This window comes from Ixodes scapularis, unplaced genomic scaffold (genome assembly GCF_016920785.2).
Source record: "Ixodes scapularis isolate PalLabHiFi unplaced genomic scaffold, ASM1692078v2 PGA_scaffold1__304_contigs__length_218370807, whole genome shotgun sequence".
NCBI lineage: Eukaryota > Metazoa > Arthropoda > Arachnida > Ixodida > Ixodidae > Ixodes > Ixodes scapularis.
Window position 1 is genome coordinate 72,189,580 of NW_024609846.1, and position 144,179 is coordinate 72,333,758.

At 43.6% G+C, this 144,179-nt stretch overlaps 6 protein-coding genes and 1 non-coding gene across 7 annotated transcripts; all 7 read right to left on the bottom strand.

Annotated features, from left to right (window-relative positions):
- Positions 1–13,632: 13,632 nt before the first annotated feature.
- Positions 13,633–15,794, bottom strand: LOC120844498 (cuticle protein 63-like). The gene is made up of 3 exons (XM_040216316.2): positions 15,749–15,794; positions 14,022–14,784; positions 13,633–13,755 (listed from the first exon to the last, which is right to left on the bottom strand). Coding segments are annotated over exons 1-3 (774 nt in total). The 5' UTR covers positions 15,758–15,794; the 3' UTR covers positions 13,633–13,753.
- A 26,282-nt stretch (positions 15,795–42,076) lies between these two features.
- LOC8033763 (cuticle protein 63-like) lies at positions 42,077–44,279 on the bottom strand. The gene is made up of 3 exons (XM_029973214.2): positions 44,230–44,279; positions 42,482–43,241; positions 42,077–42,207 (listed from the first exon to the last, which is right to left on the bottom strand). Coding segments are annotated over exons 1-3 (771 nt in total). The 5' UTR covers positions 44,239–44,279; the 3' UTR covers positions 42,077–42,205.
- A 9,461-nt stretch (positions 44,280–53,740) lies between these two features.
- On the bottom strand, positions 53,741–53,813 carry Trnak-cuu. The gene has a single exon. It is a non-coding gene; the product is annotated as a tRNA-Lys (tRNA).
- Positions 53,814–59,245: 5,432 nt separating this feature from the next.
- LOC120844456 (cuticle protein 16.5-like) lies at positions 59,246–61,412 on the bottom strand. Its single transcript, XM_040216262.1, has 3 exons — positions 61,367–61,412; positions 59,642–60,386; positions 59,246–59,373 (listed from the first exon to the last, which is right to left on the bottom strand). Coding segments are annotated over exons 1-3 (756 nt in total). The 5' UTR covers positions 61,376–61,412; the 3' UTR covers positions 59,246–59,371.
- Positions 61,413–74,568: 13,156 nt separating this feature from the next.
- LOC120844850 (cuticle protein 16.5-like) lies at positions 74,569–76,728 on the bottom strand. The gene is made up of 3 exons (XM_040216850.1): positions 76,685–76,728; positions 74,963–75,704; positions 74,569–74,694 (listed from the first exon to the last, which is right to left on the bottom strand). Coding segments are annotated over exons 1-3 (753 nt in total). The 5' UTR covers positions 76,694–76,728; the 3' UTR covers positions 74,569–74,692.
- Positions 76,729–92,055: 15,327 nt separating this feature from the next.
- On the bottom strand, positions 92,056–94,214 carry LOC120844892 (cuticle protein 63-like). The gene is made up of 3 exons (XM_040216912.1): positions 94,169–94,214; positions 92,454–93,186; positions 92,056–92,185 (listed from the first exon to the last, which is right to left on the bottom strand). Coding segments are annotated over exons 1-3 (744 nt in total). The 5' UTR covers positions 94,178–94,214; the 3' UTR covers positions 92,056–92,183.
- Positions 94,215–107,027: 12,813 nt separating this feature from the next.
- On the bottom strand, positions 107,028–109,185 carry LOC115314153 (cuticle protein 63-like). Its single transcript, XM_040209363.2, has 3 exons — positions 109,141–109,185; positions 107,429–108,161; positions 107,028–107,157 (listed from the first exon to the last, which is right to left on the bottom strand). Coding segments are annotated over exons 1-3 (744 nt in total). The 5' UTR covers positions 109,150–109,185; the 3' UTR covers positions 107,028–107,155.
- Positions 109,186–144,179: the final 34,994 nt, after the last annotated feature.

The following is a 144,179-nucleotide window of genomic DNA, read 5'->3' on the forward strand; positions in this document are numbered from 1 at the left end:
CACGATTTCATAATTACACATAACATATAGTAGCTGAACGATTACTCACACCACCTCGCACGGGCGCAATTTTTTTTAATGTTGTTTTACCATTTTTTTGGATCACGATTACCGGTAGGATTGCATTGAACCGGTAATTTAGGATGATTATCATAGACCAAATAGACTCCATTTGTAACGTTAATAAGCATACAACGTGGGAGATAGCACTGGATCTGAAATATAAATATCCTCAAAATTGCATGTAACTATAAGCAGGATCTAAATTTTTCATACAGAAGCAACCTTATTCATCGGTTTTAGACTACTGAACTAATGATGGATTCGCCTTCGTAGCATGCTCACTTCGAAGAAATTGTTTTCAATTGTTCAAAAGGGCCACGCCCGCCGGCACGCGATCTTAAAATACAAGTAATAAAAAGGGCTAATAAAATAAAACCAACAACAATACGCCACAGCAAGCCGGGTCTGTCTTAATTTTTCTCTTCAGTGTAACAGCGGCAGTAATGACAATATCGATTTAATTTAAAATGAGCCGCCGCATCACGGGAAAGCGTGTAGCCGACGCCATGAAAAACTTTGCCGCCACGTCACCTGCTTTATTAGCAACCTTTCTTTAGGTATGCAGATTACATTCTTTTTTGTGCCGCATGCCCAAAAAGATGCTTCTGATTCACCTGCGTCCGCCTCAAGACCCATTAAAATTAAAGTGAAGCTTGAAATCAATGTTTCCTCATTGGTGACTTTGCAGTTCCCACTACTGAAACCGCGGCGAGTGACCTAATCCCAATAAAAAATGTTCACAGTGCCTGCTGCCGTAAATATTGATACAACAAGCTTCCACACGTGAGCCGCGGAACACGACTACACAAAAGGCTCACGGCGACGACCCCCCCCCCCCCCGCCCCCCCCAAGCACAGACTGCTTCAAACCCATCTCGGCCGGTGAACCAACAGCGGCACCCCAACGTCAGCTTTCGGCCCCACCCAGCATGGCTCTAAAACCCGACGTACGCCAGGCGGTGAAATGTTATTCAACATGGCGATGCCAACAAAAAAAAAAACAGAATAAATTAACGAGACATCACTGTTCTACTGAACGGACTAGGCGGGGTGGGGTGTCTTTGATTATTTAGTGTGTATAAATAAACGAGGAAATCTTGTTGGTTTGTATTGTTTATTTCAGTCCGATTATAAACCGTGTTCCTTAAAGAACGAAAATGTTCTTGTGCCGACCGGTTGAACAAAGTCAACCTTCAACTCAACTCAATTCAATTAAAATCGTGTATTTTCCAACATGGTGTTGAGGGGTCCAACAAAAACAAAAAAAAAACTGTCGGCGATAGCTTGTCTGGGTGCCCATACAGGCAGCTGGGTTTTATAAAAAAATAAGAAAAAAAGTAAAAAACGTGCAAAAGAAAATTTGAAGCCACGTCGCCGGAGAATTTTAGGCGAGGAAGATTTGCGCACTATAAATTATTTTCTTGATGAAACGTCCAGAAGGCTTTTTCTTCTACGTGGGTTTCCTAACATTGCCAAAGCAATAAAGTCCAGGGAATAAGTTTATGATCCTTGCTTTGTTCGTTTTATCCACGTGAGGACTTGATTTGGCTAAGAGCCGACTTTACTACCAAAAACGTAGAACTGCGCAAGATTTTCAAAGCACGACACACTTAACAGGAAAAAACGATCGGCAGTTTTTTTTTTTTTTTTTGTACTCTCCCATAAGAAACTTTCTGTAACAAGAATTACTGTCACGGTTATACGCGCTCTCCCTGAGCAACAATTTCAGATGAGAAAATTTGGTTCTTTGTCAGGAACCTGTTTGAGCAAAATGTTATAGTGCACCAACATCTTGCGTGTGCTTTCTGGCAGAACGCACAATACACATTTTAGGCATTGTAACAGTTGAGACTTACCGCAGATCCTAAGCAATTGGAATGAATTGCTCTTTTATATTACCTAAATAAGAATAAACTGAGGTATTACAATGTTAAAATATATTTTTACCCATTAATGAATTCATTTTTATGCGGTCATTTGAATGCTCTCTTTTTTAGCGCTCTGAACAAATATTGTAATATAAATGTGTGTTCACCAATGTTTCGGTCTGTTCAATGCTTTGAAAAACATTTTATTTTCTTTGATTTTAAGTTGTGTATATATTATATTTTCTTCCGTTCATTTAATGTTTTTTTGTATACACTCTCTTTTGCTATGATGGCACGTGAATTCAAGCACCTTGAGTACCTATCAGAGCAGTGCACAAACACTCTTCACATCTGAAATGACACAAAATGTTGTCCAGAAATATGGTGATGGTTTTGCTTCATTCAAAATTAGGTGAACCAGTTTTTAAATATTGTTTTGTTCTGTACCAAGTATCACTGATGCCCTGCAGGGGTGGCGAGGACTGTCATGCAGTGGTCAATACAGAAGTTTTCCCGCTCCCTTCATAGTGTGTAATTCAAACTAAAATAAGTGTTAATTGCACTCAGGCCGGGGCAGTATTGCGATACAAATGTATCAGAATAGTTTCTTCGAGATACTTTTGGGTACATGCATCTCAGAATGAAGACACATTTAAAGAATGTATTTGTATCTTAGTAGCGAAATACATTCACCATGTGTCGATTGCATTGCTGTACTTTCCTGGTTTATATGTGTTTTGTTACATTTAGTGCAGAAAATTAATTGTCGGATTTTTAAGATAAATCGATAACGACGTTTTTGTTGAACCTGCCGCGTAATACCCTCAAAAAAAGGGGGGGGGGGGAGGGGCGGAGTCAAGTCTAAACATGAAACAACGCCACAAACAAGTGGTGCGAAGATAATTTCGTTTGACGAACCCCTCCAATCTTTCCATTTTAGTACATCAAAAGCAGGAAAGGAGGCGAGCGGTAAGAAGGCAACCAGCAATCATGGGCCCTAAAGGATTTTTAGTTATTTTTCTTCTTATTCTGTAACAGGTTTCGTACAGACTAGAAGGTCTTAGTGTAGCAATAGTCGGCTTTTTTCAAACTTCCCTCTCTGTTGGACTATAAAGCACTTTGACAGCAGTTTTAGGTGCATCCTCCCTGCATAACAAAGTTCATTTCAAACAGACGCCTTTTACCAAGCAAGGGCAGGCAGTCGTTGGCCTCCGGTACCTGTGTGCGTCACTACCGACGGTAATAGTTTTTGTGGTGCTCTGAGTGTCTGTGAATGAAAAATGACCGAGGTTATGAGAGATGCATAAACTAACACAATAAGAGGAACACAAGCCCTACCGATTGCACTTGCCACTAACTTCACCCTTCCCGTCTTCCATTATTTTATATATATTTATATATATTTTATTATGTATCTGTATTTTAAACGTGCGATAACCTTTTTGTCGCTGTGTATAAGTATCTCAGGAATGTCCCAATATACTGAGCACGAATATATCCCCGTACTTCTGCTTTGAACCTCGAAATTAATGTATATTAGTATTTGTATTCCGTATTAGATATCCGAGTGTCTCTGCTCAGCCCTGCGTCACGCAGGTATGGGCAGATATACTCGGAAAGTAAAACAGGGTTTGCCTCGCAAATGAAGGTGTGATGCTTATTAACAAAGCAGAAAGCTGCGAACGGCGTCTTTAGAAATGCGAATTCCTTCCGTTGTTGTTCTCTGAATTATATTCATGCCTGTATTAAAGCCCTGTTAGAGTTTCGTTCATACCGCACGAATGCGATCAAATACCAGGCTAAGTTAACCAGTCTATAGTCCTATAAATCTTTTTTACCTTCTTAGACTGGCAAGTTTTTAAAGAGTTTTACTTCACCTCTACCAAAATATTTCGTGAGATTGATAGGAACCTCTTGGTTCTTTTAGTATACAGGTTCTCTCTTCCCGACCACAGCGTGTAGGTGTACTTAGCAGTCCTGTCAGAGAACGACAAGCAATTTGAACTTTCGTTTCGATTTTCAAAAAAAATGACGCTTAATGTTTTGGATATTGTGAAATTGGGTTGAGTGTAAATCACTAAAAAAAGATAGACGTATTATTAGAAAGTGGTACACTTTCCGGTTCTAAAAGGTACCGATAAAATTTCTGTCGGTGTCACACAAACAAAATTGGATAAGACCAAAGACACCGATAAACTTTCATTTGCATAAAATGCCAAAACATTCGTTGAAATTCTGGTCGGTTAGCCTTGCTGCACGCCCGACCCGGATGAGTAACACAGAGCCAACGATTTCACAACATGAAACTATATTTATTGGGTATGGACTAGAAGAACAATACATTTAACATCGTTAAATGCGGCCCTTGAGGCCAGGCAGCGACTGCTTGCGCGCCGCCTCTGGTCCGCTTTAAAGGGGCCCTGCAATGACTTTTTTACTGGTTTTTAATTTGCACCGAACCTGAGCGCACTAAACGTAGTAACTTAATGAAACTTTTTTTCTCAAATTTCGCTTTATTTTAAAAGTTATGGGCAAATTAAAATGACAAAAACAAGCGAAAAATAACCTACTTCATGACGTCCTTGGTTGCTTGAGTGGCCGTGAACTAGAGGAGGAGTAGTGAGCTCAGCGAGCGCTCACAGCTGCCGCACTTCGTGTCATCGGCTCGAGAGGGCGCCCCTAAAGCATGTTCTGGATAGGCTGTATGAAGCGGGCAACCACGGCGGCTCGCATGGGATTTGCTGCGCGATTAAACACTAATTCGGCATGACACGTTATTGGCCACAAACAACTGCAAACACGGGGTAAAGATCAGCTCAGAACGGGAGCCACTTCGCGCTGCTATACCGCGAAACGGCAAAACAGCAAGGCAAACCTGCGCCGAAGGCCTTCGGAACGCTCGGAACCGGTCGGATCCTTGAGTCCGTAAACGACCGCAGCGCCGCTGCGTAGATTCGGGACCTTTCTACGCTCGCCGCTCCTCGGAGCCTGATATCACTATTCCTTTCTAGTATGCGCCCCTTTTTTTACCGCTTGGTGGCGGGTATATCGACGGGTCATTTCTGTTCTCCAGACTTTATAAAGTGCATTTGTTTCTTTTATTATCTAAAATACGGGACAAAAACTACTTTAATAAATAAGTGAAACGGTTCGCGCCACTTATATTTTGTATTTTCAATAAAAAGAAGCTTTTAGCGGCTCTGACCAGTAGTAAGCCCAGGACCAAATGCCTCCCATTTCGTGCGCTTTCGGTACCGCGGGTCGCCCCCGTAGGTGGAGGAGGTTCCCGCGTCGTCCGGTTAAAATATGACGCACTGATATTTAGTTACTCTCTCCGTGCCCGCTGGCTTGCCCGAACCCCAAGAGACGTGGAAACCGCAAAAAAGGCAGACGCTTAAATATGATTACAGGGCCCCTTTAACAAGGCGGAGCGCGCGAAGTGTGCGTGTCCGGCTTGTTTCCGCCGCCACGGGAGAAAGTCCGCCGCTTATGCACCATAGATGGGCAACTGGGCTGGAGAGCCGCCAGGGTGTCCACACTTCACCGCCGCCGTGGTGGAAACGATGGGGTTTCCGGATCGGGACTGTCGTCATTGTCGTTCCGGTCCTGCGAGAAATCTTCGTATTTTGCTTGAAAGAATCGTTTAAGGTCGGTGACACGAACAGGTCCGGTTTCTTCACTCGACTCACAGTGAACTAGTTTGTAAGTGCGTGGTACGCACTTTTTACGCACTCGAAACGGACCTTCCCACCTATTTGCGAGGGAGGCCGCGAAGCCTCGAGCGCCGTCACTTAGTGGGTGAGTACGCCGGAGTAAAAAGTCTTCCACCTCGAACTGCATTCACATCGCCCCTGGTTGTACTGTTCCGTCTGCTGCACTCGGGCGACATCGAGATTTTCTCGGGCCTCTCGAAGGTTGTCAGAGAAGCGCTTTCGCTGGTCCTCTGCGAGCTTCACGTAGTGGCGAAGCCTTCCCTCAGACTCTGTAAAAAAGAGACTGTTAAAAAGCGGAAAGGCGAGCTCCTTTCCGAAATTCAATAAGGAAGGAGTGAGACACGTTAACAGGTTAGGGGTCTACGGGTTGCGAATGCCAGCTCCGGCAGTTTCGAATCCCTGTCCTTGTGCCGCTCGGTGTAGGGACTAACATGATCTTAAGGTTCCGATTTACCCTTTCCGTGATGTTTGCTTGTGGGTTATAAGGGGAAGTTATTGCGTGTTTAACTCCCAGCACCCTGCATGCCTCCCCGAAGAGTTTAATCTTTTGGTAGGACGGTAGCACGCTCGCAAGCTGTGCTGGAAAGCCGAACCTAGCTAATGTATCAAGCAGGCAGTCCCAGATTTTCTGCGAATATAGCTTTCGCAAAGGCAATAACTCAACTCACTTAGTGATGTGGCTGGTTACCACGAACAAGTACTCATTGCCGCGGGGACATCATAGGAAGGGGCCCATGACGTCACAGCAACCAATCTCCCAAGGGCTCCGGCTCACGATTGGTTGCATGAGACCGAGAGGCTGACCAAAACGTGGTTTTTCCTTCTGGCACACCGAGCAGCTACAAGAGTATCGGAGTACGTTGACCCTCATACTTGACCAGTTAGTTATTTGGGATAACTTTTTGTAAGTTTTGCTCCCACCGCTGTGCCCTGCCAAGGCAGAGCAGGGCCGGGCAGTATCGGTATATAAATGTATCACGATAATATCTTAGAGATACTTTCGAGTATCTGTATCTCTGTATCGAGATACATTCGAAAAATATATTTCTATCTCAGTAATTATATACATTTACAATGTATCGCTTGTATAACGATATTTTGCCGGATTTAGGTATCCCCTCATATTTGTTGCAGTTTTGACAATGACTTTAATAGATAAAAACATCTGCTTGTTTCAACGTGCTTCAGAATTTGTAACATGAACCCGCCCTATAATCTATCGCAGTCACCAACGTTAAATAACAAAAAAAAAAGAACTGTGGTTTAAACTTTAAAGAAGGTTTCTTGCAAGAAAAACAGAACAAGCTCGTCTCACAAAGCCCTCCACGCTTTCCAGTTTAGCAGAGCGAACGCTGTAAACGAGTTGAGTGGAGAAAAAATACGGCTCTGTTTCCAACGTCCAAAACGCGCCCTCTCGGCAAGACAGGGTTCCTTTCGTGCAGGCGCTTTCGTCAAGCGTGGCACGCAGTCTTTACTGTTCAGTAACTATGTGGTTTACCGGGGGTGACATTTTTTAGCGGCCATTTTGATGAATGAACTCTTTGAGGTAAGGGTAAGTGCATAAAATGACACAAAAGGAGGAGCTGAAGCCTAAATTACCGTTTGCATACGCCACGCCCTTTCCACGGAGTACCGTTCGGGAACAAATGTATTTCTATAAGTATTAGCTTTTTCTGTATTCTGGAATACTAGGGTGTTTTCGTAGACCCTTTCCTCTGTCCCGCAACGCTCTCCGCAGCCCGCTCCGATACCCGGAACTCTACAGTCAACGCCATCGTCGCGCAGGCGCAGCACCGCCTTCTTCATTGCGGAGGGCTTAGCGGAAGGGGAAACGCGGTCTACGGAAACTCCATCCTTCTCGCTCTTTCTTCCTAAGTATATGAGGGATATCCCGTTGCATAAGAGACAAATGTATCCTAGTATATGTATTTTGAACATTAAAATACATGCGTCTCAGTGTTTGTATTCTCGAATACTTTTTGGAGGATCTTTGCCAAGCCCTGAGGCAGAGTCATGCGTGTATCGAAAGAAAAGCTTACGTAGCTTGCGTGGTATCACGATCCGGAACGGCGAGCGATCCAAATCGTCGTCGGCCAAGGGGATGTAGCGCAGCAGGAGGCCGTCGTCGCTCATCAAAAAGGAGTCGAACTTGTCACTTGGGCGGTCGACTGGACCCATGCTGCCAGCCAAGCGGGCACGCGTTGGTAGAGTCCGTCATTCAGCTGCGCCTTGCGAAACTCCTGGCGGCTCATGAATGTACCCCAACGGGTATTTGGGGATCCTCGTGCCTTGGTCGTGACGGTCACCAAGCCATGGGAATTCTGCGAGTGTTCCTCGGGAAGTGGAGCACGAGAGAGTGCATCAGAAACTTTGTTGGTTGACCCCGGGTGGTACACGATGTAGTAGTCGTACTGTTGTAGCGTAACCGCCCAACGAGTAAGACGTCCAGCTGTATTCTTAAGTCCCCTTAGCCATGAGAGCGCTAAGTGATCAGATTGAATCTGGAACGTTTCGCCATCGAGGTAGATGTTGAAGCGCGTCAAAGCATTAATAATGGCGACGAATTCACGTTGTGCGACACTGTAGTTGCGCTCGGCTGGAGTTAGCGTGTTGCTTGTGAAAGCAACTGGCCGAAGCACCCCGACATACTCCTGCAGCAAGACAGCACCCCGGCCACAGTCGCATGCATCTGTCTGCAGAACGAACGGCTTGTTCAAGTCTGGGAGCTGTAAACAAGGGTTGTCAGACACGGCTTTTGAAAGGGCTGCGAATGCAAATTGTTGTTGTTCTTCCCAACAACACTTGACGCCTTTTTTTAGAAGGTGATTGAGCGGTTGGGATATCTCAGAACAGTGTGGAAGGAAATCCCTGCAGAATGCAATCATTCTGATGTATCTTTGTAGGCTATTTACGTCATGTGGGCTTGGGTCAGCGTTGCGCCGCCGATATTTTAGTACAGCTGAGGTGAATTCAATCGAGGCTATCGGGATCAACCCGGGTTCGCTACGAACGCGATAGATTGCAAGAATATATCCGCATTTTCAAAATATATCTCAAGTTTAGCTTCCAGGTCGCTCACAATATTTCTTAGGTCTCCATTTGGGGATTTTGGCAGCCATTGATATCAAGATTTAAAACTGAGCTATAGTCCTTCCCAGGGATGGGCAAAATACATGCAAATATGTATCGAAATACAAATACAATATACTTCGTCAAAAATGTATTTAATTACAAATCTAATTACATTTCCAAAAAAGCATTTAATACAAGATACAAATACAGCGAAATGTATTTGGTCTCCTCCAAATATTTTTCCGTATATATTCCTCAAAATTTGCGTCAGCGACTTCAGGGCACCTGCAACAGGTTTCTGTGTATCTCATTTTAATTTTGCGTCGCACACTCGGGAGTTAGAGAGCGAGGCTCTAGTAATGCAATAAAAATATAATCACAAAAAAATGTAATCAGCTTGAACGTAATAGGTGAAAAAAGTACAGATCTTCAAGCAGCTTTTTTTGTCGATCACATTTTGGTATAGACCAACAAAGAACCGAGACGACCAAGACGCGCAGCACTAGCTAGAGAATGTTTTATTGTTGCAACTCGCACCAGTTACGAAAATCTGGACGACCCGCGCATTTAGAATGTTCCAGGCAGAAATATGTATGGAAATCAGGCTGGAAAGCATCACAAGTTGTCGCAGGCACTTATTTAGCCAGTCTGCCTGTGAACGTCGATTTCGTCACTATTCTTGCCCTGGACTAGCACTGTAATCACAAAGTCACAAAACGCTGGTGCTTGATTGAGAGACACTGCATTCGGTGCAGACAGGGATGGGCAGTATTTCAAATACAAGTATTTGAAATACGTATTTCAAATACTTTGTGTATTTTGCATTTGTATTTAATTACAAATTGGGTAATGTATTTGACGTGTGTATTTAAATATTAAAACGTGGGTATTTCAAATACAATTGTAATTAAATACAATTTTGTGGGCCAAAATACATCTCTCCAATTCAGTGTCACTCTCCAGACCAGGAAGAAAACTACGTTCCGCACCGAATGCAGTGTCTCTCAATCAAGCACAAGCGTTTAGTGACTTTGTGATTACGGTGCTAGTCCAGGGCAAGAATAGTGACGAAATTGACGTTCACGGGCAGACTGGCTAAATAAGTGCCTGCGAGAACTTGTGACGCTTTCCAGCCTGATTTCCAGCCATATTTTTGCCTGGAACATTCTAAATGCGCGGGTCGTCCAGATTTTTGTAACTGGTGCGAGCTGCAACAATAAAACATTCTCTAGCTAGTGCTGCGCGTCTTGGTAGTCTCGGCTCTTTGTTGGTCTATACCAAAATGTAATCGTCAAAAAAAGGCTGCTTGAAGCTCTGTACTTTTTTCACCTATTACGTCCAAGCTGATTACATTTTTTTATTATATTTTCATTGCGTTACTAGAGCCTCGCACACTAACTCCCGAGTGTGCAATGCAAAATTAGAATGAGATACCCAGAAAACCGTTGCAGGTGCCCTGAAGTCGCTGACGCAGATTTTGAGGAATGTATTTGGAAAAGTATTTGGAGGAGACCAATTACTTTTGGTTGTATTTGTATCTTGTAGTTAAATGCTTTTTTGGAAATGTAATTAGATTTGTAATTAAATACATTTTTGTCGAAGTATTTTGTATTTGTATTTCGATACATATTTGCATGTATTTTGCCCATCCCTGGGTGCAGAACGTAGTTTTTTTCGTGCTCTGGAGAGTGACAATACATTTGAGGGATGTATTTTCGCCCACAAAATTGTATTTAATTACAATTGTGTTTGAAATACCCACGTTTGAGTATTTAAATGCACACGTCATATACATTACCCAATTTGTAAATAAATACAAATGCAAAATACACAAAGTATTTAAAATACGTATTTCAAATACTTGTATTTGAAATACTGCCCATCCCTGGTCCTTCCCAATACGAGCTCCAACCGCAATGACTGAATTGTTTCCTCAATCGCAATTAATGTTTCTTGCATATCTTCGTGTTGTATGTTTAGAACCCTCATCCTGTTTTATTGTTTTTTTTGTGAAATTGAAATATATTTTACTGTGAATTCATGCACTTTCCTGTCCATCTCTCGCATGTAAACTTCTAACCTCTCCAATGTAAATTATAACTACAAAAGTAGACTTTAATTGTATCCTCATTTTGCTGTAGGAATAATTTGCAATACCTATATTTTTATATGCATTAAGGGTTGAGCAGTTTATATGCAAGACCTACATATATATTGAACAATATTGGCACAAAAAGCAACTGTTCTACAATAGCATACTCCTGAGTGCAGATCCGGACAAAATAATGTTTGACACATAACTGAAGACCGTTATTTTTGACTAAAATGGTTACCATTGTTGCTAGAGCTATTGGGGCAGGCAACTCGATAAATAATTGTCTCCAACCTATTTATTAGACAATAATTCTTCTAAGGTTTTGATCCCAACAGAAGTTCCAACTCAAGATATTTTCTCAGGAGCTGCTCAGGGAGGGCCTTGTTCGTTGTTATCAGGCTTCTTGTGAAAAGAACTACAAATAAAACAATCACACATGTTGCATGCTCTTCACGAACGTATGTAGAGGTGAGGGCCGCACGCCACATCTTTCCAATTTCATGGATATCGGGCACCCCACATCTTTAATCTACGTTTACTGATTTCAAAATATATCACATGTGTTTTGTTTTTCGTACACATCATAAAATAAGAAACGACTGAGTACTGTCTTTCCTAGGAAAAAATTCTTAGTTTTATGTAATATTGTACTGGAAAAATTTAAAAAGTGAGCGTACAATTTTTTTACAACCATAGTGAAAATTTATAAGTTATGGCTTGTCACCTGTATGGAGTAGCTAGTATTCTGTAATGCACTGTAACATATGCACAGGTAGGACATACATTCGGCTAATTGTTTATGACTCTAATGTTACAAAATACCACAGTTTTCCGGATACTGGAAGTTTAACTAAACCATAATAGCCCCATGCCTACAAACTTTTATGAAAACAAACAAGCATTTGTATGAGCTGTATTTTACATCAATAGCTGCAGTAAGAAAAATGTTTACATTTCGTGTTAATAAGATGTCAAAGGTGGTGGCTGTTTGTATTTAGGTGTGCCGTGTTCCTTTATCGTTACAACACGTCATTCTGTGCGATTAATTTCACTCAAATGAGAGTCGTCCTTACTGACATCTTTGATATTATGAAATCTCTAACGACGGCACAAAGATAGCTAAAAAGTATTTGAAAATACAAATGCTGAGATGGATGCATTATCGACTCAAATGACAGATACGGATATACGGCGATACATTTGGCTTTGGTGTGATGGGTTGTTCATTAGGTACTTTTGCATAAACGGTAGAATGGTGCCCTACAAAACAAAGAGGGATACATATGAAGTGCAAACTTTCAGAATTTTGGTTCGTGAGGAGGGTGCAGTTCATAAAAAAAGCAAAAGGGAGCGCTCGCTTTTTTTATTTTGTGAGTTATGCATAAACCCCTTCCCACAAACTCTTCATCTATTCATGACTACAATCTCGAATGCCTATAAAAATGTAGTGTCACCTCCACTTCATGGCGGAGTACTGGAGGCCGACGACAGCTTCTTAAAGCAGGCTGATTCATTTTTTTTTCCTTCGGGAAGGCGGGTGGGGGGGGGGGGGGGAGGGCAGAGAGAAAGAGAGAGAAAGGCCAAATCCCTATATTTTATTGCTTCCATCTGTCATCTTTTCCGGGACGTTCTCTAAGTATACGGGTGATGCATAAGCCTCCTAGAGGTTCGGCAGTACCATGCCCGTGCTTTATCTTCCTTAAAATAACCACCGATAAATCCCGATTTTTCGATCTGCCCCTTTCAGTTGACGCCTAGAAACCACACATATATACTAAAAAAATTGCAAGAGTAGAAGAAACACTTACTCCGAAAACACTAATCCCTTGTTATGAAGCAGCGGCCTTGTCCTCTACGATTCTTAGACCCTGACTTGAAATTGGACAACGCCGAAGGGCATGTCTGCATTAAGTGACCCTAGTCCGCACGGAACTCACAGGAAACAAGAGGCAGCTATAGTGCTCGATATTGCATGGGTCCTGAGTTCTTACCTATTTTATTTTGCTTTGAATTCTATCAATTTTTGTGACTTCCGATACATCGGGCTGCCAGGTTTGCACCTGTAGAGGATATTATGCAGCGGGTTCATAAAACTAATTTTGGGGCACCTCGCATTTAAACGATCGCTTCAATTCTATCGTGAAAACATGGCAGTTAGTTTTTCACGGCAAATGTAAAGCGATGCGTAATTCTGGAAGAGTGTTTCAGTGCGATAGATACGTCGTAAATGTATTTTTCTGCTGTGGTCTAACTACATTTTATAAATATATCTCTATACCGTGATAGAATAGTATTACGATACCGGGATCGAAATGTATCGATCGTGTCTCGAAAATACCATTGACGTATATTTTGATCGTGCTATTTCACAGCCATGTCAATAGTCAAGCTAACAAAATATAAAAAAAAAATTATAGTTCCCCCCAAGCAGGAAATGGCCGCGATATTTCGAACCTAAGGAATCGTTGTGTACGAATGACTGCTGGAAACGGTCAAGCCTGTCTTCTTGGAGACAAAACCTTGACATGTATTATGTCTACAATCATATATCAACTCTGCAGTAGTAAAAAAAATGAACTAAAAAAAATTGCTAAATATCGATTCAATATTCAAGCCTATTTTTAAACCTCACCGATATTGTGATATTTGACTTAAAGAAACCGCAATTCCACCACTCCGCCATGAAAAACAGTAACGGAAGTTTAGGGAAAAGTAAATATTTAGTAGAGAGAAGGGGCGTATAACAATCGCATAACGCAGGGCCAGTTCTAGGATATATCTTTTATCTTCATAAAAAAGAGTACTACGACATTAATATATCGCAGTTATAAATATTTATTTGGAGTTCACATTCCATACAAAAGATGGGAATCCAAACAAAGACTGCATTCTCGAGTGTTTCTCCTCTTCGACATTTGGGAAACCCAGGATGTAGCTTCCTATTTCTGTAAGTAAAAAGACAGAAACAAGTAATTACTGCACTTTCCGTCACGAGTAAAAATTAATTTAAACATTTGTTATAGTAAGTATACGACCATTCTTTCTCCACAATCAAATCTGATGTCACGCTTCGGAGCACAATACAAGTCTCTTTAAAGGCCCTGCTCATGAAAATTTGCAAAAAATTAAACTGTGAATTTTCTACTCCGAATCAAGAGCGAATAAATGTATACTTAAGTAAGAAATATAGCAAAGCGATATAATAGCTTACACTTCTTCTTGCGGAGGAGGGTGGCGTAGTCTCCATAGGTGCCAAGACCATAACCGTAGTTCAGGCCGTAGCTGGAGAGACCATGTCCGTAGCCGAAGTGTCCGAGACCGTATCCGAGGTGCCCAACGCCGTAGCCGTAGCCGAAAGCTGGAGCGTGAGCAACGGTGGTGATGGCTGGAGCAGCGTGGTAGGCGGCGGCAACCTTGGTGACAGCTGGGGCAACAGCGTAGGATGCGACTGGGGCAACGGCGTAGGAGGCAACAGCGGGGGCATGGTGGACAGTAGACACCCTGGTCACAGCTGGGGCAGCAGCGTAGGTGGCGACTGGGGCAACGGCGTAGGAGGCAACAGCTGGAGCATGGTGAACGGTGGACACCCTGGTAACAGCTGGAGCAGCAGCATAGGTGGCGACTGGGGCAACGGCGTAAGAGGCAACAGCTGGGGCATGGTGCACAGTAGAGACCTTGGTCACAGCTGGAGCAGCGACGGCATAACCACTCAGGCCAGAGTGTCCGAAGCCGAGACCATGACCGTAGCCGAGGCCGCTACCGTAACCGAGGCCGTAGCCGTAGCCGAGGCCGTAGCCAAGACCGTAGCCGGAGCCAAGGCCGTATCCGTAGCCGAGGCCGGAGTAGCCGAGGCCTCCGTAGCCGAGGCCTGCGTAGCCAAGGCCTCCATAGCCAAGTCCTCCGTAGCCAAGGCCTCCGAGAACGTTGCCAGCAAAGGCACTGCTGGCCAAAGCCAGTAGAAGGCAGGCTGTGAGCTGAAAACAACGAAATTTTGAAATTAGTTTAAAATAGGTCGACATTGTGGAAAATTTCACCTTAATAAAATATATATTTTACAAGCGACACGACCGCACAATTGTGGGAATCTCCAGCATACACTAAGCCAAAAAGTTATGATCACCAAACTAATACTATATTTGCCACGCAGAACATTTGCAATTCATCTTGGCATGTATTCTACACATATTGTATCAGTGCCTTGAATAAGATTATATTATGATTGTATACACACCTCGCACAGTTCCTGTATATTACAAAACAAGTTTGCAAGCTCGGAGCCGACGCCCCATCACATCACATATGTGCTCAATATGACTAAAGTCTGAGGAACTAAGTGGTCAAATCATCAACTGGAATTTATCATCTTACTCTTCAGTCCATTGTAGTACAATTCTGGCCTAGACGTGTGGTGTTTTCTTGCTGAAATGTTATGGTTCCAGTGGAGAAGACAGACAACGAATGACTGTAACTCGTCAGCAGTGATCTAACATCAGGATCTGTCTTTTTTCAGTCTCTTAAATCAGCAGCTTTTCCCATTACACGCATACGTAATCGACAATGCCATGCGTCTTTATCCCTTGTAGCAGTTATCCACCATCCGCATCAGAAGATAGTAGATAACACGGATAGCGCGTCAGCTAGAAGCGCTCATTCCCGTATAATAGATATGGCCATAATGATTTCGCTGATCAGTTTATATCGAACCGTGTATTGCGAAAAATCTGGTTGCTGCATTCTCAGAGGTTGCCGGGCTATCTTTGTAACGCTAATACCATAGGGTTGCTAAATGAGGCATTCAGTTCACACAAGGCTTGGACAGGATAAGGCGACACACTCTTAGGTGATCATTAAGCGACACATTAGAAAACAGGTAACATCCGGATATCTTTGCTTTGAATATGTAGCTGGAAAGGTAGAAACATTTGAAAAGAAACTCACTCCAGTCATGGTGCGTATGGAGCTTGCAAGTACGTCCAACTGCTGACTACGTTTGACTTCTGTGCCTTTTTATAGGAAAAGTGCACGGCGAAAGGTGACTTCAACACGAAAAAAAACTAAAACTAACGCTATTTAAAATTCGTGAAAGGGAAATAGGCCTACATGATCTGGGGGTTAAGTAGACCTCCACCCAATCCTGGGCGAAGCATTGTGTGCTGCGCATATTCCTCATCAGTTTAGTGCCCAAGCCATTGAATCTCCTGAGAACAAAGACGTGACTGCCACTAAAAAATAAAATAAATTCCAGACTGTGATTGTATAAAATGAATGCCTCTTCGTCTTTTATGGCATAGTACATTCCGCGAAGCGTGCTTTTTTTTTTTAATTCGCCTGTATTTCTTAATTTACCATTCTAATCACACTCTCCTAGAGACATTTTCAAGGTCGTCCTGTAATATAGATTGTCTTGTTGTTTTGGTATAATTTTAACGTCCCACACGTGGTGTCAAGTTTAATAGTCTCAACGAATTTTATTTACTTAGGGATGTTTTGGTAAAGTGTAAATAATATCTGATGATAGTGTCAGGTCAGGCTCTACATAATATGACCAGACTCGCCAAAGTTACTTGGCAGTGGCATTTCGTTATAGAGAGGCGCTTTCTGACAACATTACTCTACCTCTCGACCTTATTGCTACGTGCGTGCGCGATTTCGCAGCGCGCACGGCACTATGACGTACCTTGCCCAAGGTGGTCTTATGAGTGTAAATGTATCAGCCCTGACATATGAGCGCGCCCTAACCAACAGCAATAGTTGTAGTATTAGTAAAATAGTAGAAGGCCTAATGACATTAACCTTGAGGTTAACGAGAAAGCGGAAAGTTTGAGGCTGAATTCGAACAGACACTCGTGTTGTAATCCTCATGGGATTACAGCAATGTCGTCGTCGCCGTCGGCGTAACCGCGCGCGTTCCATTACGTGACGTCACAGACATATACGCCAATTCAATTCCCCGCTAAATTTAGCGAAGAAACTGATTTGGTGTGTTGGTCTGTGATGTCCCATAATGCAACACTGCGCATCCAGTTTCCCCGCTATAATTAGCGGCCAAACTGTCGTCACATGGCCTCAACACCAATTCAGTTTCCCCGCGAAATTTAGTGGGGAATTGAACTGGTGTTGAGGCCATATGACGTCAGTTGTCCCGCTAAATGTAGTGGGCAAACCGACTTTGCGTATAAGTCACGTGACATGGAGTCGTGTGACATCATTTTCCCCTTTAGGTTTGGCGGGGAAACTGAATTGGTGTTGTGGACACGTGACGTCAGTTTTCCCGCTAATTCTACCGGGGAATCTGACACTTAGGCACTCCTTCCCGTGTATTGCTGCGTCGTGTCGCTGTCGCCGTCGGCGTAACCGGAGGAGGAGGGAGGGTACGCAGGAGGAGAAAAGGAGGGTACGGAGGAGGATGGTACTGTAGGGAGTAAAAGAATGGGAGGGTATGGAAGAGGAGAGGGTACGAAAAAGGAGGAGGGGAGGATAAAGAGAAGAAAACGGGGAGGGTATGGAGGGGAAGGAGGGGATGGTACGCAAGAGGAGGAGGAGGGGAGGTTACGAAGGAGGAGAAAAGGGTATAGAGAAAGATACAGAGAGGAGCAGGGAGGGTAAGGATGAGAGGAGGGAGGGTACGGAGGAGGAAGAGGGGAAGGTACGGAAGAGCGCACGGAAGAGGAGGAGGTGAAGGTACGAAGGAGGAGGGGAGGATACACAGGAGGAGAAGGGAGTGCACGCAGGAGGAGCAGAAGAGGGTCCGTGCACTCCCCTCCTCCTCCCACTTCCATACATTTTCCTCCTCCTACAAACCCTCCCCTCCTCCTTTGTAAGGAGGAGGACGAAGGGAGGGCACAAAGGAGGAGAAGGAGGGGAGGGTATGAAGAAAGAGGAAGGGAGGGCACACAGGAGGAGGAGGGGTAGGTATGGAGTACCTCCCCCTCTTCGTCCATACCCTCCCCTTCGTTTCAAGAGCTGCGCTCTAATTTAGCATCACAGAGCTTTGTGAACGCGCGGCTCTTAGGAGCCCGTTTCCGGCTTGAGCGGCGTCGGCGTAACCGCGAGGTCACGTGACCCCCCAACCACGAAGTCACGTGACCCCTCCCCCCACGGTCACGTGACCCTTACGTCCCAGGGTCACGTGACCCCCTCCCGCGAGGTCACGTGACCCTCCCACCCGAGGTCACGTGACCCCCTACCCCCGAGGTCAGATGACCCCCTGGAGGAGATTGAAGAATGAGGGGAGGAGGAGGGGTCTACCCTCCCCTCAGTACCCTTCCCTCCTCCTCCTCAAGAGCTGCGCTCTAATTCGGCGTTACAGGTAGTTGTAAACGACTTTGACGTTTTTAATATGATCTAACTCGATTTCTCCTCAAGAAAAAACAATTTTTGCTTATTGTTCATACGCCGCACGAAGTAGTTCTTATAAGATTTGGTTGTAGGAGCAAGAAGCGATGCGTTTGCGTTTGTAACGTGCACGTCTTGGTAAGATAAGATATATCTAATATAAAATGCACCGAAACATATCTCATTTTTCTACATAAAAAGGGAAATTAGTAATGTAGCGCGAGGAGCCGAACTTTTTTTATTGTGGTTCCTGAGGTGAAAACGAGTACAGTAAAGCTTTAAACAGCTCGATCGTCTGGCATAGTTGGGGTGGCATGACATGGTTTTTGAAGAGCGAGGGCGGGTTTCGAGTCCTTGATTGCAAAGAAACAAACAGGCGGCCCAGGCATTCTCAAACGACTAATGGATGGTTTTCAAGGGGCAAGAGGACCGAGAGCTTTTGTCGTACGAAGCTTAATTGCATTGAGTAGAAAGCGAAGTTTTTCAGATCCATCCGGCAGTTTAGAATAGCCGATTTTAACAGTCACGATTCTGGGAAAAGTTACTACTGCACACGAAAACAGTTAAAATCGGACACCAGTGAACCTCAGCGGCCTGATAGTGTCTTTTCCCGTAGACTGGTCAGAGTTAAAAAAAAAAAAAAAATAGCGTTAAACTTTTTTTTTTTTTTTTTTTTTTTTGTTTTTTAGCTGGGGGCTTCGTTGGTTGCAATTAAGGCCGACTGGGAAAATGAGGAATTGATTCACTGAATCCCAAATTAACTAAAACGCCTAATTTTTACTTGAAATATTTGTTTCTTGGTTATAATATAGTCATATTTGATGCTCGACCTTACTATATTACAGATATGGCGGGAAATTCTATCACAACAATTCGTAGTGTGAACTATTGGGCTGTTACTGTTATCCTTGAACACGACGGCGAAGCGAACTGGTGCGGCATATCGGGCTCGTGATGTCGATCCATCACCTCTGCTTTCTGCGTCGCTCTGTGGACGTCAGCTGTGTAGTGTACAAATGGGCTGTAGAGCCGGCGCAAAGTGGATGGATCGAAGTGAAGGGCGCGCTTTGCCGGGCTCAGTTTTGCTCTAAAGGTGTGTAAAAAGATGCCATTTCTCCCAACGTAGTGCGCACTGCGAATTGTTTAATAAATATTTACCGTCACGGTTCGAGTATAATGACGTCAAGCGTTAATTTTCCAACTACATTATGCCCTCAATAATAAAATGTCAAAAGGTAAATACGTGATTTTAGCTAATTAGGTAGCTTATTAATCAATTTAATCAGTTAGCTAATTAGGTGACGTCAAGCGTCAGACGTGCGCACCATCTGTGTGTCTGTCATTTTCTTTACTTTTTCTATTGATATGTATTAACTGTTCTTGATAAAAAATTATTGTGCTGGGGGGGGGGGGGGCAAGACCAGCTATAAAAAGTAGCATACCCGTAGTTCAAGATATTAATGTCACCAATAATGCGTTTTCAAAAGGTACACTATGAATTTTGGCTGTAGATGAATATGATCAGATATAAATTCAGTTGCCCTTTCGAGGTGCTAGAGGATTAATTTACACATTTATATAGTACACTCGACCGAGAGCTTTGGAAATTCAGATAAAATCAGTTGTAACTGGCCTATGCATTAGTGCATCTGGAAAAATGATTATGAATGCTTTTGAAGCCTTTTAAATGCTTATATATCGTGCAAAATATTTAAAAATACCCTGACGATTTAGAACGTAATTCAACTTCGGCGAATGCCATGATATGTTTTGTGACCACTTGTTTCGTGAAATTCGAATCAAGTCAATGTACGAAAAATGGCAGCTGATGCAATATGCGCTTTGTTCTCAGTCTCCTTTCGTATAAATATTCCAATAATCTTTCTGTTCGTCGAAAAAAAAAAAGTTCTTTCCAGGGCTTTATGTATCTTATTTTGAGTAAATAAGAAAAGTCAAAATGAATAAGCCTAAGTAGGCATTTAAATACACAAATGTAAATTAGAGCAAACATTAAAGAATGTATGGTGTATACTTTGTCCACCTCACATTTCAATACTTTTATTCTTCAAATGCAATATGTTGCAAATTATCGGTTATAGTATTATTGTTCTGGTATTATTATTATTATTATTACTGATATATTGTATTATTTTATTATGACATCACAAAATAAATGTGACCAGAGGACTCACCGGGCATAAATTGAAGTCCATAAAAGCTTTAGCGTATAAAAATAAGACAGAAGACTAGTGAGGATGCTAGATCTGATTATGGTAATAAGCAAGACTTAGGACGAATATCATAGATACACAGACATAAAACAGAAAACTATGTGAAGGGTTATGCTGGTGGTGAAAATGAACAACAAATATTATGGCCAGAAAACGTACGTTTCGATGCCGATTTCCGATAATTATTTCCAATATGTTCACGTCGCGGCGCCGCTCCTTTCTACTTTTTGTACGCACTTATTTATGCATTAGTAGCCGCGGGCCGCCGATCGGGTGTCACTGGAAAGACCGCGGCCATGTACGGGTCGGACTGAGCGCCTCCGCGGGACCGATCTGGCCAGCGGGCCGTGGTTTGGCGACAACCGTTTTGAATAAAAAAATGAGTTTGCTATTTCATCGAAATTTGCAAGCTTTTCAAGCTGCCGTTTTATGAAATATTGAGAGTTTAGCTGTTTTTTTTATATTTAGAAAAAATAGCTTTGTTAACATGATAATATTTTTAATAGGTACATTTTATCACATGTGAACACCGGGAAAAGTATTGCTGCAATGCCAATATCTTTCACATTCCTTTTTGTTTCGTGGTGACTTGGATATTTTTGAGTAGAGGTTATGTATTTTCATTATTTTAGGCGCTAGTTTAATGTGCACGCAGATGTTAAATGTTTTTGAACGCATTTGCTGCCTTTATACGCATACTTGGCTGTGTTTAAGGTGCCAACATACATCTATTTTTTTTTATGCCTCGCTATTTTCAGTCCCGAACATACTTAATGCCTGTCGTTGTGCTTTTAGCTATTGTAAATGCAATTCAGTTTAAGCTCTAGCGAATCCCCTGGGCGGCTCCACCCTATTTAGCCAGATTTCCTTCAGTGTCAAGAAGATAGGTCATGCTTCGCATACGGACGACTCATGTGCATTTCTGAATGAGGATGGAAATGACCCTTGCGTAAGTGTTGGCTATCGCGCCATCCATCTCGGAACGTGCGTCGGGAGCGAAAGCAATGATTCGCCATGAACGCTCGCACATCTGCCTCCCGGGCGCTCGGCAGAAGCACGACTATAAGACACAGTTTTAGTTCTAAATCATGATGTATTTCAAGAGGCACGGCTCTATATGCGAAACAGACTACTTCCATAAAGCGCTGCATGCAACAAGGCGAGCGTTGTAGTCTGGGAACTAGTTGGCCAGGGAGGAGAGTGGCATGGTTTCGGTTTCGATCGACACGTCAACAAGAGATTACACACAGAGCGTGGACTATTAACGGCCGTTATCTCATGTTTTCTGGTCACGAGAGCGTCATTTATGGTCTCTAAACCAACCTAAATGGCCAGACCTCGAAGCTTTAGCACAAGCCCGAGACGTAAAGCTTGTCTTACGTATTTTTGTACTTGAGCCTTTCTGTTAGCGTTTCGAGGTATGTGGACGAGCCAGTGCTGGGAATGTCGACGCTGCCAAGCTCGGGGATCTTGCTTATGTACGAATCAACAAGCTGTAGCAACCAATAAGTATGCATACATCGAGCTCGCGCATTTACATTAGTGTTGTTGATCAGGACGTTTGTTTGTTTCGTGCGCCGATAGACGAAATATTACTTTTTGCAATTACTGTTTTCTTAATACGTTTGAGTACGCGAGGTAAAACTCGGAGGCGCCATTGAAAAGCTCAATTATAACACACTTCTTATTTCTTATCTGTACTTACCCGCAGCACTGCACGAAGCGAAGTCCCCACCCACTGGCGTTTTGCTAATATTCAACATCGCGTATGTGCATAACGTTATTCTGCATTCATATTGGCACATTCGCACATACAAACCGTTTTCAGAAAGCAAAAGTTGAGCACTTGTGTGAAAAAGTCGCACCGTTCGCCAGTAGTACGCTGGACGGGCATGAACCCCTATGCGGTGCGCCAAACGAACGAATTAAATTATTCAAAGTGCATTTGACGGTTGCTAATGGTCATAATATTTGTTATGTGTTTGCTTTCTTCCTGCCTGTGTATGCCGAAATAATTTCAGACGCACCATTCAGGCACAGGTCTTGGGCGTCAGTAGAAGCTCGTCCAAAAGGGCTTAGCGAGGAGTAGGGGACGCTTGTTAGGGCCTCCGTCGTAGCTAGCCGATCTCAGCGTTTGCGAAAACTTAATATTCTATCAGCATAAAATTTGAGTAGGAGATACATGATGACACGAAGAAGACATCATAGTAACTTTGGTGCAGTAGTGAGGTCGAATGTATTGCTTATCCTTAAAAGTTCATGAGTCAACGCTGCGCTCAACTTTGATACTCCTGTGAGAATGCGGCTTGCTTTTCGCCCAATGAAGTAACAAGATGCGGACGTTTGGTAAACAAAATACGTGTAAGGCTCCAGGTGATCAGGTTTCAGTTGTAGTTCACTGGTACTAGACGGCATTATTGAAATTGAACTCAAAGGTAAGGAAGGTGACTAAGCCACGTCTTATTACGTTTGCATACGCACTCATAATTTGCGGTATTTCGGGAAGCAAGGAAAGTCTTGGTTTTGTATCGCTCGAGAATGAGTGTATTGTACGTTCGTAAAAACTCAGATAATCGAAAACGCAAGCAGCGCGTTCGGTCGCGGCGCGATAACATGAGATGGAGCTGCTCACTCGAAACCGAAACTGAGTGGCCAACTAGTTCCCAGAGTTCACTGCGTGGTATTTCGCCGCGATGGGGCGCGTCGGTTTTGGAAGAAGTCCATTCAAGAATTGTCTTTGAAGCTAATAACCTTTCATTTTTCTTGAGGCGCTGATATCGCACAAAAATTTGAAGGATTTATTTATTTTCGACAATACTCGTTCACAATTCAATAAAATCTGTTTCGCGTGTTGTAAAACGTGGTATTGTTATCTGGATTTTATTAAATTATGAGCGATATTCAGTTGCCTCTATTTTTTCCCCCTATCTTGCGGTACTTTCTAGTTATCTGCAAAATAATATAACTAATAGAGGACAGAGAAAAGGAGTTACAACATGTTACGATGCTGCATCTTTTCATCTTGTATTTAAAAGCTAATCAAGCGAAGATGAAACAAGCTATACAATAGATAGCAACTCAATAACAGTAAGCATTTTTCGGATCTTTTACGAGTTCGCTACCAAGTATAAATGTTTCAGCAGAGGCATACTTCGCTTCAACAGAACACTGAGATCACTGCTATCTTTCAGCTTTTACACATGCGAGAATCGTCTGTGAAAATAATGTCGTTTATTGTTGTGCAGGAGAGCCCCGATAAAAATATTAATCACGTTGCAGAATTGGGGAACATATTTTTGCGGGATTGCTTCCGCAGTGCAAATAATGCAGCTCATGCCCCACATCGTTTTATGAATAAAAATAATCATGTGACACTTCACACGATGATTTGTATTTGCTTCATTCCAAACAAAGAAATTTAAATTAGTTCTAAAATATTACCTTTGTTTTTCTTAAAATGAAACTCAACAAAAATAGCAGCAAAAGCTTCATGTGAAGTGCGAGTGTGTAATACGTGCGGCGCATTTGGCGAATGACGTTTACACTTTACAAATAAAAACGAGGGTTTATGAACACTCGCCCAATAGCCGCCTTCTGTGTTAGATACGTCGCTGCTTGTTGTCAAATTGACCCAATGAAAACAGAAGTAGAAGTTCTCGGTGCTAATGTCGCTTCCTGGTTGAACTTCCATCGTTTCTCTGAATTTAGTTTGAGTTATCTCAGTCTCCTAAAGGTTTATATTTGTCAATGACTGAGATGGCGCGAATTTTAGTCTCTCCATATTTAGAACAACTACGGTATATTCGTAGGTTGGGTAAGAGGCCTTTAATTGAAATGTGCCAACAGTAAGACGAGTATCTTAAATGTTTAACAATAGAGTTTAGGAGAATTGTTTTCTAAAGTTAGTCGCTGGCAGCTAAAGGAAAGCAAAGCTCGACTCGTTATTTCTACGCTCTTGGCTGGTGACTCCTTGCTCCACGTTGTTATTGTATAATGTTGCGATCACATTGGCTGCTGAGGAATAATCAGATGCACGGGACTCGCCCCACACCAAGTTTATTAGCTGCCAGTGGTTATCTTCCCACCTGAACGGGCGCTCAATTTGAAACGCAGCACGCTGCCAGAGGCACAGCAAACGGCGAGACGTGCTTAGTACTTCGGGTGGCCACGGCGGCGCTACCGGTCGACGAGAGCGGTAGCGCCGCAGACTAAGACGTATAATGCTTTATATCAGGATGCAGATTCGGTGTGTGGACTTTATGCAGAGTAGAAGTAGACGGCTGAGCACTTGATACTTTACAGTAAGGGGCTTCACCCCCTTTACCCTGTAGTAGCTGAAGAGGCAACTAATTTATAAAAAAAATCGCATTGGTATTTAGGGACAGTCACGAAAAATAGACATGGGGAAGGTGGAAATAACCAAGAAGAGATTATCTTATTGGTGGCGTAGGTCGAGCGAAGGAGAAGAAAACGAATCTTTTCTTCTCCCAGTTCCGTATAGGCGCCTCCGTCATACCGAGCGTAGCTTTTAAGAATAAATCTTAGATGATAGATAGGAAAGGCAATACTAAAAAATGTAGGGCGAGTTGCTAGGAAATTTCGTTGGATGCGTCAAACGTTCCAGCGTCACAAGCGTTTAACGGTAGCTGAACCTCGTTGCTCCACCGATATGCACTCAGTGTCACATAATCTATATTTCCCGCTACATATTGAGGTGAAGCTGAATTAGTGTTTAGGCCACGTGACATCAGGTCACGTGACGTCAATTCCCCCGCTAAATTAAGCGGGAAAACTGAATTTATATGAAGGTTAAGTGACGTAAATTCCCCGCTTAATCTAGCGGGGAATTTGAATTAGCATTTAGGTTACGTGACGCGAAGCTATGTGACGTAATATTTTCCGCTAGATTTAGCGGGAAAACTGAATTTGTGTTGAGGTCACGTGACGTCAATTTTTCCGCTAAATTTAACAGGGACACTGAATTTTGTGTATGGGTCATCTAAAATGACGTCCTATGACATCTTTTATATTTTTACTAAGTGCGTTGCATCATGGGCTGAATTGATGTTGAGGTCACGTTACCTCAACACTAAATCCGACTTGACTTAATCCGGCTTCACTCGATTCGGCTAACACGAAATCCGGAAGAACTGGCCAAATAATGTTTCACGCTCATAAATGTCAGAAGAAAAAAAAGAGCGCTCGCTCGGTGCCACCGCCCGATTCAAAGGGTTCAGTGTCATCCATCCAACCATTCGAGCTAAATATGACAGCTGACGGGGTGGTTGTCTTCCCAGCGGTCCGTCAGAGCTGTTTGGTTTCTTCCGTGGTATGTCAACGCTGCTGCTCAGCAGCGCGCGTGCGCGCGTCCACGGAATTTCCCGGAGAGAAGAAAGGACTAGCACCAACGCGACCAGTAGTGTTAAATAATCAGTCTCCCCTTCGCCTAAGTGAGGCAGCGCGACGTGGCGGTCCGTGACTTGTTCTTCATCGAGCGGTTGTGACACTTGTAACTTCAAGTCAGTTGCGGTTAATATAAATGTCCCAGAACACTCCTTTTTTTTCTTTGAAGTACAATTGAAAAAAAAAAAGTCTTTGTTGAAACTCTGTGTAATAGTTTGAAATTTTATTTTACCACTTATGGTGTGCTGTTTGTAGCATAAACATAGGAACTATTCAAAATAAATTGAACCGCTTTTATGAAAAGCACAGAAAACTGTTAGATGAATATATGCTTCGGCATTTACGGTGTCTTTCTCCTGTATACAGCATTTTGAAGTTCTCATGAAGGCATACGATATATTTATAAAAAGGACAATTTTGGCACTTGTAACACTTCTTTATTTGAACAACCCTTTTGTCACCTGTTCCAAGTGGGACAACTGAATGGACAGCTACTTTAAAAGTTGGTACGAATTTCCATACAGCTTGCTTTCACGGTTCAATAACGTCTCTTAGGCATGCCCTGTAAATCTGTATTTCTTCCTGGAAAAAAATCACGATAATAATAATAATAATAATAATAATAATAATAAACTTGTATTCAGGACACATTCATGAAAGCATACAAGAGTGCGGGGGCAATCAAAGCCAACAAATGGCTTGTGTGATGCCGCCCAAAAAATTACAAAAAAAAAACAACTGATATGTCCACGAAAAAGCAGTGTAAAGTTTGTCACATACACATCAGTAAAACAAACTGAAAAACTTTAGGATGTACAAAACTGAATCAGTAATTAGGCACATACACACTGATACTAACAAAATATGCACACGCTAGGCGACATCTCATCCCAGTAGGTGAAGTCTCAGCATTCTCTTTAGTTGACGCAGTAAATTCGCTTGTAGAATTTCAGAAGGCAGATTATTAAAGAGTTCAGGCACGTAAAATTCGCGTGTCTTGTTCGGGCGAAAGGTATCTCGAAAGTCTCTTGAAAACGAAGAGAACGAAGAACAACGTTTTTTCTTTTGAATTGATCTGTCCAAAAGTATCGTAAGATAACAGTTTGAATAAAAAGTGTTCGGAGGCAGGGAAATTGTAAATGTTGAAAGAGATCAGTACCATCGGGAAGTTGCATGCCATAAGAAACACTTTTCAAAATATTTTTTAAAATGCAGTCAATTTTCTCATAATAATAATAATAATTCTCATAATAATGATAATAATTCTCATAATAATAATAATAATAATAATAATAATAATAAATGTTTATTGTCACAGCAGGCATCAGTACACAAGTGGCAGGTTCGTCTAAGCCGTTTATAGGCTTGTACGACTGAACCGGGAAAGTCGGACAGGCGACAAAAGATAACCATAATAATTTGCATATAAAAGAAATCTTTCAATGAACTACCCCAAAACAAAACAAATCACAACTACAACAACAAAGAAAAAAAATGCAAGGATTAGCACTACGCGATTTAGCTTTCAAAAATATTTGAACGAAGCCATTTTTTAACATTGCCTTGCCAGTAATACTGTATATATCCTCAGGAAGAGCATTAAAGACCTCTGAAACATAAGAACGGCGCAGTCTTTTTCCATATCTAGTCACACATCTCTCTACATTAAAGCGGGGAGATACACGAAGAAGGCGTGCAGGCTTATGAAGCGTTTTAAAATTGTCATTCCGAAAGTGTCGGAGCACTACTGTTTCCATAAATAAATAAAGCAATGAAGGCATCTGCATGTCACTGAGAAAATTTTCACTCGATGAGAAAGTAGAATTTTATGCAACATTACGCAAGATTCCTTTCAGAATACTATCAATTTTCACCCGCCAGGACGCTCTGCAAAAGGCATGAATCGTAACTCCGTATCTCAAAACGCTGTAAGCAAGTGCATGGTCAATAATTTTTTTTAACATTGAAAGGTACAGACACTTTCACATTATACATCATGCAAGTCACTTTTCATAAAGCCCCACATACGTGAGCAATGTGTTTATTCCAAGACATGTCCAATTAAAAAATGAGTCCCACATATCTAGTTGAGTCTACTCAGGGTTCAGGCGCGGAAAAGCAGGGTTTACAAGCAGAACTGTGCAGGCAAAAAAGGAACATTAAAAAAACCCGGTTTTAAAGGATTTCTAAAACAAATAAGTTGGGATTTAAGGGGGTTCACCTTTATGCGATTAGAATTATACCTACCCATTAGGTGGACAATATTTGATTGCAAAATGTTTACAGCTGTGGGAAAGTCTACATGAGGTGAAACAAGTAGAGTATCATCCGCATATTGAAATAATCTACATCCGTAAAGAGCGGATTCCAAGTCATTAACATAAATATTAAAAAAAGCAAAGGAGACAGCACTGATCTCTGAGGAACACAGGCTGGTAAAAACTGCGAGCTACTGTCTACTTTGCTTACAGAGACTACCTGTGATCCAACAGATTCGCCAACAATAAATGGAAAGGGCCAAAGAAACCAAATTTCTATAGCTTTTTTAGTAAAAGTTCGTGGTTTACCGTATCAAAGGCTTTGCTAACATTCAAGAATACTGCACAAGAGAACATGTTACCTTCAAATGCCGAATATATCTCATCAGCCACATCTTCCAGAAGTTGCTGTGTGCCACTTCCAGAAACAAAACCGTACTGCCTCCTGGATAACAGTGAGCACTTCTCAATAAAATTATTCATAATGTAAAAAATGTGTTTCTCAAAAATTTGTCCAAGCACGGGTAGAATAGAGATTTTACGGTATTTGTTTTTTTTTGGTTAGTTTGGCCACCCTTAAATATGGGCCTTACAACGGCAGTCTTCAACTGGTCAGGAATCACGCCCGACTCAATAAGGCTGTTCATCATGAAAATAATAACATATTTAATATATTCAAAATTACGTTGAAGACAACCGAAAGTTATGCCATCTATGCCAAACGACCTGGTAGGTTTAATGCTGAAGAGCGAAGAGCGCAAGTCATCTTCGTTCATTGGAAAGAGAAAAGCAGAGGTCTCGTTATTTTCTATCTCAGCCTCAGGCTCACACGTATTTTGTGGGACACTGGTGAAATTTACAAAAAGAAGAATTGAAACGTTCCGTTATTTCCGTGAAGTTTTCATCGAAATTACGCTTTATCATGTCGTCCAGAGTTCGCTTACAATTCGAACCTCGCAAATTGTTAACAATAGACCAAGTCTCCGCAGAGCTGCCACGCGCCTTTGCAAACTTTCTCTTAAAATGTTGCGGTTTCGCGGAACGAAGTAATGCGTTAGCTCTGTTCCTCGCTACACGGAACTCGGAACGTAATTCGTCATCCGTCGGTGCTCGGCGACTACGAGCCCATCGTACGTCTTTTTCTTTAATGGCGGCGAGGACGATCCTCATTTAACCAGACACACTCGGGTCTCCGTTTTTTTGTTGTCGCAGTACGTTTGAATAAGTCATTAAAGGATTTGATAAGCTCTACGAACTTTGCGTGAACATTGAATTCAGAAACTGACTCGCGGAATGACCTCCAGTCAAAGGACGAAATGAGTCGGTCAAGTACATAATTGTCAATGATTTGCATTTTATTTTTATTATCGCTATCTATCCTCGTCTCCGCAATCGTCCTAAACTGACATGCAATAAGATAGTGATCGGCAAGTTTTTGGGAGATAACTGACGACATGACTACAGTATTTCGACCTCTGACACAAATACGGTTAATTGATGACGACACTAATTTATCTACTGAAATTTCTTCTCTCGTAGGAGCATTAATGGCGCATTCCACGCCTTCATTAGCCAGCATAGTGAGATAATCACTTACCTCAGATCTATCCTGCTTCGCGGTGTCTATGTTGATATCTCCCACCAAACACAACTGTCCCATGTTATGCACCTGTGGAAACATTTCCTTCAATTCATCCAGAAAGCCCCTCCCACTTTGGGAGGGAGACCTATAGACCTTTTCCACAAGGGCGCCGCCATCTTGAATTGACGTCACTTCCAGTATGGGCGAAAACGTAACTTTGCCGTTGCCACGCCAATAGAAGACATTTAGGATATAAGCCTAACCGTCACACAGTCTCGTTTTGGCTCGCCTCTATTTTTTTACTAGTTACAGGTTGAAACGTTTTACTTTTTTTTCGTCGCCCAAACTGGAAGTGACGACAATTCAAGATGGCGGCGCCCTTGTGGAAAAGGTCTATAACAGGCCAACAAAAAAGCTTCGAAGCAAGCATTTTCAATTCTGAGGGCGATAGTTTCCGCGTGAGTAATAAATGAATCGCGCTTAGTGACCAGCCACGTGTCTTTCACAAAAACCACAATACCCCCACCCCCCGTTTTTGATCGCGAAAACCAGAAGGAGGTAGAGCCCTCCAGTTTGAATTGATTCCATAAGTTCTCAGATATATTAGTTTCAGTTAGTACAAAAACGTCCGTATTTACCATGACATCCTTAGTCAAAACTTAGAATGAGCTCCGGATATTTCCTTATGCTTCGTATATTCACATGTATTACTATGAAAAGTTGTTGCTTAATATTTAGCCATTTTTTTAGGACACTGAAATCCTCGCATTGTTTAAAAAGAGCCGTTATTTCTGTAGCGTATGCTTCCGACGTCGTCCACAGTGTTCACTCGAATAATTGGAGCGCCTTCCTCCTTTTTTTGCGAAAACCTAGCCCCCTTTACCCACACAAATTTAAAATGTACTTCCTTCGCTTTTTTTCTGGCCATCCAGAAAAGTTCTCTGTTTAGACGTGTAAGGTTTGCATTAAAATGAATCTTTGGTAGGTCTCCCGATTGGTTTAGCGTACGCAGCAAACCACGACAACCCATCCACGCTTCCCAGACCCTCAAGGATGAAAACCTTATTAATATAGCAGGCACGACGTCGCGCTTTGACGATAGCCTGTGAATAGCAATAAAGTCAGCTTCCAAGAGACGAGGAAGGTTAAATTTCGCTGCGAGATCGGCAATGACCGTTTTTAAATCTTCCCCCCTGGTGTGTGGAATTCCGTTTACTTCCAAGTTCGTCGAACGACTGCGTTGTTCCATGTAATTCACGTCACCACGGAGTTTCTGAATATTTTCACAGTTGCGGCTACCGCGCTAGTTCGACTTTCCCTTTTTCGATGTTCTCCTGATTTTTAGTTGATTTGCTGAGTACCGAGAGATATTTTGTTGTGAGGTCGTCTGCTGTCCCTTGGAGTTTTTTAGCTGCCTCCTGAAGATTCTGCACGGCAGGCTTCAGTGTTAACAGTTCGTCAACCTTCGCTGGGAGCGTAAGCAATGTGTCTACATTTGCCTTCATGGACAATAAAACGTCTAATTTGGCCATTACTGCACTCAACTGGGTCTTCGAAGGGGAGTCGCCTTCAAGATCCTCAGCCACGCTTGCCGACGCAGATGCAGAATGAGCAGAACGGCGATTGCGACAACGCCATTTCGCTCCTTTACCAGCACCCATTGTGGTGTAGGTGGACTATTTGACCCCCGCGCAGGACCCCAGGTGATAAGCGCTCTTACACTCCACCCAAACCATGCATTTGCAATCAGGTGAAACATCTTTAAAACAAACAAGGCACTCGTCTGTGGCGTTCATTATCAATTGAAAAAAGGCACGTTATATTGGAAAACCAAAAAAGCAAAAAAAAAAAAACATTCGGGAAGGTATGTATCCTCTCACCTGTACAAAGTGACTGTCATAAATATTCGGTAATAATGATAATAATAATAATAATAATAATAATAATATTAATAATAATAATAATAATAATAATAATAATAATAATGAATGCGTTTATTTTGCCAGCAGTATACAATTGGAAGATGAAAAAAAAAGGCTTTAAAGCAGCTTGACTCGTCCCGAGCCACCCAAATATCATTTGAGACGCGGGCACCAAAAATTATTTATTCATGATTAGGAAATAAAAGAAAAACATGAAAATAGATCCTTTTACACCAGAGAAAATTTATAAGTATTATTATAGAATGCAAAGTCAGTTTGAACAGACCACAGCATTAGCAGACAAATCGTACTGAAAACAACGAAGAAACCACAAAATGAACACTCTTTTTCTTTTAGTTGGGGTTTGAGTTGGGTGTAATTATTCATTATCTTCTATTAGGTTTGGTTTGAGATGGGTATGATCAATTCTCGTAAGCTGCTCACCCACACATTGTTAAGCATCCAATTTGACGCATTCGAAAGTCCAGGCCATTGGTAGTTAGTCGATTAAAAAATTTTGAGGACACCTAAGCACTTCTTGTGAGTTGTAAATGCGAAAGCATGAATGCCGTTCTTCCGCTCCCTTAGTTTGTCTGCGACGTACTGGCGTGGACGGCCACGTTTCGCTACTGCCGAGATAGCGGCCGACGGCCATGCGGGTGCTCTCGGGAAGTGGCCGCGCCCCGCGGAGCTCGGCCGTGCAGCCTCTCCGGAGTTTGCCCGTCCGGGCTCCAGCTGCGGCCAGGCCCGCACCTCTTAGCGGCGGCCGGGCCGCTGCGTGCGCTGCCCCGCCATGAAGAGGGCTTCTCTGGTGACGTTCCTTAAAACTACGCCGCGCGAGAGCCAAGGGGACCCTTGTTCCTTTAAACTATGGTTCGCGCCAACCAATGGGAGTCTATCCATCAGACTTCTGTTATAGGCGGCAGGCTTCGCTCTATTGGGACAGGGGAAGGTGCCGTTTCGCGCGGCTTCAGAAGCTGCTGACGTCGGTTCGCTCCATGGGAGTGTTAATGCTTTCAAATTAAGACATTTAGTAAAGGTTCCACAATGGCCTCTTGAGTGGTCGCTGAAGCCTCATCCGACGTCAGACGTGCTACAATAGGTGCACCATGTTTTTGCCTGTACTCCCATTACGTGACAGAAACGTTTCCTCAACAGATGCATGTACGGACCAGAATTTTATCAATCATAGGAAAAAACACACTGAAATCAATCGGATTATATTCCTAACGAGCGTGTTGGTAAGATGTACTACATAACAGAAAGTATAAAACAGAGAGAGGACGAAATACAGACGAGTACATTCTTTCCCTCACACGAAAGAATGTACTCGTCTGTGTTTCGTCCTCGCTATGTTTTATACTTTCTGTTATCTAGTAAATTTATTGGATTTCGCGCTTTTTTATAAAGAAAATCATATTTGATATATGTTTCCTTACAAAGCAATATGCGGTAAATATAAGAAGTGCCAAGTTTATATACTTCTAGTGTATTTCCGACATTCGAGGTGCTCCATTCCCAAATATGAGCTCCACTGCTGCCGCATATCCAGTCTAGCCATCAGTATGTGTACATTCAAAGAATATGTGTCTACCTTTCGTCATCTCGTAATATATTTTATGTATCAATTCCTAAGTATGTTACGTTTTTCATTCAATTTTTAAACTACGAAACTAACGTGTACTATGTCTTATCAAGGGAAGAATTTTTTAGTTTTCGAGCGCAGTTCTTAGGCGCCCATTTCCGCGTATAGCGGCGTCGCCGTCGCCGTCGCCGTCTGCGTAACCCCGATAAATTTAGCGGTAAAGCTGACATCACACGACCTCAACCTCAATTCTGTTTCCGCGCTAAACTTAGCGGGGAAAATGACGTTACATGACTTCGTGTCCCGTCACTCATGAACAAATTCAGTTTCTCTAGATTTAGCGGGGAAATTGACTTAACGCGACCTAAACACCAATTTAGTTTCCTTAATAAATTAAGCGGGAAAAATGACGTCACGACTCCGTGTCACGTCACCGATGAAAAAATCAGTCACACGAGGAGAGGAGGAGGAAAGGAGAAGGAGGGGGAGGGGCGGAGGAGATGGGAAGAGAAGGAAGAGGAGAAGAGGAGAGGAGGAGGGAAGTATACGGAGAACAAGGAGGGAATACTTTCCCCTCCATACCCTCCTCTCCTCCTCCTCCTCAACAGCTGCGCTCTAGTTTCGTATTACAGATATTTGTAAACATCTCGCATTTTTTCATAGTATCCTAACAAAAAAATGTAAAAGCGGGCGTTACAATTTTTCACAACCGCAGTAGAAATCTAATTCATGGCTCGTCATCTGTATGGAGTTGCTTGTATCCCCATAATGCACTGCAACTGTATCGGCCATTGGCCTAACACGACCAAGCAGCACGGGGGGCTGGCTTCACGTGAGAATAAAAAAGGGCACGCGCTGTTCCAACCGACGGCAGCAGCCATGGCCACACCGATTTGCTTCTCTGTCCTTCTTATCTAAACGATACATGGTGTCAGAAGTGTCAGAAATTTCGGCCTAAAGGTGAGAGTTGAGATTCCGCATGGCTGAGCTGAAGCCACCAGAAGGACTGCGGCTATCTGAAAATGCTGCCGAGAACTGGAAGCGGTTCAAGCAACGGATGGAGCTTTACTTCATAGCCACAGAGACCAAGGAGCCAAGAACGCAATACCAAAAGGCTGCAACCTTCCTGCACATTGCCGGTCAAGAAGCAATCGACGTGTTCAACACATTCAACTTGACAGAAGAGCAGAAGAAAAACTACGATGTGTTGGTGAATCAGTTCGAAGAATATTGCCTCCCGAGGGTCAACGAAACCTACGAGCGATACATCTTTCGAACCAGAGTACAGTTGCCTGGAGAAGGTTTCGAGACTTTCTTCCTTGACCTGAAGACGAAGGCAAGCACCTGCGACTTCGGGGATTTGTCTGATTCTATGCTGCGTGACCAAATTGTATATGGCACATCCAACAAAAAACTTCGGGAAAGGCTTCTCCGAGAAAAGGATCTGACCCTTGTCAAGGCAGTTGATTTCTGCAAGTCCGCTGAAATATCCGAAAACCAAAACAAAGCTTTCGAACAGCTGGAACAAAATGTCGAGCCGGTGGCTCGTAACGAAAAGCGCCAAGCGAGAAGAGAGTGCAAGTACTGCAGCTTTGTTCATGAGCCCCGCAGATGCCCAGCATATGGCAATATTTGCAAACAGTGTGGAAAGAGGAATCACTTCGCCAAGGTATGCAACAGCTCAAAGAAGTCGGTTGACAACGTGCTCGATCCAGCAACGAGCTCGGACGGGGACACCGATGATTTTGACATTCTAACCGTGGACGGAAAAAAGCAAATAGAACGTGACTGGATCATCACCGCGAAGTTAGGCGGCCACGACGCCCGCTTAAAAGTTGACACCGGTGCCCAAGCTAATTTGCTACCACTCTCAATGTTCAAGAGACTACGGCTGTCAACAACACCGGTGCACAGTTCCACCACCTTACGTTCTTACGGAGGGTCACCACTAGAGCACGTTGGGAAAGTTTCTCTCGAAGTAAAGATTCACGGACGAAGAGGTCGACTTATCTTCTTTGTCATGAAGAAAGGGAAGCAGGCCCTTCTCGGCCTTGAAGCGTGTGAACAGTTTGGGCTAGTTAACAGAGTGGACTCGATAAGTGACCACAGCAGCCTCAAGCAGCGAGTGATGTCTGAATTCCCAGGACTGTTCCAGGGCCTCGGAAGAACCAAGAGGGAGTACAAGATGGTGCTCAAAGAAGACTCTCAACCAGTAGTTATACCAGCCCGACGTGTTCCACATGCTCTCAGGGATCCCTTGAAGGCCGAGCTTGAGAGGATGGTCGCAGGCGGTATAATCACCAAGGTCCAGGAGCCCACTGACTGGATAAGCCCTTTAGTTGTAGTAAGGAAGAAAAACGGGAAGATCCGTGTTTGTATGGACCCCAAGCACGTAAATGCCGCCTTGAAACGAGAACATTTTCAGTTGCCGCGTCGAGAAGATATCGAAGCAGAATTGACAGGCGCAAAATATTTCAGCAAATTAGACGCGAATAACGGGTTTCATCAAATTCCACTTGACAGCTACACGTCCCAAATTTGTACATTCGCGACACCCTTTGGGCGCTATCGTTATTTAAGACTTCCTTTCGGCATTGCTTCAGCACCCGAGGTTTTTCAAAAGGCCATGAGCCAAATATTTGACGATCTTCCAGGTGTCAGAGTTTATATTGACGATGTTCTTGTTTGGGGCTCTTCACGTGAAGAGCACGACTTGCGACTAAGAGCAGCACTGAGAGCTGCAAGATCGGGGGGAATAACACTCAACGCTGAGAAATGCCAGTTTGGTGTCCAAGCGATACGCTACCTCGGCGACGACATAAGCTGGAGGGGAATCACACCAGACCCTGAACTCATACAGTGCCTTCAGGACCTCCCGCTTCCCAAGAACAAGAAAGAGGTTCAACGCCTTCTGGGAGCAGTTAATTACTTCGGAAAGTTCATTCCTAATTTATCCGATCGAACAACTCTCCTTAGAGCCTTGATCAAGGAAGACTCAGTCTTCGAATGGAGCAGTGCCCATACTGGGGAGTGGTGTGCATTAAAGCGAATGCTGACAGAAGCTCCAATATTGGCTATTTTTGACCCCTCCAAACCAATTAAACTGTCTACAGACGCATCAAAGGCAGCACTAGGGGCTGCCTTGTTCCAGCAGCACGGGAAGGAATGGCGCCCAGTAGGATATGCATCACGTGTACTGACAGACAGTGAAAGCAGATATTCACAAATTGAAAAAGAAAATCTGGGCATAGTCTATGGATGCGAAAAGTTCCACCAGTTTGTGTACGGTCAGTCCGTCACCATCGAAACGGACCATCGTCCGTTACTAGCAATATAAAAAAAAAGCTATTGGAGACATGCCGCCACGACTTCAGCGATTTTTTTTTACGACTGATGCGATACGATTTCACATTACAGTTTGTCCCCGGCAAGCAACTTGTACTGGCAGATGCGCTGTCCCGCCTAAACACAAGAAGCACAGATTCAACTACAGACGATGTCGAGGTTCACGCAGCAGCTGTACTGGCCACTCTTGTCAGCGACAAGACCAGGACACGACTCATCAAGGAAACGGCGCAAGATGGCGAACTGCAAGACGTCATCAACGCCCTTATGAATAAAGCACCACTGCAAGGCAAGTTTAAGCCATTCCTATCGGAACTTTCAGTGATTGATGGCATACTGCTAAAGGGCACTAAAGTTATTGTCCCGCAAAGTCTAAGACGCGAGATGCTACATCGTGTACATAGCGGACATCTAAGAATAGGGAAATGTAAATCTCGTGCACGACAATTGATGTTTTGGCCAGGAATGACAGCTGACATCGTTGCGTGGATAAGCAAGTGTTCGACCTGTAAATATTTTGCGTATCAACATCCAGATGAACCACTGATGATGCGAGAAACACCTAGGCAGCCATGGGCGAGAGTTGGAGTAGACCTGTGTCAGTACGCAGGTAAGGCTTATTTAGTCGTCTACGATTCCTACTCGAATTTTCCGGAAGTTTCTGAGCTGCCGGACACGACGTCTAAAACAGTTATTGACGTTCTGTCAAGCATTTTTTCAAGACACGGAATACCTATGGAGGTATGTACAGATGGAGGACCACAATTCACTCCACGAGAGTTCACAAATTTTGCTGCGCGTTTTGACTTCGTGCATGTGACCTCTAGTCCTCACTTTCCCAGGTCCAACGGCCACGCCGAGAAAGGGGTTCAAGTAGTAAAGAGGCTCCTAAAAAAATGTCTACATTCCGGCGAAGATTTTTGGCTAGGTTTACTTAACTATAGAGCGACGCCACTCGAGTGTGGAGAAGCGCCTGCAGAGCTACTGATGAAGCGTAGGCCGCGTACTCTTCTTCCAGACTTCACAGCCCGGCCCGCTCGCGCCTTGCGCAAGCATGCTCAGAACTTGCATCAGGGACACCAACTACCTCCACTGGAAGATGGTGATTGTGTTAGAGTCAGAGGCCCCAAATCATGGGGCACGAAAGCGCGGGTGGTGGGCAGCGGAGGGCCAAGATCCTACCGGGTTTACACAGAAAGGGGACGAGAAATACGCCGGAATCGTCGACATCTTTTAAAAATTCAACAAAAGGCCTCTTTTTCAGATGAAAGTAGTTCTGACGGGTACGAGACTGCAGACGAAACTCTGCCACCACAGATAACTTCTCCAGGAAGCGGCCTTGGTAGCACCAGCAGTCAGCATCCGGAAACCCCACCATCGCCGCCGCCGCCCCGAAGATCATCCCGACGAGTCTCTCCTCCGCATCGTCTAACCTATGACGAGAACTTTGAGCAAGAGGGATAGTTTTCTTTTGTGTGTGTTGTGTGTGTGTAATGTATATATGTGTCGAAGTTTTATTTCATTTTTTTTTTAAAGAAAGGAAGGTGTATCGGCCATTGGCCTAACACGACCAAGCAGCACGGGGGGCTGGCTTCACGTGCGAATAAAAAAGGGCACGCGCTGTTCCAACCGACGGCAGCAGCCATGGCCACACCGATTTGCTTCTCTGTCCTTCTTATCTAAACGATACGGCAACATATACAATTTTTGGACATACAGTCGACTAAATGTTTATGACTTTTTTGATACAAGATATCAGTCTTTTCACATTTACTGGAAGTTTAACTAAACCATATTAGCATCATGCCTACAGACATATCTGAAACGAAGCGAACATTTGCCTGACCGGGATTTCACTTCAATAGCTGAGGTAAGATACTTATTTATTTTGGGGGCTAATAGAACGTCTAAATTTGTGGGTGTTTGTATATAGAACATGTGCTGTTCAGTGTGTATTTATCGCTAGAATTTGTCATTGTGTGTGATTTAATTTCACTGAAATGAAAGTCGTGCTGATTTGCATCTTTGATATTATGAGCTCACTCAGGACTGGATGCAGATGCTTAAAAAACTATTTGAGAGTAGGAATACCAAAATAGACGTAGAGTCAAATCACAGATACGGGTATACATTTCACTTTTGTATGACGGGAAATGCCAGAGACACTTTTGCATAAACGGTAATAGGGTATCAAGAAATACAAAAAGAGATACATACCGAAATGCAATCTTTCCAGAACCGTGGTTGGTGCGGAGGGTGCAGTTCATCGCAAACGCCAGAGGGAGTCCTCGTATTTTTTGTCATTGATGCCACACCCCTTACCATGAACTCTAACTATTCATGGCTACAATCTCGAATGCCTATAAAAATGTTAGCGACATAGTAGTGGAGGGCGACGACTGGTTGCCATGCTTCACAATACGGATCTGCCCTAAATGAGCCATGATTTGCCTTTTGTCCCTTTTGCAACATTATGCTTTTTCAATGCTGCATTTGAGTTCTTGTGATGCCTGCCTTCAGATGTCTTCCGAGTGTTATAAGTATAAGTTTTTGTGTTCAGGTAAATACAGATAAACTCCGGAAATTAATCAAGAGCTGGTTTTATCAGACTCAGGGAAGAACAAAAATCTCCGAATTAGAGGAGTTCCTGAATAAAAAAGATTTTAGCGTCACGACGAAAAAATCAGCATTTAGAACTTTGTTTTGTGTTGACCGGGAACACAGCCCGCACTGCTCGAAAACCTTCCACACTGTTAAAGTACAGTCTTCGAGGCTGCTGCTTATTTTTATATTTTTTAACTAATGTTTTATTTTATTATTATTTCCTTCTGTCGTTTGCTCTGAATCGTTTTCTAAGTATACCTGTTACTCCCGTGTTCCTTAGAGGTTAGGCAGTACCGTGCCAGTGTCCTATCTTGATTAAAATTATCAAGAAAAATCCCGTTCTTTTGCCCGACACCTACATTTGAAAAAAAAAAACAGCAAATTTTGATTTAAAAATTTCAGAATTTAAAGAAAAAAGAAATTTTGTAAACACAGCACCCCTGTTATCACATAGCGGTCTTGTCCTCTAAGATTCTTGGACAGAAAACTTTAAATTGGACCACGCCGAAGGACCTGCCTGCATAGGGACCCTAGTTACTGCGCAACCTACAGGAAGCAATGGGGATCCAGACACCGTTATTGAAAGCCCTGCCTTTTTACCTTTATGTTTTGTTTCGTTTTTTTTTTTTCAATATTAGCGACTTGCGATCCATCGGGCTGCCATGCTTCCGCCTGAAGAGGAGGTTGTGCAGCGGACTCATATAACAAATTTTGCTACACCTCGCATTGAAACAATCGTTTCCATTGCATAAAACTAACAGCAAGGGAATTCGTTTTTTACGGAAAATGTAGAGATGCGTAGTCCTGGAACAATATTCGGATACGATAGATACGCCGTAAATGAGTTTGCTGCTGTAATAGAAATACATTTCACAAATGTATTTTTATGCCGAGATATTAATGTATCTTGGTACCGAAATAGAAACTATCTTGATTGTATTTCGAGATACCATGAAGGCACATATTGATCGGTGTAATTCCCAGGCCTGAAATCTTCGAAGCTTTTTGAGTTTATAAAATAGCATTTCCTTCCCAAGAACAAAAGGCAGGCAACAGTTGCGGTAGGTCGAACCTAAGAAATCGTCTTCAACGAGTAGCGGCTGGAAACTTTCAAGCCTGTCTTCTTAGTGAGAAAGCCTTGAAAGCTTAAAAGCCTACAATCATATATCAACTTCGGAGTTGTCAAAAAGCACACATGAAGCATACAGTAGCCAAAAAGCACAAAAAGCACACAGACACACAAATAAATTAAAACTAATGAGTAACTATCGATTCAACATGCAAGCCTATGTTTAAACCTCATCGTTATTGTGATATTCGGCTTACATATATCACAATCACCGCCCCAGCTCAAAGAAAAAAAGAAATGGAACTTTAGTGAAAATGAAAATTTAGGGGAGGGGAAGTGCGTATAACGAACGGATAGCGAAACTGTTTCGAAATTTTAAAAGAATGTTTTTATTTAACTTCGTTGAGTACATGGCCCACACATATTTGACGCGTGTTTTAACTTTTTATCACACTTGGATCAAATGGTACTGAATGTGCAACAGACTGCACAAGAGGACTAAGTTGAAATAAAAAGGGTGGGTACATGACAAACATGACTGCCTAAAAACCTTTCCCGTGAACCATACATTAACATCTTGAAACAGTTTCGAGCGACCGTCAGGCACAAAAATACCTGGCAGGTGCAGCAACAAAAGTTGGTTCTCTGCGAACAATCAGGATTTCTGCACCTGCTGGCAAATTTCTGGTTAACGAGTTCAGGCATGTGGGAAGCAGCGTACAGCCGGTGATGGCAGGGGCATTACTGCAGGCTTTCGAACTTGCAAGGTGACACACTCGCCATCAGAGAGGGCTTTTGTTTTCTCTGCAGGTAGGAGATAATGCGACAGCTGAAACTTGAAGTCCAGCAGTTGCATGTCCTTCTTTCTTGAAGAATATAGTTCAACTTGGTCCGCTTTGTGGAGGAGCCAGGAGTTGACAACTCCAACATCGATCATGAAAATGATCGTCCGAACAGTCCATTTCCCTGTCCGCGTGGTCGTTGGATAGAAACTCAACATTCTGTCGCACAAGTCGACACCCCCCATGAAAGTGTTGTACTGAGCAACAATTAGTGGTCTCGTGACTTTGATTTGCTTCCTGTCTTCCTTTGAGAAGCGTCTGCATTCAACAGTAGGTTGTATGTCAACATGGGTGGGTGCCAACATGATCGGCTTTTTATCATACCACTTAGCGAGCTCTAAATCAGAATCGTCACCGTTTGATGCAATCTTTCCCAGGAGAACAGCAGCTAAGGATTCATCAGGACCTAAAAAAGTACACTGTTTATGTTCATTTACCCTGATAATGACAGAAAGGCCAGTCTGACGCTTAGGCAAAACATGAATGGCAGCAATGAACGTGGTCCCTATATGCAACATGTTGAACATCGAAGTTCAAGAGGGAATGTTGCAAAAACGAAAGCCATTAATATCCAACCACACACGTCACAGATGACAAGGACCTTTTATGAGTCCTAAAAACGCAAGATTAAGCGAAAGGCTACCATTTTACAAACTCCACGCGCTACTTACCTTGGCGTGAACGATAGAACGACTTCGCCGAGAAACGAGAAAAGAGTCAAAGTACAGGCTAGCTGGTGGAAGTCAACCATTTCGTCGTTTACCCTGAGACTGGGTTTTTTTTTAGAAGAGCAGAAGTAACAGAAAAACAGACAGGTCTCAAACTCAGCTCAGTTTGAGCTGAGTTTGAGACCTGTCTGTTTTTTCTGTTACTTCTGCTCTTCTAAAAAAAAAAACCCAGTCTCAGGGTAAACGACGAAATGGTCGCCGAGAAAGTCGAAATTTTTGTTGTTCGATTCCAACAATTCCTGCGCCACTAGTTGAATGCCACGCCATCAGATGGCGGCACCTTAATTTGCTCTTTTCTGTAATCCTAATTACTGGGAGTGAGAACCTCGATGTGCAATAAGAAAGTTTGTCTCGGACAATAATGTATAGCAGGCAATATAATTTATTTGGAGTTCACATTCCATACAAAATATGCGAATACAAACGCAGTCTGGCATTCTGGACTGTTTCTCCTTGTCGACCTTTGAAAAACCCAGGATACAGCTTCCTATTTCTGTGAGTGGAAAGAAAAAAACAAGTGATTACAGCAATTATAGCAGCTCGTAGTCATACATTTAAAGCACTAGTTACAGTCAAGGTACCGCCTTCTGATTTATTCAATTAAAGGTTATGTCACGCTTCGGGGGATTATAAATGTTACGATAAAGGCCGTGCTCATGAAAACTAGAAATAATATAAATTATTAAATTAAGAATAATCCTTCTCTGACTCAAGAGCGAGTGAATGTATGCATAAGAAAGGCATAGCAAAACGATAGAATAGCTTACACTTCTTGCGGAGGAGGGTGGCGTAGTCTCCATAGGTGCCAAGACCATAACCGTAGTTCAGGCCGTAGCTGGAGAGACCATGTCCATAGCCGAAGTGTCCGAGACCGTATTTGAGGTGTCCAACACCGTAGCCGTAACCGAAGGCTGGAGCATGAGCAACGGTGGTGATGGCAGGAGCAGCGTGGTAGGCAGTGGCGACCTTGGCGACAGCTGGGGCAACAGCGTAGGAGGCGACTGGGGCAACGGCGTAGGAGGCAACAGCTGGGGCATGGTGGACAGTAGACACCCTGGTCACAGCTGGGGCAGCAGCATAGGTGGCGACTGGGGCAACGGCGTAGGAGGCAACAGCTGGGGCATGGTGGACAGTAGACACCCTGGTCACAGCTGGGGCAGCAGCATAGGTGGCGACTGGGGCAACGGCGTAAGAGGCAACAGCTGGGGCATGGTGCACAGTAGAGACCTTGGTCACAGCCGGAGCAGCGACAGCATAACCACTCAGGCCAGAGTGCGCAAAGCCGAGACCATGACCGTAGCCGAGGCCGCTACCGTAACCGAGGCCGTAGCCGTAGCCGAGGCCGTAGCCAAGACCGTAGCCAGAACCAAGGCCGTATCCGTAGCCGAGGCCGGAGTAGCCGAGACCGCCATAGCCAAGGCCTCCATAGCCAAGGCCTCCATAGCCAAAGCCTCCGAAGCCAAGGCCTCCGTGGACGTTGCCAGCGAAGGCACTGCTGGCCAAAGCCAGAAGGAGGCAGGCAGTGAGCTGGAAACGAAGAAATTTTGACCTTAGTTCAATATCTGTAGAAACTTAGAGGTTTATTGCGATCAACATTGTGCAATATTTAAACTTTATAAAATATATATTGTACAAACGTCAGGATTGCACAAATATGGTAATTTCAGCATGCACTAACCCCAAACATTATGATCAGCAACCTAATTCCGCGCACATCCATATTTGCCACGCAAAACATTTGCACTTCATTTTGACAAAAATTCTATAAATACGTGGTCATTGCCTTGAATAAGATTGTACCATATTTGTAAGCACAGGTCGCAACATTCTTGTAGATCACGACAAGGTGGTTTGGAATAAGATTGTACCAGATGTACTCGATAGGACTGACATTTGACGTGTTAGATGGTCAAGTCACCAACTGGAGTTCATCATGTTGATCCTCAATCCAACGTAGCACAATTCTGGCCTAATGACGTAAAGCTTAGTCCTTTTTAAAGGTTCCCGTTCCAGTGGACAGGGCAAGCAACGAATGGGTGTAGCTGATCAGCAGTGATCTTGACATCAGGTGCTGCCCTCTTTCAAAGTTGCTTTGATCGGTAACCTTCCAATTATACGCATGCGTAGTCAACATTAGGATACGTGTCTATCACTGGCAGCCGGTATCCAGCATCCACGTCAGAATATGGTATATAACGCTCATGGCGTGCCAGTTTGATGGTCTCATTCCTGCAACGTTGAGGTGGTCATAATGATTTATCTGATCAGCTGTACATCGAACCATATATTGTGTTAAATCTGCTTGCTATGCTCTCAAAGGTTGCCGGGCTACCATTGTAACACAAAGAATATACGTTTGTTTAAAAAGGTAATCAGTTCACACAAGGCTAAGACAAGATAAAGTGAAATGCGCGGTAGAATATCATGATGGAGAAACCAGAAAATAGGTAAAACAGTAATATCTTCGCTTTAAATACGCAGCTGGAGAAGTATAGTCCTATGGAGAGATACTCACTCCAGTCATGGTTCTTATGGAGTGCGCAAGTGCGTCCAACTGCTGCCTGCGTTCGACTTACGTGCCTTTTTATAGGAAATGTAGACCCGTAAGAGAGCTTCAGCATAAAAAAGTAACGCCATTTAAATTCAAGAATTCGAAATAGAGCTACATGATCTGAGGATTAATGAGATATTCAACCAAACCTAGACGAAGCATTGTGCGCTGCGCATATTATTATTCAGTGTTGGTGCCCAGGTAATTAAATCTTCTCACAACAAAGACGTGACTGAAACAAAAGAATAAAAACACCCCCAGAATGTGACCGTATAAGACGTGTGCCTCTTTGTCTTTTATGGCATGGCGCATCCACCGGAAAGTGTTAATTTTTCTTTTTACTTGGCTATGTCCCCTTATCTACTATTTTAACCACGGTCTCCTAGAGGCATATTAAAGTTCGTCTTGACAAAGATTATTTTATAATTTTGAAATTGTTTAAACTGTCTATATGTTTTGTCATGCTTGATAATCTCGACGAAATTATTTTACTTAGAGATGTTTTCGTAAAGTGTCATTATTATTTAATTATAGTGTCAGCTCTGGCTTAACATAATAGTACCTGACTCGCAGAAGTAACTTGGCAGTAGTATTTCTTTCTAGCGAGTCGCTCTCTGGCAACTTTGCGTTGCCTATCGTCCTTAATGCAACTTGCGTGTGCGATTGCGCGGCGACCACGCCACTATTACGCACCATGACCAAGGTGATATTATCAGTGTAAATGTATCGGTCTTGACATCTGAGCGTGCCCTAACGAACAGCAATAGTGGTAGCAGACGTTCGAGAGTAGAGGAGATATTAATATCAACCTTGAGCTTGACGAAGAAGCGGTAACTTTGCGGTTGAATTTAAAATAATAGCCGCGCTGGAATTCTCAATGTAAGCCAAAACTGAGTTTTAATATGATCTATTATAACTATAAACAGCTCGATAATGTTTATTTTGCGTGGCGGGACCGTTTTTTGAAGAGAAAGTACGTGATTCGGGCCCTTGACCGCTTAGAGACAAAGGGATATTAGTTCACGATGGTAATTGATGCTCCACCTTGGTACATTAGAGATGGGACGGCAAATGCTATTGATACGAATGGCAAGTGATGAGGCGGCGAATGACTGAAGAAACTGAACGGTCATAAACCAAATAGACTCCTTTTGTAATGTTAATAAGTATACAACATAGAATATGGCATTGCAGCTGAAATGCTAATTTCCACAAAATTACATTTAATTATAAGCAGGACCTAAATTTCCCATACCGTAGAAACCTTATTCATAGATTGTAGACAACAAAACCAGTGATCGACTTGAGTTCGCAACTGGCTCACTTCAAAGCAATTGCTTTCAATTATCCATAGGCGGCAGACCCGTAGGCTTGCGATTTTCAACAAAAAATAAAAAAAAAGGTTAAATGAAATGAAGCCACCAAAGATACGCGCCAACAAGCAGGAGCTGTCCTAATTTGTTCCCTTCAGTGTCACAGCGGTAGTAATGACAATATTTATTAAAATTAAAAAGAGCCACCGCAAGACTGGGAGGCGTGTAACCCACGCCATGAAGAGCTTCGGCGCCACGACTCCTTCTCTATTTACAACATTCTTGTGTTATGCACATTATATATATATATATATATATATATATATATATATATATTTGTGCCACCTACGGAACAAGAAGACCACTTTGGTGCACCTGCGTCCGTATCAACAACCATGAAACCTTCAAGTGAAGCTTCAAATCAATGTTTTCTTATTGGTTACTTTGCAATTTCCGCTACTAAAATCGCGGCGAATGTCATAATCCCGGCCAAACAATGTTCCCCAGTACCTGTTATCGTAAATATTGATACAAGAGGCTTCAACACGTGAATTACGGCACACAACTACAAATAGGCGCAAACGACCACCCAAGCACAGACTCCCTCAACCCATCTCAGCCGGAGAACCTTCTGCGGCACCCCAACGTCTGCTTTCGGCCTAATAACCCAGCATGGCTGTACAACCCGAGGCACGCCAGGAAGGGCTTGGTTGTTCAACATGGCGATTCCCACTAAAACAATATATTAACAGGATATCACTGTGCCTCTGAAGGGATTAAGCGTGGTGTCTTTGATTATTATCGAGCGATTAATAAATAAAGAAAGAAGAAAATCTGTTTGATTTGTGCTCTTTATTTCAGTCCAATTATTCGCCGTGTTTGTTAAAAAAGCGAAATGGTTTTTGTGTCGACCGGTTGAAGAAAGTCAACAATCAACTCAACTCCATTCCATTCAAATCGTTTATTTTCCAACGAGGAGTTGGAGTCATGTGCAAAAAGCTCTCAAAGATAGCTTGGGGTCGTCTGGGTGTGCACACAAGCAGCAGTGTTTCATCATGACATTTAAAAAAATTCAAACAAATGCAACGTAAAACTGGGGGTTTCTTCGACGGAAAATTTAAAGCGGGAAAGATTTGCGAGCTATAAGTTATTTCTTTTGATGAAAAGGCCTGAAGAATTTTTCTTCAAAGTGGGTTTCCTAGCAGCGCCGAAGCAATACAGTGAGGTGAATACCTTTACGGCCATTGCCTTGTTCGCATTATCCGCGTGAGGACTTGATTTGGCTCAGAGCCGACTTCACTACAAACACGCAGAGCTGCGGAAGATTTTCAGAGCACAACGCGCTTAGCAGAAAAAAGCGATTGGCAGTTTTTTTTATTTTATTTTTCTCCCGCAAGAGAACTTTTGTCAGAAGAATTGCTGTTACGATTACACGCGCTCACCCTGAGCAAATATTTAAATCATAAAACTTAGCCCCTGTTCAGGAACATGTTATCGGAACATGTTATAATTGCGCCGAAATCTTGATTGTGCTTCCTTGCAGAATGCACACCACCCATTTTAGGCATTATTGCATTTGAGACTCACCAGAGATCCTAAGCAATTGGAACGAATTACTTTTTTATATTGCTTAGCTAAGAATAAACAAAGGTGACCATGTTAACATATATGTTTTCCAAAGTGATTGATTTCATTCTTATGTGGTAATTTGAATTGTTTGGTCTTAGCACTTTGAAAATATTCCGTAATGTAGATGGGGGTTCTCCAATGTTTCGGTCTGTTCAATGCTGAGAAACAAAATATCATATGAGTTGCTTTGATTTTATGCTGTGTATATAATACGTTTTGTTCCGTTCATTTAAGTATGTGCTTATGCATATGAACCACTTTCTTTCGCTATGATGACCCGAGCATTCGAGTACCTTGAGCACCGATCAAAGCAGTGCACGAACGCTTTTTATATTTGAAATGTCACAGAACGTTGTCCACGAATGAATGTTAATCCTGCGTTCCAAACTGGGTATACCAGTTTTTTTTTCTTCTTTTTGTTCAGTACCAAGCTCTGATGCCCTACAAAGGTGGCGAGTCCTTTCATGTACTGGTTAACACAGAATTATTTGCGCTCCCTTCATTTTGTGTATTTCAAACTGTACTAAGCGTGAACTGAAGATATGCGTTCTGGACGGGGCACGGTATTGCGATACAAAGGTATCACGATAGGCTATTAGATATAATTTTGAGTATATGAATCTCTGTATGAAAATACATTTGAATAATGTATACGTATCTCATTAGTTAAATATATTTCCCACATAACAATTGCGTTGAATCACTCTGCTGGCTTATGCATAATCTTATATTTGGTGCAAATAATGAACTGTCTGATTTTTAAGATAAATTGTAATCCCCGTGTTTGCAGAACCTGCCGCATTATACCCTTTAAAGGGGCTAAGTTTAAACATGAAATAACGCTACAAACAAATGTGCGATGATAAGTTCACACTTCGATACTGGCGCCATCCAGAAGTTGCTCGTTCAACCACGTTACGATCCGCGCGCCATCTGGTGGCTGAAACGGACGAATAAATAGAGGTACGGCGCCCTCTTAACGAACCCCTCCACTCTTTGTACTACAGTGCACCAATTGCAGGAAAGGAGGCGAGAGGTGAAACAGGAACAAGCAATCATGGGCACTCGTAGAGTTTTTATTTATTTTGGTTCTTATTTTGCAATAGGTTTCGTGCAGACTAGAATGGCTTAGCGCAGAAATTTTCTGCTCTCTTCAACCTCTCCTGTCTGTGTAGATCAGAAGCCCTTCGACAGCAGTTTGATACGCATCCTCATGGTAAAACAGGGTTCATTTAAAAGAGACGCCTTCTTTCAAGCAAGTGCAGGCAGTCGTTGGGCTCCAGTACCTATGTGGGTCACTACTGACGATAAGAATTTTAGCGGTGCTCTGTATTACTGCGAATAAATCAAAGTCCGAGGCGAGAAGAGACGCATAAACTAACACAAAAGTAGGAATACTAGCCCTATCGTTTGCACATGCCACAAACTTCACCCTTCCAACCTTTCACTATATTATATTTTTTATTTTATTTTAGTATGTATATATTTTTGTCGTACAATATCCTTTTGCCGTTTATGTGCAGATGTAATTCGGGGATGTCCTATCACACAAAGCACAAACATATCTCCGTACCTTTGCTTTGACATCGGAATACAGGTATCTTAGTATTTGTATTATAGAATACATCCCCGAGTGTCTCTTCTCAGGCTTGAGTCACGCCAGGACAGGCAGAGATACTCGCAAAAGTAATACAGTGGTTTTCTCGCAAATGAAGGTGTGTGGCGCTACACCGGATGCTTGGTAAGAAAGCAGGCAATTGCGCACGGCGTATTTAGAAAATGTGAATGCGTTTCGTTGATTTTTTTTAATCATATCAGGAACTTATTTCAATTCCTGTTCGAGCTTCGTTCATGCAGAATGCATGGGATCAAATACAAGTCTAAGTTGACCAATCTATAGTCCAATATTTTTGTTTGTTTTACCTACTTAAACTGGCAAGCGTTTAAAGGGTTTTATTTCAATTCGCCCAAAATATTTCATGAGACTGATAGGAACCCCTCGGTCCTTTTAGTATACAGGTTCTCTCTTCCCCACCACAGTGTGTAGGTATACTTAGAAGTCCTGTTAGGAGAACGACAAGCAGCCTGCATTTTCATCTTGATTTTAAAAAAAAATGATGCTTAACGTTTTGGATATTGTAAAAATTGGGTTGAGTGTAGATCACTAAAAAAAGGTAGTCGTATTACTAGAAAGCGATACACTTTTTGGTTCTAAAAGGTACCAATGAACAAAATCTGTCGGTGTCACACATAAAAAATTGGATAAGACCAAAAACACCGATAAAATTTCGTTTGCATAAAATGCAAAAAAACATCGTTAAAATTAGGGACGGTTAGCCTTGCTGCACCCCCGCCCCGAAGGAATAACACAAAGGCAATGGTTTCAACAACATGAAACTATAATAAATTGAACATGGACGAGACGAACGATACATTTAACATCGTTACAAGCGGTGCTTCAGGCCAGCCAGCGAATGCTTGCGCGCCGCCTCTGATCCGCCTTAACAATGCGGCGCGCGGGATGTGTGCGTGTCCGGCTGGACTGCGCCGCCTCGAGGGAAAGTCCGCCGCTTATGCACCATAGATGGGCAACTGGGCTGGAGAGCCGCCGGGGTGCCCACACTTCACCGCCGCCGTGGTGGAGACGATGGGGTTTCAGGAACGTCAGTGTCGTTACGGTCCTGCGAGGAATCCTATTTTGCTTGAAAAAATCGCTTAAGGTGGGTGACACGAACAGGTCCGGTTTTTTCACTGCACTCACAGTGAACTAGTTTGTAAGTGAATGGTGACCAATTTTCACGCGCTCGAAACGGACCTTCCCACCTATTTGCGAGGGAGGCGCGAAGCCTCGAGCGGCGTCACTCAGTGGGTGAGTAAGCCGGAGGACAAAATCTTCTACCTCGAACTGCATTCTCGTCGTCCCTGGTTGTACTTTTCCGTCTTCTTCATTCGGGCGACGTCGAGATTTTCTCGGGCCTCTCGAAGGTTGTTAGAGAAACGCTTTGTTGGTCCTCTGCGTACTTCACGTAGGGAGCGAAGCCTTGCCCCAGACTCTGTAAAGAGGAGGCTGTTAAAAAGTGGAAAGGCGAGCTCCTTGCCGAAATTCAGTTAAGTAGGAGTGAGACCCATTGGCGGATTAGTGGTCGTACGGGTTGCGAATGCGAGCTCCGGCAGTTTCGAATCTCGGTCCTTGTGGCTCTCGGTGGAGGCACAAACATCACCTTAAGGTTCCGATTTACCCTTTCCGTGACGTTTGCTTGTGGGTTGTAAGGGGAAGTTATTTTGTGTTTAATTCCCAGCACCGCGCATGCGTCCACGAACACCTTAATCGTTAGGTATGACGCATTATCGCTCACAAGCTGTGCTGGAAAGTCGAACCTGGCTAATGTTTCAACAGGCAGTCCCACATTTTCTGCGAGTCTAGCTTTCGCAAAGGAAATAACTCAACTAACATCGTGAAGTGACCGGTTACCACGAACAAGTACTGATTGCCGCAGCGACTACGTAGGAAGGGGCTTATGACGTCACAGCAACCAATCTGCAAAGGGCTCCGGCTCACGATTGGTTGCATGGGACCGAGAAGCTGACCACCACGTGGTTTTGCCTTCTGGCACACTGAGCAGCTACGAGTGTATCGGAGCACGTTCAGCCTTGTGGCTGGCCAGATAGTGATTTGGGATAACCTTTCGTAAGTTTTGCTCCCACTGCTGTGTCCTGCCAAGGCAGAGCAGGTCCGGGCAGTTTCGCGATACAATGTATCACGATAATATCTTAGAGATACTTTCCAGTATCTGCATGTCTGTATCAAGATACATTTGAAAAATGTATTTCTATCTCAGCAATGAAATAAATTTACAATGTATCGCTTGTATCGCGATATTTTACCGGATGTAGGTATCACATCACATTTGTTGCAGTTTTTACGATTACTTCAATGAATAAAAACACCTGCTTGGTTCAAGGTGCTTCAGAACTTATAACATGAACCCGCCCTATAATATATTGCAGTCACCAACGTGAAATAACAAAAAAAAAAGAACAGTGGTTTAAACTTTAAATAAGCTTTATTCAAGGATAACAGTTTAAGCACATCCCCCAAAGCCCTCCACTCTTACCAATTTAGCAGAGCGAACGCTGTAAAGGAGTTGAGTGGAGAAACGATGCGGCTGAGTTTCCAATGTTCAAAGTGCGCCCTCTCAGCAAAACAGGGTTCCTTTCTTGCGGACGACCTTCGTCAAGCGTGGCACGCAGTCTATACAGTTTAGTAACTATGCGCCCTAAGAAAAAAGGCTGTACACGTGTAATCACCTCGGGGGAGTTAGACCGTGTCCCATAAGTGACTCCCCAGGGGTGTTTATGGTATCCCCTCAACTTGGGAGTTTCAAGTACTTTCCGTATGCCTCTCTCTTTTACTTACACCATGTGCAGTCAGGTAAATACCAAGCGTCCATCGTACGAATATCGTGGCGTTCAATTATTTGATGATCTCTCATAGAACACGCATATAACACACCTACTGTCTAGCGCTAACCGCTCTCTTGGTTATCTTTGACGGAATCTAAAACTAGCACCACCATCAGTGTAACAACTAGGCTCCACTACACTTGTAAAGTCGCAACTTGAATACGTGTCATCCATCTGGTCCCCTTCGCAACCTTCATTGATAAAAAACATAGAGGCACTTCAAAATCGCGCCAATCAGATTAATATTTTTATTACTCACGAGACACCAGATTGACTTTTTTTCGAATGAAAGCTAACCTTGATCTGCTCTCATCTAGAAGAAAATTATCACGCCTTTCTCTTTTTCACAAGATTTACTATCATAACCATGACATCAGAACTTCACTATTATTTCTAGCCACTCGCACATTTCCTCGCATTGATAGCGTCTGTAAAGTTCGTCCAATTTTCGCCTCTTCCGTTTCGTTCCTTACCCCCCCCCCCCCCCCCCTTGCCATTAACAATAACAGACTGGAATAGCCGGCCCAACAGCATCTTGACCCAGGAAGATCATAACATATTCATATTCCAACTGATCATCCATCTGTAGTTGCACTAATAGCAAAGTCATTTCGTGTTTATAGAAATGTTTCATTTGTGTATTTTTCTGTTTAATCAGATGCTTTTTCTAAAGATGTTTTAAGTGTTCATTTTTCCCCCTGTTTTTGTTGCTTTAGAAATGTTGTCCAGCATGTAACCCACTTTTTCTTTGTTCTTTTATATAATTTTTTTTTAGCGAGTATTCCCCTGTTGTGTAATGCCCGTAAGGGCCTTCAAGGTTTAATAAATGATGATAATGATGATGATGATGAAATATACGGGATCACTTAGCACCCCCCTCAAGGTCCACCATCCTCAACCGACACCCTCAAGCGCGAGACACATGCGCGAAAAATCCATCCGATCCGACGTCCGATCCGGCAGTACGACTGCCTGATTTGAAAAATTTGGTCGCTTCGGACGTCGGATCGGCGGTCCGGCGTGCGTCCAACGAGCCAAATAATTTCGAACGGCGGACGGATTGTCGGAAGCGTCCAGCCAATGACGGCACAGCTAGCGCGAACGTCATGATGACGTACTGGGTCTGGCGGGACGAATAAGAAAACGGGACGGGCGATGGGAAGCCGGACGCGTGAATCCTGCTGACCCATTCGAAAAAAGATGGCCCCGGCAAAGAATGCACGCGCTGGCGAGAACAAGCTCCTAGCTTCGCTCGTGCGAGCTAAACCGTCAATCTGGGACCAGAGATCTACGAACGCGGACTTCTGCTGGAGTACTTGGAAGTTGGAGCTCCTGGGCGGAGCCGAACGGATCGTCGTGTGGCATGCAAGGTCGGAAGCGTGTTTCCCAATTCGGAGCGGTGTTCGGACTCTCGGATCGGACGTCGAATCGGACGATTCTGCCGGCCATGTGTCTCGCGCTTTACTTCGGGGGCTGTTTGGCGCCCTCTGTTATATTTAGGAACTGTGGGGATTGTGATCCCTCAACATTCTGTCGCGTCAGCGTTTTGGCACGCCGTGGCGGCCGCGCCGACGTAGCGAGAGGTGGCGCTGCTTACCACTGTGAGCGGCTTCCTCCTCTCCCCCCTTGGGGCGATTTCCGTAACGGACCCCCGCACAAAGGAGATCGACGTGTCGCTCTTTGATTGGCCACTTCGCCCCCGCCGTTATCTTAAAACCAGCGGACAGCAGTCTCGCTTGGGTCTTTCTTCCTGGGATTCGGCGGCGGCGACAACGGGGAACCTTCCGGCGCACCGGTGAGCGTTTACCCCGTCCTTTGTACATTTGTGAACGACCGTTCGGCCGTGGGCGATCTCCACACCGACGGCGTTCACCAGCTTATAGCCGCTGTGTTGTTGTTATTTGTTTCATTGTAAATAAACAGTTTATCACCGTTACCAACGTGACTGGTGTCTGTTTGCGCTCAACGAGCAGCATGCCACGCGAGTACGAACCCGCTTCGCGGTAGAGCGTCTCGCCGCGAACGTGGTACTCCCAAAGGCAGTGGCCCTAAGGAGAACCACAAATTGGCGCCCAACGTGGGGCCCGAACCCACGACCCCGAGATTAAGAGTCTCGTGCTCTACCGACTGAGCTAGCCGGGCTGTTTCCCGTGTAGTTGTAGCAGCTGGCGGCCTTTTTTCTTTTTTTTTATTATTTTAGTCTTGTGTGTTTGTGTTGGTCCACCCGTTTGCGGGTAACTATTGGCTAAGGAGGGGGGAGTGTGGGGATTGTGATCCCTCAACATTCTGTCGCGTCAGCGTTTTGGCACGCCGTGGCGGCCGCGCCGACGTAGCGAGAGGTGGCGCTGCTTACCACTGTGAGCGGCTTCCTCCTCTCCCCCCTTGGGGCGATTTCCGTAACGGACCCCCGCACAAAGGAGATCGACGTGTCGCTCTTTGATTGGCCACTTCGCCCCCGCCGTTATCTTAAAACCAGCGGACAGCAGTCTCGCTTGGGTCTTTCTTCCTGGGATTCGGCGGCGGCGACAACGGGGAACCTTCCGGCGCACCGGTGAGCGTTTACCCCGTCCTTTGTACATTTGTGAACGACCGTTCGGCCGTGGGCGATCTCCACACCGACGGCGTTCACCAGCTTATAGCCGCTGTGTTGTTGTTATTTGTTTCATTGTAAATAAACAGTTTATCACCGTTACCAACGTGACTGGTGTCTGTTTGCGCTCAACGAGCAGCATGCCACGCGAGTACGAACCCGCTTCGCGGTAGAGCGTCTCGCCGCGAACGTGGTACTCCCAAAGGCAGTGGCCCTAAGGAGAACCACAGAACTTAGGTAATAAACCTAATTAGAGGAATTGTATGGAAGCATTTTCAACTCTCAGGGAGTCAACAGATCCCTTCTGAATAGTGTACTTTTCGACGCCTATTGTTACACCCAGGTACTGATGTGACACTCATAAGTTCAGGCATTATTTACTACCGCTTATAACTCTCAGGGAATCACCTGATCTCCCCTAAATTAGGTGCTTTTTTTATTCCCTTTTTTACACCTAGAGACTCGCGCGATCCCCATAATTGCGATTGCTGTCGGGCACTATACACAGCCCCCGAGGGTTTTCGCGACTCCCCACTTTTGGGGTCGCTTTTCTACACCATAGGCCTCGCGTAGCTCGAAATTGTGAGGGCACTTTTTCAGACCCCGAGACTCAGCTAACTGGCTTGTTCAGGTGTGCTGGAGGGTTGATTCCTGAGGTCAGGTGTCACATGAGAGATTTCTGAATTCTTTGCGTGTCAAGTTCCTTAAGGATGCACTTCGAGGAGGTTCCTGAGATAAGAGAATAATACTCACTAGCAATGTGCCGGCATCAGAAGTTAACTGAAAACTTTAAGAGAAAAACAATTCAGGCATATAAAAAAGTTTTGCCAGTCATGTCAGCCAACTATAATGTCAACCACGTTTTTATTGTAAAATCAAAAACTTAAACAAGGTCGAAATTATAAAAAAATATTATTTAGTAAAAGCTTGTAGCAGGCACGTACCTAGGATTTTGTTTTGGGGGGAAGGGGGGGGGGGGGGGGCGCCAATGACAAAATGCAGTACTAGGGGGAGGGGGGAGAGGAGGTCCCAGCAAAATTAAAATTTTGGAGGAGGGGGGCATCCCCCATGCCCCCCCTGGCTACGTGCCTGGCTTGTAGCCTTCCAAGACGCTTCAGGGTAACCCTTTCCAGTGGAGTTTCTTTTAGCCCGAACGTGCGCTCAAAGAGAGCCAAGGTAGACTTGATCCCCGTTGCATAATAAATATTAAAAGTCCAATACATCGCGATCATGAGGCTGACGCCATGGATGACGTCGCGAACATCCACCAACAGGTCCTCCACCTGAACTTAGAGAGCGGCAGATGAGAAGACGTCCTCTGTAGAGAACAGGACTGTCGGATGAGTTTATCTTTCTGAACCTGCAATATAATAAACTACTCTAAATATGCAAACATAGGTTGATTATACTTTTCATTATTTTTCATGTTTAGATATAATAATCAGAAATCGCCTGCTTCTGTATGCTGTGTGAGAGCATAAGTTTTCTTTTCATGTCACGTAATGATTTCGATATTTGCTGCCATTAACTTTGCATTGACTCTTGAGGCATTTTACGAAATGGTCCCATATCACAAGATGAAGTGAACACGTAGTGTTTAACCTATTTTAACATAAATGTGATCCTTCATGTCCCTACACTCTCAAAAAGAAGGGTGCGTAAGGAGACCAATTACCATCTTTCATCCCCACGACCCCAGCGTCCTCTATTCAGAAGCGGTAACTTGAGCAGTTCGTCCCGCGGGCATTTCGTTGCTCCCATTGGAGTTGCTCCCCTAATAAATACTTTAGTACCCTCGTCAATAATGGCTGCCGCAAGCCTTCGATGAAGTTGACGAAGCATCACTCGTGTTGCTGTTTCAGAAAGAAGCATTCGCAAAACAAGATTTTGGCCCCGGGATTTAGAAATTGTGACTACCCGCGCATATTTAGTCAATGTCTCCGTCCGCGAAAAACATGAGAACGGAACCCGAGCGACGCGGAGGCGCCGGTAACGAGGCTACTATTCTCCAACCGCCGCTCCCGCGTCCGAGTTAGAACTAGCGGTGAGGGTTGACCTGCGGCGGTGCGGTGGATACCTCATTGAATGCAGTCGGAGTGGCGACCGATTGAACGGTGAGTTTTGAATGGTTTGGCTACTTGTAGAGTAGCAGAATATTATAGGCATTTCAGAACGTACTTCATAAAGCCGCAGGATTGCCCTGTACGATACGCGTTCGCTCTCTGACGCGGTCGGGCGCGTACTCACCCATGTTAGCATGGAAACGAGGCCTAGCATATGAAATCTATGCCGGGCGGCAATCAGTTCATCAAATAAACGATGTTACACCGGCAGATCGTTTCGTCGACGCAGCAGCGTTTTAATGGGACTTAGGTTCATCGAAAAGTTCCCGTGTCCGTTTCATCGACCCACCTGGCGACGCTTCACCGAAAGCGTTTTTCCGCACATATTGCCTCGGTCGTCGGCGTGAAGGTACCGGCGACCGAGGCGATGCGATCTTGACGAAACCATGGCGGTTTGTATGAGGCCTGGTGCGAGTTCGCGCTTCGAGAGTAAAGTTCGCCCCTACGCTCTTAGGCGAAAGGTAGGGTCGTATCCGGTATACATAAATAAACATGTTCTCAATCAATATTCGAGTTTCCCCAAGCGGAGCGAAGGGTTTCAGCGCGCAGTGCGGACTGTTTTGAAAGCGGTGATCGCGAATTCATTTGTGGCGTATCAGAGAAAATCAGAGTCGCCTGGGCAAGTCCGCTTTAGTTGAGGCAGACTTGCGGCCAACGAAGTTGAACCAATAATGCGATCCCCGTGGTAGAAAGAAGAAGAAACAAAAGGTCGACGAAACGTTGTAGGAGCGCTTGTCCACGAAATTGAGTGGTGCGCGAAGTCGCGCTCACCCACTTTAGTTATGCATTACTTTATGTTTTTACTTCCTCTGCGGGTTTCCGAGTGTCTTTCGGTCCTCTATTTTCGGCGGATGCTGGTTGGCTCGGCGGCACGGTTTAAAGTTTCAACCATGGTCGGGAATTGCTAAAATGAAATTAAACTTGAACGCTGTAACGATACACTTGTTTATAGAGCCCAGCGTGGAGGTGTTTTGTCTTGTAATACTTCTTCTTTTGAGATCCTCACTTCGGAGTTTGGTTTCGCCATGTGTAACTTATCTTGTGCTCGTGGCTTCGAAATGTGCTTTGTATTGCTCAAAGCTGCTCTTGTAAACTTCGTTTAATGTTTTTTTATGCTTTTTGTCATTTGATAGTTGTGTTTGCTTTGGGCTCTGATCATTTTTATTGCTTCGGGCTCTGAGCATTTTCAAACAGTCTGGTTAGGACACGCGTGTCAAAAAATAAATTTTACACACATAAAATGTTTTAGAACAATATTTATTTATTTATTTATTTATTTATTTATCGAAAGTACCCTCAGGGCCCAAAGGCATTGTGGACTTTTAACCTCTCGAATGTAAATTTTAACAACAAAAGCAGACTTTAATTGTGTCCACATTTTGCTGTAGGAATAATTTGAAATAGCTATATTTTATGTGCATTATGGCTTGCGTAGATTCTAAACGAGACCTGTCTAGAACAATATCTGCACCAAAATTCACTCACATTAATTGTCTTTTACGTCTCCCGTTTGCTTTGTCACAGTTTCGTGCAACGGGTTCTAAACGGCGTATATATCGCTAAATTAACTTTTTCCAACCGCATACATATGCCAGAATAACTACTAAGGACTTAGATACTTATGTATCTAGTAAAGCGGTATTAACTTGTAGGTTTCATAACCCGTTTTTGCGAAAGCAATACTTGAAGCACATTTCTAATTACAGTTTGTACTACAATAGCATATTCCTGAGTGCGGTTGCAGACAAAATTATATTTGACACAGGACCGAAGAACGTTATTTTTATGACTAAAATGGTTACGATTGTTGATATTGCTGTCGGGGCAGGCAACTCGATAGATAAAGGGCTCGAACGTTTTTAGATCAAACTAATAGTATTTTTGATCAGTAAATTATTTATAAATAACTAAATAATTCATTAGACGATAATTCTTCTAAGGTTTTGATCCCAACAGAAGTTCAAACCCAAGATATTTTCTCAGGAGCTGCTCACGTAGGGTCTTGTTCGTTGTTATCAGGTTTCTTGTGAAAATAACTACAAATAAAGCAATCAAACATGTTGCACGCTCTTCGCGAAAGTATGTATAGGTGAGGGCCTGACGCCACATCTTTCCCATTTCATGGTGATCGGGCATCCCAGACCTTTACACGACCTTTAATTATGTAGAAATATATCACATGTATTCAGTCCAAAGTGTGTTTTGTTTCCATACACTTTATAATATAAGAAACGATTTGGTACTGTCCTTGTTAGGAAATAATTCTTAGTTTTATGTAATATCCTACTGTGAAAAAACTAAAAAGTGAGCACAATTTTTTTTACAACCGTTGTGAAAATCTAAGTTATGGCTTGTTACCTGTATGGAGTAGCTAGTATCTCTGTAATGCACTTTAATATATCACAAGTTGGAAATAAATTCGACTTATTGTTAGCGACTCTATTAGTACTGGAAGAGGATACTGGAAGTTTAGCTAACCATAATAGCCTCATGTCTACAAACCTTTCTGAAAACAAACACGCATTTGCATGAGCGGTATTTTACTTCAATAGCTGCGGTAAGAAAAATATTTACTTTTGGTGGTAATAAGACCTCAAATTTAGTGACTGTTTGCATTTAGGAGGCGTGCTGTTCAGTGTTCATTTATCGTTACAACACCTCATCGTGTGCGAATTAATTTCACTGAAGTGATAGTCGTGCTTCCACCTCTCCGCCATGAAACGCATTAACGGAAGTTTAGGGATATTTAAATACTTCGTAGAGAGGAGGTTCGTATAACAATAATATAATGCAGGACCAGCCCTTGGATGTATGTTCCATATTCATAAAAAAAAAAAAAAGTTAAGACTCGGACATTAATATATCGTAGTTAAAATAATTTATTTGGAGTTCACATTCCGTACAGAAGATGGGAATGCAAACAAAGACTGCATCCTTGAGTGTTTCTTCTCTTCGACCTTTGGGAAACCCAGGAGGTAGCTTCCTCTTTCTGTAAGAAAGAAGACACAAACAAGTAATTACTGCACTCTTCGTCACGCGTAAACATAAATTTAAAGCACTAGTTATAATAAGTCTATGACCATCCTTTCTCCACAATCAAATCTGATGTCGCGCTTTGGAGCACAAAAAAATTTTCTTTAAAGGCCGTGCTCATCAAAACTATAAATAAATTATAATGTGAATTAACTCAGTCCGACTCAAGAGTGAGTGAATGTATACTTAAGGAAGAGATATAGCAAAGTGATATTGTAGCTTACACTTCTTCTTGCGGAGGAGGGTGGCGTAGTCTCCATAGGTGCCGAGACCATAACCGTAGTTCAGGCCGTAGCTGGAGAGACCATGTCCGTAGCCGAAGTGTCCAAGGCCGTATCCGAGGTGTCCAACGCCGTAGCCGTAGCCGAAGGATGGAGCGTGAGCAACGGTGGTGATGGCTGGAGCAGCGTGGTAGGCGGTGGCAACCTTGGTGACAGCTGGGGCTACAGCGTAGGAGGCGACTGGGGCAACGGCGTAGGAGGCAACAGCTGGGGCATGGTGGACAGTAGACACCCTGGTCACAGCTGGGGCAGCAGCATAGGTGGCGACTGGGGCGACGGCGTAGGAGGCAACAGCTGGGGCGTGGTGGACAGTAGACACCCTTGTCACAGCTGGGGCAGCAGCATAGGTGGCGACTGGGGCAACGGCGTAAGAGGCAACAGCTGGGGCATGGTGCACAGTAGAAACCTTGGTCACAGCTGGAGCAGCGACGGCATAACCACTCAGGCCAGAGTGTCCAAAGCCGAGACCATGACCGTAGCCGAGGCCGTAGCCGTAGCCGAGACCGTACCCAAGACCGTAGCCGGAGCCAAGGCCGTATCCGTAGCCAAGGCCGGAGTAGCCGAGGCCTCCGTAGCCGAGGCCTGCGTAGCCAAGACCTCCATAGCCAAGTCCTCCGTAGCCAAGGCCTCCGAGGACGTTGCCAGCAATGGCACTGCTGGCCAAAGCCAGAAGAAAGCAGGCTGTGAGCTGTAAATAACGAAACCTTGAAACTAGTTCGAAATATATCGAAATCGTGGAAAATTTCAACTCTATAAAATATATATTTTACAAACGAGACGACGCCACAAATGTGGGAATCTCCAGTAAACACGAAGCCAGAACTTTATTATAAACAAATTAATAGAACGTTCATTCATATTTGCCGTGCAGAACATTTGCCAATCATTTTGGCATGAATTCTACAAATATTTTATCAGTGCGTTGAATAAGATTATACCATGTTTGTATGCGCCTTTCGCGCAGTTCCTGTAGATAACGACAAGGAGGTTTGAAAAGCTAGCAGCTGACGCCTCATCACATACCATATGTGCTCAATATTACTAATGTCTGACCAGTTAAATGGTGCAGGTCATCAACTGGAATTTTTCAACTTGCTCTTCAACCCATTATAGTACAATTGTGGCCTAGTGACGTGTGGGGTTGTCCTGTTGAAAGGTTATGGTTCCAGTAAACAAGACAAGCAACGAATGTGTGGAACTGGTCAGCAGTGATCTAACATCAGGATCTGCCTTTCGTCAAAGTCCTTAAGTCAGCAGCTTTTCCCATTACACGCATAAGTAATCGACAATACCATACGTCCTTATCTCTTGTAGCAGTTATCCACTATCCGCATCAAAAGATAGTAGATAACTCGGATAGCGCGTCAGCTCTGAGCGCTCATTCCCGCATAGTAGATATGGTCATAATGATTTTGCTGAACAGCTTATATCGGACTGTTAATAATGTGATAAATTGTGGTTGCTACGTTCTCGAAGGTTGCCGGGCTATTTTTCTAACGCAAATACCGTATGTTTCTTAAATAAGGAATTCAGTGCACACGAGGCTTGGACAGGATAAGGCGCCACACTCTTAGGTGATCATGAAGCGAGACAAAAGAAAAAAGGTAAAATCGGAATAGTTTTGCTTTGAATACGTAGCTGTAGAGAGACATTGGAAAAGATACTCACTCCAGTCATGGTGCGTATGGAGCTTGCTAGTCCGTCCAACTGCTGACTACGTTTGACTTCTGTGCCTTTTTATAGGAAAAGTGCACTGTAAAAGGTGACTTCAATATGAAAAACAATAAACAAAAAAAAAACTAACGCTGTTTTATATTCTCCGAAAGGGAAATAGAGCTGCATGATCTGAGGGTTAAGTAGATCTCCACCGAAACCTTGGCGAATCATTGTGTGTTGTGAATATTCCTCATCAGTTTTAGTGCTTAAGCAATTAAATATTCTAAGAACAAAGACGTGACTGGCACTAAAAATAGAAAAGATCCAGATTGTGATTGAATAAAACAAATGCCTCTTCGTCTTTTACGGCGTAGTGCATCCCGCGTAGAGTGTTGTATTGTTTTTTTTTTTTAATTTGGCTATATCTCTTAATTTACCATTTGAATCACGATCTCCTAGAGACAATTGCAAGTTCGTGACACATATACATCCAGACAAAACCGAAACCACCAATAAACATTTGTTTGCACAAAATACACAAAATTTGTTTAAAAAATCATTGATTATCGAAGAGTAATATTTAGCTACTGCTCCTTTTGTCAAAATCCTCCTGTCTTATGTTTAAACTTTTAGTTTTATCTTGGATTGCTTGACTAGGTACCACTGTGTTTAGCATACGCCTAAAACAATTAATCAAAATACACCGATATTTCAAAATGAATCAACACCAAAATCGTTCGACAATTTTGCTTAGAAATATACACCGGAAAATCAACAGTCTAATTATAAGTGATTGATTGAAATTAAATGCAGAACGAGGTTCTAATAAAAACACATGTCTTGACATTATAGGTTGCCAACAGGTAACCAAGTAGGCTTTCGAGCAGTTGGTTAGTACAAGAGAAAAATAAACATTGATTGATTGATTGATTGATTGATACCAAAAATGTGATAGAATTAAATAGTGGTATCTGCCCCTATCTTGGGGTGAACGCAATCGGCGGAGCCGTAAACGCGGGTTGACAAGATTGATTATATATACCTTTGTAAGTGAGAGATTATCACGAAATGTTCCAGCGATATCAACTATCTGAGGTGTATACTTGATTTGAGTTACTTAGTACCTCCCGCGGCGAACACAAAGTTATTTGATTATATTTTTTATACGTTCTCTTTTGATGGGGCACACGTATTAACGTGAGCTCTTTGGGTGGTAAACTAACATCTGAGAACGGAAGCACAATAACACATGTGTGTTTCATAGTCTAAGGGATGCCGCTAACTTTTTTTCGAACCGAAGTTTTGATGATCGAACCAAGCGGTCGAAAGTTTCGAAAGATTACGAATTTTCGACCTTGCTATATCGAAAAATTCGACGGAAGTCGAGTTTTATAACTTGATAAACTAAGAAGTTCGACGCTTTTTGAAATTCCGAACTTCGCACATTCAGAAATGCAATGCTCTTTAAACTTTTGAACTTATTACGCTAGAAAATTCAATCTTTTTCGAACTTTCGACCTTTTTACGCTGCAAAGTTCGATGCTTGTCTATCTTTCAAACTTGACAGACTAAAATATTCGATGATTTTTTAACTTTTAAACTTCTTGCACTAAAAAGTCGAAGCTTTTCGAACTCCTACCGCTGAGAAGTCAATAATTGTCGAACTTTCGAACTTATTTGTCTAGAGAATTTGAACGTTTTCGAACCTTCGAATCCTGAAAAGTCGACAGTTCGACGAACCTCGTACTTTTTAGGGTAAGTGTTCGAAGTTCGTTTAACTTCGAAAGACCGGCGGGCGGTTCCATTTGGATTCAAGCAGTGAGGTACGTATATTCCTAATTTTTCGTTTTGAATTTTTACATGCGGTGCTGCCTTCCTTGCGCAAGACAACTTCCTTTATTTCAATGTTCTGGCATGATTCATTTTAAAGGAATAATTCTTGAAGGAGCGAAAAGGAACGACAGGTTTTTGACGATTGTCGTTTCTGCCATATTTGAAGTGCGCTATAGCCGAAGCTAGTTATGGAAGAGATCTTGCACTTTCTAAGAAGGATCTATGCATAGCCTAGGTAAGTGTTATCTTAGGATATGATTATTGTTATTCAAGATGAGTTTCGAAGAATGTTCAAACATGTATCTAAGGGCAATTATGTTCTAAACTTGGTAATTTTTTTCCGTCTAGATTGTTTGAGGTATCGCATTCAAATTAACACCACAGTCACTATTAATGATTGCCATCTGCAGAATACAAAATAATGTGTTTATTGCTTTTGCACGTTGAGGAATAAATGAACTCATAAGGGAAGATTTCTGACTTGTTCAAGTTCAGCACGCCATTAAAAAAAAAATCAATTTTTTTACTTTTTTTTATTTTCTCGCTTCACGTTCCTGGGACGTGTTTCTTTTTGCCTGTACACATTTTGGTGGGAGGAACATGTTTCACAGTTCTGAGCCTCTTAATATGCGAGAATACAGCAGCTTTTCATCTCCGCATTTATTGTTCTGTTTAATTTTATTTTTTATCAATGGCACTGTTATTTCAATCAAAAAGAGAAAGCTTCGAACTTCCGAACCCCTAAGCATGCGACGAGTAGTGCCTCGTGACAACGAGTTTCCAATAATGACCTTCTACGCGATCTTTTATGCAGGGAAGAACGACAGTAGCAATACATATCCATATATAATTTCAAATTAAAATAAGCTCGACCACGCCCTCTTTTCCGGTACTGATTTTCTTTACTAGTCCGAAATATCTAGAGGGGAGGGTGAAAAGGCTTCAGCCTTTTCACGGGATATCCAACCGGTTAAATGGCCAAGCCTTTTCACGGGTTATCCGACGGGTTAAATGTTCAAATCATTAACATGAATTCATCATGATGCTATTCGATCCACTGTGGCACAATGCTGGCATAGTGACATGGAGCGTTGTACTTTCGAAAGAGTATTATTCCAGTGGAGAAGACTAGCAACGAATTTGACCTGGTCAACAGTGATCTTGACATGCGGAGCTGCCCTTTGTCAGAGTTGATTAATTCAGCAACCTTCTCATTACACGCATACGTAGTCGACAATACGATACGCCTCTATCCCTGGCAACCGTTATCCACCATCATCTTCAGAAGATGGCACATAACGCGGATGGCCTGTCAGCTACGCGTGCTCATTCTCGCAATGTAGAGGTGGTCATAAGGATCTGATGATGAGTGTAAATCGGATAATATATTGTGTTACATCTGCTTGCTAATTTTTTCAAAGGATGCCGGGTTATCTTTTTCACGCAAATACTATAGGTTTGTTAAATGAGCCAATCAGTGCACACGAGGCTTAGACAAGATGTCGCGACACACAGTTAGACAATCGTAAAGTGAGACGCAAGAAACTGCTTAAAACTGTAGTAACTTCGTTTTAAATACGATGCTGGAAAAGTATGGTAATCTGAAAACAAACTCACTGCAGTCATGGTGCCTATGGAACGTTCAAGCGCGTTCAACGTTCGAATTCTGTGCCTTTTTACAAGAAAAGTGCACGGGGCAAGGGGACTTGAGCATAAAAAATGTGGAAGCCGTTTACAACTCCCTGTAACGCCGAATGAGATCGCAGCTCTTGAGGATTATGGTGAAAGGGTACTGAGGGGGGGGGGGGTCACGTGACCTCGAGGAGGGAAGGGGGGGGGGGGGTCACGTGACCCACCTCCCCGAGGTCACCGAAGGTGCCCGATTTCCTCCCAAAGGAACGCGAGGTCCTCGGGGGGTCGGGGGGGGGGGGGGGGGCGGGGGGGTGGAGTAGGGGAGGGGGAGGGGGGCTCGCGGTTACGCCGACGCCGACGCCGACGGTGAGGGCGACGCCGACGGCGACGCAACTCACACCGGAAACGGGCGCCTGAAAGCTGCGATCTAAAAAATTAAAGCTACTTAAATTCGAGAAAGTGAAATAGAGTTACATGATCTGAGGGTTAAGGAGATCCTCAACCAAAACTAGGCGAAGCATTGTGCGCTGCGCATGTTCTTGATCAGGTTCAGTGGCTGAGCATTTAAGTCGTTTTACAACAAAGACGTGACTGGAACTAAAGAATAAAAAAAATACCTACAGAATGCTTCCCTATAAAACGTATCCCTCTTCGTTATTTATGCCATTGTGCGTCCCGTGGAAAATGTTAATTTCTTTTCTAAATTTGCCTCGTTTTCTTTTTTACTTTGTAATTTTGAAGCGTCCTGTACGTTGTGTCATGTTTAATAGTGTCGACGAAATTATTTTACATCCGGATTTTTAGGTAACGTGTCATTATAATTGAATGATGTGGTCAGGTAACGTTTTTAGGTTTTAGGTAACGTGTCATTATAATTGAATGATGTGGTCAACACAATACGAGCTGACTTGCAAACGTGACCTAGCAGCAGACTTGTCCTCCTTACTTCAAAAATGGAATGAGTTGCAATTATAAATAACCGAGCCTCAAATGTAATGAATTATTTTTACTAATCACTTTCGCTTAAAAGTAACGGAATACATTACTCGTTACGTTACAGAATACCTTCACGTTACTTTTTTATCCGTACACTTACCCAGAAAACAATACAATGAATTTTGATATTTTTCAAAAAAGTTCAGGAACACCACCTATAATTTCTCAAATGCCCGTATTATGCTAGTCCTTTTGGAAATAAAATATTGTATTTAAGATAAGGAGCGTAGGGGCACTCCGTTCACTTGTAAACTGACAAGGCTCTGAAACCTGCAACCACACACACACTCCCGCTAGCTCACGGCCTCCGCAAATGATCCCTGGAATTGTGCAGACGAAGCTAGCGGTGCGCATGCTCAGTATCGGCGTCTCCCTCCACTACGAGACTCGGAGCTAAAGAAGAGATCTACGAAAGCTCCCTTTGGACTCGGGTGTTTCGCCTCTTATTCACAAGAAACGAAAAAACTCGGTTCTAACGTTACAATGTGTAGCCAATACAGAATGCAGTTGTCGCGGATTACCTAGATGTGTTTCCGTAGATAGAGTTTGTGATTCTTTCTGATCACAATGTGTGTGTTTTTTTGCAAGCAAAGTGTGCACTGAAACTCTAGGTTTCCGTTGCCCGTAATTTTGAACATCTCATTAAGAGACGGCCATGGGAACGGCGGACACTCCATGACCGAAATCTCGACCAGTCAGAAAAAAAGTGTCGGTTACGGGTCATCAATCGTTCATCAGCTCTCACTCTCATACCAATATTTGTAGAGGCCAGGGGAGGGGAGGGCATAAAGAGCGAGAGAAGCCGTGGCCATCGGTCTCACAAAACAATAGAGGATCACACCAGTTTTATCTGTTCACTCTCTCTCTCTCTCTCTTTGTCAGCACTCTCTAGATGGCCTAATCCCCCCTCCCCTTTTATGTTGACCGTTGACTGTAAAGTGAGGAGTAGACTTACCAGTCTACCCAAAAATGTAAACCAAAAGAAGTACCGCCCGTACCCTCAAGACGATGCTCTTAACCTCGCGGTGGGCGCTTTTCAGCCGTGCCTCAAGGGCGTGCTAGAATAAAGTAGCGTAGATAAAAAAAAAAAGAGAATTCGACCCCCTTGCGAGAGGCTACGCCGTCAGCTACCAGAGTTTTGAAGCCGCGAGTCGAGGGGGTATGGAACCGTGTTTGATGTCTGTGCAGGTCGCGGGAGACGTCGAAGAATTTGGAAGGGTGAGACGGTGTAAAAGACAGAAAACAAATAAACACGAAGAGCTGTCTCCTGTCCGGGAGATGAATAAAAACAAAATGGAAGGCGACGGAGAGCCTACTCGACGTTGTGTTACTTGATTCTTGTCCGTCGTATATTTGTACATGCCCTGCGCGTTTTTTTAAGTGGTTCCAGTGACCGGTCTTTGAAATAGTCGTTTTTTTTTTCGGCAATTCTCTCCTTCCTGATGTTTTCTATCTTGTTGAACATTCTGAATGTTCTGCTCGTATTGCTCCAGTGATGCTAATATATTTAAAAAGGTAGCAAGTAATTAAAGTTATCTGTTATTGGAAAATATTGGAAAATAACCCTACGTTGTGTTACTTGTCGCGGATTAGTTCCCAGTGGTATTTCATTCTGGCGATTCGCTTTCTTGCAACATTGTGTTGCCTCCCGACACTAATGCTACCTGCGTGTGCGATTTCGGAGCGCGCACTGCACTATTACGTACCTTGACTAAGTTGGCCGTCACAGTATAAATGTATCGGTCCTGAGATTTGAGCGTGCCTTAACGGACAGCAATAGTGGTAGCAGAAAGAAAGGAGTAGATGGCCTAATAATATTAACCTTGAGGTTCACGAAAAGGCGAAAAGTTTGGGGCTGACTTTGAGCAAACTGCAGTGCTGTAGCCCTCAAAGTTTACGCAAAAACTGAGTTATAATATTATCTAGTATAACGATAAACAGATCGAAGGTGTTACACATTTGGCATGGCATTACTGTTGTCTGAAGAGCAACGACGGGTCTCGAACCCTAGGTAGCCAAGAGACAAAGAGGTATATTAGATCGACCAAAGGGTGGCTTGTCGACATTTTTAAATTATCTGATGTTTTATATGCCGTTGTGTAGTGTCTGGTATAAACGAATCCACACTTATTTTTGATCAGAAAAAAAAATCGGGACAGGAAAATTCGTAAGGCATGGAGTGGTGGACACTTGGATTAACGCGCACTGATGTAGGGAGCACGTTTGAACGTGATTAACTAAAAGTATAAAATTATAAGAATTTTAATACTTTTTAGAAACAAAAAATGGGTGAAGCGTTCTTGTTATGTCTAGTAAAAATGTTCGTTTAAAATATCTTTATTTTTTTTTTTTCAAAAAATTGACAAACATGCCTGATCGAACGTGAAATGGCCAAATGTGGAGGCCTGTATCTCATGAAATAATATAATTGCCACCATATAATTTTTAGATAGTATTCTACTTATATATATCTAATTTTAAAAATATGTATTAGGTACCTGAGCGATACGATAGTCGTTATAGATTTAGGCGAACTGGGGCCAAAATCAAACAACGAAATATTCCAATGGAAATAAAAAAAAAAATCTTTGCCTCTTTTGAAATTTTGGTACCCTGTCCTACTCTATTCCGGCATTAATTTCTATTAAAAACATGTTGCAATATTTCATCGAGAAAGAATACATAACTCCCCTCGAAGTAGGGTCCTTTTTCAAAACCTACACTTAGCGGTACCCTATAGAGTAGTGACTGTGAGCTCCAGTTTCATGAAACAAACACACATCTTTTATATATTTTTATTTAAAGGAGGCCATTGATAACTATAGCAATTGTCCACGCAGTAAAAGTGGGGTGAAAGTACCGTGTACAAAGTGATATCATATTACGGACAAGGGATCCGAGAAGAGATCCTGCAGTCATCGACCACTGGGAGCTTTGTTTACTTTATTGTCCTCCGACACTTTATCCCCGCTATGTCCATCTCTCTCTCTCTATCTATCAGAATATCCCTGATTTATATCTATAATAAAAACATATTCAGCATTCCCTTTCTGTGTGATAGTGTTCTGTGGCTAGCAAGAATCATTTCCTCGCGAAGATCACTATTATGTCGCAATTGATGACGGAAATAGCAGAAAAAACTCCTCGCTAGCTGTGGCGAAACGGCCGATGCAACCTTTTCCGCGTTTCCCCGCTTGCTCTCAAGGATAAGGGGGTTCGCTTCAACGCGCAAAATATGGCCGCCGATGCCTGTTTACTTAGCAGTCATGCCTGTCGTCACCCCGCTAGCTCGCGTCCCGGGTGATTATATCAGGCTCAAAGGGGCACACCGACCGACAGCAGAATCCACAAATACTCGAGCCCCGCCTATATACAATAAAGCTCAAACACTGTCGTCATGTTAACCTCGGGAATGTTAACATGGCGACAGTGTTTACGTTTTAGGTAAGGAAACGCATGGCGTGTGGTATGAGACGGATCCTTACACAAGGTGCAAGGTGAGCCCTGAGAACGTGTCTGCTGCCCTAGAGTACTTAACGAAAGACGAGCTACAATGTTCGAGCCAAGATACCAACCAAAAGGTCGTGATCTCTGTCATGCTCGACGGGGAAAAAACGTTCGTAACAAAGCGCTTCCTGACACGCTCAATTCGAGAGGCCTTCCGTATATAAAAAAACAAGCATCCTAATTCCGGCTTAGGGCTAACGAAACTTTATTCCTTGCGCCCTAGATGGGTCAAATGTATTCCTACCAGAAAGTGTGCGTTTGTGTGCGCAGCGCCAATTATTACCTTTGTATTTCCGCTCTAAAGAGTGTTACAGGCTCAACATTCAACACTGGTGAAATGAGCTCAGCATTTCTGTGCCATCCACTAACAGGTCTGTGTCTTTAAGGAGACTATGATTACTGCCCAAAAAGCCAGTCTTTTACACTCGTGGAACTTCATATCCCAGAGGATGAAGAGATTGTGCTTACAACATGGCAGTCCGGCGACCTTGTGAAAAAAACCAAAAAAACATTAGATTCTGAGACTTTCCTAAAAGTCGTTGAAGTAACGGTTGAAAGTTGGATTTTTCACAACCATATAAGACAAACGCAAGGTAATGCGATTTACGATGAAAAACAGTGCTACGCTTCCTGACAAAGTGCAAGCATACCACTGGAAAAAAAAGAAAGTTACGATATTTACTTGCCTAGTGACGGCAAGAAAATCTACAAACCGCTTTGCCATCATCAGTGAGGACCTGTGTGATGATGCCGCTCACACCTGCTTTGCTCTAGAAGAGGTGAAGGAGTGGGTTGAAGACAACGTTGCGATTTACTCGCACGAGACGTACGTAAGTTACGGGGCCGTCAGTCATTTTAAGAATCGCTACCATCTTCACCAGTTTGCACAGAACGATTGCCCACAAGCCCAGTGGTTATTTCCTGCATCTGGACATGGGAAAATGCCTGCGACGCAGTTGGCTGACTCGTAAAGCACCAGGCCACGCTGAACAACCTGAGAAAACGTTCAATAAATTCCACTCAGACGGACAGGAAAATGGTGAGCGTTCTATCCGAGAAACTGGGTGCATCTTGTGCATCTGGACGAAAATTACGTTGATCAATATCGTCAACGAAAAAATGAGAATGGCTGACGGTGCTCGCCTTTCCTGGCATACAGTCGTGGTACGCGTGGCCGCTGTGCAAGTCATGACCAAAAGGGACCTGTTGCATATATGTAGCACGGACTGTCGGATCTGGTTAGAAGAAACTTTATTAAATGGGTACAGCGAGGAAAGCCTTAGCGTCAAGTGACGAATTTGATTCCCCAAGCACTGCTTATTTTGAATGCAGGGACATCTTATTTTTCTCAGTTTCTTTCGCGGGGTATTTCACCTACTGTTTTCCTAGTTGATTTTTTAGAATCCTTATCTGATCACCATACGATAATCACGAAATATTATCCTCGCGCAGGATAAAATATTTCGGCTTGCCACAATCTATTCATTCACCGAGAAATCCCTGTAGAACGCAATCATTCCGAGGCATCTTTGTAGGCTCTTTACGCCATATGGGCTTGGGTGAACGTTGCGCCACGGATAACTTAGTGCATCTGAGGTGAGTTCAGTCGAGGCTAGTGGGATCAACCCGGGCTTGCTACGAAGGCGCTGGATTGCAAGAATATATCCGCACTTTCTGAACATATCTCAAGTTTAGCTGTCAGGTCGGTAAACATATTTCTAAGGTCTCCATTTGGGGATGTTGGCAGCCATTAATTTCAAGATATAAAAGTCAGCTATAGTCCTTTCCAATATGAGCTCCTCCAGCAATGAACGAATTGTTTCATCAAGGGCAATTAGTGTTTCTTGCATATCTTCGGGCTGTACCTTAAGACCCCTCTCGAATGTAAATTTTAACAACAAAAGCAGACTTTAGATGTACCCTTATTTTGCTATAGGAATAATTTGCAATAGCTATATTTCTATGTGCATTAAGGCTTGAGCAGTTTATATACGAGCCCTGCATATGTCTGGCACAATACCTGCACAGATATTCACTGACATTAATTGTATTTTACGTCTCCCGTTTGCTTTGTCAGTTTCATGCCACGGGCTGTAAACGGGGTATATTTCGCTATATTAACCTTTTTCAAGCGCATACATATGACAGAAAAACTACTAAAGACTTAGATACGTATGTATCTAGTAAAGCGGTATTTACTTGTAAGTTTAATAACCCGTTTTTGTGCAAGCGAGATTTGAAGAACATTTCTAATTACAGTTTGTACTACAATAGCATATTACTGAGTGCAGTTGAAGACAAAATAAAATTTGACACAGACCCCAAGAACGTTATTTTTACGACTAAAATGGTTACCATTGTTGATATTGCTATCTTGGCCGGCAAACTCGATAGATAAAGGGCTCCAACGTTTTTAGATTAAACAAATAGTATTTTTTTAGTAAACTAAATAATTTATTAGACGATAATTCTTCTAAGGTTTTGATCCCAACAGAAGTTCAAACTCAAGATATTTTCTCAGGAGCTGCTCACGTAGGGTCTTGTTCGTTGTAATCAGGTTTCTTGTGAAAATGAATACAAATAAAACAATCACACATGTTGCACGCTCTTCACGAAAGTATGTATAGGTGAGGGCCTCACGCCACATCTTTCCCATTTCATGGTGATCGGGCATTCCAAACATTTAGACTACCTTTAATAATCTCGGAATATATCACATGTTTTCAGTCCAAAGTGTATTTCGTTTTCCATACACTTCATAATATAAAAAACGATTTGGAACTGTCTTTCCTAGGAACGAATTTTTAGTTTTATGTAATATCCTACTGGGAAAAAAGGTAAAAAGTGAGCGTAACAATTTTTTACGACGTAGTGTAAATCTAAGTTATGAATTGTTACCTGTAAGGAGTAGCTAGTATCCCTGTAATTCACTGTAACATATCACAAGTTGGAAATAAATTCGATTAATTGTTTGCGACTCTATTCATACTGGAAGAGGATACTGGAAGTTTAGCTGACCACAATAGCCTCATGCCTACAAACCTTTCTGAAAACAAACACGCATTTGCATGAGCTGTATTTTACTTGAATAGTTGCGGTAAGAAAAATATTTACTCTTGGTGTTAATTAGACGTCAAATTTGGTGGCTGTTTTCATTTAGGAGGCGTACTGTACAGTTTTCATTAATCGTTACAACGCCTCATTGCGTGCGAATTAATTCCACTGAAGTGATAGTCCGGCTTACTTGCATCTTTGATATTATGAAATCTCGAAGGACGGCACAAAGATAGTTTAAAATATTTCAAAATACAAATGCTGAGATAGATGCATTCTAGACTCAAATGACAGATATGGATATAGGTAGATACATTTGGCTTTGGTGTGATGGGTTGTTCATTAGATACTTTTGCATAAGCGGTAGAAGGGTATCCTACAAAATAAAAAGAGATACATATGAAGTGCAAACTTTGAAAATTGTGGTTGGTGAGAAGGGCGCAGTTTATGGATAAGGCAAAACTAAGTGCTTGTTTTTTTTTTGTGATTTTGTGCATCATCTTTTTTCACGAACTTTTGATCCCTCCATGACTACAATGTCGGATGCCTATAATGTAGTATCACTTCCACTTAAGGACCGAGTGCTGGAGGCCGACGACTCTTTGTCAAAGCTTTATTTTTCTTTTCTTCAAAGGGGGGGGGGGGGGGGGAGGGGGAGAAAGGGCCAACTACCTATATTTTTTTTTTTTTTTTGCTTCAAACTGTCATCTGTTTTGTGACACACTCTAAGTATTCAGGTCATGCATTTGCCTCTTAGAGGTTGGGGAGTACCATGCCCGTGCTCTATCTTTCTTAAAATACGCACCGATAAATCCCGACTTTTTTGGCCAGCCACTTACAGTTAATACCTAAAAACCACACACATATGGTAAAAAACAAATAGACATTTTAAGATTAGAAGAAACACTTACTCCGAAAACACTAATCCCTTGTTATGAAGCAGCGGCCTTGTCCTCTACGATTCTTGGACCCTGGACTTGAACTTGGAGAGCGCCGAAGGACATGCCTGCATTAAGTGACCCTAGTCTGCATGGAACTTAGAGGAAACGAGAGGCAGCTATAGTGCTCGATATTGCAAGGTCCATGGCTTCTTCCATGCAAGGTCCATGGCTTTAATTTCCATCAATTTTTGTGACTTCCGATATACGAGCTAACAGGATTCCACCTGTTGTGGAGATTATGCAGCGGGTTCATATTACTAAATTTCGGACCCCTCGCAATTAAACGATCGTTTCAATTCTATCGTTCAAACATGGCAGTTAGTTTTCAACGGCAAATGTAAAGCATTGCGTAATCCTGGAAGAGTATTACAATGCGATAGATACGTCGTAAATGTATTTTGCAGCTGTGGTACAACTCCAGTTTACAACCATATCTCTATACCGCGATAGAAATATATTACAGTGCCGGGATAGAAATGTCTCTTGATCGTATTTCGAAGATACCATAGACGTAGATCGTCTAAATTCAAAGCCATGTCATTAGTCAAGCTAACGAAATATTAAAAAAAAAATTATAGTTCCCACCCAGGCAGGAAAAGCAGGAAATGGCCGCGATATTTCGAACCTAAGGAATCGTCGTGTACAAATGGCTGCTGGAAACGGTCGAGCCTGTCTTCTTGGAGACGAAACCTTGACATGCATTAAGTCTACAGTCATATGACAACTCTGCAGTGGTCAAAGCACAGACAAAAATGAACTAAAAAGAAAAGAACTAACTATCAATTTAATGTTAAAGCCTATTTTAAACCTCACCGGTATTGTGATACTTGATTCAAAGAAAACGCAATCCCGCCTCTCCGCCATGAAAGACATGAACGGAAGTTTAGGGATAATTAAATACTTAGTAGAGAGGAGGTGCGTCTAATAATAATATAACCGACCAGCACGGCAAGCTGGGCACGCTGGAGCAATAACCCAGCATGAAGCTGGGATGCTGGGACCAGCATGAGACTGGGATGCTGGGACCAGCACGGCAAGGTGGGGATGCTGGGGCAATAACCCAGCATGAAGCTGAATGCTGGGTCCAGTATGAGGCTGGGATGCTGGGACCAGCTTGTGCTGGGACCAGCACGTCAAGCTGGACATGCTGGGGCAATAACCCAGCATGAAGCTCGGATGCTGGATAATAGGGCAGTCCTAGGATGTATATTCTATCTTCATAAAAAAGGTTAAGACTCTGACATCAATATATCGCAGTTAAAATAATTTATTTGTAATTCACATTCCGAACAGAAGATGGGAATGCAAACAAAGACTGCATTCTTGGGTGTTTCTCCTTTTCGACCTTTGGGAAACCCAGGATGTAGCTTCCTATTTCTGTAAGTAAAAAGACAGAAAGAAGTAATTATTGTACTCTTCGCCGCGCGTAAACATAAATTTAAAGCACTAGTTATAATAAGTCTATGACCATTCCTTCTCCACAATCAAATCTGATGTCACGCTTTGGAGCAAAATAAATATTTCTTTAAAGGCCGTGCTGATCAACACTATAAATAAATTATATTATCAATTAACTCACTCCGACTCAAGAGCGAGTGAAAGTATACTTAAGGAATAAATATAGCAAAGTGATATTGTAACTTACACTTCTTGCGGAGGAGGGTGGCGTAGTCTCCATAAGTGCCAAGACCATAACCGTAGTTCAGGCCGTAGCTGGAGAGGCCATGTCCATACCCGAAGTGTCCGAGACCGTATCCGAGGTGTCCAACGCCGTAGCCGTAACCGAAGGCTGGAGCATGAGCAACGGTGGTGATGGCAGGAGCAGCGTGGTAGGCAGTGGCAACCTTGGCGACAGCTGGGGCAACAGCGTAGGAGGCGACTGGGGCAACGGCGTAGGAGGCAACAGCTGGGGCATGGTGGACAGTAGACACCCTGGTCACAGCTGGGGCAGCAGCATAGGTGGCGACTGGGGCGACGGCGTAGGAGGCAACAGCTGGGGCGTGGTGGACAGTAGACACCCTGGTCACAGCTGGGGCAGCAGCATAGGTGGCGACTGGGGCAACGGCGTAAGAGGCAACAGCTGGGGCATGGTGCACAGTAGAAACCTTGGTCACAGCTGGAGCAGCGACGGCATAACCGCTCAGGCCAGAGTGTCCAAAGCCGAGACCATGACCGTAGCCGAGGCCGTAGCCGTAGCCGAGACCGTAGCCAAGACCGTAGCCGGAGCCAAGGCCGTATCCGTAGCCAAGGCCGGAGTAGCCGAGGCCTCCGTAGCCGAGGCCTGCGTAGCCAAGGCCTCCATAACCAAGTCCACCGTAGCCAAGACCTCCGAGGACGTTGCCAGCAAAGGCACTGCTGGCCAAAGCCAGAAGAAGGCAGGCTGTGAGCTGTAAACAACGAAATCTTTAAATTAGTTTGAAATATATCGAAATCGAGGAAAATTTCAACATTATAAAGTATATATTTTACAAACGACACGACCGCACAAATCTGGAAATCTCCAGCAAACACTAAGCCAGAACGTTATAATAAACAAACTAATACAACGCTCATCCATAGCTGCCGCGCAGAACATTTGCCATTCATCTTGGAATGAATTCTACAAATATTTTATCAGTGCGTTGAATAAGATAATATCATGTTTGTATACACATTTCGCGCAGTTCCTGTAGATAACGACAAGGAGGTTTGCAAGCTAGGAGCTAACGCCACATCACATCCCATTTGTGCTCAATATGACTAATGTCTGACGAGTTAAATCGTGCGGGTCATCAACTGGAATTCATCAACTTGCTTTTCAACCCATTGTAGTACAATTATGGCCTAGTGACGTGTGGGGTTGTCCTTTGAAAGGTTATGGTTCCAGTAAAGAAGATAAGCAAGGATTGTGTGGAACTGGTCAGCAGTGATCTAACATCAGGTTCTGCCTTTCGTCAAAGTCTCTTAAATCAGCAGCTTTTCCCATTACACGCATACGTAATCGACAATACCATACGTCTTTGTCCCTGGTAGCAGTTATCCACCATCCGCATCAGAAGATAGTAGATAACACGGATAGCGTGTCACCTAGGAGCGCTCATTCCCGCATAGTAGATATGGCCATAATGATTTTGCTGATCAGTTTATATCGGACCTTATGTTGTGATAAATTGTGGTTACTACGTTCTCAAAGGTTGCCGGGCTATTTTTGTAACGCAAATACCGTATGTTTGTTAAATGAGGCATTCAGTGCGTACAAGGCTTGGACAGGATAAGGCGACACACTCTTAGGTGATCATGACGCGAGACACTAGAAAAAAGGTAAAATCGGAATATTTTCGGTTTGAATGCGTAGCTGTAAAGGAGAGACATTTCAAAAGAAACTCACTCCAGTCATGGTGCGTATGGAGCTTGCTAGTCCGTCCAACTGCTGACTACGTTTGACTTCTGTGCCTTTTTATAGGAAAAGTGCAGGTGACTGACTTCAATACGAAGAACAAGAAAAAGAACTAATGCTATTTTATATTCTCCGAAAGGGAAATAGAGCTGCATGATCTGAGCGTTAAGTAGATCTCCACCCAAACCTTGGCGAAGCATTGTGTGCTGCGAATATTCCTCATTAGTTTTAGTGCTCAAGCAATTAAATATTCTAAGAACCGAGACGTGACTGGCACTAAAAGATATAAAAGATCCAGATTGTGATTGAATAAAACAAATGCCTCTTCGTCTTTTGTGGCATAGTGCATCCCACGTAGAGTGTTGTATTCTTTTTTTTTAATTAGGCTATATCCCCTATTTTACCATTCTAATCACGATCTCCTAGAGACATTTTCAAGTTCGTCACACATACACATTCAGACAAAACGAAAACCACCGAAAAACATTCGTTTGCACATAATACACAAAATTTGTTAAAAAATCACCGATTTTCGAAGAGTTTTATTTAGCTACTTCTTCTTTTGTCAAAATCCTCGTATCTTATGTTTTAACTTTTAGTTTCTTATTGCATTGTTTAACTAAGTATCACTGTGTTTAGCATATGTCTAAAACAATAATCAAAATACGCCGATATTTCAAAATAAATCAACACCGAAATCGTCCGCCGATTTTGCTTATAAATAAGCACCGGAAAACCAACAGTCTAATTAAAAGTGATTGATTGAAATTAAATGCAGAACGAGGTTCTAATTAAAAGACATTTCTTGACATAATAGCTTGCCAACAGAAATTTCAAAAATGTGATCAAATTAAATAGTGGTACCTGCCCCTATCTCTGGGTGAAGACAGTCGGCGGAGTAGTAAATCGTGTTGACAAGATTGGTTATATATCCGTTAGAGAGTAAGAGATTATCACGAAATGTTCCTGCTATATCAACTTTCTAAAGTGTATACTTGATTTGAGTGCCTTAGTACCTCCCGCGGCGAACACGGGGTCAATTTATTATCTTCTTTAGACGTTCTCTTTTTATGGTGCACACTTATTAACGTGAGCTAGCTCTTTGGGTGGTAAACTAACATCTTAGAACAAAAGCACAATGCGTGTGTGTTTGATAGTCTAGGGATACGTCGAACTTTTTTCGTACCGAAGTTTCGATGATCGAATCAAGCGGTCGAAAGTTTCGAGAGCTTATGACTTTTCGAACATTCTATATCGAAAAATTCGACGGAAGTCGATTTTTATAACTTGTTAAACTAAGAAGTTCGACGCTTTTCGAAATTCCGAACTTCGTACGTTCAGAAATGCAATGCTGTTCGAACCTTCGAACTTATTACGCTGGAAAATCGATCCTTTTCAAACTTTCGACCTTTTTACGCTGCAAAATTCGATGCTTCTCTAATTTTCAAACTTGATAGACTAAAATATTCTATGATTTTTTGAATTTCAATGTTCTTGCACTAAAAAGTTCGAACCTTTTCGAACTTTCGACCTTCCACCGCTAAGAAGTCAATAATTATCGAACTTATTTATCTAGAGAATTTGAATATTCTCAAACTTTTGAATCCTGAAAAGTCGACAGTCCGACGAACTTCGTACTTTTAGGATAAAAGTTCGAAGGTCGTTTGATTTCGAAAGACCGGCGGGCAGTTTCATTTGGATTCAAGCAGTGAGGTACGTACATTCGTAATTTTTTTTCGAAATTTCACATGCCGTGCTGCCTTCCTTGCGAAAGACAATGCCGTTAATTTCAATGTTCTGGCATGCTTAGTTTTAAAGGAATAATTCCCGAAGAAGCGAAAAAACACGACAGGTTTTTGGTGATTGTCGTTTGTGCCATATCTGAAGCGCGCTATAGCCGAAGCTAGTTAGGGTAGAGAAGTTACACTTTCTAAGAATGATCTATGTATTGCCTAGGTAAGTGTCGTCTTAGGATATGATTATTGTTATTAAAGATGAGATTCGAAGAAATGATCAAACATGCATCTACGGGCAATTATGCCCTAAACTTGGTACTTTTTTTCGTCTTAATTGTTTGAGATATCGCATTCAAATTAACACCACTGTCCCTATTTATCATTGCCATCTGCAGAATACAAATTAATGCGTTTATTGTTTTTGCACGTTGAGGAATAAATGAACTCATAAGGGAAGATTTCTAACTTGTTCAAGTTCAGCACGTCATTAAAATAAAAAGCCATTTTTTACTTTGTTTTTATTTTCTCGCTTCACAGTTCATGGGACGTGTTTCTTTTTGCCTGTACACATTTTGGTGGGAGCAACTTGTTTCACAGTTCTGAGCCTCTGAATATGCGAGAATACAGCAGCCTTTCATCTCCGCATTTATTGCTATGTTTCATTTTTTTGTATCAATGGCACAGTTATTTCAATTGAAAAGACAAGCTTCGAACTTCCGAACCACTAAGCATGCGACGAGTAGTGCCTTCTGAAAACGAGTTTCCAACAATAGCCTTCTACGCGATGTTTTATGCAGGGAAGAGCGACAGTAGCAATACATATCCATAAATAATTTCGAATTAAAATGAGCTCGACCACGCCCTCTTTTTCCGTATTGTTTTCTTTAACAGTCCGAATTATCTACAGGTGAAAGTGAAAAAGCAAAAGCCCCCCCCCCCCCCCCGATTCGGGGGTGGGGGGGGGGGGGGAGTGGGGGGCTGCAGCCTTTAAGGGGTTATCCGACGGGTCAAATGGTCAAGCCTTTTTACGGGTTATCCGACGGGTTAAATGGTCAAGTCATCAACTTGAATTCATCATGATGCTCTTCAATCCACTGTAGCACAATGCTGGCATAGTGACATGGAGCGTTGTACTTTCGTAAGAGTATTATTCCAGTGGAGAAGACTAGCAACGAATAATTTGACCTGGTCAACAGTGATCTTGACATAAGGAGCTGCCCTTTGTCAAAGTTGATTAAATCAGCAATTTTCTCATTACACGCATACGTAGTCGACAATTGGATACGTCTCTATCCCTAGTAACCGTTATCCACCATCAGCTTAAGAAGGAGGTACATAACGCGGATGGCGTGTCAGCTACGCGCGCTCATTCTCGCAATGTAGAGGTGGTCATAAGGATTTGATGATGAGTGTAAATCGGATCATATATTGTGTTACATCTGCTTGCTACTTTTTAGAGCGCAGCTCTTAGGGGTCCGTTTCCGGCTTGAGCGGCGTCGGCGTCGCCGTCGGCGCCGACGCCGCCTACGGCGACGTCCCCCCCTAGATTTAGCGGGGAGAAATTTTCCCCGCTAGATTTAGCGGCAAAATTTCCCTGCTAAATCTAGCGGAACATTTTTCCCCGCTAGATTTAGCGGAAAAATTTCCCCGCTAAATCAAGCGGAAAAATTTCTCCGCTAAATCTAGAGGAAAAATTCACCCGCTAAATCTAGCGGAAAAATTTCCCCGCTAAATCTAGCAGAAAAAATTCCGCGCTAAATCTAGCGGAAAAATTTCCCCGCTAAGTCTAGCGGAACAATTTTTCTGGGGGGTCACGTGACCCCCCAAGGTCACATGCCCCCCCCCCCCCCCCCCCCCCCGAGAACAGGTAACCCTCAGTACCCTTCCCTCCTCCTCCTCAAGAGCTGCGCTCCAATTCGGTGTTACAGGGAGTTGTAAACGGCTTTCATTTTTTTCAAAGGATGTCGGGTTATCTTTTTTAGCAAATACTATAGGTTTGTTAAACGAGCCAATCAGTGCACACGAAGCTTAGACAATATATCGCGTACACTGTTAGAAAATCCTAAAGTGAAACGCAAGAAATTGCGTAAAACTGTATTAGCTTCGTTTTAAATACGCAACTGGAAAAGTATAGTAATCTAAAAACAAGCTCACTCCAGTCATGGTGCCTATGGAACGTTCAAGCGGGACCAACTGCTGCCTACATTCGAATTCTTTGCCGTTTTATAGGAAATGTGCCCGATTTCCTCCCGAAGGAACCCGAGGTCCTGCCGAGGTATTCCCGAAGGAACCCAAGGCCTTCCCGTGGTCCTTGGGGGGCGGGGGGGAGGGGGGGTGATCGCGGTTACGCGTCGCCGACGGCGACGGCGACGCCACTCAAGCCGGAAACGGGCACCTAAGAGCTGCGCTCTAAAAAATCAAAGCTACATAAATGCGAGAAAGCGAAATAGAGTTACATGATCTGAGGGTTAAGCAGAAATTCACCCAAAACTAGGCGAAGCATTGTGCGCTGCGCAAATTCTTGATCAGGTTTAGTGGCCGAGCAATTAAGTCGTTTTACAACAAAGATGTGACTGGAACCAAAAAAAAAAAAAAAAAAAAAAACCTCCAGAATATTTTTCTATAAAACGTATCCCTCTTCGTTATTTATGCCATTGTGCGTCCCGCGGAAGGTGTGAATTTTTTTTCTTAATTTGTCTCGGTTTTTGTTTCTATTTTGTATTTTTGAAGCGTCCTGTACGTTGCGTCGTGTTTAATAGTGTCGACGAAGTTATTTTACATCCGGATATTTTGGTAACGTGTCATTATAATTTAATGATGCTGTCAGGTCTTGCTCAACATAATACGAGCTGACTCTCAAAAGTGACCAGGCAGCAGACTTGTGCTCGTTACTTGAAAAATGTAATGCATTGCAATTAGAAATAACCAAGCCTCAAATGTAATGAATTATCTTTAAAAATCACTTTCGCTTAAAAGTAACGGAGTACTTTACTTGTTACGTTACAATATACTTCCACGTTACTTTATATCCGTACACTTATCCAGAAAACAATACAATACATTTTGATATTTTTCAAAAATGTTCTGAAACACTACCTATAATGTCTCAAATGCCCGTATTATGCTGCTACTTTTGAAAATAAAATATTGTATTTAAGATAAAGAATGTAGGTGCGCTCCGTTCACTTGTAAGCTGACAATTCACTGAAACCTGCAACCACATCCACCCTCCCTCTAGCTTACGGCCTCTGCAAATGATCCGCGGAATTGTGCAGAAGAAGCTAAGGGTGCGCATGCTCAGTAGCAGCGTCTCCCCCTACTACGAGATTCGGAGCTAAAGAAGCGATATACGAGAGCTTCCTTTGGACTCGGGTGTTTCGCCTCTTATTCACAACAAACCGAGAAAGAAAAAAAAAACGTTTCTAGCGTTACAATGTATGGCCAATGCAGAATGCAGTTGCCGGCTTAGCCAGATGGGTTTCCGTAGATTAGAGTTTGTGGTTCTTGCTGGCTACAATGTGTCTGTTTTTTTGCTAGCAAAGTGTGCACTGAAACTCAATGTTTCCGTTGCCCGGAACTTTGAACATCTCATTAAGAGATGGCCACGGGAACGACGGACACTCTATGACCGAAAACTCGACCATTCAGAGAAAAAGTGGCGGTTACGGGGTCATCGATCGTTCATCAGCTCTCACTCTCATACCAATATTTGTGGAGGCCAGGGGAGGGGAGGGCATAGAGAGCGAGAGAAGCCGTGGCCATCGGTCTCACAAAACAATAGAGGATCACACCAGTTTTATGCGTTCACTCTCTCTCTCTCTTTTTGTCAGCACTCTTTAGATGGCCTAATCCCCCATACCCTTTTGCGTTGGCCGTTGACTGTAAAGTGAGGAGTAGACTCGACCAGTCTACCCAAAAATGTAAACCAAAAGAAGTATCGCCCGAACCCTCAAGACGATGCGCTTAACCTCGCGGTGGGCGTTTTTTAGCCGTGCCTCAAAGACGTGCTAGAATAAAGTAGCACACATCAAAAACAAAGAGAATTCGACCCCCTTGCGAGAGGCTACGCCGTCTGTTACTAGACTTTTGAAGCCGCGAGTCGAGCGGGTATGGAACCGCGTTTGATGTCTGTGCAGGCCGCGGGAGACGTCGAAGAAGTTGGAAGGGTGAGACGGTGTAAAGAACAAAAACAAATAAACACGAAGAGCTTTCTCCTGCCCGTGAAAAGAATAAAAACAAAATGGAAGGCGACAAAGAGCCTACTCGACGTTGTGTTACTTGATTCTTGTCCTTCGTATATTCGTACATGCCCTGCCCGTTTTTTTAACTGGTTCCAGTGACCGGTCCTGGAAATAGTCGTATTTTTGTTTCGGCAATTCTCCCCTTTTTGATGTTTTCTATCTAGTTGAACATTCTTCTCACAGAATTCAATAACTACTTGTGTCCCTCTATGGTTATGGTGTTGTCCGTTCCCGTGTTTGTGAGTGGGGTGCGCGAGCGCCGAGGAAAGGAGCGCGGGCTTAGGATGTTTTTTTTTTTTTTTTTTTCGTGCGAGATCGGAGGAAGAGAAAAAAAAAATACGGGGATCCCGGGCGCGCGAGGGTTGTGGAACAAACCGCGGAGCAAGGTTGCGACGGTGTGGATGGTCGGCACTGAGCACGTCCACGGCGGGGTGGTTCTTCGACCACCGAGAAAGTATTCGACGGAGAGGGGTGTGAGTGCTTGTGAGTGCTGTGCGTCACGACAACACCCAAGCCACCACGACTTCTCTACCCCACTGGCGGCGCAACGAACCGGACCCCCACCGGCACCTTGGGACCATGACTCGGCTCTCCCCCTTGAAAACTGTATGACAACCTCGATTTGACTTATGATATTTTTTTTTCATTCCTTCTTTCGACTGTGTGTACGTCCTGTGCGCCTTTCGCTTACTTTTGAATTATTTTATATAAAATACTGTTCGTAACGTCGGCATGCTTTGCTCTCAATTCCTTCCGCCTCTCAGGATGTCTATCGCCAAGGTGTGGTCCTAACACCTGGACAGCGGTTCAAGTCAAGTTCCAAATTTGTTTGTTTAAATGGGATCTTTAACATCCGAACCTGTGACAAACTGGCGTCCGCGACAGGACCTGCTGTCTACTGTGACGATCTATCCTGAGAGGAGGAGGGTGAGCGAGTGAGTTTGTCACGCCGTAGGGAGCGCGTTGTGAGGCTGACGCCGTTGTGGGAGCACACAACACGGCTTACCTATCGGGAGCAGAGGAGAGGTTCTAGAGTCAGACTATTCAGCAAAGGGTCCGCGCGACTTTAGCCATGGAACTCCACGAGCTAATGGCCTGCGGTAAAGAGCTCGGGCTCAAGGGTTCGGCCCTGAAGGAATGGGTGGACCAAGAGAGGGAGAACACGAGAGCCGCGAGAGCGCAGGAGCAAGAGAGGAGTGTCGAAGCGGAGCACCGAACCCTAGAGCTGAGGATCAGGCTGCAAGAATTGCAGAACGCGTCGCAGATCCCTGTTACCACTTGTTCCGCCAAAAACGGGACCGGGACAACGCTATGGAAGAGTCCTCAGCGTTGGCTGCCCACCTTTTACGAGAAGAAAGGCGACCTTGATGCCTACCGGATGCGCTTTGAGAGACTAGCGAGCGGGCAGATGTGGCCCCGCGAACACTGGGCAACTGCGCTTAGCGTATGCTTGGCAGGGAGGCACTTGGAGTCTTTTCTAGGCTAACCCCGGAGGATTCTGTCGAATACGATAACGTAAAGAAAGCGCTCCTGGAGAGGTTTCGGTTAACTGCGGACGGCTTCCGAGACAAGTTTAGAAGTGCTAAGCCGGAAAAGGGGGAAACCGGTACACAATATGCGGCGAGGTTGTCTATCCTGTTTGACCGTTGGGTCGACCTGTCCGGGACGGCGAAGGATTTTGGCGCCTTACGGAATTTGCTGCTCACAGAGCAGTTCGTTTGGAGCGTTCCATAAAAAAATGTCGCGTTTGTTAAGAGAACGAAAGAGCAAACTGCTAGGCGAAATGGCTGACTTCGCAGACCGCTATCTGGAGGCCCAAGAACAGGAGCCGGCCAGGAGAGAGGAGGCTACACCAGACTCTGGGGCAAGTGGATCTCGACCGACATCGAACGGTCAACAGTACAAGGCCAGTAAACTTCTTATGAAATGTTTTCTTTGCGGCAGAAGTGGACACCTAGCGGCACAGTGCAAAAGCGGTCAGAAACCGAGAAGCCAAGCTGGGACCTGCCGAAATTGCGGAAAGTTCGGTCACACGTCCAGTCAATGTTGGAACCGGGACGGAGGATCGCAAGTTTCCGGTGTTGAAGCAAGCAGGGAGGAGCTGGACGCAGTATCCGGTCGTGTGAAAGGTGGCTATGTCGAGCTAAGGGACGGCACCAAGGTGCAAGTGGTAAACGCAGTGTTCGGGACTTCTCGCCTGGTGGGGGACATGCCTGTAGCTGCCGGAAAGCTACACTGACAAGCTGTCACTGTGTTGCGTGATACAGGCTTCAACACTGTCATAGGGCGCCGAAGCCTCGTACCAGACGACAAACTGACCAGAACGTCGAGTCTCGTGTACTTGGTGGACGGGACTGCGAGGGTCTTGCCTGAGGCCAGGGTGCATGTTGAGGCTCCTTTCTACAGTGGGAACGTCCTGGCTAAGTGTATGGAGACCTCTTTATATGACCTGATTTTGGGTAACCTCCCTAAAGTGCGCGCTCCAAGCGAACCGGAAGCTGGCTGGAATAGACCTGAGAAAACTGAAGTGGGTTTGCCTCACGATGAGAAGCAAGATCTGGAGATTTGTGCCACCGCAGCCATGGAAACAAGGTCCCAGAGACAGGCGGCAAAGAACGCCACCCCGCTGAGAGTGCCCATAATTGAAGGTGCACCATGCGAAGCCCGAGGAACTTGCGACACTACGAAAAGAAGACAGCAGTCTAAAGGGGCTCTTCGACCGTGTCGGAAAGATAGCCAACTGCAGAAACTCGGAGGACACAGAAGAGTTTGTCATGCACCGGGGACTGTTGCACCGAGTTTTTCGGACATCAGGGCGGGAATCCTACCAGTTGGTGCTCCCTAGAAACTTACGGGACGGAGTGCTTCGTATAGCTCATGACGGCATGTTGGCTGGACACCAAGGGGCAGAGAAAACCGCACTGCGTATCGTCAGCGAGTTTTACTGGCCCGGACTCCAGGCGGTCGTCAAACGATTTGTCAGATCCTGTGACAAGCGCCAAGACAACGAGCAGTTATTTCTTGCATCTGCATCGGCACATCAGTGGAGGGAGGAGAGTGCGATGGAATCGGCTAGTCTTCAGGCGGAGTGCAATCGCCTGGAAGAAATGATAGCACTTTTGGAAGCTGAGGAGGACCTACAAAAAAGTGTTGATAAGGCATTTCAGGATTTCACAGCACAAAGTGAAAGCTTCCAAAGGAGGGAAGCTTTGGAGCCGACAAGTGTCAACGCTTTCAATTCAATGGTAAAGATTGGTGGCCAGATGAGAGGCGCGGATGCGTCCTTTGGAGATTCAGAACTCTATCCCAGATCGACTACGGAAGCTGAAGCATCAGGCCTGACGAAACCAGGGGACACTGAGGTGCACCCCGTGGTTTTAGGTAGAGATCCTAAGAAAAGCACAACGACTGCTAAGAGAGGGAAGCATGAATATATGAGTGAAGAAATTAAACGCGAGCTTGGTTTGAAATGCAAGTCAAACGCGCAAAGAATGTTGCTCAGGCAGCCCAAGGGAAAGGTCATCAGGCGACGAGACCGCTCGCCGGTCAGAGACCGCCATGCAGTGGAAAGTTCATCCAAAAGACAGAGCACGTGCTAAGCTAACGTGAAAATCTGGATCATCTGGAATGGGAGAGATCATGCGAAGTTTACCTTTAATTCTGAGATCTGTTTCAGAGTCACAGTAAGCTGGGAAGACAGAAGGCCAAGGCTTGGAGGCTAGATGAGTAATCAGTGAATTGCATATCTCATCGAAAGATTAAGACTGGGTCCTCTCGTAACCGGTTATGCTAATTATTCGAAAAATATTTTTTATTTTCGCTTTCAAAGTTCGTGAATTTTGTTATGGTGTTGCAAAACTGAGTGTTATCGTTGCTTGTCAAACTTTCGGATTGCTGATGTGTTACGCAAAGATATTTGAAAAGCGAATCGAAGTTTCTCGATAGCTGGGTCACGAAGTGATTTTTGATACATTCGAATCTGTGTGTACCTAAGTCAAGTGTCTTCTGTTTGGTCTAGAATTAGTGTGTATTGAGAAAACTGTAGAGTGGGTTAGTTCTCTATCAGAATTCAAACTGTTTCTTTTTATGTGGACTATGAATATATTTTGAATGGTTGGGTGAATTACTCTTACTGATCGCGCCGTTTCAGGACGTGCTTGGGGAATAGCAGTGATAAAACGTGAAGAGATAGTGCGCATTGAATTTTGAGATGTTTTTTTTTTAAATATTGCTGCGTGACTATTTTTTTTGAAATAAGGGGTAGTGTCACAGAATTCCATAACTACTTGTGTCCCTGGTGTTGTCCGTTCCCGTGTTTGTGAGTGGGGTGCACGAGCGCCGAGGACAGGAACGCGGGCTTAGGATGTTTTTTTTTTTTTTCGTGCAAGATCGGAGGAAGAGAAAAAAATAAAGACGGGGATCCCGGGCGCGCGAGGGTTGTGGAACAAACCGCGGAGCAAGGTTGCGACGGTGTGGATGGTCGGCGCTGAGCAGGTCCGCGGCGGTGTGGTTCTTCGACCACCGAGAAAGTATTCGACGGAGAGGGGTGTGAGTGCTGTGCGTCACGACAACACCCAAGCCACCACGACTTCTCTACCCCGACTGGCGGCGCAACGAACCGGACCCCCACCGGCACCTTGGGACCCTGACCCGGCTAATAATATTAACCTTGAGGTTGAAGAAAAGTCGAAAAGTTTGGGGTTGACTTTGAACAAACAGCCGTGCTGTAGCCCTCAATGTTTAAGCGAAAAATAAGTTATAATATGATTTAGTATAACGATAAACAGCTCGAAGGTGTTGTACATTTGGCTTGGCATTACTGTTGTCTGAAGAGCAAGGACGGGTTTCGAACCCTAGGTAGCCAAGAGACAAAGAGGTATATTGTTAATAGTGGTAATTAGCGCTCGAACTGCATATATTAGAGATGTGTCAGGAAATTCTATTTGTGATTTCCGATGAGATCAACCAAAGGGTGGCTGGTCGACATTTTTAAATTATCTGACGTTTTATATGCCATTATCTAGTGTCTGGTATAAAGCAATTCACACTTATTTTTGACGAGAAAAAAAAGGTTCGGGACAGGAAAATTTGTAAGGCATGAAGTGGTGGACAGTTGCATTAACGCGCACTGATGTAGGGAGCACGTTTGAACGTGATTAACTAAAAGTATAAAATTAGAAGAATTTTAATACATTTTAGAAACAAAATATGGGTGAAGCGTTCTTGTTATGTCTAGTAATAATGTTCGTTTAAAATATCTTTATTTTTTTTTTTCAAAAAATCGACAAACATGCCTGATCGAACGTGAAATGGCCAAATGTGGAGGCCTATATCTCATGAAACAATATAATTGCCATCATATAATTTTCAGATAGTATTTTACTTATATATAGATAATTTTGTAAAATATATATTAGGTATGTGAGTGATACAATAGTCGTGATAGATTTAGGCCAAACTGGGGCCAAAATAAAAAAAAAATATTCCCATGCAAATAAAAAAAATCTTTGCCTCTTTTAAAATTTTGGTACCCTGTCCTATTCTATTCCGGCATTAATTTCTATTAAATACATGTTGCATTATTTCATCGAGAAAGAATACTTAACTCCCCTCGAAGTACGGTCCTTTTTCAAAACCTACACCTAGCAGTACCCTATACAAGAAGTGACTCTGAGCTCCAGTTTCATGAAACAAACACACATCTTTTATATATCTTTATTTAAAGGAGGCCAGTGATAACTATAGCAATCGTTCACGCAGTAAAAGTGAGGAGAAAGTACCGTGTACAAAGCGGTATCATATTACGGACTAGGGATGCGAGAAGAGATCCAGCAGTCATCGACCACTGGGAGCTTTGTTTACTTTATTGTCCTCCGTCACTTTATACTCCTCTCTTTTCCCCGCTATCTCCATCTCTCTGTCTCTATTAGAATATCCCTGATTTTAATCTAGAATAAAAACATATTCAAGCATTCCCTTTCTGCGTGATAGTGTTCTGTGGGTAGCAAGAATCATTTCCTCGCGAAGATCACTATTATGTCGCAATTGATGACTGAAATTGCAGACAAAACTCCTCGCTAGCTCTGGCGAAACGGCCGATGCAACCTTTTCCGCATTTCCCCACTTGCTCTCAAGGATAAGGGGGTTCGCTTCAACCAGGAAAATATGGCCGCCCATGCTTGTTTACTTAGCAGTCGTGCCTGTGGCCATCCCGCTCGCTCGCGTCCCGGGCCATTATATCAGGCTCAAAGGGGCACACCGACCGACAGCAGAATCCACAAATACTCGAGCCCCGCCTATATACAATAAAGCTCAAACACTGTCGTCATGTTAACCTAGGAAATGTTAACAAGACGACAGTGTTTACGTTTTAGGTAAGGAAACGCATGGCGTGTGGTATGAGACGGAGCCTTACAAGAGGTGCAAGGTGAGCCCTGAGAACGTGTCTGCTGCTCTAGAGTACTTAAAGAAAGACGAGCTACAATGTTCGAGCCAAGATACCAACCAAAAGGGCGTGATCTCTGTCAGGCTCGACGGGGAGAAAACGTTCGTGCCAAACCGCTTGCGGAAGGCCCCTCGGATTGACGCGCTCAATCCGAGAGGCCTTCCGCATATACAAAGACAAGCATCCTGATTCCGGCTTTGGGCTAACGAAATTTTATTCCTTGCGCCCTAGGTGGGTCAAATGTACTCCTACCAAAGAGTGCGCGTTTGTGTGCGCTGCGCCAATTATTACCTTTGTATTGCCGCTCTAGAGAACGTTACAGGCTCAACATTCAACACTGGTGAAATGAGCTCAGCATTTCTATGCCATCCACTAACAGGTCTGTGTCTTTAAGGAGACTGATTACTGCCCAAAAAGCCAGTCTTTTACACTCGAGGAACTTCATATCCCAGAGGATGAAGAGATTGTGCTTACAACATGGCAGTCCAGCGACCTTGTGAAAATGAAACATTAGATTCTGAGACTTTCCTAAAAGTCGTTCAAATAACTGTTGAAAGTTGGATTTTTCACAACCATATCAGACAAAGGCAAGGTAAAGCGATTTACGATGAAAAACAGTGCACGCAACGCGGGAGCATTGTCTTTCATTTTGGCCTTGCTGAAAACTGAACCATTATGCTTCCTGACAAAGTTCAAACATACCACTGGAAAAAAAAACAAGTTACGATATTTACTTGCGTAGTGACGACAAGAAAATCTACAAACCGCTTTGCCATCATCAGTGAGGACCTGTGTGATGATGTCGCTCACACCTGCTTGGCTCTAGAAAAGGTGAAGGAATGGGTTGAAGACAACGTTGCGATATGCTCGCAGGAGACGTACGTAAGTTACGGGGCCGCCAGTCATTTTAAGAATCGCTACCAGCTTCACCAGTTTGCACAGAACGATTGCCCACAAGCCCAGTGGTTATTTTCTGCATCTGGAAATGGGAAAACGCCTGCGACGCAGTTGGCTGACTCGTGAAGCACCAGGCCACGCTGAACAACCCGAGAAAACGTTCAATAAACACAACTCAGACGGACAGAACAATGGTGAGCGTTCTATCCCAGAAACTGATTGCATCTTGTGCATCTCGACAAAAATTACGTTGTACCATATCGTCAACAAAAAAAAAAATGAGACTGGCTGACGGTGCTCGCCTTTCCTGGCATACAGTCGTGGCACGCGTGGCCGCTATGCAAATCATGAACAAAAAGGCACCTGTTGCATTTATGTAGCACGGACTGTCGGATCTGGTTAGAAGAAACTTTATTAAATGGGTACAGATACATATGAAGTGTAAACTTTGAAAATTGTGGTTGGGGAGAAGGGCGCAGTTTATGAATAAGGCAAAACTAAGCGCTTGTTTTTTTTTTCATTGGTGATTTTATGCATCATCTTTTCCCACGAACTTTTCATCCATCCATGACTATAATGTCGGATGCCTATAATGTAGTATCCCTTCCACTTAACGACCGAGTGCTGGAGGCCGACGGCTGCTTGTTAAAGCAGGCTGCTTCATTTTTTTCTTCAAAGGGGGAGGGGAGGGAGAAAAAAAAGCCAACTAGCTTTCTTTTTTTTTTGCTTCAAACTGTCATCTGTTTCGTGACACACTTTAAGTATAGAGGTCATGCATGTGCCTCTTAGAGGTTGGGGAGTACCATCCCCGTGCTCTATCTTTCTTTAATAAGCACCGATAGATCCCAACTTTTTTGGCCTGCCACTTACAGTTGATACCTCAGAACCACACATATCTCTTAAAAAAAAAAAAAATACATTTTAAGAGGAGGAGAAACACTCACTCCGAAAACACTAATTACTTGTTATGAAGCTGTGGCCTTGTCCTCTACGATTCTTGGACCCTGGACTTGAACTTGGAGAGCGCCGAAGGACATGTCTGCATTAAATGACCCTAGTCTGCACGGAACGTTACAGTAAACGAGACGCAGCTATAGTGATGGATATTGCAATTGTCCTGAGTTCTTACCTATTTTATTTCGCTTTAATTTCCATAAAATTTTGTGACTTCTGATATACCAGCTACCAGGATTCCACCTGTAGCGGAGATTATGCAGCGGGTTCATATTACTTGTTTTGGGACCCCTCGCAATTAAACGATCGTTTCAATTCTATCGTGAAAACAAGGCAGTTAGTTTTTTACGGCAAATTTAAAGCGTTGCGTAAACCTGGAAGAGTATTAAAATGCGATATATACGTCGTAAATGTATTTTGCAGCTGTGGTACAACTCTTGTTAGTGAGCGCGTTGGTAATGATGTAGGTATATACCTACGTGGGGTACCTACGTGGTACTACTCCATTTTACAAATATATATCTATACCGCAATAGAAATATACTACAGTACCAGGATAGAAATGTATCTTGATCGTATTTCGAAGATACCATAGACCTACATTTTGATCGTGTAAATTCAAAGCCATGTCATTACTCAACCTAACGAAATATTAAAAACTTATATTTTTCACCCAGGCAGGAAAAGCATGAAATGGCCGTGATATTTCGAACCTGAGGAATCGTCGTGTACGAATGACTGCTGGAAACGGTCGAGCCTGTCTTCTTGGAGACGAACCCTTGACATGTATTAAGTCTACAATCATATATCAACTCTGCAGTAGTCAAAGCACAAACAAAAATAAACTAAAAAGAAAAGAACTAACTATCGATTTAATGTTAAAGCCTATTTTTAAACCTCACCAATATTGTGACCGTTTGACTCAAGGAAACCGAAATCCCACCTCTCTGCCATGAAGAACATTGACGGATGTTTAGAGATAATTAAATATTTAATATAGAGGAGGTGCGTATAACAATCATATAACGCAGGACCAGTCCTAGGATGTATATTCCATCTTCATCTAAAAAGTGAAAACTCGGACATTAATATATCGCAGTTAAAATAGTTTATTTGGAGTTCACATTCCGAACGGAAGATGGGAATGCAAACAAAGACTGCATTCTTGGGTGTTCCTCCTCTTCGACCGTTGGGAAACCCAGGATGTAGCTTCTTATTTCTGTAAGTAAGAAGACACAAACAAGTAATTACTGCACTCTTCATCGCGCGTAAACTTAAATTTAAAGCACTAGTTATAATAAGTATATGACCATCGTTTCTCCAGAATCACGTCTGAAGTCACGCTTTGGAGCACAATAAAAATTTCTTTAAAGCCCGTGCTCATCAAAACTATAAATAAATTATATTATGAATTAACTCCCTCCCACTCAAGAGCGAGTAAATGTATACTTAAGGAAGAAATACAGCAAAGTGATATTGTAGCTTACACTTCTTCTTGCGGAGGAGGGTGGCGTAGTCTCCATAGGTGCCAAGACCATAACCGTAGTTCAGGCCGTAGCTGGAGAGACCATGTCCGTAGCCGAAGTGTCCGAGACCGTATCCGAGGTGTCCAACGCCGTAGCCGTAACCGAAGGCTGGAGCATGAGCAACGGTGGTGATGGCAGGAGCAGCGTGGTAGGCAGTGGCAACCTTGGCGACAGCTGGGGCAACAGCGTAGGAGGCGACTGGGGCAACGGCGTAGGACGCAACAGCTGGGGCATGGTGGACAGTAGACACCCTAGTCACAGCTGGGGCAGCAGCATAGGTGGCGACTGGGGCGACGGCGTAGGAGGCAACAGCTGGGGCGTGGTGGACAGTAGACACCCTGGTCACAGCTGGGGCAGCAGCATAGGTGGCGACTGGGGCAACGGCGTAAGAGGCAACAGCTGGGGCATGGTGCACAGTAGAAACCTTGGTCACAGCTGGAGCAGCGACGGCATAACCACTCAGGCCAGAGTGTCCAAAGCCGAGACCATGACCGTAGCCGAGGCCGTAACCGTAGCCGAGACCGTAGCCGGAGCCAAGGCCGTATCCGTAGCCAAGGCCGGAGTAGCCGAGGCCTCCGTAGCCGAGGCCTGCGTAGCCAAGGCCTCCATAGCCAAGTCCTCCGTAGCCAAGGCCTCCGAGGACGTTGCCAGCGAAGGCACTGCTGGCCAAAGCCAGAAGGAGGCAGGCTGTGAGCTGTAAGCAACGAAATCTTGAAATTAGTTTCAAATATATTGAAAGCGTGGAAAATTTCAACTTTATAAAGTATATATTATACAAACGACACGACCGCACAAATGTGGGAATCTCCAGCAAACACTAATCCAGAACGTTATTATAAACAACTACAACGCTCATTCATATCTGCCGCGCAGAACATTTGCCATTCATCTTGGAATGAATTCTACAAATATTTTATCAGTGCGTTTAATGAGATTATACCATGTATATATATATATTTCGCGCAGTTCCTGTAGATAACGACAAGGTGGTTTGCAAGCCAGGAGCTGACGCCCCATCACTTCCCATTTGTGCTCATTATGACTAATGTCTGACGAGTTAAATCGTGCGGATCATCAACTGGAATTCATCAACTTACTCTTCAGCCCATTGTGGTACAATTACGGCCTAGTGACGTGTGCGGTTGTCCTGTTGAAATGCTATGGTTCCAGTAAAGAAGACAAGCAACGAATGTGTGGAACTGGTCAGCTTCAGGTTTGACGAAAGGCAGGATCTGCCTTTCGTCAAAGTCTCTTAAATCGGCAGCTCTTCCTATTACACGCATACGTAATCGACAATACCATACGTCATTGTCCCTGGTAGCAGTTATCCACCATCTGCATCAGAAGATAGTAGATAACACGGATAGCGTGTCACCTAGGAGCGCTCATTCCCGCATAGTAGATATGGCCATAATGATTTTGCTGATCAGTTTATATCGGACCTTATGTTGTGATAAATTGTGGTTACTACGTTCTCAAAGGTTTCTGGGCTATTTTTGTAACGCAAATACCGTATGTTTGTTAAATGAGGCATTCAGTGCACACAAGGCTTGGACAGGATAAGGCAGCACACTCATAGGTGATCATGAAGCGAGACACTAGAAAAACGGTAAAATTGGAATATGTTTGCTTTGAATACGTAGCTGTAAAGGAGAGACATTTAAAAAGAAACTCACTCCAGTCATGGTGCGTATGGAGCTTGCTAGTCCGTCCAACTGCTGACTACGTTTGACTTCTATGCCTTTTTATAGTAGAAGTGAACTGTAAAAGGTGACTTCAATACGAAAAACAAGAAAAAAGCTAACGCTATTTTATATTCCCCGAAAGGAAAATAGAGCTGCATGATCTGAGGGTTAAGTAGATCTCCACCCAAACCTTTGCGAAGCATTGTGTGCTGCGAATATTCCTCATGAGTTTTAGTGCTCAAAGAATTAAATATTCTAAGAACCGAGACGTGACTGGCACTAAAAAATATAAACGATCCAGATTATGATTGAATAAAATAAATGCCTGTTCGTCTTTTACGGCATAGTGCATCCCGCGTAGAGTTTTGTATTTTTTTATTTAGCTATATCCCTTAATTTACCATTCCAATTACGATCTCCTAGAGACATTTTCAAGTTCGTCACACATACACATTCAGACAAAACCAAAAGCACCGAAAAACATTCGTTTGCACAAAATACACAAAATTTGTTAAAAAATCACCGATTCTTTTGTCAAAATCCTCGTATCGTATGTTTGAACTTTTAGTTTTTTATTGGATTGTTTGACTGAGTATCACTGTGTTTAGCATATGTATAAAAATAATCAAAATACGCCGATATTTCAAAATGAATCAACACCGAAATCGTCCGCCGATTTTGCTTATAAACACCTGAAAATCAAGTCTAATTATAAGTGATTGATTGAAATTAAATGCAGAACGAGGTTCTAATTAAAACACATTTCTTGACATATTAGCTTGCGAACAGAAATTACAAAAATGTGATGAAATTAAATAGTGGTACTGCCCCTATCTTGGGGTGAACACAATCGGCGGGGCAGTAAACGTGTGTTGACAAGATTGCTTATATATCCGTTTGTAAGTGAGAGATTATCACGAAATGTTCCTGCTATATCAACTTTCTAAAGTGTATACTTGATTTGAGTACCTTAGTACCTCCCGCGGCGAATACGGGGTCAATTTATTATCTTCTTTACACGTTTTCTTTTTTTGGGGCACACTTATTAACGTGAGCTCTTTGGGTGGTAAACTAACATCTTAGAACAGAAGCACAATACATGTGTGTTTGATAGTCTAGGGATGCGTCGAGCTTTTTTCGAACCGAAGTTTCGATAATCGCATCAAGAGGTCAAAAGTTTTGAAAGCTTATGAATTTTCGAACTTTCTATATCGAAAAATTCGACGGAAGTCGATTTTTATAACTTGTTAAACTAAGAAGTTCGACGCTTTTCGAAATTCCGAACTTTGTACGTTCAGAAATGCAATGCTGTTCGAACCTTTGAACTTATTACGCTAGAATATCGATTCTTTTCAAACTTTCGACCTTTTTACACTGCGAAATTCGATGCTTGTCTAGCTTTCAAACTTGATAGACTAAAATATTCTATGATTTTTAAACTTTCAAACTTCTTGCACAAAAAAGTCGAAGCTTTTCGTACTTTCGAACTCCCACTGCTAAGAAGTCAATAATTTTCGAACTTTCGAACTTATTTATCTGGAGAATTTGAACAGTTTCGAACTTTCGACTCCTGAAAAGTCGACAGTTCGACGAACTTCGTACTTTTAGGGTAAAAGTTCGAAGTTCGTTTAATTTCGAAAGACCGGCGGGCGGTTTCATTTGAATTCAAGCAGTGAGGTACGTACATTCGTAATTTTTTTTGTCGAATTTTCACATGCCATGCTGCCTTCCTTGCGAAAGACAATGCCGTTAATTTCAATGTTCTGGCATGCTTAGTTTTAAAGGAATAATTCCCGAAAGAGCGAAAAGAGACGACAAGTTTTTGATGATTGTCGTTCGTGCCATATTTGAAGCGCGCTATAACCGAAGCTAGTTAGGGTAAAGATGTAAAACTTTCTAAGAATGATCTATGCATAGCCTAGGTGAGTGTCGTCTTAGGATATGATTACTGTTATTCAAGATGAATTTCGAAGAAATGTTCAAACATGTATCTACGGGAAATTATGCCCTAAACTTGGTAATTTTTTTCGTCTTAATTGTTTGAGATATCGCATTGAAATTAACATCCAGTCCCTATTAATCATTGCCATCAGCATAATACAAATTAATGTGTTTATTGTTTTTGCACGTTTAGGAATAAATGAACTCATAAGGGAAGATTTTTAACTTGTTCAAGTTCAGCACGTCATTAAAAAAAAAAGCAATTTTTACTTTGTTTTTATTTTCTCGCTTTACGTTCCTGGAACGTGTTTCTTTCTGCGTGTACACATTTTGGTGGGAGGAACTTGTTTCAAAGTTTTGAGCCTCTGAACATGCGAGAATACAGCAGATTTTCACCTCCGCATTTATTGTTTTGTTTAATTTCTTTTTTTTTTCTTAATGCCACAGTTATTTCAATCGAAAAGACAAAGCTTCGAACTTCCGAACCACTAAGCATGCCACGAGTAGTGCCTGCTGACAACGAGTTTCCAACAATGACCTTCTACGCGATCTTTTTTGCAGGGAAGAGCGACAGTAGCAATACATATCCATAAATAATTTCAAATTAAAATAAGCTAGACCACGCCCTCTTTTTGCGGATTGTTTTCTTTAACAGTCTGAAATATCTAGAGCGGAGGGTGAAAAAAGGCTAGAGGGGGGGGGGGAGGGGGGGGCTTTAGTCTTCTTACGGGTTATCCGACGGGTTAAATGGTCAAGTCATCAACATGAATTCGTCATGATGCTCTTCAATCCACTGTAGCACAATGCTGGCACATGGAGCGTTGTACTTTCGGAAGAGTGTTATTCTAGTAGAGAAGACTAGCAACGAATAATTTGACCTGGTCAGCAGTGATCTTGACTAAAGGAGCTGCCCTTTGTCAGAGTTGATTAAATCCGCAACTTTCTCATTACACGCATACGTAGTCGACAATAGGATACGGGTCTATCCCTGGCACCTGTTATCCACCATCAGCTTAAGAAGAAGGTTCGTTACGCGGATGGCGTGTCAGCTACGCGCGCTGATTCTCGCAATGTAGAGGTGGTCATAAGGATTTGATGATGAGTGTAAATCGGATCACATATTGTGTTACATCTGCTTGCTACTTTTTTCAAAGGAGCTGCCCTTTGTTATCTTTTTTAGCAAATACTATAGGTTTGTTAAATGAGCCAATCCGTGCACACGAGGGTTAGACAAGATATCGTGACACGCAGTTAGAATATCTTAAAGTGAGACGCAAGAAATTGCGTAAAACTGTTTTAACTTCGTTTTAAATACGCAGCTGGAAAAGCATAGTAATCTGAAAACAAACTCACTCCAGTCATGGTGCCTATGGAACGTTCAAGCGGGTCCAACTGCTGCCTACGTTCGAATTATGTGCCTTTTTATAGGAAAAGTGCACGGGGCAAGGGAACTTGAGCATAACAATGTGGAAGCCGTTTACAACTCCCTGTAACGCTGAATTAGATCACAGCTCTTGAGGAGGAGGATAAAAGGGTACTGAGGGGGGGGGGGGGGGGCGTCACGTGACCTCGGCAAGGGGGGGTCACGTCACTCCCCTCCCCGAGGGCACCGAAGGTGCCCGATTTCCTCCCAAAGGAACCCGAGGTCCTGCCGAGGTCCTCTCGAAGGCACCCGAGGCCTCCCCGATGTCTTATGGGGGGAAGGGGGGCTCGTGGTTACGCCGACACCGACGGCGACGCCACTCAAACCGGAAACGGTCGCCTAAAAGCTGCGCTGTAAAAAATTAAAGCTACTTAAATGCGAGAAAGGGAAATAGAGTTACATGATCTGAGGATTAAGGAGATCTTCACCCAAAACTAGGCGAAGTATTGAGCGCTGCGCACATTCTTGATCAGGTTTAGCGGCTGAGGAATGAAGTCGTTTTACAACAAAGATGTGACTGGATCTAAAGAAAAAAAAAATCCAGAATGTTTCCCTATAAAACCTATCCCTCTTCGTTATTTATGCCATTGTGCGTCCCACGGAAAGTGTTAATTTTTTTTCTTAATTTGCCTCGTTTTTTATTTTGTAATTTTGAAGCGTCCTGTACGTTGTGTCATGTTTCAAAGTGTCGACGAAATTATTTTACATCCGAATATTTTGGTAACGTCGCATTAAAATTTAATGATGCTGTCAGGTCTTGCTCAACATAATACGAGCTGACTCGCAAAAGTGACCAGGCAGCAGACTTGTGCTCGTTACTTGAAAAATGTAATGCATTGCAATTAGAAATAACCGAGCCTCAAATGTAATGAATTATCTTTAAAAATCACTTTCGCTTAAAAGTAACGGAGTACTTTACTTGTTACGTTACAATATACTTCCACGTTACTTTTTATCCGTACACTTATCCAGAAAACAATACAATAAATTTTGATATTTTTCAAAAATGTTCTGAAACACTACCTCTAATTTCTCAAATGCCCGTATTATGCTGCTACTTTTGAAAATAAAATATTGTATTTAAGATAAAAACTGTAGGTGCGCTCCGTTCACTTCTAAGCTAACAATTCACTGAAACCTGCAACCACATCCACCCTCCCGCTAGCTTACGGCGTCTGCAAATGATCCGCGGAATTGTGCAGACGAAGCTAGGGGTGCGCATGCTCAGTAGCAGCGTCTCCCTCCACTACGAGATTCGGAGCTAAAGAAGCGATCTACGAAACCTCCCTTTGGACTCGGATGTTTTCGCCTCTTATTCGCAAGAAACGGAGAAAAAAAAATAACTCGTTTCTAGTGTTACAATGTATAGCCAATGCAGAATGCAGTTTTCCGGTTTAGCTAGAAGTGTTTCCGTAGATTAGAGTTTGTGGTTCTTGTTTGCTACAATGTGTCTGTTTTTTTGCAAGCAAAGTGAGCACTGAAACTCTATGTTTCCGTTGCCCGGAACTTTGAACATCTCATTAAGAGACGGCCATGGGAACGACGGACACTCTATGACCGAAAACTCGATCAGTCAGAGAAAAAGTGTCGGTTACGGGTCATCAATCGTTCATCAGCTCTCACTCTCATACCAATATTTGTAGAGGCCAGGGGAGGGGAGGGCATAAAGAGCGAGAGAAGCCGTGGCCATCGGTCTCACAAAACAATAGAGGATCACACCAGTTTTATGCGTTCACTCTTTCTCTCTCTTTTTGTCAGCACTCTTTAGATGGCCTAATCCCCCCCCCCCCCTTTTATGTTGACCTTTGACTGTAAAGTGAGGAGTAGACTCCACCAGTCTACCCAAAAATGTAAACCAAAAGAAGTATCGCCCGTACCCTCAAGACGATGCGCTTAACCTCGCGGTGGGCGCTTTTCAGCCGTGCCTCAAAGGCGTGCTAGAATAAAGTAGCACATATCAAAAACATAGAGAATTCGACCCCCTTGCGAGAGGCTACGCCGTCTGTTACCAGAGTTTTGAAGCCGCGAGTCGAGGTGTTATGGAACCGCGTTTGATGTCTGTGTAGGCCGCGGGAGACGTCGAAGAAGTTGGAAGGGTGAGACGGTGTAAAGAACAAAAACAAATAAACACGAAGAGCTTTCTCCTGCCCGTGAAAAGAATAAAAACAAAATGGAAGGCGACGGAGAGCCTACTCGACGTTGTGTTACTTGATTCTTGTCCTTCGTATGTTTGTACATGCCCTGCCCGTTTTATTGAGTGGTTTCAGTGACCGGTCCAGGAAATAGTCGTTTTTTTTTCGGCGATTCTCCCCTTTTTGATGTTTTCTATCTTGTTGAACATTTTGAATGTTCTGATCGTATCGTATTGCTCCAGTTATGCTAATATATTTAAAAAGGTAGCAATTAAATAAAGTTATCCGTTATCGGAAAATATTGAAAAATATTTTCCAAAATTTTATTGGAAAATAACTCGACGTTGTGTTACTTGTCACGGATTAGTTCCCAAGTCTGCTTGGCAGTAGTATTTCATTCTAGCGATTCGCTTTCTGGCAACATTGTGTTGCCTCCCGACACTAATGCTACCTGCGTGTGCGATTTCGGAGCGCGCACTGCACTACTACGTACCTTGACTAAGGTGGCCTTGACAGTATAAATGTATCAGTCCTGACATTTGAGCGTGCCTTAACGAACAGCAGTAGTGCTAGCAGAAATCAAGGAGTAGAGGGCCTATTAATAGTAACCTTGAGGTTGAAGAAAAGGCGAAAAGTTTGGGGCTGACTTTGAACAAACAGCCGTGCTGTAGCCCACAATGTTTAAGCGAAAACTGAGTAATAATATTATTTAGTATCACGATAAACAGCTTGAAGGTGTTGTGCCTTTGGCTTGGCATTACTGTTGTCTGAAAAGCAAGGACGGGTTTCGAACCCTAGGTAGCCAAGAGACAAAGAGGTATATTGTTAACGGTGGTAATTGGCGCTCGAATTGCATATATTAGAGATGTGTCAGGAAATGCTATTTGGTGATTTCAGATGAGATCGACCAAAGGGTGGCTGGTCGACATTTTTAAATTATCGAATGTTTTATATGCCATTATCTAGTATCTGGTATAAACCAATTCACACTTATTTTTGACCACAAAAAAAAAATTCGGGACAGGAAAATTTGTAAGGCATGAAGTGGTGGACAGTTGCATTAACGCGGACTGATGTAGGGAGCAGGTTTGAACGTGATTAACTAAAAGTATAAAATTAAAAGAATTTTAATACTTTCTGGAAACAAAATATGGGTGAAGCTTTCTTGTTATGTCTAGTAATAATGTTCATTTAAAATATCTATTTTTTTTTTCAAAAAATTGACAAACATGTCTGATCGAACGTGAAATGGCCAAATGTGGAGGCCTGTGTCTCATGAAATAATATAATTGCCATCATATAATTTTCAGATAGTATTTTACTTATATATAGCTAATTTTAAAAATATATATTAGGTATCTTAGTGATACGATAATCGTGATAGATATAGGCAAACTGGGGCCAAAATCAAACAATGAAATGTTCCAATGCAAATAAAAAAAAAATCTTTGCCTCTTAAATTTTTGGTACCCTGTCCTACTCTATTCCGGCATTTATTTCTATTAAAAAGATGTTGCATTATTTCATCGACAAAGAATACTTAACTCCCCCCGAAGTAGGGTCCTTTTTCAAAACCTACACCTAGCAGTACCCTATACAAGAAGTGACTCTGAGCTCCAGTTTCATGAAACAAACACACTTCTTTTATATATTTTTATTTAAAGGAGGCCATTGATAACTATAGCAATCGTTCACGCAGTAAAAGTGTAGAGAAAGTACTGTGCACAAAGTGGTATCATATTACGGACTAGGGATCCGAGAAGAGATCCAGCAGTCATCAACCACTGCGAGCTTTGTTTACTTTATTGTCCCCCGACACTTTATATTCCTCTCTTTTCCCCGCTATCTCCATCTCTCTGTCTCTATTAGAATATCCCTGATTTTAATCTAGAATAAAAACATATTCAAGCATTCCCTTTCTGCGTGATAATGTTCTGTGGCTAGCAAGGATCATTTCCTCGCGAAGTTCACTATTATGTCGCAATTGATGACGGAAATAGCAGACAAAACTCCTCACTAGCTCAGGCGGAACGGCCGATGCAACCTTTTCCGCATTTCCCCGCTTGCTCTCAAGGACAAGGAGGTTCGCTTTAACCAGCAAAATATGGCCGCCGATGCTTGTTTACTTAGCAGTCGTGCCTGTCGCCATCCCGCTCGCTCGCGTCCCGGGCCATTATATCAGGCTCAAAGGGGCACACCGACCGACAGCAGAATCCACAAATACTCGAGCCCCGCCTATATACAATAAAGCTCAAACACTGTCGTCATGTTAACCTAGGAAACGTTAACATGGCCACAGTGTTTACGATTTAGGTAAGGAAACGCATGGCGTGTGGTATGAGACGGATCCTTACACGAGGTGCAAGGTGAGCCCAAACAACGTGTCTGCTGCCCTTGAGTACTTAACGAAAGACGAGCTATAAAGTTCGAGCCAAGATAGCAACCAAAAGGACGTGATCTCTGTCATGCTCGACGGGGAGAAAATGTTCGTAACAAAGCGCTTCCTGACACGCTCAATCCGAGAGGCCTTCCGTATATACCAAGACAAGCACCCTGATTCCGGCTTTGGGCTAACGAAATTTTATTCCTTGCGCCCTAGATGGGTCAAATGTATTCCTACCAGAAATTGTGCGTTTGTGTGCGCTGCGCCAGTTATTACCTTTGTATTGCCGCTCTAGAGAGTGTTACAGGCTCAACATTCAACACTGGTGAAATGAGCTCAGCATTTCTATGCCATCCACTAACAGGTCTGTGTCTTTAAGGAGACTATGATTACTGCCCAAACAGCCAGTCTTTTACACTCGGTGAACTACATATCCCAGAGGATGAAGAGATTGTCCTTACAACATGGCAGTCCGGCGACCTTGTGAAGAAGAAACATTAGACTCTTAGACTTTCCTAAAAGTCGTTCAAGTAACGGTTGAAAGTTGGATTTTTCACAACCATATCAGACAAACGCAAGGTAAAGGGATTTACGATGAAAAACAGTGCACGCAACGCGGGAGCATTGTCTTTCATTTTGGCCTTGCTGAAAACTGAACCATTATGCTTCCTGACAAAGTTCAAGCATACCACTGGAAAAAAAAAGTTACGATATTTACTTGCGTAGTGACGACAAGAAAATCCGTAAACCGCTTTGCCATCATCAGTGGGGACCTGTGTGATGATGCCGCTCACACCTGCTTGGCTCTAGAAAAGGTGAAAGAGTGGGTTGAAGTCAACGTTGCGATATACTCGCACGAGACGTACGTAAGTTACGGGGCCGCCAGTCATTTTATCGCTACCAGCTTCACCAGTTTGCACAGAACGATTGCCCATAAGCCCAGTAGTTATTTTCTGCATTTGGTCATGGGAAAATGCCTGCGACGCAGTTGGCTGACTGTGAAGCACCAGGCCACGCTGAACAACCCGAGAAAACGTTCAATAAACGCAACTCAGACGAACAGGACAATGGTGAGCGTTCTATACCCGAAACTGAGTGCATATTGTGCATATGGACGAAAATTACGTTGTTCAATATCGTCAACAAAAAAATGGGAGTGGCTGACGGTGCTCGCCTTTCCTGGCATACAGTCGTGGCACGCGTGGCCGCTATGCAAATCATGAACAAAAAGGCACCTGTTGCATATATGTAGCACGGACTGTCGGATCTGGTTAGAAGAAACTTTATTAAATGGGTACACCGAGGAAAGCCTTAGCGTCAAGTGACGAATTTGATTCCCCAAGCACTGCTGATTTTGAATGCAGGGACATCTTATTTTTCGCAGTTTCCTTCGCGGGGTATTTCACTTACTGTTTTCCTTGGTGATTTGTTATAATCCTTATCTGATCACCATACGATAATCACGAAATGTTATCCTCGAGCAGGATAAAATATTTCGGCTTGCCACAATCTATTCATACACCGAGAAATCCCTGCAGAACGCAATCATTCCAAGGCATCTCTCTTTACGCCATATGGGCTTGGGTGAACATTGCGCCACGGATAATTTAGTGCATCTGAGATGAGTTCAGTCGAGGCTAGTGGGATCAACCCGGGCTTGCTACGTAGGCGCTAGATTGCAAAAGTATATCCGCACTTTCAGAATATATCTCAAGTTTAGCTGTCAGGTCGGTCAAATTATTTCTAAGGTCTCCATTTCGCGATGTTGGCAGCCATTGATTTCAAGCTATAGTAGTCAGCTATAGTCCTTTCAAATATGAGCTCCTCCAGCAATGAACGAATTGTTTCATCAAGGGCAATTAGTGTTTCTCGCATATCTTCGGGTGGTACCTTAAGACCCCTCTCGAATGTAAATTTTAACAACAAAAGCAGACTTTAGTTGTATCTTCATTTTGCTGTAGGAATAATTTGCAATCGCTATGTTTCTATGTGCATTAAGGGTTGAGCAGTTTATATACGAGACCTGCATATGCCTAGAACAATATCTGCACAAATACTAACTGACATTAATTGTGTTTTACGCCTCCCCTTTTCTTTGTCACAGTTTCATGCCACGGGTTGTAAACGGGGTATATATCGCTATATTAACCTTTTCCATGCGCATATATATGACAGAAAGACTACTAAAGACTTAGATACGTATGTATCTAGTAAAGCGGTATTTACTTGTAAGTTTAACAACCCGTTTTTGTGAAAGCGAGATTTAAAGCACATTTCTAATTATAGTTTGTACTACAATAGCATATTCCTGAGTGCAGTTGCAGACAAAATAATATTTGACACAGAACCCAAGAACGTTATTTTTACGACTGAAATGGTAACGAGTATTGATATTGCTATCTTGGCCGGCAACTCGATAGATAAAGGGCTCCAACATTTTTAGATTAAACAAATAGTTTTTTTTCAGTAAACTAAATAATTTATTAGACGATAATTTTTCTAAGGTTTTCATTCCAACTGGAGTTCAAACTAAAGATATTTTCTCAGAAGCTGCTCACGTAGGGTCTTGTTCGTTTTAATCAGGTTTCTTGTGAAAATGAATAAAAATAAAACAATCACACATTTTGCACGCTCTTTACTAAAGTATGTATAGGTGAGTGCCTCAGGCCACTTCTTTCCCATTTCACGGTGATCGGGCATCCCAGACCTTCACGCTACCTTTAATGATCTCAAAATATATCACATGTATTCAGTCCAAAGTGTGCTTCGTTTCCATACACTTCATAATATAAGAAACGATTTGGTACTGTTTTTCCTAGGAAAGAATTCTTAGTTTTATGTAATATCCTACTGAGAAAAAAGGTAAAAAGTGAGTGTGATTTTTTTTTTTACAACCGTAGTGCAAATCTAAGTTATGGCTTGTCACCTGTATGGAGTAGCTAGTATCCCTTAATTCACTGTAACATATCACAAGTTGGAAATAAATTCGATTAATTGTTTGCGACTCTATTCATACTGGAAGAGGATACTGGAAGTTTAGCTGGCCACCATAGCCTCATGCCTACAAACCTTTCTGAAAACAAACACGCATTTGCATGAGCTGTATTTTACTGCAATAGCTGTGGTAAGAAAAATATTTACTCTTGGTGTTAATAATTAGATGTGAAATTTGGTGGCTGTTTTCATTTAGAAGGCGTACTGTTCAGTTTTTTTTTATCGTTACAACACGTCATTGTGTGCGAATTAACTCCATTGAAGTGATAGTCGGGCTTACTTGCATCTTTTATATTATGAAATCTCGAAGGACGGCACAAAGATACTTAAAAATACTTCAAAATACAAATGCTGAGATAGATGCATTCTAGACTCAAATGACAGATACGGATATAGGTAGATACATTTGGCTTTGGTGTGACGGGCTGTTCATTACATATTTTTGCATAGGCGGTAGAAGGGTATCCTACAAAATAAAAAGAGATACATAGGAAGTGCAAACTTTGAAAGTTGTGGTTGGTGAGAAGGGCGCAGTTTATGGAAAAGACGAAACGAAGTGCTCGCTTTTTTTTTCTTTTGTGATTTTATGCATCATCTTTTCCCACGAACTTTTCATCCATCCATGACTACAATGTCGCATGCCTATAATATAGTATCCCTTCCACTTAACGACCGAGTGCTGGAGGCCGACGGCTGCTTGTGAAAGCAGGCTGCTTCATTTTTTCCTTCAAAGGGGGAGGGGAGGGAAGAAACGGCCTACTACTTTTTCTTTTTTTGCTTCCAACTGTCATCTGTTCCGTGACAAACTCTAAGTATACAGGTCATGCATGCGTCCCTTAGAGGTTGGGAAGTACCTATGCCCGTGCTCTATCTTTCTTAAAATAAGCGCTGATAAATCCTGACTTGTTTTGCCTGCCACTTACAGTTTATACCTGAAAACCACACATATCTGGTAAAAAAAGAAATTAACATTAGAAGAAACACTTACCCCGAAAACACAGAACCCTTTTATGAAGCCGCAGCCGTGTCCTCTACGATTCTTGGACCCTGGACTTGGAATTAGAGAGCGCCGAAAGACATGTCTGCATTAAGTGACCTTAGTCTCCACGGAACTTACAGGAAACGAGAGGCAGCTATAGTGCTCGGTATTGCAAGGGTCCTGAGTTCTTACCTATTTTATTTTGCTTTAATTTCCATCAAATGTTGCGACTTCTGACATACCAGCTACCAGGATTCCACCTGTAGTGGAGAATATGCAGCGGGTTCTTATTACTAATTTCGGGATCGTTTGAATTCTATCGTGAAAGCACGGCAGTTAGTTTTTTACGCCAAATGTAGAGCGTTGCGTAAACCTGGAAGAGTATTACAATGGGATAGATACGTCGTAAATGTATTTTGCAGCTGTGGTACAACTCCATTTTACAACTATATCCAAATACCGCAATAGAAATATATTACAGTACCGGGATAGTAATGTATCTTCATCGTATTTGGAAGATATCATAGACGTATATTATGATGGGGTAAATTCAAAGCCATGTCATTACTTAAGCTAACGAAATATTTAAAAAATTATATTTTCCACCCCGGGCAGGAAAAGCAGGAAATGACCGCGATATTTCGAACCTAAGGAATCGTCGATCGTGTACGAATGGCTGCTGGAAACGGTCGAGCCTGTCTTCTTTGGAGACGTAACCTTGACATGTATTAAGTCTACAATTATATGTCAACTCTGCAGTGGTCAAAGCACAGACAAAAATGAACTAAAAAGAAAAGAACTAACTACCTATTTAATGTTAAAGTCTATTTTTAGACTTCACCGCAATCCCACCTGTCCGCCGTGAAGAACATTAACGGATGTTTAGAGATAATTAAATATTTAGTATAGAGGAGGTGCGTATAACAATAATATACCGCAGGACGAGTCCTTGGATGTATATTCTATATTCACAAAAAAAGTTAGGACTCGGACATTTATATATCGTAGATAAAATAATTTATTTGGAGTTCACATTCCGTACAGAAGATGGGAATATAAACAAAGACTGCATTCTTGGGTGTTCCTCCTCCTCGGCCTTTGGGAAACCCAGGATGTAGCTTCCTATTTCTGTAAGTAAAAATACACCAACAAGTAATTACTGTACTCTTCATCGCGCGTAAACATAAATTTAAAGAACCAGTTATAATAAGTATATGACCATCCTTTCTCCAGAATCACGTCTGATGTCACGCTTTGGAGCACAATAAAAATTTCTTTAAAGGCCCCCGTGGTCATCAAAACTATAGATAAATTATATTATGAATTAACTCCCTCCCACTCAAGAGCGAGTAAATGTATACTTAAGGAAGAAATACAGCAAAGTGATATTGTAGCTTACACTTCTTCTTGCGGAGGAGGGTGGCGTAGTCTCCATAGGTGCCAAGACCATAACCGTAGTTCAGGCCGTAGCTGGAGAGACCATGTCCATAGCCGAAGTGTCCGAGACCGTATCCGAGGTGTCCAACGCCGTAGCCGTAACCGAAGGCTGGAGCATGAGCAACGGTGGTGATGGCAGGAGCAGCGTGGTAGGCAGTGGCAACCTTGGCGACAGCTGGGGCAACAGCGTAGGAGGCGACTGGGGCAACGGCGTAGGAGGCAACAGCTGAGGCATGGTGGACAGTAGACACCCTGGTCACAGCTGGGGCAGCAGCGTAGGTGGCGACTGGGGCGACGGCGTAGGAGGCAACTGCTGGGGCGTGGTGGACAGTAGACACCCTGGTCACAGCTGGGGCAGCAGCATAGGTGGCGACTGGGGCAACGGCGTAAGAGGCAACAGCTGGGGCGTGGTGCACGGTAGAAACCTTGGTCACAGCTGGAGCAGCGACGGCATAACCACTCAGGCCAGAGTGTCCAAAGCCGAGACCATGACCGTAGCCGAGGCCGTAGCCGTAGCCGAGACCGTAGCCGGAGCCAAGGCCGTATCCGTATCCAAGGCCGGAGTAGCCGAGGCCTCCGTAGCCGAGGCCTGCGTAGCCAAGGCCTCCATAGCCAAGTCCTCCATAGCCAAGGCCTCCGAGGACGTTGCCAGCAAAGGCACTGCTGGCCAAAGCCAGAAGAAGGCAGGCTGTGAGCTGTAAACAACGAAATCTTGAAATTAGTTTGAAATATATCGAAATCGTGGAAAATTTAAACTTTATAAAGTATATATTTTACAAACGACACGACCGCACAAATGTGGAAATCTCCAGCAAACACTAAGCCAGAACGTTATTATAAACAAACTAATACAACGCTCATTCATATCTGCAGCGCAGAACATTTGCCATTCATCTTGGAATGAACTCTACAAATATTTTATCGGTGCGTTGAATAAGATTATACCATGTTTCTATACACATTTCGCGCAGTTCGTGTAGGTAACGACAAGGAGGTTCGCAAGCTAGGAGCTGACGCCCCATCACATCCCATTTGTGCTCAATATCACTAATGTCTGACGAGTTAAATCGTGCGGGTCATCACTGGAATTCATCAACTTGCTCTTCAACCCATTTTGGTACACTTATGGCCTAGTGACGTGTGGGGTTGTCCTGTTGAAATGTTATGGTTCCAGTAAAGAAGACAAGCAACGAATGTGTGGAACTGCTCAGCTGTGATCTAACATCAGGATCTGCCTTTCGTCAAAGGCTCTTAAATCGGCAGCTTTTCCCATTACACGCATACGTAGTCGACAATACCATACGTCTTTCTCCCTGGTAGGAGGTATCCACCATCTGCATCAGAAGATAGTAGATAACACGGATAGCGCGTCAGCTAGGAGCGCTCATTCCTGCATAGTAGATATGGCCATAATGAATTTGCTGATCAGTTTATATTGAACCGTAGATTGTGACAAATTGTGGTTACTACGTTCTCAAAGGTTGCCGGGATATTTTTGTAAAGCAAATACCGTATGTTTGTTAAATGAGGCATTCAGTGCACACAAGGCTTGGACAGGATAAGGCAGCACACTCTAAGGTGATCATGAAGCGAGACACTAAAAAAAGGTAAAATCGGAATATTTTCGCTTTGAATACGTAGCTGTAAAGGAGAGACATTTAAGAAGAAACTCACTCCAGTCATGGTGCGTATGGAGCTTGCTCGTCCGTCCAACTGCTGACTACGCTTGACTTCTATGCCTTTTTATAGGAAAAGTGTACTGTAAAAGGAGACTTCAATACGAAAAACATAAAAAAAAAGTAACGCTATTTTATATTCTCCGAAAGGGAAATAGAGCTGCATGATCTGAGGGTTAACTAGATCTCCACCCGAACCTTGGCGAAGCATTGTGTGCTGCGAATATTCCTCATCAGTTTTAGTGCTCAAGCAATTAAATATTCTAAGAACCGAGACGTGACTGGCACTAAAAAGTTTAAGCGATCCAGATTGTGATTGAATAAAACAAATGCCTCTTCGTCTTTTACGGCTTAGTGCATCCCGCGTAGGGTGTTGTATTTTTTTTTTAATTTGGCTATATCCCTTAATTTACCATTCTAATCACGATCTCCTAGAGACATTTTCAACTTCGTCAGGCATACACATTCAGACAAAACCACCTAAAAACATTCGTTTGCACAAAATGTACAAAATTTGTTAAAAAATCACCGATTATTTTGTCAAAATCCTCACATCTTATGCTTGAACATTTAGCTTTTTATTGGATTGTTTGACTAAGTATCACTGTTTTTGGCATGTGTCTAAAACATTATCAAAATACGCCGATATTCCAAAATGAATCAACACCGAAATCGTCCGCCGATTTCGCTTATAAATAAACATCTGAAAATCAACAGTCTAATTATAAGTGATCGACTGAAATTAAATGCAGAACGAGGTTCTAATTAAAACACATTTCTTGACATAATGCTTGCCAACAGAAATTCCAAAAATGTGATAAAATTAAATAGTGGTACCTGCCCCTATATTGGGTCGAACACAATCGGCGGGGCAGTAAACGTGTGTTGACAAGATTGCTTATATATCCGTTTGTAAGTGAGAGGTTACCACGAAATGGTTCCAGCGATATCAACTATCTGAAGTGTGTACTTGATTTGAGTGCCTTAGTACCTCCCGCGGCGAAGACGGGGTCAAATTATTATCTTCCTTACACGGTCTCTTTTTTTTAGCACACTTATTGATGTGAGCTCTTTGGGTGGTAAACTGACATCTTAGAACAGAAGCACAATACATGTGTGCTTGATAGTCTAGGGATGCGTCGAACTTTTTTCGAACCAAAGTTTCGATGATCGCATCAAGCGGGCGAAAGTTTCGAAAGCTTATGAATTCTCGAGCTTTCTATATCGAAAAATTTGAAGGAAGTCGATTTTTATAACTTGTTAAACTAAGAAGTTCGACGCTTTTCGAAATTCCGAACTTCGTACGTTCAGAAATGCAATGCTGTACGAACCTTTGAACTTATTACGCTAGAAAGTCGATAATTTCAAACTTTCGACCTTTTTACGCAGCGAAATTTGATGCTTGTCTAACTTTCAAACTTAATAGACTAGAATATTCTGTGATTTTTGAACTTTCAAGCTTCTTGCACTAAAAAGTCGAAGCTTTTCGAACTTTCGAACCCCCACTGCTAAGAACTCAATAATTTTCGAACTTTCGAACTTATTTATCTGGAGAATTTGAACATTTTCGAACTTTCGAATCCTGAAAAGTCGACAGTTCGACGAACTTCGTACTTTTAAGGTAAAAGTTCGAAGTTCGTTTAATTTCGTAGACCGGCGGGCGGTTTCATTTGGATTCAAGCAGTGAGGTACGTACATTCGTAATATTTCTTTTTGTTGAATTTTCACATTCGGTGCTGACTTCCTTGCGAAAGACAATGCCGTTAATTTCAATGTTCCGGCATGCTTAGTTTTAAAGGAATAATTCCCGAACGTGCGAAAAGAGATGACAAGTTTTTGATGATTGTCGTTCGTGCCATTTTTGAAGGGCGCTATAGCCGAAGCTAGTTAGGGTAGAGATGTAACACTTTCTAAGAATGATTTGTGCATAGCCTAGGTAAGTGTCGTCTTAGGATATGGTTATTGTTATTCAAGATGAGTTTCGAAGAACTGTTCAAAGATGTATCTACGGGCAATTATGCCCTAAACTTGGTAATTTTTTTCGTCTTAATTGCTTGAGATATCACATTCAAATTAACACCACAGTCACTATTAATCATTGCCATCTGCAGAATACAAATTAATGTGTTTATTGTTTTTGCACGTTGAGGAATAAATGAACTGAAAAGGGAAGATTTCTAACTTGTTCAAGTTCAGCACGTCATTAAAAGAAAAAGCAATTTTTACTTTGTTTTTATTTTCTCGCTTCACGTTCGTGGGACGTGTTTCTTTTTGCCTGTACACATTTTGGTGGGAGGAACTTGTTTCACAGTTCTGAGCCTCTGAACATGCGAAACTACAGCAGCTTTTGATCTCCGCATTTATTGTTTTGTTTAATTCCTTTTTTTGTCTCAATCGCCCAGTTATTTCAATCGAAAAGACAAAGCTTCGAACTTCCGAACCACTAAGCATGCCACGAGTAGTGCCTCCTGTCAACGAGTTTCCAACAATGACCTTCTACACGATCTTTTTTGCAGGGAAGAGCGACAGTAGCAATACATATCCATAAATAATTTCAAATTAAAATAAGCTCGACCACGCTTCTTTTTCCGTATTGTTTTCTTTAACAGTCCGATATATCTAGAGGGGAGGGTGAAAAGGCTTGTGACCCCCCCCCCCCCGCTTCTTTCCCCCCCCCCCCCCCCGGACTGGGGGGGGGGGGGGGGGGGGAAGGCTCCAGCCTTTTCACGGGATATCCGACCGGTTAAATAGTCAAGCCTTTTAACGGGCTATCCGACGGGTTAAATGGTCAAGTCATCAACATGAAATAATCATGATGCTCTTCAATCCACTGTAGCACAATGCTGGCACATGGAGCGTTGTACTTTCGGAAGAGTATTATTCTAGTAGAGAAGACTAGCAACGAATAATTTGACCTGGTCAGCAGTGATCTTGACTAAAGGAGCTGCCCTTTGTCAGAGTTGATTAAATCCGCAACTTTCTCATTACACGCATACGTAGTCGACAATAGGATACGGGTCTATCCCAGGCAACTATTAACCACCATCAGCTTAAGAAGAAGGTGCATAACGCGGATGGCGTGTCAGCTACGTGGTCATTCTCGCAATGTAGAGGTGGTCATAAGGATTTGATGATGATTTTAAATCGGATCATGTAGTGTGTTACATCTGCTTGCTACTTTTTTCAAAGGATGTAGGGTTATCTTTTTTAGCAAATACTATAGGTTTGTTAAATGAGCCAATCAGTGCACACTAGGATTAGACAAGATATCGCGACACACAGACAATCCTGAAGTGAGACGCAAGAAACTGCTTAAAACTGTAGTAACTTCGTTTTAAATACGCAGCTGGAAAAGCATAGTAATCTGAAAACAAACTCACTCCAGTCATGGTGCCTATGGAACGTTGAAGCGGGTCCAACTGCTACCTACGTTCGAATTTTGTGCCTTTTTATAGGAAAAGTGAACGGGGCAAGGGGGAGCTTGAGCATAAAAATGTGGAAGCCGTTTACAACACCTTGTAACGCTGAATTAGATCACAGCTCTTGAGGAGGAGGATAAAAGGGTACTGAGGGGGTGGGGGGGGGGGGGTTCACCTGACCTAGGGGGGGTTCTACTTAAATTCGAGAAAGCGGAATAGAGTTACATGATCTGAGGATTAAGGAGATCTTCACCCAAAACTAGGCGAAGCATTGTGCGCTGCGCACATTCTTGATCAGGTTTAGTGGCTGAGCAATGAAGTTTTACAACAAAAATGTGACTGAAACTAAAAAAAAAAAACTCCAGAATGTTTTTCTATAAAACGTATCCCTCTTCGTTATTTATGACATTATGCGTCCCGCGGAAAGTGTTAATATTTTTTCTTAATGTGCATCGTTTTTTTTTTATTTTGTAATTTTGAAGCGTCCTGTACGTTGTGTCATGTTTAAAAGTGTCGACGAAATTATTTTACATCCGGATATTTTGGTAACGTGTCATTAAAATTTAATGATGCTGTCAGGTCTTGCTCAACAAAATACGAGCAGACTCGCAAAAGTGACCAGGCAGCAGATTTGTGCTTGTTACTTGAAAAATGTAATGCATTGCAATTAGAAATAGCCGAGCCTCAAATGTAATGAATTATCTTTAAAAATTACCTTCGCTTAAAAGTAGCGGAATACTTTATTTGTTACGTTACAGTATACTTTCACGTTACCTTTTATCCGTACACTTATCCAGAAAAGAATAGAATGAATTTTGGTATGTTTCAAAAATGTTCTGAAACACTACTTGTAATTTCTCAAATGCCCGTATTACGCTGCTCCTTTTGAAAATAAAATATCGTAGTTAAGATAAAGGATGTAGGTGCGCTACGTTCACTTGTAAGCTGACAAGTCATTGAAACCTGCAGCCACATCCACCCTCCCGCTAGCTTTTGGCCTCCGCAAATGATCCGTGGAATTGTGCACACGAAAGTATAGGGGTGCGCATGCTCAGTAGCAGCGTATCCCTCCACTACGATATTCGGAGCTAAAGAAGAGATCTACGAAAGCTCCCTTTGGACTCGGGTGTTTCGCCTCTTATTCACAAGAAACGGAGAAAAAAAAAAACTCGTTTCTAGCCTCTTATTCACAAGAAACGGAGAAAAAAAAATAACTCGTTCTAGCCAATGCAGAATGCAGTTGCCCGGCTTAGCTAGATGTGTTTCCGTAGATTAGAGTTTGTGGTTCTTGCTGGCTACAATGTGTCTGTTTTTTCGTAAGCAAAGTGTGCACTGAAACTTTATGTTTCCCTTGCCCGGAACTTTGAACATCTCATTAAGAGATGGCCATAGGAAAATAGGACACTCTATGACCGAAAACTCGACCAGTCAGAGAAAAAGTGGCGGTTACGGGTCATCGATTGTTCATCAGCTCTCACTCTCATACCAATATTTGTAGAGGCCAGGGGAGGGGAGGGCATAGAGAGCGAGAGAGGCCGTGGCCATCGGTCTCACAAAACAATAGAGGATCACACCAGTTTTATGCGTTCAGTCTCTCTCTCTCCCTTTGTCAGCACTCTTTAGATGGCCTAATCCCCCATCCCCTTTTACGTTGACCGTTGACTGTAAAGTGAGGAGTAGACTCGACCAGTCTACCCAAAAATGTAAACCAAAAGAAGTATCGCCCGTACCCTCAAGACGATGGGCTTAACCTGGCGGTGGGCGCTTTTCAGCCGTGCCTCAAAGACGTGCTAGAATAAAGTAGCACACATCAAAAACAAAGAGAATTCGACCCCCTTGCGAGAGGCTACGGCGTCTGTTACCAGACTTTTGAAGCCGCGAGTCGAGCGGGTATGGAACCGCGTTTGATGTCTGTGCAGGCAGCGGGAGACGTCGAAGAAGTTGAAAGGGTGAGACGGTGTAAAGAACAAAAACAAATAAACACGAAGAGCTTTCTCCTGCCCGTGAAAAGAATAAAAACAAAATGGAAGGCGACGAAGAGCCTACTCGACGTTGTGTTACTTGATTCTTGTCCTTCGTATATTCGTACATGCCCTGCCCGTTTTTTTTAAGTGGTTCCAGTGACCGGTCTTGGAAACAGTCGTGTTTTTGTTTCGGCAATTCTCCCCTTTTTGATGTTTTCTATCTTGTTGAACATTCTTGTCACATAATTCAATAACTACTTGTGTCCCTCTATGGTTATGGTGTTGTCCGTTCCCGTGTTTGTGAGTGGGGTGCGCGAGCGCCGAGGACAGGAGCGCGGGCTTAGGATGTTTTTTTTTTCGTGCGAGACCGGAGGAAGAAAAAAAAATAAAGACGGGGATCCCGGGCGCGCGAGGGTTGTGGAACAAACCGCGGAGCAAAGTTGCGACGGTGTGGATGGTCGGCGCTGAGCAGGTCCGCGGCGGTATGGTTCTTCGACCACTGAGAAAGTATTCGACGGAGAGGGGTGTGAGTGCTTGTGAGTGAGTGCTGTGCGTCACGACAACACCCAAGCCACCACGACTTCTCCACTCCGACTGGCGGCGCAACGAACCGGACCCCCACCGGCACCTTGAGACCCTGACTCGGCTCTCCCCCTCGAAAGCTGTATGACAACCTCGTTTTGACTTTTGATATTTTTTTTTTCATTCCTTCTCTCGACTGTGTGTACGTCCTGCGCGCCTTTCCCCTACTTTTGAATTATTTTATATAAAATACTGTTCGTAACGTCGGCATGCTTTGCTCTCAATTCCTTCCGCCTCTCAGGATGTCCATCGCCAAGGTGTGGTCCTAACACCTGGACAGCGGTTCAAGTTCCAAATTTGTTTGTTTAAATGGGATCTTTAACATCCGAACGTGTGACAAACTGGCGTCCGCGACAGGACCTGCTGTCTACTGTGACGATCTATCCTGAGAGGAGGAGGGTGAGCGAGTGAGTTTGCCACGCCGTAGGGAGCGCGTTGTGTGGCTGACGCCGTTGCGGGAGCACACAACACGGCTTACCAATCGGGAGCAGGGGAGAGGCTCTAGAGTCAGACTGTTCAGCAAAGGGTCCGCGCGACTTTAGCCCTGGAACTCCACTAGCTTATGGCCTGCGGAAAAGAGCTCGGGCTCAAGGGTTCGGCCCTGAAGGAATGGGTGGACCAAGAGAGGGAGAATACGAGAGCCGCGAGAGCGCAGGAGCAAGAGAGGGTTGTCGAAGCGGAGTACCGTACCCTAGAGCTGAGGATCAGGCTGCGAGAATTGCAGAACGCGTCGCAGATCCCTGTTACCACTTGTTCCGCCAAAAACGGGACCGGGACAATGCTATGGGAGAGTCATCAGCGTTGGCTGCCCACCTTTTACGAGAAGAAAGGCGACCTTGATGCCTACCTGATGCGCTTTGAGAGACTAGCGAGCGGGCAGATGTGGCCCCGCGAACACTGGGCAACTGCGCTTAGCGTATGCTTGGCAGGGAGGCACTTGGAGTCTTTTCTAGGCTAACCCCGGAGGATTCTGTCGAATACGATAACGTAAAGAAAGCGCTCCTGCAGACGCAACACAGCTGTCACTGTGTTGCGTGACACAGGCTGCAACACTGTCGTAGTGCGCCGTAGCCTCGTACCAGACGACAAACTGACCAGAACGTCGAGTCTCGTGTACTTGGTGGACGGGACTGCGAGGGTCTTGCCTGAGGCCAGGGTGCATGTTGAGACTCTTTTTTACAGTGGGAACGTCCTGGCTAAGTTTATGGAGACCTCTTTATATGACCTGATTTTGGGTAACCTCCCTAAAGTGCGCGCTCCAAGCGAACCGGAAGCTGGCTGGAATAGACCGGAGAAAACTGGAGTGGGTTTGCCTCACGATGAGAAGCAAGATCTGGAGATTTGTGTCACCGCAGCCATGGAAACAAGGTCTCAGAGACAGGCGGCAAAGATCGCCACCCCGCTGAGAGTGCCCATAATTCAAGGTGCACCTGCGAAGCCCGAGGAACTTGCGACACTACAAAAAGAAGACAGCAGTCTAAAGGGGCTCTTCGACCGTGTCGGAAAGATAGCCAACTGCAGGAACTCGGAGGACACAGAAGAGTTTGTCATGCACCGGGGACCGTTGCACCGAGTTTTTCGGACATCAGGGCGGGAATCCTACCAGTTGGTGCTCCCTAGGAACTTACGGGACGGAGTGCTTCGTATGGCTCATGACGGCATTTTGGCTGGACAAAAAGGGGCAGAGAAAACCGCACTGCGTATCGTCAGCGAGTTTTACTGGCCCGGACTCCAGGCGGACGTCAAACGATTTCTCAGATCTTGTGACAAGCGCCAAGACAACGAGCAGTTATTTCTTGCATCTGCATCGGCACATCAGTGGAGGGAGGAGAGTGCGATGGAATCGGCTCGTCTTCAGGCGGAGTGCAATCGCCTGGAAGAAATAATAGCACTTCTGGAAGCTGAGGAGGACCTAGAAAAAAGTGCTGATAAGGCATTTCAGGATTTCACAGCACAAAGTGAAAGCTTCCAAAGGAGGGAAGCTTTGGAGCCGACAAGTGTCAACGCTTTCAATCCAGATGAGAGGCGCGGATGCGTCCTTTGAAGATTCAGAACTCTATCCCAGATCGACTACGGAAGCTGAAGCTTCAGGCCTGACGAAACCAGGGGAAACTGAGGTGCACCCCGTGGTGTTAGGTGGAGATCCTATGAAAAGCACAACGACTGCTAAGAGAGGGAAGCATGAATATATGGGTGAAAAAATTAAACGCGAGCTTGGTTTGAAATGCAAGTCAAACGCGCAAGAATGTTTCTCACGCAGCGCAGGGGAAAGGTCATCAGGCGACGAGACCGCTCGCCGGTCAGAGACCGTCATGCAGTGGAAAGTTCATCCAAAAGACAGAGCACGTGCTATGCTAACGTGAAAATCTGGATCATCTGGAATGGGAGAGATCATGCGAAGTTTACCTTTCATTCTGAGATCTGGTTGAGAGTCACAGTAAGCTGGGAAGACAGAAGGCCAAGGCTTGGAGGTTAGATGAGTAATCAGTGAATTGCATATCTCATCGAAAGATTAATACTGGGTTTTCTCGTAACCGGTTATGCTAATTATTCGGAAAATATTTTTTGTTTTTGCTTTCGAACTTCGTGAATTTTTGTTATGGTATTGCAAAACTGAGTGTTATCGTTGCTTGTCAAACTTTCGGATTGCTGATGTGTTACGCAAAGATATTTGAAAAGCGAATCGAAGTTTCTCGATAGCTGGGTCACGAAGTTATTTTTGATACATTCGAATCTGTGTGTACCCAAATGAAGTGTCTTCTGTTTAGTCTAGAATTAGTGTGTATTGAGAAAACTGTAGAGTGGGTTAGTTCTCTAGCAGAATTCAAACTGTTTCTTTTTATGTGGACTATGAATATATTTTGAATGGTTGGGTGAATTACTCTTACTGATCGCACCGTTTCAGGACGTGCTTGGGGAATAGCAGTGATAAAACGTCACAGAATTAAATAACTACTTGTGTCCCTCAATGGTTATGGTGTTGTCCGTTCCCGTGTTTGTGAGTGGGGTGCGCGAGCGCCGAGGACAGGAGCGCGGGCTTAGGATGTTTTTTTTTTTTTTTTTTCGTGCGAGATCGGAGGAAGAGAAAAAAAAAATACGGGGATCCCGGGCGCGCGAGGGTTGTGGAACAAACCGCGGAGCAAGGTTGCGACGGTGTGGATGGTCGGCGCTGAGCAGGTCCGCGGCGGTATGGTTCTTCGACCACCGAGAAAGCATTCGACGGAGAGGGGTGTGAGTGCTTGTGAGTGAGTGCTGTGCGTCACGACAACACCCAAGCCACCACGACTTCTCGACCCCGAATGGCGGCGCAACGAACTGCATTCCCACCGGCACCTTGGGACCCTGACTCGGCTCTCCCCCTCCAAAACTGTATGACAACCTGGATTTGACTTTTGATATATATTTTTTTTTTCATTCCTTCTTTCGACTGTGTGTACGTCCTGTGCGCTTTTCCCTTACTTTTGAATTATTTTATATAAAATACTGTTCGTAACGTCGGCATGCTTTGCCCTCAATTCCTCCCGCCTCTCAGGATGTCTATCGCCAAGGTGTGGTCCTAACCAGAGCTGGCAGTAATGTAATTACTGTAATGAAATTACAGTAATTTAATTACTTTTTCCAGTAATTAGTAATGTAATTCATTACTTTTTGTAGCAGGTAATTTAGTAATGTAATGAATTACTAAAGCGACGGTAATTGTAATTAAATTACCTAATTACTTTTTCGCACCAGGCATATTTTTGTGTCCACAATACACACGAGCGCTTTTCTTTTTATTTTACTTTTTCTTTTTCCTCTACACCTTTCCAAAAAACGCTCTTCGGCCGCCGCTACGTTGCTGATGCTCATGCGGCTGGTACGACTCTCGCGCCCGCCATCAGCTAGACATTTTCTGCCACTCCCTTGAACTGTGAAAACCCGCTCAGCGCGATTCTCTACCTATGTTTTGCGGTTTTGCATTCGACGTTTTCTGGCCCCTCTTGAAAGTTTCTGCTTACTTTTTCTGATGCATGCTGCGTACCCTCTCTGTGTTATCTTCCACTGTGAGAAATAGGGCTGGTGAGTGCCTGCCATTCGAGCTTTTCTGCTCGACATTCTCGGGAAACGAAGGAGGGGAAGTAGGTCGAACTAAGGCCCCTGGTGGAACGGCCCTCGACACGATTTTGCGAACAATGACAATTGTTCTTCCCCCAACCAGAGATAATCCGCGTAGGGTCCTCAGTCATCTCCAAAAATAGTTGTCCGGGTTGGGGTGGCAAACGGATCAGTCGCGTGCGTTCCTCTGTCCATCGGTAAACATGCAACAGAGAGTTCTAGCTGTGTGCCATGAACTGTGTAAATAATGTAAATAAAGTTATCTGTAAAAGGAAGTTATCAGTAGCTCCTTTATATTTAATATTATACAAAAGTAATGCGAAAGTAATGGCATTACTTTTAAAAGTAATTTGTAATGGTAATTAATTACTTTCTGGCTGTGGTAATTTGTAATGTAATTTAATTACATTTCAGCAATTTTCATCAAAGTAATTAGTAATGTAATTTAATTACAAAATATGAGTAATTTGGCCAGCTCTGGTCCTAACACCTGGACAGCGGTCTAAGTCAAATTCCAAATTTGTTTGTTTAAATGGGATCTTTAACATCCGAACCTGTGACAATTTTGAATGTTTTGCTCGTATTGCTCCAGTTATGCTAATATATTTAAAAAGGTAGCAAGTAATTAAAGTTATCCGTTATCGGAAAATATTGGAAAATATTTTCCAATATTTTATTGAAAAATAACTCGACGTTGTGTTACTAGTCACGGATTAGTTCCCAAGTCTGCTTGGCAGTAGTATTTCATTCTAGTGATTCGCTTTCTGGCAAAATTGTGTTGCCTCCCGACACTAATGCTACCTGCGTGTCCGATTTCGGAGCGCGCACTGCACTATTACGTACCTTGACTAAGGTGGCCTTCACAGTATAAATGTAGCGGTCCTGACATTTGAGCGTGCCTTAACAGAGAGCAATAGTGCTAGCAGAAGTTAAGGAGAGGTGGGCATAATAATATTAACCTTGAGGTTGAAGAAAAGTCGAAAAGTTTGGGGTTGACTTTGAACAAACAGCCGTGCTGTAGCCCTCAATGTTTGAGCGAAAACTGAGTTATAATATGATTTAATATAACGATAAACAGCTCGAAGGTGTTGTACATTTGGCTTGGCATTACTGTTGTCTGAAGAGAAAGGACGGGCTTCGAACCCTAGGTAGCCAAGAGACAAAGAGGTATATTGTTAATGGTGGTAATTGGCGCTCGAACTGCATATATTAGAGATGTGTCAGGAAATGCTAATTGAGATTTCCGGTGAGATCAACCAAAGGGTGGCTGGTCGACATTTTTAAATTATCTGATGTTTTATATGCCATTATCTAGTGTCTGGTATAAACCAATTCACACTTATTTTTGACGAGAAAAAAAAAGTTCGGGACAGGAAAATTTGTAAGGCATGAAGTGGTGGACAGTTGCATTAACGCGCACTGATGTAGGGAGCACGTTTGAACGTGATTAACAAAAAGTATAAAATTAAAAGAATTTTAATACTTTCTAGAAACAAAATATGGGTGAAGCGTTCTTGTTATGTCTAGTAATAATGTTCGTTTAAAATACCTTTATTTTTTCAAAAAATTGACAAACATGCCCGATCGAACGTGAAATGGCCAAATATGGAGGCCTATATCTCATGAAACAATATAATTGCCATTATATAATTTTCAGATAGTATTTTACTTATATATACATAATTTTGTAAAATATATATTAGGTATCTGAGTGATACGATAGTCGTGATAGATTTAGGCCAAACTGGGGCCAAAACCAAAAAACAAAATATTCCCATGCAAATAAAAAAATCTTTGCCTCTTTTAAAATTTTGGTACCCTGTCCTACTCTGTTCCGGCATTAATTTCTATTAAAAACATGTTGCATTATTTCATCGAGAAAGAATACTTAACTCCCCCCGAAGTAGGGTCCTTATTCAAAACCTACACATAGCAGTACCCTATACGAGAAGTGACTCTGAGCTCCAGTTTCATGAAACAAACACACATCTTTTATATATTTTTATTTAAAGGAGGCCATTGATAACTATAGCAATCGTTCACGCAGTAAAAGTGTAGAAAAAGTACCGTGTACAAAGCGTTATCATATTACGGACTAGGGATCCGAGAAGAGATCCAGCAGTCATCGACCACTGGGAGCTTTGTTTACTTTATTGTCCTCCGTCACTTTATACTCCTCTCTTTTCCCCGCTATCGCCATCTCTCTCTCTCTCTCTCTATTAGAATATCCCTGATTTATATCTAGAATAAAAACATATTGAAGCATTCCCTTTCTGCGTGATAGTGTTCTGTGGGTAGCAAGAATCGTTTCGTCGCGAAGATCACTATTATGTCGCAATTGATGACTGAAATAGCAGACAAACTCCTCGCTAGCTCTGGCGAAACGGCCGATGCAACCTTTTCCGCATTTCCCCGCTTGCTCTCAAGGATAAGGGGGTTCGCTTCAACCAGCAAAATATGGCCGCCGATGCTTGTTTACTTATAGCGAGTTCGTTTCACGGCACTCGTGCCCACGCGTGCCCACTCGCAGCGTGGAACGGGTTCGTTTCGGCCGGCACTCCACGAGTGGTTGCACTCTCCGAGTTCGTTTCAGCGCTGACAACCCACGCGTGCATGCACTCGCTGCACCGAGAAAATCGGGAGTGCGCCAAAATGCAATCCCGTCATGCCTCGCTCCGGCGGGGCCGGCGAGGAGCGGGAGCAGACGACGAGGGTTCGTCTGCTACGATGTGTCGCGGAACCGAAAGGAAAAAAAGGTGGATTTTCTGATAGAAATCGCATCCCGCGGGCAACGGAATCAAACACGGGCTTGAATTGTGAGCGTCTGGTATTTCACGAAGGAAGCAATTGACAACCCGTGATTTATTTGCAGGTTTTAAATCGCTCTGTTGCCGTCCAAACGCTGAAATATACCAGTGTGTAAAGAAATGCTCAGAACAAACGCAACAGCGGCCACCGAGATGTCTATCACCATCCGCGTGCGGGTGAAAAATTTAACATTTGTCAAAAAAAACTCCCCCAGCAGAAACCTCTGACTGCAGAATAAGCATCAGAGAAAGCTAAAGATAGAGACTTTACCCGAGGGTGGGGCAACATCATCATGTTTAACATTTACCTACGTCAGCTAACTTGCCCCGTCGTATTTTGTTCGAAAAAGCTCTCGTTCTCGACGCCCTCACCAAGGCTAATATCTAATCCTGACGATCGAAATCGAACTTCCAGTTTTGCTGGATATTCCAACAGGCTAGTTTTAAGCCGTACCCTTTCAGTGGTTCACAAATAATACCATGCTCAAACGGATCAAGCTTCTGCTCGGACAGCATCATCAGTTTTCTTCAGTGTAAACGGTTATAAGAATTGAAAGATCGCACCCAGCTGCTTTGTAGACAGCTGGTTGCGGAAATTTACGCCGTCTGTAATTATCTCTGCGGCAGCCTAGCTGCTTGAAGTCATCGAAACTATAAACTACAGGTTGCAGCGACCAACGTTTGTAGATTAACGTTGGTAGCGACTGGCATTCTCGCATTCCCACGCATCACTCCGAACAGAAAGGCGCTAGTTTCGGTTTGAAGTCGGTATACCTTTTCTACAACATAGATGGCGGCAGCGTCAGTCTTCTGCACTCGGTGCATTTGGCGAGTTCGTTTGAGTCCAGTTTTCCGTGCAACACTCTGTGAGTGCGATGCATTCTGGGAGAGAACTCGAACGGTGCCAGTGCGTGTGAAACGAACTCGCTATTAGCGGTCGTGCCTGTCACCATCCCGCTCGCTCGCGTCCCGAGCCATTATATCAGTCTCAAAGGGGCACACCGACCGACAGCAGAATCCACAAATACTCGAGCCCCGCCTATATACAATAAAGCTCAAACACTGTCGTCATGTTAACCTAGGAAACGTTAACATGGCGACAGTGTTTACGATTTAGGTAAGGAAACGCATGGCGTGTGGTATGAGACGGATCCTTACACGAGGTGCAAGGTGAGCCCTAAGAACGTGTCTGCTGCCCTAGAGTACTTAACGAAAGGCGAGCTATAAAGTTCGAGCCAAGATACCAACCAAAAGGACGTGATCTCTGTCATGCTCGACAGGGAGAAAACGTTCGTAACAAAGCGCTTCCTGACACGCTCAATCCGAGAGGCCTTCCGTATATACCAAGAAAAGCATCCTGATTCCGGCTTTGGGCTAACAAAATTTTATTCCTTGCGCCCTAGATGGGTCAAATGTATTCCTACCAGAAAGTGTGCGTTTGTGTGCGCTGCGCCAGTTATTACCTTTGTATTGCCGTTCTAGAGAGTGTTACAGGCTCAACATTCAACACTGGTGAAATGAGCTCAGCATTTCTATGCCATCCACTAACAGGTCTGTCTTTAAAGAGACTATGATTACTGCCCAAACAGCCAGTCTTTTACACTCGATGAACTACATATCCCAGAGGATGAAGAGATTGTCCTTACAACATGGAAGTCCGGCGACCTTGTGAAGAAGAAACATTAGACTCTGAGACTTTCCTAAAAGTCATTCAAGTAACGGTTGAAAGTTGGATTTTTCACAACCATATCAGACAAACGCAAGGTAAAGCGATTTACGATGAAAAACAGTGCACGCAACGCGGGAGCAGTGTCTTTCATTTTGGCCTTGCTGAAAACTGAACCATTATGCTTCCTGACAAAGTTCAAGCATACCACTGGAAAAAAAAAGTTACGATATTTACTTCCGTAGTGACGACAAGAAAATCCATAAATCGCTTTGCCATCATCAGTGAGGACCTGTGTGATGATGCCGCTCACACCTGCTTGGCTCTAGAAAAGGTGAAGGAGTGGGTTGAAGACAACGTTGCGATATACTCGCACGAGACGTACGTAAGTTACGGGGCCGCCAGTCATTTTATCGCTACCAGCTTCACCAGTTTGCACAGAACGATTGCCCACAAGCCCAGTGGTTATTTTCTGCATTTGGTCATGGGAAAATGCCTGCGACGCAGTTGGCTGACTGTGAAGCACCAGGCCACGCTGAACAACCCGAGAAAACGTTCAATAAACGCAACTCAGACGAACAGGACAATGGTGAGCGTTCTATACCCGAAACTGAGTGCATCTTGTGCATATGGACGAAAATTACGTTGTTTAATATCGTCAACAAAAAAATGGGAGTGGCTGACGGTGCTCGCCTTTCCTGGCATACAGTCGTGGCACGCGTGGCCGCTGTGCAAATCATGAACAAAAGGGACCTGTTGCATATATGTAGCACGGACTGTCGGATCTGGTTAGAAGAAACTTTATTAAATGGGTACAGCGAGGAAAGCCTTAGCGTCAAGTCGCGAATTTGATTCCCCAAGCACTGCTTATTTAAAATGCAGGACATCTTATTTTTCTCAGTTTCCTTCGCGGGGTATTTCACCTACTGTTTTCCTTGGTGATTTCTTATAATCCTTATCTGATCACCATAGGATAATCACGAAATGTTATCCTCGAGCAGGATAAAATATTCTGGCTTGCCACAATCTATTCATTCACCGAGAAATCTCTGTAGAACGCACTCGTTCCAAGGCATCTCTGTAGGCTCTTTACGCCATATGGGCTTGGGTGAACGTTGTGCCACGGATACTTTAGTGCATCTGAAGTGAGTTCAGTCGAGGCTAGTGGGATCAACCCGGGCTTGCTACGAAGGTGCTAGATTGCAAGAATATAACCGCACTTTCAGAATATATCTCAAGTTTAGCTGTCAGGTCGTTCAAATTATTTCTAAGGTCTCCATTTCGGGATGTTGGGAGCCATTGATTTCAAGATATAAAAGTCAGCTATAGTCCTTTACAATATGAGCTCCTCCAGCAATGAACGAATTGTTTCATCAAGGGAAATTAGTGTTTCTCCCATATCTTCAGGTTGCACCTTAAGACCCCTCTCGAATGTAAATTTTAACAACAAAAGCAGACTTTAGTTGTATCTTTATTTTGCTGTAGGAATAATTTGCAATAGCTATATTTCTATGTGCATTAAGGGTTGAGCAGTTTATATACGACACCTGCATATCCCTAGAACAATATCCGCGCAAATATTAACTGACATTAATTGTGTTTTACGTCTCCCGTTTGCTTTGTCACAGTTTCACGCCACGGGTTGTAAACGGGGTATATATCGCAATGTTAACCTTTTCCAAGCGCATACATATGATAGAAAAACTACTAAAGACTCAGATACGTATGTATCTAGTAAAGCGGTATTTACTTGTAAGTTTAATAACCTCTTTTTGTGAAAGCGAGATTTAAAGCACATTTCTAATTGCAGTTTGTACTACAATAGCATATTCCTGAGTGCAGTTTCAGACAAAATAATATTTGACACAGAACCCAAGAACGTTATTTTTACGACTAAAATGGTTACCATTGTTGATATTGCTATCTTGGTCGGCAACTCGATAGATAAAGGGCTCCAACATTTTTAGATTAAACAAATAGTATTTTTTTTCAGTAAACTAAATAATTTATTAGACCATATTTTTCTAAGGTTTTGATCCCAACAGAAGTTCAAACTCAAGATATTTTCTCAGGAGCTGCTCACGTAGGGTCTTGTTCGTTGTAAACAGGTTTCTTGTGAAAATGAATACAAATAAAACAATCACACATCTTGCACGCTCTTCCATGGTCAAGAATCCGAGACATTCGGTTTAATTCCATTCCGCGACGACATGTGGCGCCTAAGCCCCGAGCGAAATCACTTTTCCAATTTCCAATGTGCCCTCTGTTTCCGCCCGCACCGCCAATCTTATCTTCGAATCCGGAGAGGAGACATCGTGATGCAGTAAGGGCGTAGCACTGATAACACGCTCAAGCCAGCTCCGAACCTCGGAACCTCTCAAGGTCACAGCTGGGCGCGCCTAGCGCAGACGTGCAACGTGTAATTGCTTCTCCCGCAGCCAATGTGCATTTTAAAGTGGTAAGCTCACACTCAAGACTATTGCTCCCTCGCTAAAAAGCCAAATTTAAACCGAGCAAAGTTAAAGCTATACTTCGTCTCACCTTAGCATGGACTGGCCCCGGAGGCTGCTCCAGCGCGAGACGGTAGCCTTCATTGGCGTTCGCGCCACACGAGCCCTCGTGCAGCCGCCGAGGTGTCGTCGAAGGCAAATAGCTCGCGCTTTTAGCACGCGACCAACGATAGCCCATGCTAAGGTTAGACGAAGTATTGAAGCGCGAGCCGAATCCGCTGCGTTTTCCTACCTCGCACCGGCGGTAGTGCATCTGACATAAGGCAAAACGATGCTAAAAGTGCTCTGTTTCAGGCTAGGCTTTCTCTTATTACTGGAGCCTGTTAGAGAGGGTCTTCTGGCTTAGGGCGCGTTGGCTCAGGCTAAACTTTGTCTCACCTCAGCATGGACTATTGTTAGCCATGCATGCTAAGGGTGCGAGCCGTTTCCTTTGAATCACTCCTCGGTGGCTGCGCGAGCGCTCGGGCAGAGAGTACTCCAGTCCAGTTTGTCAAGGCTAGCCGCTCGCGCTTGCACAACCTTTTCGGTAGTACTTTGCAGTCTCACGCTAATATGGACTAACCACGGAGGCTGCACTAGCGTGAGATGGCAGCCCTGACTGCGTAGATAGGCATCCTCGCAGCACGAGTGCTCGCGCAGCTGCCGAGGCGTCACGCAAAGCAATTACCCCGGGCTTTTATTGCGCGTGGTTGCTAAAAAGATACAAATATAGCTTTGGCCGTGATACGGTGGAATATGCACGTCAGCTATTTATTTGTCTGTTTGTAAACAAGCTCACTATGGAGGGTGACAGCTCAAGAGTGCAGTGGAAGCTCCGCCTTCAGCGCGCGCTCCTTGCTTTCCGCCGCGCTTTGGCTGCGCGTGCACACTTGTGCTATCAAGGCCACAAAGCTCGTGCTTGAAGCGGAGCTTCCACTGCACTCTTGAGCTGTCACAAACTATAGAGTCCTTTATTGGCGAACCCCTGCGCGCTTCCGGATTCGAACTTCTTTCCGTTTTCCACGTAATTTTGCTTCCTGTACAGCTCGCAAGTACAAGGGTCTTTTGATAAGTTTGGTAAATTTATACGATGAACAATTCAATGGATGACGCCCTGGCTGGCAAGTGTCATTCTTCAAACTAACCCAGGCTAGCTTCCAGACGGGAGCGAAGCGCTGTTCATGTTTGACAGACGGCTGAAGCAAACACTGTATGTAGCGCTTGCCACAACACTGGAAACAAAAAAAAAAAAAAAAAAAAACCCAGCCCTGTGCAATGATCAAGCGCGTTTGTTTTAAAAATGTTAACGTCCGCGCATCGAAACCGAGTTGCATTAAGTTCATGGGGACCCTTATTCAACGTTGAAGGCTGTTTAGCTCTGGGTTCATTGGATTAAACGTGGCAGAACGTTCTCTGAAGATGAAGCGCGCTCCGGACGCCGAGTTGAGGTCACCACGACGGATATTGTTGAATAAATTTATAATATATTAATTGGAGGACAGTCGAGTCAATACGCACGAGACTGCTGAGACCATAGGCATCTCAAAATAACGTATGCACAAAACCCTCTACAAAAAGTTATGTGCGCGATGGGTACCAGCACCACCTCCTAGATAACAAGGCCGTAATGCTGATAATTTTTCGCCACAGTAGAAGGCCGATACGGGCCGTGATTGGACGCGAGAGCTGCGTCAGCGTCTCGTGTCTAATCAGAGAGACGGACGCAGCGCTCGTATCCAATCACCGCCCGCGATCGGCCTTCTTCTGTGACGAAAAATTATCAGCACTACCGCCTTGTGATCTAGGAGGTGTTGGTACCAGACTTCATTCACCAAGACAACACGCTCTCCCACGAATTGACCGTGACAATGGCAAAATTGGAAGAATTGGGCTTCGAGTTGATTCTTCATCCACCCCATTCTTCTGATATGGCGTCGTGTGTTTTATCCGTGTTCCCGAACTTGAGAAATCTGACTCTGTCGGAAAAAGTTCTCATCAAATGAGAATGTCATTACTCCCGTCAGTTCATATTTTCTAGCCTTTAAGAAAACCTCTTTTTCTGAGAGAAAGAAAATTTAGAAACTCGCTGGACCAAGTGGATAGTCCTAAATGGGGACTATGTTGAGAAACGACATCAATTTTTTCTTCTAGCAAAGCGTTTAACCAGCTTTTTTTACCAAACTCATCAAACGACCCTTGTATGCACGTTCATATAAAGGTATAACTCGGAACACAAAGCACGCTTTGCATTAGAGATGGACAAATAAGCGCTTTACCAGAAGTCTACTGGGGCACGAACCACCCTGGCGCCCTTGTAGTATCAACTCACGCCGAGCGCGATGTGGTACAGATAGAGATGGTACCTACAAAGGGTTGGACCACACCGAGAAAGTCAGCAGGAGAAGCTCCGTCTCCCCCTCGCGCTTGTCATTCTTCGTAAGTTGAAGCGTTACCAAACTTAGAGAGCTCGAGCCGGAGTTGAAGCTTCCCCTGCTGACCATATATTGTAACAAACTATATAATATGCAAGTTTCTGCAAGTCGTGTTTCCAGGTTCAGCAAAAACTCTGCAAGCAGCCTTAAAATTGTGGTAACCCACATGATTTTAAGCCCGTGTCGAAATTTGATTAAGTTGTCTGACAGTCACAGAAACATCTGTAAGTTCCGCAGTTGGTAATATTGTACAAGGGAGAGAAAGAGAGATACTATATGGTGCAAATAAATAAATAATTATATGCTAGTTCGCCCATATATTTTACACCTTCAGCGAAGGCGAGGGACCCGCAACATTTCCTGTTTGAGTCCTGGTTTTCTGAGAGTCCCTAACCGAGTGTGCTAGCGCCTGGTAGCTTGGGGCATGTGGAGAGCAGAAAGATCAGAATACAAAAACCCGGAAATCCTGGGTTCGCCCCCACGAATCAGGATGAGCATCGTACCGGCACGTGTTTGAGTTGCACAGGCTGAATTTCTCAGGTACAGCGTGAGCCAGTATCACCACCTCTCAAACGGCACACACATAAAATTTTTATACCCTTATTTGTGTAAATGGCCTGTCCTATAGGGAGCACCCTTATTCGTGTAAGAAAACACCCTAAAAAAGGGGTGTTTTGTCTCACACCCTCAAATAAGGGTGTTTGGACAAGTACGCGAGTAGCGAAAGCGGCCGATTAAATGCGCGGTTGCGGGCGTCAGTGACAGCATACGACGCAATAGCGTGTGGGCTTCATGTTCTTATCATACAAAAACGGACTAATGAAAAAAAAAAAAAGCTTCCGTCAGGTGGAGTTGAACTGACAACCCCTCGATAACAGCTCAAGCGTTCAACCCACTACACCACCCTCAAGATGCAGATTTTGTGTTTTACTCCTGCTGCTTAAGTTTTCCAAGCACATTTAGACTTCGAGTGTTGTATTTTTTTTATTTTCGTTAATTTCAAATTTTCACGAGCATCCCTAGGACTACTTATACGCCCCTTTTGAAGTATACGCGATCGCGGCTCGATCACGTGCACTTTCCAACCTCTACATCCGGCTTTCGCGCGTGGAGGCGCTTTTCTATTTGGCTGTATCGTCCTACACACAAATGGACATTACCACGTTTGGTCGCATCAACGTACCGAAATTGAATCGGTCGGACCACCCCGTGCGGTTCATTAGGACTTTCAAACTATACCTGATTGTGACGATCAGTCGAGATGCCTTTATCGCCATTGTTTGTCGTAACAAAGTTCGATTAACTGATGCCTTGGGTTAATCCGACATTTCACCGACACACCCCTCTCACACCCTGTAGATATGGGTGTAAAGAGAAAGACGAACACTCTTTTAACACAATTTACGAACGATATGTACCTGTAGGGTGTGTGAACGGTGTAGAATGGGTGTGAATTGTCCGTACACCCTTGTTACACCCATCAATAATTGAAAATTGTGTAAAAATGGTGTAAGATGGGTGTGTTTTCTAACTCACACCATTCTTACGCCCTGTTTACACAATTATGGGTGTTAAAATTTTTACTGTGCAGATCTAGCTCATGCGGAAACGCTCACGACGAATGTAGTTGCCTGGTTTAATCTTTTGGAAAGCTGCGAGGCCACATATTTGCTAAACATGGCTCTTTTGAAGTATGTGGTTAAAAGAAGCGCAATTGGCGACAGCGGGCGATGTTCTATGATTAAACAATTCTACAGTGTCTCCTGTTTTCCATCCACCTTGATATGGTGGGCTGTCATGTGTGCACTTTTATATAGTATTTTGAATTTTATATTTTACTTGTTATTTTCCTTTTGGTTCAGCACTCTGCATTCTCAAAGTTAAACAAGTTCGAACGGACTCTTGTGTCTATCAAACACCATAAACAATGTGCTTTTCCGAGAGATTCTAAAAGCACCACGATTCTATGAGAGAGAAACAAACAAATGTTTATCGAGCGTTTAGCGAGCATGATTTCAGTCTGTAGTTGTGTGGCGATGTTGAGGACGCTGTAAATGAGAAATTTGCCAAGTGGAATATGACCGCTAGCCTGGGGTTTTTAACGTGCACCACGCAGTGGCAATAGACGGTCGCGCCTCGGTACAATGTCCATCCACATCGAAACGGACAGGGGTGGGGATTGAACCCTTGAATCCATAGGCCCTGCGGTGCGACCATTCGATCCTTTATTTATGAAAACAAAGCAGGCAAGATGTTGGGCCGACTTGGTAGAACCAGGAAGACCAGAAAAGGAGGACAACACGGTGACACGGCGGTCCCAGAAAGGGTGGTTCCCGAGAACAGCGCCTGGGCGCCTTCAGATCATTTTATGATTATGTCCACTTGAATCCTAAATACTTTAACATAAAATGTGCTGGACCCGAGATTTTCTTGCAAACATTCGGTAAGGAAGGTATATACGTCTTGCAGGAGTCCGAAAAAATAAAGAGTACTGGAGAAAGCGTAGACGCTCCGACACTCGGTTTGGATACTGCGTGCCTCCGATTGTGCTTCCGACATTAAAAATACTCAGCTATTTTTGCTTGTTGCACTTAGCTAAAATTGAATGCGGGATTGCGAGCTTGAAATCTCGCCTTGTGTCAGCGGGCAGGGGGCACGATCGCGCTCATATCATAAGTGAAAGTGTTGGAGGCCAGGACAAGGATTACGCTCACATGCTTCGAAGAAAACCAACAGACGCAATATGCTGGTGTGAAACAACTGTGCTACCACAAGAGACGCGACGTATGCCTTCCACTTACGCTCACGCGTTACTTTCGGCTGGGTTTTGTTTCCTTTGATCGAAGGCGCTGTTTCCAACAAGCTAACGAAAGGTGCCCCAAATCATGCAGTCTGTCTTACCACTATCTTTGCAATGGTAGTGCGTGAAACAGCAAAATGATAAGAAGTGCGACTCCACCTTAAGGACTCACAAAAGTCACGTGTCTGGGAGCGTTGAAAGAAGCATTTGCTTTATTCAACATACAGATGCAAGAAGGGGTTTAGAGGCTTCGCAAATTCATCACGGAAACCGGCGTATGCTCTTCCTGCTCCCCCGCCGAGCTCTAGTAATTGCTGCATGCTGTCTCAGTCCTTAACCCAGTTTATTAACACGAAATATGTTTGTACGCCAGTTTCTGTGAAAAACCGTCAGGTTAAGCCCTTATGTTTTACCGTTACATTGTTACAATGTTATATAAAAAAAGAAAACAGCAGAAGCGATCGGGTGGGATTGAACTTGGGAACTAATGATCCGTAGCCCGATGCTATATACAGACCGAGCTATGGGGCGAAAATGTTTCAATGCATCATAGTTCATTTTTGTGGTACCCGATGCCTACAGCGCGCACTCATGGGCAAATACGAAGAAGGAGCAAGGAACAAAATATAATTAGCGGCCAGATGTTTAGGTGGCGCCCTCCTATGGTTCCCCCTTGTGACGTCATTACCTTGCGAACAACAAGTTCGATGGTGTTTGTAAATAGCGTGTTAGAAGCCTAAAATCATTGCGCTCTCAAAGCAACACTGCCAGCACCGTCGAAATTAAAGTTCTTTCATTCCTCTTATTTCCGTCGATGGTATATCCTTTCCTGACGTCATAGTCAGCTTTCGGCCAATCGTGGAAGGCCGACCACAGCGACGCTTTTGGTCGCGCACGTCGCCAATACCCGAGACCGAAGGAGTTGTATTGTACACTAGCTGTCTCACCGAAAAACGTGAAGTTTAGCGGGAAGCGGCACTAAGCGCTTCCCGCTAAAAAGCCATCCGTTCAATGGAAGCCTTTTGCCAATATCAGAGAGTTTCAGCAGATTGTTTTTATCCCCGATAACGATACCTCCTCTCCCCTCCGGCGGCCTTGGGCATGCAACGTACCGTTATCAGGGCGAAAAAGCGAACTGCTAAAGCTCTTCATTAACTCCGTAGCACAACTGCCGCCCACCCCAGTTGCAAAATACTTATTATTCGCTCTAAGGTTGCTCCATATCTACTAACTTCGAGGGGCCGTGCGTTCTGAACGTTGGATCGTACTATACTCCGTTCGCCCCTAAGCTGACAGTGCGGTGGAAGCTGCGTTTTGCCAGACCAATCAGTGGCCTGCCTCTTATCGCCTGAACTCGCTCTCGGCACGTGGTATGTGGAGATCAGGGTGGTCACGCGGTGCAAGGCCGACAGTTGACTAGTCCAACAAGCACACAGCTTCCACCGCACTGCCAACTTAGGGGTGAACACGAATCGAACGCGACTCGACGGGCGAACCACGGCTGGGACATCCTTCCCAACCTAAACTATAAACCTCCCAACCTTTCTGTGTTTTCCATCGTTTTCTCCCCACCCCTTCCCTATCGACAGTGTGCGCACTGAGCGGGCAAGCAACTAAGTCAATTTTCTAAAAAAAAAAAGGGGGAAACAAACATCTCTCTCTCATTCTTACTCAGCTAACAGCTGCTGTGCCATCATACCTCGGGATATTAGATCTGCAACAACGAACAATAGGTCCGTAGAAAGAAAGATCCTATCGTCTACATCTTCACTGTTCCTCGAACCTGCTACTTGTTTCGTGTTATACACCTTCCAAACGCTTATCTCTGGTGCGAAAAATTCCGAGCGACTGAACTGTAAACGCAGGTGCGGAGTACGATATTTCGCAGAGAAGAGCTACTGCGCATGATCAAAATGCACTCCACATCCAAATAAAGATGGCAACTAACAGAAGATCGAAGGTCTACACCATGCACATTGGCCCCAATGCATATAGGGCCATTCAAATTAGAGCCTTCTGCGAGATACCATCTTTGTTTGCTGGGCTGTGGAACTCTTTCGTATGAAAAATAACCCTCTGCGAAATATCGTACACCCGTCGTTAATATGAAGGTAGAGGCCGGTCCGTCGACCGCTCCGTACAATTCGCGTCATGACGCGGCGGGCGTGGCGGCTATCGAGCCTTATCGGCGCTTGGCGCCTCACCGAAATTAAGCGCTTGGATCGAACACTGTCTTCGCTTTTACTGCTCCGCTCTGCAGAGAGCGTGAAAGTGGATTTCTATTTCGCGACTTTTTGTGGGCGCTGTGCACACGTCATTGACGGCAAATAGTTTGCATTTTGCCCGTGGAAAAGCGCCGACGTTGCTCGGTATAGTTCATCAAAACTCAGATTCTTTCTTTAATTTTTATTCAGTAAACGCTAATAGCGATAAATATTTTTACAAAAGAAAATATTTCGAGTGTATCATGACAGAAGCCACTTCGACTTTTCAAAAATGAGCGTGGCCGAATGAGCCGAAAGAAATGCCGACCGCATTCAAGAAAAAAACAAATAGTTACTTTATCAAGTCGCCACAGTGCCTCCTGATAACGTCCGAAAGGCTCCTACCCAATTCTCGCACTTTCTTCAGGGAGCAGCAGCAGAGCTGAGCTGATTCACACGCTGAATCTCGGCGTAGCGCGCGATAAGGTGCGCAAACCGCCACGGGCCGCAGCATCATGGCGCGGATAGTACGGAGCAGTCGGCGGTCCAGCGTTCACATTTATATCGACGACGGGTGTACGTCGCATTCGCGTCCACAGCCCAGTGACTCGGCAGTTTTCGTCTTTGTCAGAACAGTCGGAAAAGTGTACACCCTTCATTATGGATTATCACAGATCGATGGAAATTTGTTTTGTTCCGTACGTTACCAGCAAAAAAGAAAAGGCATACACGAGAAGCGCATAAGCCAGGAGAAAAGCCCACGCGAGTGCACTTCGAAAAAAAAAAAAACGCAGCATACTAATGCTTGGCGGTAAAATGACTCAAGTATCATCGGTCTAGGCAAGTTCTTGTAAGAAAACCTGAGACTGGAAGTTATTTCACGCTATAGCGTAAGGCTCCCGTTCAGCGGAAAAGCCGGCGTAGTAGTAGTCGGCGTCCGGCGTGACTTCGTAGGCCACGTGACCCGTGTCAAGTTACCCGGGTCACGGCGTCCGGCGTGACCTCGTGGGCGGGCCCCTCCCCTTCCCTGAACACTCGGGTCACGTGACCCGGGTGTTGAATGGGATTCCCTCCCCTTACCCCCCACACCTCCCATCCCCTCCTCCACAACTCCTATCTGACCCCCACTCCTTTCCCCTGCCCTCCACCCCTTGCCCTCCCTTAGTAGCAGTCGGCGGCGGCGTGACCCCGTGGGAGGGCCCCCTCCCCAGCTCCCCTCCCCTCATCCACCCCCTCCAAGCCCTCCATTCCCCCAACCCCCACCCCCTTCCCGTCCTTCCTCCGCCCCCCCTGCCCTTCCGCCCTCCTCCACCCCTGCGCTGACGACCCGGCCTTGCGCTATCGCGTCATACACTTAAGGCGGAGCCTAAGTGTCCCCCCAATTTTCATTTGTCCTAGTCTCAGGTTTTCTTTCAATGATGTTTCCTAGCCAGCTCGCTCGCGTACTTTGCCTCCTTACAGTTCTTGTAGCTGGGTGTACAGTCTCCCGCAATATGAAGGACCCATTCGACCAGGCAGTTTGAGGCTGTTTTGGATTTGCCTATGCCTGGACCATATTTCTTGACGTGAAAGAATGAAATAAACATTTATCTTTCTTGTCGTTCAAAATAAAGTGCGCCTGGCCGAAGTGGAATAAGCGCCGCCCCATAAATTGCATCGGCGAATGGGTCCTTCATATTGCGAGTGACTGTACACGCACTTAGCGCGGGTGTACGGCCTAGGGAGCAGCTCGACATGAGAAATGTCGCGCTCCGTCGGTTCTTCGATGGGGTCTGGACTAGCTCATTTGGCGGCATATGTATAGTCGTCCGGTGGAGATATCAGCCAATCCTGTGACACAGTCTTTACTTTATAAAACATGAAACATCATCTCCCCACCCGGGTTCTTCCTCACCTTCTACAGATAAATGATTAGGCATTGTGATACACAACCGCCACCGAATGCAAAAAAAAACTCAGGTAGATAAAATGAGATGTCCATAATAATGTTTGAGTCTCGGTGGAACCTTAGAAAAAAAAAAACTGGGTGCGAACTCCCGAGAATCCTGAAGTATATCATTGCCTGAGGGCCCGGGATTTTTGATGGTAGTCGAGTTTCCCGGGCCTTGTGTAATAAGAGATACTGAAAATTGCATAATTTGGCATGGAACTATTTTAGGTCATGCAGTTAGTTCACGCCAGAATTTCAGATTTATAATGAGCGAAATAATTGCTCACTAAAACAGCATTAGATGACATATAAAAATACTCTCCCAGACTAGCGTCATGTATCCATAGTGGAGACTGGACCTCCTCAGGCAATTTTGTGCTTTCCTGAACCAGGCGCAGCTGCCCCAGGGACATTCGGGCTTCTAAACGTAATTGGATGTTCTCAGGCGATGTTTGTGGCTTCCTGAGCCGGGCGGAACTGCCAAGAAAAACGTTGGGACTTTGTCTCCGGAGCGAAAAGACGCGGTTTTCGGTGCCAGGGACGGGAATTTAGAAAATAAAGAAAAATAATTAGTATAAATATCAAAATGCTCTCCTCGGATAAGATACTAGACATACCCAGCTACATTCTAAACGAAAATTCGATATTCTCAGGCGATGTTTGTGGCTTCCTGAGCCGGGCGGAACTGCCAAGAAAAACGTTGGGACTTTGTTTCTGGAGCGAAAAGACGCGGTTTTCGGTGCCAGGGACGGGAATTTAGAAAATACAGAAAAATAATTAGTATAAATATCAAAATGCCCTCCTCGAATATGATACTAGACATACCCAGCTACATTCTAAACGAAAATTCGATGTTCTCAGGCGATGTTTGTGGCTTCCTGAGCCGGGCGGAACTGCCAAGAAAAACGTTGGGACTTTGTCTCCGGAGCGAAAAGACGCTGTTTTCGGTGCCAGGGAGGGGAATTTAGAAAATACAGAAAAATAATTAGTATAAATATCAAAATGCTCTCCTCGAATATGATACTAGACATACCCAGCTACATTCTAAACGAAAATTCCATATTCTCAGGCGATGTTTGTGGCTTCCTGAGCCGGGCGGAACTGCCAAGAAAAACGTTGGGACTTTATCTCCGGAGCGAAAAGACGCGGTTTTCGGTGCCAGGGACGGGAATTTAGAAAATACAGAAAAATAATTAGTACAAATATCAAAATGCCCTCCTCGAATATGATACTAGACATACCCAGCTACATTCTAAACGAAAATTCGATGTTCTCAGGCGATGTTTGTGGCTTCCTGAGCCGGGCGGAACTGCCAAGAGAAACGTTGGGACTTTGTCTCCGGTGGGAAAAGACGCGGTTTCGGTGCCAGGGACGGGAATTTAGAAAATACAGAAAAATAATTAGTATAAATATCAAAATGCTCTCCTCGAATATGATACTAGACATACCCAGCTACATTCTAAACGAAAATTCGATGTTCTCAGGCGATGTTTGTGGCTTCCTGAGCCGGGCGGAACTGCCAAGAAAAACGTTGGGACTTTGTTTCTGGAGCGAAAAGACGCGGTTTTCGGTGCCAGGGACGGGAATTTAGAAAATACAGAAAAATAATTAGTACAAATATCAAAATGCCCTCCTCGAATATGATACTAGACATACCCAGCTACATTCTAAACGAAAATTCGATGTTCTCAGGCGATGTTTGTGGCTTCCTGAGCCGGGCGGAACTGCCAAGAGAAACGTTGGGACTTTGTCTCCGGAGCGAAAAGACGCGGTTTCGGTGCCAGGGACGGGAATTTAGAAAATACAGAAAAATAATTAGTATAAATATCAAAATGCTCTCCTCGGATAAGATACTAGACATACCCAGCTACATTCTAAACGAAAATTCGATGTTCTCAGGCGATGTTTGTGGCTTCCTGAGCCGGGCGGAACTGCCAAGAAAAACGTTGGGACTTTGTTTCTGGAGCGAAAAGCCGCGGTTTTCGGTGCCAGGGACGGGAATTTAGAAAATACAGAAAAATAATTAGTATAAATATCAAAATGCCCTCCTCGAATATGATACTAGACATACCCAGCTACATTCTAAACGAAAATTCCATATTCTCAGGCGATGTTTGTGGCTTCCTGAGCCGGGCGGAACTGCCAAGAAAAACGTTGGGACTTTGTCTACGGTGGGAAAAGACGCGGTTTTCGGTGCCAGGGACGGGAATTTAGAAAATACAGAAAAATAATTAGTATAAATATCAAAATGCTCTCCTCGGATAAGATACTAGACATACCCAGCTACATTCTAAACGAAAATTCGATGTTCTCAGGCGATGTTTGTGGCTTCCTGAGCCGGGCGGAACTGCCAAGAGAAACGTTGGGACTTTGTCTCCGGTGGGAAAAGACGCGGTTTCGGTGCCAGGGACGGGAATTTAGAAAATACAGAAAAATAATTAGTATAAATATCAAAATGCTCTCCTCGGATAAGATACTAGACATACCCAGCTACATTCTAAACGAAAATTCGATGTTCTCAGGCGATGTTTGTGGCTTCCTGAGCCGGGCGGAACTGCCAAGAAAAACGTTGGGACTTTGTCTCCGGTGGGAAAAGACGCGGTTTCGGTGCCAGGGACGGGAATTTAGAAAATACAGAAAAATAATTAGTATAAATATCAAAATGCTCTCCTCGGATAAGATACTAGACATACCCAGCTACATTCTAAACGAAAATTCGATGTTCTCAGGCGATGTTTGTGGCTTCCTGAGCCGGGCGGAACTGCCAAGAGAAACGTTGGGACTTTGTTTCTGGAGCGAAAAGCCGCGGTTTTCGGTGCCAGGGACGGGAATTTAGAAAATACAGAAAAATAATTAGTATAAATATCAAAATGCCCTCCTCGAATATGATACTAGACATACCCAGCTACATTCTAAACGAAAATTCGATATTCTCAGGCGATGTTTGTGGCTTCCTGAGCCGGGCGGAACTGCCAAGAAAAACGTTGGGACTTTGTTTCTGGAGCGAAAAGACGCGGTTTTCGGTGCCAGGGACGGGAATTTAGAAAATACAGAAAAATAATTAGTATAAATATCAAAATGCCCTCCTCGAATATGATACTAGACATACCCAGCTACATTCTAAACGAAAATTCGATGTTCTCAGGCGATGTTTGTGGCTTCCTGAGCCGGGCGGAACTGCCAAGAAAAACGTTGGGACTTTGTCTCCGGAGCGAAAAGACGCGGTTTTCGGTGCCAGGGACGGGAATTTAGAAAATACAGAAAATAATTAGTATAAATATCAAAATGCCCTCCTCGAATATGATACTAGACATACCCAGCTACATTCTAAACGAAAATTCGATATTCTCAGGCGATGTTTGTGGCTTCCTGAGCCGGGCGGAACTGCCAAGAAAAACGTTGGGACTTTGTTTCTGGAGCGAAAAGCCGCGGTTTCGGTGCCAGGGACGGGAATTTAGAAAATACAGAAAAATAATTAGTATAAATATCAAAATGCCCTCCTCGAATATGATACTAGACATACCCAGCTACATTCTAAACGAAAATTCGATATTCTCAGGCGATGTTTGTGGCTTCCTGAGCCGGGCGGAACTGCAAGAAAAACGTTGGGACTTTGTTTCTGGAGCGAAAAGACGCGGTTTTCGGTGCCAGGGACGGGAATTTAGAAAATACAGAAAAATAATTAGTATAAATATCAAAATGCCCTCCTCGAGTATGATACTAGACATACCCAGCTACATTCTAAACGAAAATTCGATGTTCTCAGGCGATGTTTGTGGCTTCCTGAGCCGGGCGGAACTGCCAAGAAAAACGTTGGGACTTTGTCTCCGGAGCGAAAAGACGCGGTTTTCGGTGCCAGGGACGGGAATTTAGAAAATACAGAAAAATAATTAGTATAAATATCAAAATGCCCTCCTCGAATATGATACTAGACATACCCAGCTACATTCTAAACGAAAATTCGATATTCTCAGGCGATGTTTGTGGCTTCCTGAGCCGGGCGGAACTGCCAAGAAAAACGTTGGGACTTTGTTTCTGGAGCGAAAAGCCGCGGTTTTCGGTGCCAGGGACGGGAATTTAGAAAATACAGAAAAATAATTAGTATAAATATCAAAATGCCCTCCTCGAATATGATATTAGACATACCCAGCTACATTCTAAACGAAAATTCGATATTCTCAGGCGATGTTTGTGGCTTCCTGAGCCGGGCGGAACTGCCAAGAAAAACGTTGGGACTTTGTCTCCGGTGGGAAAAGACGCGGTTTTCGGTGCCAGGGACGGGAATTTAGAAAATACAGAAAAATAATTAGTATAAATATCAAAATGCTCTCCTCGGATAAGATACTAGACATACCCAGCTACATTCTAAACGAAAATTCGATATTCTCGGGCGATGTTTGTGGCTTCCTGAGCCGGGCGGAACTGCCAAGAAAAACGTTGGGACTTTGTTTCTGGAGCGAAAAGACGCGGTTTTCGGTGCCAGGGACGGGAATTTAGAAAATACAGAAAAATAATTAGTATAAATATCAAAATGCCCTCCTCGAATATGATACTAGACATACCCAGCTACATTCTAAACGAAAATTCGATGTTCTCAGGCGATGTTTGTGGCTTCCTGAGCCGGGCGGAACTGCCAAGAAAAACGTTGGGACTTTGTCTCCGGAGCGAAAAGACGCGGTTTTCGGTGCCAGGGACGGGAATTTAGAAAATACAGAAAAATAATTAGTATAAATATCAAAATGCTCTCCTCGGATAAGATACTAGACATACCCAGCTACATTCTAAACGAAAATTCGATGTTCTCAGGCGATGTTTGTGGCTTCCTGAGCCGGGCGGAACTGCCAAGAAAAACGTTGGGACTTTGTTTCTGGAGCGAAAAGACGCGGTTTCGGTGCCAGGGACGGGAATTTAGAGAATACAGAAAAATAATTAGTATAAATATCAAAATGCCCTCCTCGAATATGATACTAGACATACCCAGCTACATTCTAAACGAAAATTCGATGTTCTCAGGCGATGTTTGTGGCTTCCTGAGCCGGGCGGAACTGCCAAGAAAAACGTTGGGACTTTGTTTCTGGAGCGAAAAGACGCGGTTTTCGGTGCCAGGGACGGGAATTTAGAGAATACAGAAAAATAATTAGTATAAATATCAAAATGCCCTCCTCGAATATGATACTAGACCTACCCAGCTACATTCTAAACGAAAATTCGATGTTCTCAGGCGATGTTTGTGGCTTCCTGAGCCGGGCGGAACTGCCAAGAAAAACGTTGGGACTTTGTCTCCGGAGCGAAAAGACGCGGTTTCGGTGCCAGGGACGGGAATTTAGAGAATACAGAAAAATAATTAGTATAAATATCAAAATGCCCTCCTCGAATATGATACTAGACATACCCAGCTACATTCTAAACGAAAATTCGATGTTCTCAGGCGATGTTTGTGGCTTCCTGAGCCGGGCGGAACTGCCAAGAAAAACGTTGGGACTTTGTTTCTGGAGCGAAAAGACGCGGTTTTCGGTGCCAGGGACGGGAATTTAGAGAATACAGAAAAATAATTAGTATAAATATCAAAATGCCCTCCTCGAATATGATACTAGACATACCCAGCTACATTCTAAACGAAAATTCGATGTTCTCAGGCGATGTTTGTGGCTTCCTGAGCCGGGCGGAACTGCCAAGAAAAACGTTGGGACTTTGTTTCTGGAGCGAAAAGACGCGGTTTTCGGTGCCAGGGACGGGAATTTAGAGAATACAGAAAAATAATTAGTATAAATATCAAAATGCCCTCCTCGAATATGATACTAGACATACCCAGCTACATTCTAAACGAAAATTCGATGTTCTCAGGCGATGTTTGTGGCTTCCTGAGCCGGGCGGAACTGCCAAGAGAAACGTTGGGACTTTGTCTCCGGAGCGAAAAGACGCGGTTTCGGTGCCAGGGACGGGAATTTAGAAAATACAGAAAAATAATTAGTATAAATATCAAAATGCTCTCCTCGGATAAGATACTAGACATACCCAGCTACATTCTAAACGAAAATTCGATGTTCTCAGGCGATGTTTGTGGCTTCTTGAGCCGGGCGGAACTGCCAAGAAAAACGTTGGGACTTTGTTTCTGGAGCGAAAAGACGCGGTTTCGGTGCCAGGGACGAGAATTTAGAAAATACAGAAAAATAATTAGTATAAATATCAAAATGCTCTCCTCGGATAAGATACTAGACATACCCAGCTACATTCTAAACGAAAATTCGATGTTCTCAGGCGATGTTTGTGGCTTCCTGAGCCGGGCGGAACTGCCAAGAAAAACGTTCGGACTTTGTCTCCGGTGGGAAAAGACGCGGTTTCGGTGCCAGGGACGGGAATTTAGAAAATACAGAAAAATAATTAGTATAAATATCAAAATGCTCTCCTCGGATAAGATACTAGACATACCCAGCTACATTCTAAACGAAAATTCGATATTCTCAGGCGATGTTTGTGGCTTCCTGAGCCGGGCGGAACTGCCAAGAAAAACGTTGGGACTTTGTCTCCGGTGGGAAAAGACGCGGTTTCGGTGCCAGGGACGGGAATTTAGAAAATACAGAAAAATAATTAGTATAAATATCAAAATGCTCTCCTCGGATAAGATACTAGACATACCCAGCTACATTCTAAACGAAAATTCGATGTTCTCAGGCGATGTTTGTGGCTTCCTGAGCCGGGCGGAACTGCCAAGAAAAACGTTGGGACTTTGTCTCCGGTGGGAAAAGACGCGGTTTCGGTGCCAGGGACGGGAATTTAGAAAATACAGAAAAATAATTAGTATAAATATCAAAATGCCCTCCTCGAATATGATACTAGACATACCCAGCTACATTCTAAACGAAAATTCGATATTCTCAGGCGATGTTTGTGGCTTCCTGAGCCGGGCGGAACTGCCAAGAAAAACGTTGGGACTTTGTCTCCGGTGGGAAAAGACGCGGTTTCGGTGCCAGGGACGGGAATTTAGAAAATACAGAAAAATAATTAGTATAAATATCAAAATGCTCTCCTCGGATAAGATACTAGACATACCCAGCTACATTCTAAACGAAAATTCGATATTCTCGGGCGATGTTTGTGGCTTCCTGAGCCGGGCGGAACTGCCAAGAAAAACGTTGGGACTTTGTTTCTGGAGCGAAAAGACGCGGTTTTCGGTGCCAGGGACGGGAATTTAGAAAATACAGAAAAATAATTAGTATAAATATCAAAATGCCCTCCTCGAATATGATACTAGACATACCCAGCTACATTCTAAACGAAAATTTGATGTTCTCAGGCGATGTTTGTGGCTTCCTGAGCCGGGCGGAACTGCCAAGAAAAACGTTGGGACTTTGTCTCCGGAGCGAAAAGACGCGGTTTTCGGTGCCAGGGACGGGAATTTAGAAAATACAGAAAAATAATTAGTATAAATATCAAAATGCTCTCCTCGGAAAAGATACTAGACATACCCAGCTACATTCTAAACGAAAATTCGATGTTCTCAGGCGATGTTTGTGGCTTCCTGAGCCGGGCGGAACTGCCAAGAAAAACGTTGGGACTTTGTTTCTGGAGCGAAAAGACGCGGTTTTCGGTGCCAGGGACGGGAATTTAGAGAATACAGAAAAATAATTAGTATAAATATCAAAATGCCCTCCTCGAATATGATACTAGACATACCCAGCTACATTCTAAACGAAAATTCGATGTTCTCAGGCGATGTTTGTGGCTTCCTGAGCCGGGCGGAACTGCCAAGAGAAACGTTGGGACTTTGTCTCCGGAGCGAAAAGACGCGGTTTCGGTGCCAGGGACGGGAATTTAGAAAATACAGAAAAATAATTAGTATAAATATCAAAATGCTCTCCTCGGATAAGATACTAGACATACCCAGCTACATTCTAAACGAAAATTCGATGTTCTCAGGCGATGTTTGTGGCTTCCTGAGCCGGGCGGAACTGCCAAGAAAAACGTTGGGACTTTGTTTCTGGAGCGAAAAGACGCGGTTTTCGGTGCCAGGGACGGGAATTTAGAAAATACAGAAAAATAATTAGTATAAATATCAAAATGCCCTCCTCGAATATGATAATAGACATACCCAGCTACATTCTAAACGAAAATTCGATATTCTCAGGCGATGTTTGTGGCTTCCTGAGCCGGGCGGAACTGCCAAGAAAAACGTTGGGACTTTGTCTCCGGTGGGAAAAGACGCGGTTTTCGGTGCCAGGGACGGGAATTTAGAAAATACAGAAAAATAATTAGTATAAATATCAAAATGCTCTCCTCGGATAAGATACTAGACATACCCAGCTACATTCTAAACGAAAATTCGATATTCTCAGGCGATGTTTGTGGCTTCCTGAGCCGGGCGGAACTGCCAAGAAAAACGTTGGGACTTTGTTTCTGGAGCGAAAAGCCGCGGTTTTCGGTGCCAGGGACGGGAATTTAGAAAATACAGAAAAATAATTAGTATAAATATCAAAATGCTCTTCTCGGATAAGATACTAGACATACCCAGCTACATTCTAAACGAAAATTCGATGTTCTCAGGCGATGTTTGTGGCTTCCTGAGCCGGGCGGAACTGCCAAGAAAAACGTTGGGACTTTGTTTCTGGAGCGAAAAGACGCGGTTTTCGGTGCCAGGGACGGGAATTTAGA